Consider the following 123,994-nt stretch of genomic DNA (forward strand, 5'->3'; position numbering starts at 1 on the left):
AATTAGCACTGAAGTGTGAAGTGAGAGGTGTGAAAACTCTTGAGCCCAACGATGGCAGGAGAGTTTCACAGCCAGCAGAACAGCCCACCTCAGCCACGACCACAACCTCACCACAATGGGACAAGCAACACAGGACCCACCAACCCAACAGACCACACCCTCCTTACAGGCCCCCTGTCAGCTCCCCTGATAGCCCTCTTGACAACCCCCACATATCAACTAAGGATACACAAAAGCCAGAGATTGTGCTCCTCATTGACTCAAATGACAAATACATTCAAGAGGATAAACTTTTTCCCAAACACAAAGTAGCTAAACTCTGGTGCCCAAACACTAGGCATGCCCTGGAGCTGTTGTCAGAGGACAGACTAGGGTCCCCCAGCCACATCATAATTCACACAGGCACAAATTACCTGAGGGCCCAGCATGAAAGGGTGGCCACAGCACTCAATGGAGTGATTGAACAAGTGGTTATCTCCACCCTGCTACCACGAAAATACTTTCACCCTGCCACCATACAGCGGGTTAATGCAAGTATTTCGCGAGACTGTGCCTCAAAACCTAATGTCTACCTGGCCCACCACTCCACCCTGGACAGCCTTTACGACCAGGTCCGCCTCTACAAGGCAGCAATCCCAACTTTTGCCAGGACCGTGAAGGACGTCACCCTCAACCGTAGCCCTAGCCCTAGCACCTCAGACAGAAGCAACAGAGCAACGGAAAAACCTCCCAGACCAGCGAGACACCCTCCCAGACCTGTAAGACCCCCTCCTGAAGGACCTGCACCGAGGCCACAGCATCGCCAGCCACACCCAAGACCACCCCAAGCAAACCCTGGCCACACCCTATATACAGTTGAAGTCGGATGTTTACATACACCTTAGCCAAATACATTTAAACTCAGTTTTTCACAATTCCTGACATTTAATCCTAGTAAAAATTCCCTGTCTTAGGTCAGTTAGGATCACCACTTGATTTTAAGAATGTGAAATGTCAGAATAATAGTAGAGAGAATGATTTATTTCAGCTTTTATTTATTTGATCACATTCCCAGTGGGTCAGAAGTTTACAAACACTCAATAGGTATTTGGTAGCATTGCCTTTAAATTGTTTAACTTGGGTCAAACGTGTTGGGTAGCCTTCCATAAGCTTCCCACAATACGTTGGGTGAATTTTGGCCCATTCCTCCTGACAGTGCTGGTGTAACTGAGTCAGGTTTGTAGGCCTCCTTACTCCCACACACTTTTTCAGTTCTGCCCACAAATTTTCTATGGGATTGAGGTCAGGGCTTTGTAATGGCCACTCCAATACCTTGACTTTGTTGTCCTTAAGCCATTTTGCCACAACTTTGAAAGTATGCTTGGGGTCATTGTCCATTTGGAAGACCCATTTGCGACCAAGCTTTAACTTCCTGACTGATGTCTTGAGATGTTGCTTCAATATAGCCACATCATTTTCCTTATTCATGATAACATCTATTTTGTGAAGTGCACCAGTCCCTCCTGCAGCAAAGCACCCCCAAAACATGATGCTGCCACCCCCGTGCTTCACGGTTGGGATGGTGTTCTTCGGCTTGCAAGCCTCCCCCTTTTTCCTCCAAACATAACGATGTTCATTATGGCCAAACAGTTCTATTTTTGTTTCATCAGACCAGACGACATTTCTCCAAAAAGTACGATCTTTGTCCCCATGTGCAGTTGCAAACCGTAGTATGTCTTTTTTATGGCGGTTCTGGAGCAGTGGCTTCTTCCTTGCTGAGCGGCCTTTCAGGTTATGTCGATATAGGACTCGTTTTACTGTGGATATAGATACTTTTGTACCTGTTTCCTCCAGCATCTTCACAAGGTCCTTTGCTGTTGTTCTGGGATTGATTTGCACTTTTCACACCAAAGTACATTCATCTCTAGGAGACAGAACGCGTCTCCTTCCTGAGCGGTATGATGGCTGTGTGGTCCCATGGTGTTTATACTTGCGTACTATTGTTTGTACAGATGAACGTGGTACCTTCAGGCATTTGGAAATTGCTCCCAAGGATGAACCAGGCTTGTGGAGGTCTACAATTTTTTGTCTGAGGTCTTGGCTGATTTCTTTTGATTTTCCCATGATGTCAAGCAAAGAGGCACTGAGTTTGAAGGTAGGCCTTGAAATACATCCACAGGTACACCTCCAATTGACTCAAATGATGTCAATTAGACTATCAGAAGCTTCTAAAGCCTTGACATCATTTTCTGGAATTTACCAAACTGTTTAAAGGCACTTTAGTATCAGGTTGTGCGCTACTGGTAAGAAGTCAGGTGCAGGAGAGCGGAGAGTTGTGATCAGGCGCACACTTAAATTGGCAGAAGTAACAACAGACAGACGCAACTGCGTCAAAAACCTCCAGCCAAATGGCAAAAGTGCAAAGCGCGACAACAGTCACAATAATGCATAAGTTAAACAATTAAACACACTTGGGTTCAACACGGTACCCGGGGAAAAAACAGCCTGGCGCGTAACACGAAACATGTAACAAAACAATTCTCCACTATTTATGCTGCAGTAGTTTATGTGTAGGGGGGGCTAGGGTCAGTCTGTTATATCTGGAGTATTTCTCCTGTCTTATCCGGTGTCCTGTGTGTGAATGCTCTCTTTTTTTCTCTTTCTTTCTCTCTTTTTCTCTCTTTCTTTCTTTCTCTCTCTCTCGGAGGACCTGAGCCCTGGACCTTGCCTCAGGACTACCTGGCCTGATGACTCCTTGCTGTCCCCAGTCCACCTGGCCGTGCTGCTGCTCCAGTTTTAACTGTTCTGCCTGCGGCTATGGAACCCTGACCTGTTCACCGGACATGCTACCTGTCCCAGACCTGCTGTTTTCAACTCTAGAGAGCAGGAGCAGTAGAGATACTCTGAATGATCGGCTATGAAAAGCCAACTGACATTTACTCCTGAGGTGCTGACCTGTTGCACCCTCGACAACCACTGTGATTAATATGATTTGACCCTGCTGGTCATCTATGAACATTTGAACATCTTGGCCATGTTCTGTTATAATCTCCACCCCGCACAGCCAGAAGAGGACTGGCCACCCCTCATAGCCTGGTTCCTCTCTATGGTTCTTCCTAGGTTCTGGCCTTTCTAGGGAGTTTTTCCTAGCCACCGTGCTTCTACACCTGCATTGCTTGCTGTTTGGGGTTTAAGGCTGGGTTTCTGTACAGCACTTTGTGACATCAGCTGATGTAAGAAGTGCTTTATAAATACATTTGATTGATTGATATAAACTTCCGACTTCAACTGTAGGCCTCCACATTTCAGACCTAAGCCCCTTCTGCCCACCCCATGCTCCCCGCCCCTGCGGCAAGAACCTCAACATAACAGCAGGACATATGCCCAGGCCGTGAGCAGAGCAACAGGCCCAACCCCCACTATTACACCCACCCAAGCTCCATCCTGCGACCTAAGAGGTATGTATCAGATGCTCAACATGTTCTGCTCCAACCTACTGTGATGGTCCGGGCCTAAACCACACAAAAACAACACTAGACACTATGGAACACAAAGCTTTTACTATCTCATCCTGGAATATACAAGGTCTGAGGTCATCTGCCTTTGGCCTAAAGAGCAGCAACCTAGACTTCATCAAAGAAATTGAAAATACAGACATTGTCATCATACAAGAAACGTGGAATAAAGGAGACAGACCCACTGGTTGCCCTCTAGGCTACAGAGAGCTGGAAGTCCCATCCACCAAACTACCTGATGTGAAACAGGGAAGAGACTCATGGGGTATGCTAATTTGGTATAGTGCAGACCTAATCCACTCTATTAAATTAATAAAAACAGGAACATTTTACATCTGGCTAGAAATTAATAAGGAAATTATCTCTACAGAGAAAAATGCCCTCATGTGTGCTACCTATATCCCCCCAATAGAATCCCCATACTTTAACGATGACAGCTTCTCCATCCTAGAGGGGGAGATCAACAATTTCCAGGCCCAGGGATATGTACTAGTCTGTGGCGACCTAAATGCCAGAACTGGACAAGAACCTGACACCCTCAGCACACAGGGGGACAAACACCTACCTGGAGGTGACAGCATTTGCTCCCCAATATGCCCCCCTAGACACAACTACGACAACATAACCAACAAAAATGGGTCACAACTCCTGCAGCTCTGTTGGACTCTGGGTATGTACATAGTCAATGGTTGGCTTCGAGGGGACTCCTATGGTAGGTACACATATAGCTCATCTCTTGGCAGTAGTAATGTAAACTACTTTATCACTGACCTCAACCCAGAGTCTCTTAGAGCGTTCACAGTCAGTCCACTGACACCCCTATCAGATCACCACAACATCACACTCTACTTGAACAGAGCTATGCTCAGTCATGAGTCATCAAAGCCAAAAAAACTGAATAATATTAAGAAATGCTATAGATGGAAGGAAAGTAGTGTGGAAATCTACCAAAAAACAATTGGGCAACAACAAATCCAATCCTTTGGACAAAATGTTTCAGTATAATAGTGAAGGTGTAAACTTGGCAGTAGAAAACCTAAACAGTATATTTGACCTCTCAGCTTCCCTATCAAATCTAAAAGTTTCAAGCAGACAACCTAAGAAAATGAATAACAATGACTAATGGTTTGATGAAGAATGCAAAAACCTAAGAAAGAATTTGAGAAACCTATCCAACCCAAAACATAAAGACCCAGAAAACCTGAGCCTATGCCTTCACTATGGTGAATCACTAAAACAATACAGAAAAAGAAGGAACAGCACGTCAGAAATCAGCTCAATGTAATTGAAGAATCCATCGAATCTAACCACTTCTCGGAAAATTGGAGAACTCTAAACAAACAACAACACGAAGAGATATCTATCCAAAACGGAGATGTATCGATAAACCACTTCTCCAATCTTTTTGGCTCTATAATAAAGAACAAACAGCAAAAACATGTACATGAGCAAATACAAATATTAGAATCAACTATTAAAGACTACCAGAACCCTCTAGATTCTCCAATTACATTGAATGAACTACAGGACAATATACAACCCAAAAAGGCCTATGGGTTGATGGTATCCTAAATGAAATTATAAAATATACAGACCACAAATTCCAATTGGCTATACTTAAACTCTTTAACATCCTCAGCTCTGGCATCTTCCCCAATATTTGGAACCAAGGACTGATCCCAATCCACAAAAGTGGAGACAAATTTGACCCCAATAACTACAGTGGGATATGTGTCAACAGCAACATTGGAAAAATCCTCTGCATTATCATTAACAGCAGACTCTGTACATTTCCTCAGCGAAAACAATGTACTGAGCAAATGTCAAATTGGCTTTTTACCAAATTACCGTACGACAGACCACCTACTCACCCTGCACACCCTGATTGACAAACAAACAAACCAAAACAAAGGCAAAGTCTTCTCATGCTTTGTTGTTTTCAAAAAAGCTTTTAACTCAATTTGGTATGAGGGCCTGCTATACAAATTGATGGAAAGTGGTGTTGGGGGAAAAACATACAACATTATAAAATCCATGTACACAAACAACAAAAAAGTGTGTGGTTAAAATTGGCAAAGAACACACATTTCTTTCCACGGGTCCGGGGGATGAGACAGGGATGCAGCTTAAGCCCCACCCTCTTCAACATTTTTATCAACAAATTGGCGAGGGCACAAGAGCAGTCTGCAGCACCCGGTCTCCCCCTACTAGAATCTGAAGTCAAAGGTCTACTGTTTGCTGATGATCTGGTGCTTCTGTCCCCAACCATGGAGGGCCTACAGCAGCACCTAGATCTTCTGCACAGATTCTGTCAGAGCTGGGCCCTGACAGTAAATCTCAGTAAGACAAAAATAATGGTGTTCCAAAAAAGGTCCAGTTGCCAGGACTACGAATATAAATTCCATCTAGACACAGTTGCCCTAGAGCACACAAAAGACTATGCATACCTCTGCCTAAACATCAGTGCCACAGGTAACTTACACAAAAGCTGTGAACGATCTGAGAGACAACCCAAGAAGGGCCTTGTATGCCATCAAAAGGAACACATAATTTGACATACCAATTAGGATCTGGCAAAAAATACTTGAATCAGTTATAGAACCCATTGCCCTTTATGGTTGTGATGTCTGGGGTCCATTCACCAACCAAGAAATTCACAAAATGGGACAAACACCAAATTGAGACTGCATGCAGAATTCTGCAAAACTATCCTCTGTGTACTGTACAACGTAAAACACCAAATAATGCATACAGGGCAGAATTAGGCCGATAGCCCGGTAATTTTCAAAATCCCAAAAAATACGTTAAATTCTACAAACACCTAAAAGGACGGGATTCCCAAACCTTCCATAACAAAGCCATTACCTACAGAGAAATTAACCTGGAGAAGAGCCCCCTAAGCAAGCTGGTCCTGGGGCTCTGTTCACAAACACAAACAGAACCCACAGAGCCCCAGGACAGCAACACAATTAGACCCGACCAAATCATGAGAAAACAAAAAAGATAATTACTTGACACATTGGAAAACATTGACCAGACCACTGTGATTGACCTAAAATTAAGGAAATATTTGACTATGTACAGACTCAGTGAGCATAGCCTTGCTATTGAGAAAGGCAGCTGAAGACAGACCTGGCTCTCAAGAAAAGACAGGCTATGTGCACACTGCCAACAAAATGAGGTGGAAACTGAGCTGCACTTCCTAGCCTCCTGCCAAATGTATGAAAGAATTCGAAAACAAATCCATTTTTGATAAACATATCTATTGGGTAAAATACCACAGTGTGAATTCCAGCAGCAAGATTTGTAACCTGTTGCCACAAGAAAAGGGAAACCAGTGAAGAACAAACACCATTGTAAATACAACCTACATTTATGTTTATTTATTTTCCCTTTTGTACTTTAACTATTTGCACATCATTACAACACTGTATATATATACAGTGGGGAGAACAAGTATTTGATACACTGCCGATTTTGCAGGTTTTCCTACTTACAAAGCATGTAGAGGTCTGTCATTTTTATCATAGGTACACTTCAACTGTGAGAGACGGAATCTAAAACAAAAATCCAGAAAATCACATTGTATGATTTTTAAGTAATTAATTTGCATTTTATTGCATGACATAAGTATTTGATCACCTACCAACCAGTAAGAATTCCGGCTCTCACAGACCTGTTAGTTTTTCTTTAAGAAGCCCTCCTGTTCTCCACTCATTACCTGTATTAACTGCACCTGTTTGAACTCGTTACCTGTATAAAAGACACCTGTCCACACACTCAATCAAACAGACTCCAACCTCTCCACAATGGCCAAGACCAGAGAGCTGTGTAAGGACATCAGGGATAAATTGTAGACCTGTACAAGGCTGGGATGGGCTACAGGACATTAGCCAAGCAGCTTGGTGAGAAGGCAACAACTGTTGGCACAATTATTAGAAAATGGAAGAAGTTCAAGATGACGGTCAATCACCCTCGGTCTGGGGCTCCATGCAAGATCTCACCTCGTGGGGCATCAATGATCATGAGGAATGTGAGGGATCAGCCCAGAACTACACGGCAGGACCTGGTCAATGACCTGAAGAGAGCTGGGACCACAGTCTCAAAGAAAACCATTAGTAACACACTACGCCGTCATGGATTAAAATCCTGCAGCGCACGCAAGGTCCCCCTGCTCAAGCCAGCGCATGTCCAGGCCCGTCTGAAGTTTGCCAATGACCATCTGGATGATCCAGAGGAGGAATGGGAGAAGGTCATGTGGTCTGATGAGACAAAAATAGAGCTTTTTGCTCTAAACTCCACTCGCCGTGTTTGGAGGAATAGAAGGATGAGTACAACCCCAAGAACACCATCCCAACCGTGAAGCATGGAGGTGGAAACATCATTCTTTGGGGATGCTTTTCTGCAAAGGGGACAGGACGACTGCACCGTATTGAGGGGAGGATGGATGGGGCCATGTATCGCGAGATCTTGACCAACAACCTCCTTCCCTCAGTAAGAGCATTGAAGATGGGTCGTGGCTGGGTCTTCCAGCATGACAACGACCCGAAACACACAGCCAGGGCAACTAAGGAGTGGCTCCGTAAGAAGCATCTCAAGGTCCTGGAGTGGCCTAGCCAGTCTCCAGACCTGAACCCAATAGAAAATCTTTGGAGGGAGCCGAAAGTCCGTATTGCCCAGCGACAGCCCCGAAACCTGAAGGATCTGGAGAAGGTCTGTATGGAGGAGTGGGCCAAAATCCCTGCTGCAGTGTGTGCAAACCTGGTCAAGAACTACAGGAAACGTATGATCTCTGTAATTGCAAACTAAGGTTTCTGTACCAAATATTCAGTTCTGCTTTTCTGATGTATCAAATACTTATGTCATGCAATAAAATGCAAATTAATTACTTAAAAATCATACAATGTGATTTTCTGGATTTTTGTTTTAGATTCCGTCTCTCACAGTTGAAGTGTACCTATGATAAAAATTACAGACCTCTACATGCTTTGTAAGTAGGAAAACCTGCAAAATTGTCAGTGTATCAAATACTTGTTCTCCCCACTGTATATATATATAATATGACATTTGAAATGTCTTTATTCTTTGGAACTTCTGTTAGTGTAATGTTTACAGTTCATTTTTATTGTTTATTTCACTTTTGTTTATTATCTATTTAACTTGCCTTGGCAATGTAAGCATGTTTCCCATGCCAATAAAGCCCTTAGAGAGAGAGAGAGGGCAGAGCGAGAGGGCGGAGAGAGAGAGAGAGAGAGAGAAGACAGAAGACAGAGAGAGGAGGGAGAGAATCTAGACAGATCATTGTTATTTCCAGAGGCAGCTTTTACCCAGATTATGTTGATGCTACAGAATCAAGTGGATGGTGATTTAGGAAGGTCTTTCCATGATCTGATTAAACACTAAAGATGTGTGGAGTACATTGTGAAAAGATTTTAGAGATTAACTGGGTTGAGTAAGGAAATTACGTGTCACTTTTAATAGGTTTATTTACCTGCACTTCCCTATGCTTATCAGTGAAATATTTTATTAGATACAAATGATTTTAGAGAATGAATAGGGAAGACTAGCGTTAGAGGTTCCTCAATCTGAAAAACAAAATCAGCAACATATTTACAAAATGTGATCGTTTTGCTGTGTTGTGATTTGTAGAATCATAAATGTGACTTCATTTTAAAGAGAATCCGAGTGATCGTCTGTGTTCAGAACAAATCTAATCACAGGAGACATTCACCCTCACTGTCATGTGTTCTAGAGTCATGGGAACAGAATACAGGCCCTTTGGAACAGGCTGTGAATGCTAAATTCCACAATGATGAAAGCTGGAGTGTAAAACCCTCTTCCTCCCCTTGGTCTCTTAGATGATGACAAATGCTTGTGTGTGTGTGTGTGTGTGTGTGTGTGTGTGTGTGTGTGTGTGTGTGTGTGTGTGTGTGTGTGTGTGTGTGTGTGTGTGTGTGTGTGTGTGTGTGTGTGTGTGCCTGCGTGTGTGTGTGTGTATGTGATGATCATGCACATGGGGGTTGTGTGTGACTCATATAGGCCTATGTGTGTAAGATTTATGCCTCGGTGTGTTTAGTCACTGCGTGACTTTGCTTATTCATAAAATTGAGTCAAAGGTCTCCAATTACATGGTATTCAATCAATTCAATCTCAGGACAAGCAGCATCCCTCAAAAGTTCTCTCATGATGCAGTTGCCTGCCTCACCCACAGACAAACCCAAAGTCAACTCAAAAGACTGCCTGGGCGGTGATGTCATTTGCTCCTATGGCTAGAGCAGGAGGTGTTTGGGGGTGTGGTGTGTTCCGTGTTGAGATGTGACCAGAGCACCTTTATAATTTAAGTGTCTGAGCTTGCAGGGTAACATATGGCCCATAGATTACTTTAGTACCACAGGGAAATGTAGCACCTGTAAACGCAAAAACCTCTTCAGTGTAAAATGTAATCACTTTACCATACATAACATGACATAAGGTAATTTAACCAAATTGAAAGGTTTAACCAAAGACTCAGTAAAGGGTATTTCAAAAGAGGACCGCAATATTCATATGCTGATAATGTTGTTGATTATGACGTACAGCCACTATGCTGTCATAAATGCGTTAAACTCTGCGGTCTGCGCGTAAACTAAACTATGATTTTATAACTCATACTGTATCTTGCAGGCAGCATGTGTTATGCCGCGTTCATGTGCTAGTCTTATCTAGGAAACTCGTACATTTCCGACTTGCTAACTGAATGAATGCGGCATGTGCTTAACTACAACCAGTTAACAAGTCTAAAATTTCAGAGTTTCCTAGTTTTGACTAGTTAATAAACGCGGCATTACATTGAGCGGTGACTTCTCCACAAAAGGGCTTCACAGTGACGTCACACCAAACCAGCAAATTACTTCCTTGGAGATGACGGTCGCGCCCCGTCGTTAGGGACACTGCTGTGCGTAACACAGTCGAGCAATTAATCCAGGACATAGAAGAGGTTTAGTTGGTAATAGGCGTTATCAGCAATAGTTACAATGCCTCAAAATGCAGTAGTTATCGTGCGCTACGGTCCTTATAAATCGTGTGGCATCGTGGACCACAGAACGTTTCGTCTGATTGGCCTCCAAGGTAGATAGAATCCTTGGCTACATTCAAATAAGTGTGCCTATTGCAGCGTCATAAAGTGGCTTGTGTGCATTTTTAAAGTGCGTTTTAGTTTTATATAAGTGAGCAGTTAGTAGCCTACCTTTTTAGTTTTCCCGATAATGTCACTTATCCATGTCTTCTAACTTTCCTAGCTGCATTGAAAGAGAATGGACATCAAAGTGTCTTGGAGAAAATGTCTGATTGGAACAAGTTGGAACTTGTGGTCAATGGAGAATGTGTCTATACATGCAGCATAAAACAGCTGGAGTTTGGTAAATTCAATGTAGATACTGTAGATTACTCTGTCAAATTGTACAGAATCTTACCTGTGGTCAATTATGACATGTATCGTTTTCACAGAGTGAGGTAAGCATACTGTAACTGAATGCACATGGATTTAACCCTTGTCCACTCTCTGATTGTGACCTCATCTGTAAAAAAAAAACTAATTCTAGAGCAGGGGTATTCAACCTAGAGTCTGCCACCCCTCTAGGGGTCCGCGAAAATATATCAAAACAGCAACAAAAAAGTGGATACATTTTTTAAATGAATATTGCTAGCAATAACACAATAAACACATTTTGAATTACATACCTACAGTAGGAAATAGGACGATATCTTATTTCTAATGATGTCAACTTTATTTCTCAACTGCCAATTTGTGTAAGTCTAACCAATAGTTAGACTTACAATATTAATCGGACTAAAATGGATCACATAATAGCTATATTGAGCATACTTTTCTAATCGCACTTTAGTGAGAATGTGGTAGAGGATTTTCAATTACTAGTCTTGTTATGCTCCAGTTGTACCACGCTCCTCGTGCCTTGATAGAATAAATGTCTTTATTCTCTTCTAAAAAGGCAAACTCATCATGCTTATCACATTTCCATGGCTTGATGCAAGGTTATTGACCCCCAGAATCATAAAGATATATATTTTTAACCACTAACCTGTTGATAAAAGCTTATGTGAGAATGTGAGAAACAATTGATTAAGGTATCATTCTAATGATGTCATATATCATTTTCAAACATTCAGTCACTTGTTTGCTAACATTATAAAAGCAATATGAGCTGGAGGAGACAATGACCTGTGCTTAAAACGTATTTTATTTTATTCCAGGTCATCAGTTTACATTGTGTTACTTTCGTCCCACCCGTCTCTCGTGTAACTTCTCCTAGGCGTACACCCAAGACTAGCTAGCATGATACTTGAAACCTATGCTGTTATTTAGTCACTAGATGGGTTAAGAAAATTACATACACTACATGACCAAAAGTGTGTGGACACCTGCTCGTCGAACATCTCATTCCAAAATCATGGGCATTAATATGGAGTTGGTCCCCCCTTTGATGCTATAACAGCCTCCACTCTTCTGGGAAGGCTTTCCACTAGATGTTGAAACATTTCTGTGTGGACTTGCTTACATTCAGTCATAAGAGTGTTAGTGAGGTTGGGCACTTGTCACGTGTGCTCCCTCTCCGGCCTCTAGGTCACCAGGCTGCTCGTTATGGCGCACACCTGTCACAATTGTTACGCGTCATCAGACTCACCTGGACTCCATCACCTCCCTTGATTACCTTCCCTATATATGTCTCTCCCTTAGGTCCTTCCCCAGGCGTTATTGTTTCTGTTCCTGTGTCAGTTCTGTACATTGTTTGTGTTTCTTATTTTTGTGTTGTGTTCATTTATTAAAACACTCACTCCCTGAATTTCCCTCCTGACTCTCAGCGCACATCATTACAACACTGCTGTTGGGCGATTAAGCCTGGCTCGCAATCAGCATTCCAATTCATCCCAAAGGTCTTCGATGGGGTTGAGGTCAGGGCTCTTTGCAGGCCAGTCAAGTTCTTCCACACCGATCTCGACAAACTATTTCTGTATGGACCTCGCTTTGTGCATGGGGGCATTTTCATGCTGACACAGGAAAGGGCCTTCCCCAAACTGTTGCCACAAAGTTGGAAGCACAGAATCGCTTAGAATGTCATTGTATGCTGTATCGTTAGGATTTCTGTTCACTGGAACTAAGGGGCCTAACCCAAACCATGACAAACAGCCCCAGACAATTATTCCTCCACCAAACTTTACAGTTGGCACTATGCATTGGGGCAGGTAGCATTCTCCTGGCATCCGCCAAACCCAGATTCTTTCCCGTCAGACTTCCAGATGGTGAAGCGTGATTCATCACTCCAAAGAAAGCGTTTCCACTGCTCAAGAGTCCAATGGCGGCAAGCTTTACACCACTCCAGCCGATGCTTGGCATTGCGCATGGTGATCTTAGGCCTGTGTGCGGCTGCATACTAAAAAACATGACTAGCAAAATTATCTAATGGTGACAGCTCGTTGCTCATTTACAAAAGGCACAAAGAAAAACAAGAAACTGAATAAGACATGAGAAACCATGAGAGAAACCCATTTCATGAAGCTCCTGACGAGCAGTTCTTGTGCTGACGTTGCTTCCAGAGGTAGTTAGAACTCAGTGAGTGTTGCAACCGAGGACAGGCAATTTTTACATGCTATGCGCTTCAGCACTCAGCTGTCCTGTTCTGTAAGCTTGTGTGGCCTACCACTTCGCAGCTGAGTCATTGTTGTTCCTAGACATTTCCACTTCACAATAACAACACTTACAGTTGACCGGGGCAGGTCTAGCAGGGCAGACATTTGACAAACTGACTTGTTGGAAATGTGGCACGTTGAAAGTCAGCTTTTCAGTAAGGCCATTCTACTGCCATTGTTTGTCTATGGAGATTGCATGGCCGTGTGCTCAATTTTATACACCTGTCAGCAACGAGTGTGGCTGAAATAGCCGAAGCCACCAATTTGAAGGGGAGTCCTCATACTTCAAAATAATGAAAAACTATCTACCAAATCTATTAATTTTAAAATGTCGATTACTTGTCCTTTACATTATCATTCACCTAACGTGACAAAAAAAAATTGCTAACGTATGATGGTGATCCCTGGGTCGCCAATTTGCCTGGGAGGGGGTCTCTGGGCAAGAAAAGGTTGAAAACCCCTCTTCTAGAGCCGTCTATATGAAGTCATCTTCATAGCGTGTTCTGATAAATCAGATTGTCCAAGTCACTGATTATGATGTCACAATGGCATTGAGTACATTGTGTTTATAGAGTAACAGTCCTTTATTCTGCCTTCCACAGGGGGAGATGGGAAACTGGACCCCCTGTGCAAGGAGGCCGTCACTGCTGTGCAGAATGCATACTGAGATACACCCACACTCTACCAGGAGATTGGTCAAGGGGATGAATCTAGGCAAATCTAATAGTAAACCTGAAGAGAAACACAGCAACAGAGACACTTTTTGTATTTTTTTGATGACAAGCATTGCAGTACCATACAATAGTATTCTCCAGCATTAAGTCAAGTGTTGTTGTATTTATTGCTACATAATCTCGGCGACCCAGAATCAAATGTGCCGTGTATGCTGGTCATCTCAACAGTCTGTCGTGAGAGACCGCAACATGCTAATTGCAACATGTAGTCATTATAGTTTCTTAAGATTTTTATTTTGTGGTGATTGACTGTGCTATAGTTACTATATCATTGTCAATATTGCCTCAGACAATTTTGTGTCTGGTCCCTGTCTGAAAACATACATTACAAAATCCATATAATTCCCTTAACCTTTGGCATACAACCATTCTTAGATCTGCTTCCTGCGGTCTCTCTCCTCATCTGAATATGATTACTTCTGCAATCCATTCTCAATTAGCCTTATGGGAGGGATTGTGCACTAATAGAATCATACCCCATCGGACAAACCACAGACCAAATTAGCGGACCAAATTTGCATTGCAAGCAAAATCCAAACAGTCATGCAAACACTGCCACACAGTCACAGTCTGGTTGTGGCCCAAATGGCACCTTATTCTCTATGTCGTGCACTACTTTTGACCAGCCCTGGTCAAAAGTAGTGCACTCTTAAGGGAACAGGGTGTCATTTAGGACGCCCCCTCTGAGGTTAGGCTCAATGTCAGCTTCAAAGTTAACCAAAAACATATGGAGGTGCTTATAGGGGTTCATGGCACTTATCACATTTCATTTCAATGCAATCAAGGCGCCCCCCCCCCCCCCCCCCCACACACACACACACACACATATATAAATACAGTATGCCTCCTCTAGGCCTATGTGATTGTCCTCTAAACGTTATTAATGCTTTATTACTAAAAGCAGCCAGCTTGGAGGACTTTCTTTTTGGGAGAATATCAGACAACTAAAAGAAAACCATGTCCCCCATCTTCTGAAAGAGCCGAGATGATTACCTACGTTTCTTCCTGTGAGGCGTATACATCCCAAATGTCACTCTATTCCATATATAGTGCACTACTTTTGACCAGAACCAGTAGAAGTAGTGCACTATATAGGGAATAGGGTCCCATTCGGGACGCAGTGTCTAACTGAAACACATTTAAGGGGGAGTAAACAAAAGGAAACAAACTGAAATATACTCTCTGTTTCTCTCCTCACACCTCCACCCTCCTAAACTATTGCCTGTTTTTAACAGCGCATGCAGTTTGCTAGATTTTCCACCTGGCTAGGTGGATAGCACAGTTAATGTACCTGATAGCGAAGCTATGGAATTCAGAGAGAACATCTGGGTGTCAAATAAAAGCGATTGTCAAAGCAAATAGACTCAGGCAGTAGTGAAATCCTTTAGGAGGGTTATTGTGATGTCAATGCTATTGAATAACTGGTAGAGAATACAGCTAGATGGCTCCACTTGCCTGATTTAAAGGTGTGGCTGATTAGTCAATTTAAGTGCAGCCTTAAGTTACATAAGGCTGCTGCTGAAGGACTGGAACAGACTGGACTAGAGAGATAGTGAGCGGGAAGCTGGAATGGGAAGGTGGGCTTGTTACTGTAAGTAGCCTATACGTTTTGGAATATGTTATTATTCCATTCAGTTTGAGGTTGTATTTAGTCTTTTGGGATAGCGTTAACAGTTCTGTACTGACCTTATATCTCCTTAGCCTTGGTAGGCCTACACAGCCCTACACAGCCCTTCCCAGACCCTCACAGTGAGGGCTACCATTCTCTCCTTGGACAATAGTGGTGTACAAGCCTATAGATTAATATTGCTCCATCAACATGTATAAATAGGATCCCTGAGGCCAATAGTACTTATTCTTTCCCTAGTTTCCGTAGTCTCTGGAGTCTATGCAAGACTAGCATGACCCCTATAGGGCTGTTGGAGTTGAGTGTGACTTTAACTTTGACCAGGAAAAGTGCTTTATTTAAAAAGCCACAGTACCCTCTAGTGGCAACATAAAGACAATTTAAAATCTTCCAGAAATTTCCAGCATAACATCAAAATAAGGAATGCATCTGAACTTGAATTCTATGACCACATTTTTTTATGAAATTGAGATCAAGTTTATATATATATATTTTTTACAGCAAAGGGACACAGAAACCCCTATTAGAGTGGTGGCCTACACTAAAGACATAACACCCTTAAACATGAACATGAATATACAGTGTCTTGCCACACAAAACAAGCTACAAATATAAGAATCGGTCCAGTTTTTCCTGGATGTTGTCAAAGGCGTCTTTGCCCAGGTAGTCAGCCTGGCCCTCCTCCCACATCCTACGCTGCTCCAGCTCATCCTCCTCTGTCTTGGCAGCAGTCTACAAGGAAATAACCGAGATGTTCAAAAAATACATTGGAAATAACCAAGATGATAAAAGAGATTCAAAATAACCAAGATTATATAATAGATTAGGAACCAAGATGATAAATTATATTAGTAATAACCAAGATGATAAAAACAATTGATTAGGCAGCAATTCCATTCACCATCAGTCAGAAGAGTAAAGAAAAATGAAAGATGGAGACATGAGGAACATTAAAATAAATCACTAAGGAATGGTTACCAGGAGGCCTTGAAGCAATACGAAGTGTGATATTTTGTTAAGGTCAAATATGTTAATACTGTTGTGCACCAGCAGAGGGTGTTACTACAGTAGGAATTTGTATTTTGCCAACAGTTTCTGTAATGTTGATCATTTAAACATGGAATGATATATCGATCATTTCTTAAATCAGTTCGTAATAGTAGGCTTTAAATATACACTGAGTGTACAAAACTTTCGGAACACCTTCCTAATATAGAGTTGCAAGAACAGCCTCAATTCGTCGGGGCATGGACTCTACAAGGTGTTGAAGTGTTCCACGGGGATGCTGAGTCCAATGCTTCCCACAGTTGTGTCAAGTTGGCTGGATGTCCTGTGGGTAGTGGACCATTCTTGATACACATGGGAAACTGTTGAGTGTGAAAAACCCAGCAGCGTTGCAGTTCTTGACACACTCAAACCGGTGCGCCTGACACCTACTACTATACCCAGTTCAAAGGCACTTAAATCTTTTGTCTTGCCCATTCACCCTCTGAGTGGCACACATACACAATCCATGTCTCAACTGTCTTTAACCTGTCTCCTCCCCTTCATCTCTGATTGAAGTGGATTTAACAAGTGACATCAATAAGGGTTCATAGCTATCACGTGGTTTGACCTTGTCAATCTATGTCAAGAACAGGTGTTCCTAATGTTTTGTACACTCAATGTATATTAGTGTAGACAGGTGGCGTACAGGTTCAGTGTCAGGATCCTCCATGGGGTTGAAGGCTGTTTCAGTGACCTCTGACCCTTCCTCACTGGGTCCAGGTGGGTCCTGGTTGGCTGTTCTGTCTCCAGCTCCTCCCTCCTTCCCCGTGGATACATCCTGACGTTGGGTACGCTGTAGGACAGGGACCAATCACACATGGAGTTAGTTATAGGTCGTTCCACAACAACATACAGCTAGAGACACCCAACTAAAATTGTAAGTATTTGACAAGCATCCACTTTCATATTTGTTATATATAAATTATATAAATTTACTATTAGTGTGGGAAATTAGTACCCACTGATTTGTTTACACCAGGTTGCAAGTATTGACAGCAATGGCTCCAATCATATAGGTCCGTGAGTCAGATTTCAATAGGTGTTGAAAAATCATTTCCGTCACTTTCTCACACTGTTCCTTCCTATGACGCATTGACACTGGCAGGGTGTGCACAGCCTCTAGAATCACAACCTTAGAAGGGCCACTGCGATAACCTTAAATTCTCTAAGTTCTTACTCGTTGAGCAAAATTCCTGAAGCTGATCAGAATTCGTAACCGGGTTAAAGAGCTATCAGAATTAACAACTAGTACTTACTACTTCCAAAATCCCTCAGACACTTAAGTCATACCTAATTAATAATCATAATGCAGAGGCAAAAGCTCGATATCATCTTTTGTTAAAGACTAACCATTTCTCCTGGCTGCGTGGGTGAATCAAGCCTCTTCTTCCTCTCCTCTGTGAGCAGATTGACTTTTCGGAGTAATGATTCTGTGAGGTACTCTATCAACGATACTGTTGCTTCTCTCCCCTTTGGCTCATCTTCTTCTCTTGCCTTTGGCTCATCTTCTTCTCTTGCCTTTGGCTCATCTTCTTCTCTTGCCTTTGGCTCATCTTCTTCTCTTGCCTTTGACTCATCTTCTTCTCTCGCCTTTGGCTCATCTTCTTCTCTCCCCTTTGGCTTCTCTTCTTCTCTTGCCTTTGGCTCATCTTCTTCTCTCCCCTTTGGCTTCTCTTCTTCTCTCGCCTTTGGCTTCTCTTCTTCTCTCGCCTTTGGCTTCTCTTCTTCTCTCGCCTTTGGCTTCTCTTCTTCTCTCGCCTTTGGCTTCTCTTCTTCTCTCGCCTTTGGCTTCTCTTCTTCTCTCGCCTTTGGCTTCTCTTCTTCTCTCCCCTTTGGCTTCTCTTCTTCTCTTCCCTGGCTCTGTGAAAGAAGTGTGATGGTGTGTACTGTTGAGAACCACCTAAGGTACATTGGTATAGGTGTGTAGAGAGGAGACGAGTAGGGGGCAAGAGTACTGGACTCTGATCTCTCTCTGTGGTACTTTTGAGTAAGAACAACAGACATAGGAGAAAACACACATGTTCTCTATAGGATGTACCTTGTAGTCCAACTACGCAGTCTGTCAAATGCAAACATTTACCTAAATGTTAAATTGTTGTATACGCTCTGCTGTGACGCAGTATACAGTACATACAACTGCAATGCAATGACATTTTCACTTTGTTTTGCAATGTGGTTATGTTAAAAAAGTGCATATACAGTATGAGAAAAATACATGAGTCAATTCTACAACGTCTTACATGTTGCTTTGGCCCAGCATGTTGGATTGGCACAACAGGTTCTTGATGGGACATTGTCTTTAATAGGTGATGTAAGTAGGAGTACTCCATCCACCACTGGTAAACAAACTCTTCCAGGTGGCTGTTGGTGTGCTGATTGGTCTGTGAGTTAGAACGTAGATTCCATGGCTTGACCGAACCCAGGAAGTGGACAATCTTAGCATTGTGACCATATCTGTGTGGGACCAGGATAATAGTACAATATGGTCAACATCAGGCAAAAAAAAAACAGTAGGAGGCTTGTGGTCAAAATATGCTTTTCAATCACGGAAATGTAATATTTACTGAAATGATCCATTTGATGTTAAATATTACTCACTCTTGATAAGCAGGCAAATAGGTGTAGACTGCGATGGTACTGAGGTTGTACACAAAAGGCAGGTGTTTACTGATATCTCTAACAGCCCAGTCACTGAAAAATGTGTTCAAGAGGCCCTGGTCCCCACCTGAAAACAGAGAGGGCATACAGTAGAGTTACTGTCAGCTCAGATCATAAGGAAGAGCCAATGAAGAAGTAAAGTAATTTATGTAATATTGTTGAGATAAGTAAAATTGCTATGCAAATTGACAATTCTAATATGGCATTGCTAGTATTCTCAACCGCGTGGTAAAGCTCTGTAATTTCCTAAATGAACATCAAGGTGTGTTTTCCAAATGGTTTTCAAGAAGAGACAGTTAAAGGGCTAGGGTCAGGGTTGAGGCTAGGGTTAGGGATGAACTGGGATGTGGACTTGAAGCTAGGGTCAGGGTTGAGGTTAGGGTCAGGGTTGAGGTTAGGGTTAGGGTTAGGGTTCTGACTGACCGTCGAAGCTGCCGTGTTGTCGTGCATGCTCCAAGAGCCTGCCGTGGGTGATCAGAGAGGGCCTGAACACAAACACCCCTGAGTTAAAACAGTCCGGCCAGCCAGGGTCAGGGGCCGCAGACAGCTCCTCACGCTCAAACAGCTCGTCCACGTTACACAGCACCTACAGGCCAGGGAGTCAACAGGAAACAGAGGAAGTTAGTTTCTAATGCCATTTGTACAGAGTACATATATTGGACATTTTCTGCGGCATGAACACGGATTTTATTAAAGTCAAGATCCAGATCAAGTGTCATGAGGCCGTGTGTAGGTACTGCACATACTTGTGGATGTTTTCTATAATGAGAGCTCAGATTTATTGTATGACACTGGATGTGCTCATTCTGTTTCAATTTCAGTTGAACTTCCTACGTAGCCCTCTGACCAGTCGGGGCTCTATTTGCTTGGTCTTGACACTCAAACCAAACACGCCCATCTCTGCAGCACGTACAAAGCGCTCTGTACTTGTCTTTACAGAGCAAAAATATGACGGTTTGTCCCATGGCGATTGTCACATTCGTGTTAGGTACTGATTTACCTTTCAATAACTATGTTTGGGTCCATGTTAGTTGCAGATACATATTGCACAATTCAAACATTAAAATTGATTTGCTGGTAAAGACCAAGCTTTGACATTGTAACATTTGGTTCCTTGGTTTTAAAACAAATGGATTATTAAGTGTGTGTTTATATTAGAGACAAGGTGTGTCTCGGGAGATTTCAGTACACTCACGAGTGTGTCTGCGTCCAGGAACACACATTTGCTGTATTGGGTGAGGGTCCAACAGTGGAGCTTGGTGAAAGTGACCCCCAGTTCTGGTCGTCCCAGCCAGGATAGATGTGCTTGGTCTCCACTGTCCAGCACGTCCACTACCAGGACCTGGTCAAACACATGGCCCAGGGCAGCCCTATGGGGAGAGAACACAGGATTTACTACAACTACAGTCAGATTTTACATGACTTCAATACACAGAAAATACACTAGGTCCGCAGCGAACCCAGGACAGCAAAAGACTCCATCCAGTGAATCTAATACCCCCTTAACTGATGAGAGACAAAATACTTAATTTGTCTGATTTTTCAGGGACCTCTGTCACAGAGTATAACTTTCATTCACATTCTAATATCACTCTCCATGACTCGGTGATATTATATTTCTGTTTGAGATGCAGGGACTTCTCTCACCGTGCCTGGCTAGAGACATTAGTGGAGACCATCACAACAGTCTGGCGTGTGGTCCTGTGTCGTCGTAAACACTGTCCTACCACCAGCGCCCCCATGCAGTAGCTGTCTGTGGTGGCCAGGGTGACAAAGGCCTGGTTCGCTGGTGGCACAGGAAGGAAGAGTGGGTGGTGTTATTTATAGAAATAGATGACTAACGCCCAGCACAGGATTTTAGCAGTTTTACAGGGCCATCAGCATTATGTTAATTTCTCAAGTTTTTACCGAGAGTCAAGCACTCCCTCTTTTCCTCTTGCGTTAAGTTAGAGAGTGATGTCAGTCATCTTGACACTGACAGGTTATATTAAAATGGTTATGATATAACGATGAGAACTTACCTGGCATGGTGTGTGACAGCGACTCCTCTAAATGAATAACAACTTGAGGCAGAGGTAAAAGTGATAGATGGTAATAGAAGTGTCAAAGTGATCGATCAGGTCCCGCACCACTGGCAGAGAGGACTTGGCAGAAAATGCACTGGTTTCCCCTAAAATGAAACTCCAATATGTTGATACTGTAGTCCGACAGTCCAGCGAGTCCAGCAGTAGTAACTGTCCCACAAACAATAGATACAGAATGATCAATATAAAGTCATCTTTTTTTCTTTTTTTTTTTTTCTTTTACAGCTATTTCGATTGGCTTTATGAAACTTATAGTAGTATTAGTTGTAAATGTACTATGAGAGGTTATATCTAAAGCCAGGGGGTGTAACCTCAAGCTGGTAGGTACACAAATAAATCTGCCGCTTTTAGACCAAGAGCAAAATCAGAGTCTCTGTTTGAGTTCTCGGTCATGTGTCACAGGTCATTCAACTAAAATGAAAACTTGCACAGTTTAAGCAGGACCTTCAACAACTGTACTCTAGAGTCTGCAGTAGTCCAACCCCTGGAACTTAAGTGCATAGTACTAGGTGCAGATGCAGATGCATTCAATTCACTGTAGAACCGTTAGTCAATCTTCATGGTATACAAATTAATTATACTATGGACAACAACGCTGATGTTTAAACTTGATGGAGAACATACATTAAATAAAAATACCAATCAATTGTAAAACGTTAACTTTATTGATAACAATAAGGTACATTACCGAGAGCAGTCCATTGTCTTTCAGAGAAGGAATCAAACTCCTTCAAAACACACAAAACAACTAACTACGATCAACTAAGCCAACAAATGATTTCCTGTATTGGTAAAGAACAAGCAGTAACACTTCTTCAGTTGCAGTTACTTAAAAGGTTTCAATTACATGTGCTGAAAGTTAAAGGAGAACAAAAAGGGCATGTATCACACAGCAAAACAACAGCAGCGCCTTTAAACACATTCTTCATTAGTATTTACAGCACAAGTGACATGGTAGAATATGCTGATTTACTAGTTTGGTATCAACCCCAGGTATCAATTTCTATTCTTATCTGTATTGCATCAGAAATCAAGCAATCATACATACAAATCTTAAACAAGTATAACTTAAAACATACAATAACCACTTCTCAGTATAAATGTTGTTTTGCAAATAAACATGCACAATGCATTTAAAAAAAAAACATTTATGTCGATTTACCATGTGCATTTATGGTAGCTTTCCCTCACATAAACACTAACGAGTGGCTTGCACCCCAAACAATTAACTTACAGAAGACAAACCGTGATGCAGCTAAATGTTCAGCCTGAAACCATTCCTCATTCCAAATAGTACCCTACACATTCTATTTATATCCACCAAAATAATCCCTTTCTCGAAGGCACTTTTTTCATTTTACCTTCATCTATACAAAAAGTTCTAAATCTTTCTATTAAATTTGAATCCAATTAATAATTACATGAGTGTGCCATGTTGTAAAAGTATCCTTTGTGTGCATGGTTTGTTTTAATTTGTGTAACTACAGACTCGCCTGGGTTATATTTTAAAACGAGCGCTGACATTTGATGAAACGAGAGATCCTATTGCCAATCCGAATTTAATATACGTACGTGGAGACGGTTATAGTAAAACAAATACAACAAAAACTATGTGCAATGTAAGCACTTGTTTAGGTGTAAACACAGTCAAATGTACAATGCAGTTATAGATACTAGCTAGGCCTACTAAAGTATGAAATGAAAATGAAATGGCAAGTGATGAAAAATCACATCAGCATGTTGAAAGACAATTGTTTGGTACTGAACAATTAAACAATGAAAATGATCGATACATCTTCACGGCAAAATAAAACAACAAGTATTCAAGTTGTAAATCTATCTGTGTCTTTACACAGCTAGATTAGGTAACAACAACAAACAACATATAACTAACATTCTCCAAAAGTTAAATTCCAAATGAAAGACATTTCTAAAAAATCTATATTTTTTTATTGTATTTTTTTGCCCACTGACGTTGACACCTGCTGATGGAAGAAGGTGTTTCTTTGCTAAAGGTGAGGTTCCTCTATGATGACCTGATCGAAGTTAGGATGACCTGAGCAAGTTGCTCATCACTGGAATCAGAGGAAGCACAGAAATAAATATTGACAATAGAAAAAAACAATGCATTGGAATTTAAAATAACTTAAAACCCTACTCAGCAGACCTTTTTCCGAGGGTTCCCTTGCCCTAATCTGCAGGAAAGAAAAGGAGGACAGAGAGAAGTAAAGAAACAGAGGAGAAGCAGGACCCACCCAGAGAAAAGGCAGGAAAACAGAACAGGAATACTAGAATGAGATAGTAGGTAGGCAGTATATAGTAAGGTAGTAGATAGTGTTGGTAGAATATTGGAGTAGTAGGTAGTATATTGGAGTAGTAGGTAGTATATTGGAGTAGTAGGTAGTATATTGGAGTAGTAGGTAGTATATTGGAGTAGTAGGTAGTATTTTGGAGTAGTAGGTAGTATATTGGAGTAGTAGGTAGTATATTGGAGTAGTAGGTATTATATTGGAGTAGTAGAGAGAGAGAGAGAGAGACTAATGAGATTGTGTAATAACTAGTGCTTACCTTGGGGATCAGACTGAGCTCCATGTGCGTTCTTTCCACTTTCTGGGTCTTCACCTGAATAGAGAAATACATAAGTATTTGCATTTAAGAACATGTTATGTGCCACAGACAACTTTATAGTGGGACCTCTAGACCCTTGTATCGTGCCCTGAGACATGGCTGTAGACTTCTATTAGATGCCATACAGACGTCCACAGCCAGGGCAACCTTGTATCCACTACTACACATACTGTACTGTACGTATCCCAGTCCCATTCACTCACCTCCCTGAACCTTGAAACACAGTTTCTTCTTCTGGTAGGCAAAGTAGCTAGAGGCAGCACCAAGGAGGGCCACTCCTATTCCACTCACTATGCCAGCGATCTGACCAGATCCAGCTTCTTCACCTACTCAACAAAAAGATCCATTGTTAATGTTTAGTTGATAAGGTTACGCTAAATATTTTTTTCTCTGAGTGATACTTTGAAAAATATATTAAAGAAAGTGTGTGTGAATGAGGCTATTATTCATGTTGCATAACGTGCCTTTTTTCCCCAAAAACATATGGCTCTAGTCTAGTTGCACACCAATGGAAAACATTTTGGAACTATATCACAATTCCACAAGGTGGTGGTCGAGAGCCCTTTTTATGACGGCGTCTGGTTGTAATGTGCTGGCAAAGTATTTCTGGGTGGAAAATAGTGCAACAACAGAATACTATGGGGGCTGAAACACAAATATTCAGGAGTTTCTCTTTAAAAACATCTTAAAACTATCTCGACAAAAGACATGAAACCATGAAACCTCAGAGAAAGCCACAACCAAGTGATACAGTGAAGGAATAACACGAACCCAACTCCCAAGGATACAGAAAGTAACAAAGAAATAAATACACAATGGGATTACAGTGAACAAACACTTGAATTTTGATGAAAAAAACTTACAAGTAAAAACTGGATTTTCCCATAGAGAACCACTGTGAGTAACAGTGTATCATGCATTGACACAGGGCGGTGCCCAGGGTAAAAACTGGATGAAAAACCAACAAACGGTGACTTACTGCTGTAGAATGCAACCTACCGCCTGTGGCTACAATCGTACAGTTCAGTCCAATAACCTTCGCTCACAGTCACACATGCAAGCTACATTCTTCAAGAGCCGGTTGCATGGATTCCATCAACAGAAACTACGCTACGTGTTATAGATCCTCTGCAGAACACCAGCAATCAGAACACCGTTCAGCAGGCTTTATTAACATCTGAAGGAATACAACAACGGACAAAGAGACGACAATAGCAATGTGTTGATAGCTAACCTCTCTGTTGTAGCACACACGTCGTAAGAAAAAGAAGTAGCCGCACGCTTCTAACATGGTAAGACACGTTGTAATGGAAACACAATTTTGTATTTGAATGCAAGTGGCCAAAGAAACGTACCCCGATGAAAGACAACTTCCAACCTTACAGGAACATTCACCACGATACATAAATCATTTGTAAACGCACAAGATTTTGTATTTTTTTATAACCTCTACTGGCTATAGCACATATATCCTTCAGTGTTTCAGAATAAGTAATTAACGTAGTCAATATTGGGATATGAGAGAACTGCATGTCAGGATGTTCTAGAACACATTAGCACAAAACAAGAGTTTCAACCGAGTGCTGGGAAGTTTGGCTATGCTAGGAATGTGTGCTGACTAGGCCTCTGTGAGGGGCTGTTAGGACTAGGCTGCAAAAGCCTTAGTAAGTAACGGGCTTAGGGTACAGTAACGATGGGCATGCTATGACAAGATGCGACACAGGAAAAAAATTCATACAAAGACCTTCCATGAGTGTCACGACATCTGTTTTACATCTGGACTATGACCAATAATTGTCAAAAATTGTAAAACGTAGAGGAAATATCACACAAGAAGGAACACACATATGAAACAACTACACGCAACGCATAAGAAGGCCTCAAACACCATACTAATAGTGGGAAATGTGGTTTCCACCGGCAAGTGGCCAAATATGCAGCCCAAAAACGGGGGGGGGACAACAACAATAACCTTGATAATATCAGTAACCACTATCTTTAGGCTTATAGCTGTAACATTTTACAAAACAGAATCCCATAAGCTCAACACACAGGAATGATTCAGAAACTGACTTCAGAAAGTAAAGAGAAGGGTGGGGTGTCAGAGGGGATGAGAACACACCCACTCCTTAAGGGATAAAACCTCTGAACTTTGTACTAACCCTAGCTTTAACCCAGTGAAAACTGGAGCCTACACTCAGAACAAAAAGGATCTCTCCAGAACCTAAAAGAGTTATTCGGCTGTCCTATCGGAGAATCCTGTTTGGTTCCAGGTAGAACCAAAGAGACCTTTTGGAACCATTTTTTCTAAGAGCGTACAAATCATTGCTTTGTATGATCAGCCCTGAGAGGTGTTTTAAAGCACCTCAAACCTTTTAACGCCATGTAAACAACTAACCAGAACATTCCCTCAGATCTGAGCACCAATCAGAACATAGGTTCTGATTCCTGAAAGTCACTGGGGGCTCCTTCATTGGCCCACATCCAAAAGCTCCATGGCCTTCTCTAACAGAGGCACCACTGCCTGCTTTAAGTTGGATATCCAACATGGACGCCCTCTGGCATGTTAGCATCTAGCATCTCAGGAATTGGCCCCACAGTAGGTCTAGATCTGCAACGACACAGAATCGTACCTGGGTTTCAGGCTATGGCCAATAGTGTGCACCAATTCAAACCAATCAGAGTTAATTCCCCTTTTGTATTCCAAACCAATAGTTTCCAATGTTCCCATAAAGCTTACTGTACTTATTTACCCAGAAGTTAAACTATATTTCTTGCTACAAAAAAAATGGCCATCCTTAAGCCTCCACTTGCACTATTTGATCAGAGAATCCTCAAAGCATGTTTCAACACATTTAGTTTGATAGACCTCCTCCTCTCAGCGCAGCCCTTTCATTTGTTTATTATTCATTTTCAGAATCTGTGCTGTGTTTGGATTGAAACAGGAAGTATAAAACAACATAATCCGACCGTGAGGAGCACACACTAAAACCAGGGCAATCAGCCAACTTCCTCTAGGACAGGAAACGGATATGAATATAGAAGCACAGAGCTTAGTCCCTCAAAAGGTGTGGAAAGAATTCACCGTCACTGAGATTCTTCATACTGCAGGCCTTTGACATCATGGTAAAGATGAGTGGTGAGAGTTAAATACAGACTAAAGATTCCACCTAAATCTGGTGTGAAACAGCCGTTCAACTTGACAAAACGGCACCCCATATATTTCCTCCTCTGAGACGCTTGATAATTAACATTATTTATTGTAGAAATAAAGGGATGGATTGTTTTACCTTGAGGTTGATCTGCACCACCTCCTCCTGAAGAGGGAAAAATAAGGGAGAAAGTAAGCAATAAGTCCATAAGTTTGTGCACTTTGATTTTGAAGTATTACTGTTTTGAATCAGTTTTACTAGCAGCACGCAAGAACCTCAGACAAACTTCAGGCGAACAGGAAGTGCTATAAATGGCGTACCATTGGGATCTGAGGGAGCTGGGTCAGCTGCACGTGCTATATATAAAAATAAAAAAAACAGAACAAAGTGAGACACTTCTACTCCCTCTGTAGTATATACTTCTAGACATACTGTACATAGAAGTAGCTAGATAGGCCTGTGTGTTCTATTTACATGTACGTGCAAATGTTCATGAAGACTTCACAGATTTATCGTATAAAGACTTCATCGAGTCGGTCAAATATTTCCAGATTCCTTTTAAACATGTCGTCTTTAACTGTGAGGGTTGAAACCTTCCCCTTACACTGAGTTTAATGACAGGTTATTTCAGTTTGTTTCCAGCTCCTCTGGACTCTCCACAGTATCATGCAGGATAGCATCAGACTAACAGGCATATGGCACTAATTACATTGGTAACCATGAGGGGTTTTCCTCTTCCCTATTTTTGCTTTTCTTCTCTCTTTTGTAAAGAACAAGTAATTACTTCCATTCTAAGTGGCTGAGGAAAAAGAAAAAGGAAATGTGTATACAGTTTTAAGACTGAACGGTTCTGTTTTAGTCCACAGTGAATTTAGCACTGCAATTAACTTCAATATGGCAACAATGCACAATTTCGGCCGGGTCCCCAGCCTCCCCGACATACTCTATTGTGTGTATTTTGACTTATGCTCGTCGAGGTAGAAATTACTCTCCCTCAACAGTAAGATTGCAGGCCTACTGTTGGAAGTCAAACTCATTAACTAATTCGTATGAACAGCACCCTTTGTCTCGCCTGTGACACTGCTTCTAAACTTATTCAATAATAAAAGCCTTAAATGTCCTACCTCCTCCTCCACCTCCCTTGCCGGGATCAGGCTTGTAGTTATCGTTATCGCTCAAATCAAACAGGTCATTGTCTCCGAAGGACCCGCCACCTTCCAGATGAAAACAGTATAGCAACAGGTGAGTCGGTAACAATTACCACTGCTTTCCAGAGAGTCCTGGGAGTCCATAATAACAATACACAGTAGCACACACATAGTATATGATCATGAAACAGAGGAAATAAATGAATATATCCAATGCTTAGTACCGGTGCCTCCATCTTTAGGTGGAACAACAGCTGGTTTACCCGGTACGGGATCTATGGATGATAGACATTAGAGAACAAGGGAGAGGAGTGGGAAGAGGACCATTATTTATATTACATTATAACACGTTATAATAACATTATAATATGTTTTCACACTGGGAAGCATGCCACTAGTCCCTCATAACATTTCTTCCGACATTAGATGGGAAAAAATCAGCACCTACAATCACTTAAGCTCTTAAGTGAAAGTGACAGTCTGGTTTAGCAGGTTTTGAAAGCTCAAGAGGCCACGCTTCTTATTAAGAGAGGTGAGAGTGTGAGAGTCACTGGACGCAAAGCAAAGGGAACCTCCTTCACATACCCAGCCATCACCATGTCTCAAGACATCTCAAGACGTCTCAAGACAAAAGGTGCTTGCTGGGTATGTAAAGGCTGCTGAGGTAAACGCTTAATCATAGATAGCAGTGGGTATGATTCATCACAAGCCCGTAATTTTTTTTTTTAAACCTTTATTTAACTAGGCAAGTCAGTTAAGAACAAATCATTTTTTTCAATGACGACCTAGGAACAGTCGGTTAACTGCCTTGTTCAGGGGCAGAACGACAGATTTTTACCTTGTCAGCTCAGGGATTCAATCTTGCAACATTTCGGTTACTAGTCCAACGCTCTAACAACTAGGCTACCTGCCACCTCTACACTCTAACCACTAGGCTACCTGCCGCCCCGGTTGATTGCTTGATTTGAATGATTTATTAATTGTTTGTTTGATTGATTGATCGATTGGGTTAAGTAAACAGGGAGGTAGGGACAAAGAGAGAATCCCCAATATAGACCTGCACAAAATAGAAAGACTTCTTCCCAAGACTGAGCACCTAACAATAACTCTGACTTTACCTGGACCCAAGGCATCAGACAGGTCAAAACCCATCCCATCTATGAAGAGAAAATATAACAGAAAACATATGGATTCTATGATTGTATCATTTACAATGGATGACATCTCCCATCTTGAGGTCAATATTCGGTTTGCTTTAGGTATCAGAACCAGGGCCTAAAATTGACTGTTCGGTCTGCAGCCACTGTGGGAGGTACCCGCCACTCAGATTTTTTACCAGCCAAAACATTTAACATAAAAAAAAAAACGGATGATCATGCTTTGTAATGTTTCTAAAACAAGAAATGTATTAGTAAGAAGTAATGTGGTATATTTCTCAATTTCACAACATTAACCAAAATATCAGATATCAGACATATTTTTCACGTTACCTTGGTAACGGGAACACTGGAGTTGTGTCATGTTTTGTGTGTGTGAGATTTGCGATCTGACTAGGGCTATCATTTGAAGCAGCAGCCTCAAACTAACGTTTAAAAACAACTGAGCTTCTGAACTAAACAATGTAAATAGCCAAGAAACACAAGGACACCGTCTCACTTTGTAGACTTTTGAGTAAATTAGACCAACTATTATGCCTGTGCGCAGCACCTCCAAAAATGAATCTATCAGCACTTCACACAGAGCGCACAGCTCTCCTGCCAGGCAGTGTTGCTGCGTGAGGTGGGATATAGGATTCATATTTCATTGTGCAATTAGGAGCTATGAAACAAAACAGCAGAAATACTTTGAAAACAGCTACTGCAGCACTTTTCTGCAATAAATTTCAACTCGCACTTCTGACTATTTTATTCACAAATGTAACGCTCGCACTGTAGAGACCTGCAAATTGAACACCGTGGCTGGTGAAATAGACATTCTTACCCGCCAATACCTAAATCTACCCGCATCTGGCGGGTGGCGGATGTTCATTTTATGCACTGATCAGAATGTCTTCCTGTGTTCTTTAATCTGATAGCTAGAATCCTGATCAAATAGGATGGAAACTGTAATTACAAGTGATTAGTGTTACTTCAGCTGGTTGAGTTAATTTACTTACCCTCAGCTGTTTTTTGGGGATCTACAGGTTTGGGATCTGGAAAGGGCATCAAGTATATCAACTATAAGAGCATTGTATTCCACGTTGGGCAAATGATTGGACAACATATTTAGACGTAAATAAACACATTGACGTATCCAGAAGATCTAAATCATCTGAGAACAGAAATAAAATCTTAGTTGAAATACATGTGAGCTCTCCATTCGTTTGACATTTGTCGGCCATAGATGCCTTACCAGTTCCACCTTCTTTAGGAGGGATCCCAGCTGGTTTCTCAGGCTCTAAGGGGAGGAAAGGTGAATCAAGGAAGATGGATTAAAAAAGCCTCAACTTTAAACCATAATTCCCAGGATTTTCACCTTTGAGTCTTACCATTTTAAAGTCAGGAAAGGAAAACTTTTATTAGAAATATAGCATAATAGAATAAGGTGATCCAGGTTGCGATTTGCTGAAAGGGATGGGTGTTTAATTTAGCCAGGTATTACTGGTTGAATATAACTGAATACCACAACAGTATAACAATACAATTGGATGCAGTTATAAATCTATCACCCAAATCACAAACTGGATGAACCCTTAAAGCAAATCAGTGAAAAAGAAATCCGAGACAAGGAATGATCCAATCTTATTATCCCAGCACCAACGAGCTGATGAGAGACTTAAACACAGCTACCTGTTGAATGAGAAGGGCACCCAAATGTAAGTCTGATATATAGAAAAGTTCCCAGAGGAAAACCAACACCAGCTTAGACAAAGAGGGAGTCATCTACACCTATTATTGTGTCCTTTTACCTTCTGGACCGAGAGCATCGAATAGATCAAATCCACCTCCTGGAGATGAAGAAATGTAATGACATGTATTTATGCTTATAGCATGATAATAACACTGTCAACACAGAAGAATGTGGTCAGGTAGAGGGGTATTTGAAGAAGTGTGACAGAATGCGGACGGAGAGATCACAGAGGAAGACAACACAAAGGAAATCCTTGCATAGAGTTGATAAGAGTCCCCTCGGGGGCTGGGCCACCCTGCAGTCACATGCTGGGCTCATATTCTGTTTCTTTGAAGTGGTTATTGATGTGGTTCATGTTGAGTCATATGAGTTGTGACTAATGAGTTGCCTATGTTCCCTTGCTAGTGGCTTCATGTTGACTTCCAGAGTTGGCTTCATCCCACAGTCAGTGTAATATTATGTGACAGGCTTCCCTACCTGGACTGGGATCCGTTGCAGGTTGCTTTGGCAGTTTTGGAATAGTAGTTGTAGGGTCATCTAAACAAAGAGGGGTTTTTTGCCTTTCAGAAAATCATTCATCACATTTTAATCTATAAGGCTGGAGATGTCACATTTATATAAAATAAAAAAAATCGGTATTATAATAACAGGATCATCATGTGTTATGAGTATTACGAATTCAAACGGTCATTTCTAATCATATATAAAATATTTTCAGAAGGCCTACATTATATTTGGACATGAACTCCTGTTCAGTAATAACTAATTAAACAATTTGCATTATGCAATATGCATTCAACTGGATCAGAGCCAGACAGCGCTGTGAGCAGTGCTACAGATAGGCAGAGGAGGAAGATGTACCACCTGAATACTGTGAGGAACAGCCATTACACCTGTTTCATCATTAGGAACTACATCTACAGTAGGCTTACCTATCAACAACAACAAAAAAGATTGAGAAACTTACCAAGATCAAGGCCATCATAAAGATTGAAGTCTGTGGGACAAAGATGAAATACTATTGGTCAGCCATAATGTCCAAGACAACGCCAACACACCCACAACACTGGCTGTCTACGCATCTTAGTTAGCACCACTTTCTACTCAACTAACCAAACTAGCTTTTTTAACTGTGTGATAAAAAAGTTCCGTGGAACCACCAGTTGCTACAGTATGTGCGTGACTTTGATATTGTGACAGTGTTTGTGCAACTTAACAGCAGGTAGTACATCCTGTATTGGTTGCCTGGTGTGGTCTTGTTATGAGGGAACTGGCCTTGCCTGGCATGCAGTCTGTTGCTACTACTGTCAGTTGCGGTTTGAAGGTTTGAATGACTCATAGGCAGCTGAAACCGGAGAGCTGTATCCTAGAGCACTCTACTTTCTCTACTCTGCCTTGGCTGTAGTTAAACCTTTGTGAATTAACCAGGCTAAGACTGAACTAGCACACTAACTAATTAACCAATTACCTAATTAGCCAACCCACTTAAAATAGAGGCCTCTGTTAAAGGAATTTAATTCCTATATGTTCATCAATCAATTCAATTAAAACACTCTGCCCATTCATAAGAATTTGTAAGATACTTATTTGCATAAAATGGACAGAAACCAGTCTCAAAATCAATCAATCAATAGCGTTTATTCTCGAGAGTACTGACCATAGTACAATTTACATCAGGTTATATAAAAATAATGACGTCATAGGTTTTAAAATGTCCTTCCTCCTCTCGGATACAATGGTAATACAGTTCAAAAGCCTTCTCACATTGTCTGCCACCTGTTAAACAATCTACGACCAGCCCAAGGTCTCTCCCCTCCCTGGGTAGAGACAAAATGTCCTGTAAGGAACACAGCATTCCAGCCTGTCTGATGATAACTCCATTCGTTTCTCCATTCGTTTCTAACAGACATTCCTTGTTCTAATTCTTGATTAAAATTACACACATTATATTCAGCATTATGATTATAATAAGATTCATACATCCATACAGTAACATAATAGTATTCTGTTTAGTTATAATTCTAAGTCAAATGTATACATCATTTAGTCATTATTCATAAAAATCCCATAACAGTTTGAATACATTTGCTTACTGCGTCTGAACCTTCGACTGTATAAGAATATGGTCTGAAGTGAAACTGAGCAGAAAAGTCAGATACAGTGGGGCAAAAAAGTATTTAGTCAGCCACCAATTGTGCAAGTTCTCCCACTTAAAAAGATGGGAGAGGCCTGTAATTTTCATCATAGGTACACTTCAACTATGACAGACAAAATGAAAAAAAAAAATCCAGAAAATCACATTGTAGGATTTTTAATGAATTTATTTGCAAATTATGGTGGAAAATAAGTATTTGGTCACCTACAAACAAGCAAGATTTCTGGCTCTCACAGACCTGTAACTTCTTCTTTAAGAGGCTCCTATGTCCTCCACTCATTACCTGTATTAATGGCACCTGTTTGAACTTGTTATCAGTATAAAAGACACCTGTCCACAACCTCAAACAGTCACACTCCAAACTCCACTATGGCCAAGACCAAAGAGCTGTCAAAGGACACCAGAAACAAAATTGTAGACCTGCACCAGGCTGGGAAGACTGAATCTGCAATAGGTAAGCAGCTTGGTTTGAAGAAATCAACTGTGGGAGCAATTATTAGGAAATGGAAGACATACAAGACCACTGATAATCTCCCTCGATCTGGGGCTCCACGCAAGATCTCACCCCGTGGGGTCAAAATGATCACAAGAACGGTGAGCAAAAATCCCAGAACCACACGGGAGGACCTAGTGAATGACCTGCAGAGAGCTGGGACCAAAGTAACAAAGCCTACCATCAGTAACACACTACGCCGCCAGGGACTCAAATCCTGCAGTGCCAGACGTGTCCCCCTGCTTAAGCCAGTACATGTCCAGGCCCGTCTGAAGTTTGCTAGAGAGCATTTGAATGATCCAGAAGAAGATTGGGAGAATGTCATATGGTCAGATGAAACCAAAATATAACTTTTTGGTAAAAACTCAACTCGTTGTGTTTGGAGGACAAAGAATGCTGAGTTGCATCCAAAGAACACCATACCTACTGTGAAGCATGGGGGTGGAAACATCATGCTTTGGGGCTGTTTTTCTGCAAAGGGACCAGGACGACTTATCCGTGTAAAGGAAAGAATGAATGGGGCCATGTATCATGAGATTTTGAGTGAAAACCTCCTTCCATCAGCAAGGGCATTGAAGATGAAACGTGGTTGGGTCTTTCAGCATGACAATGATCCCAAACACACCGCCCGGGCAACGAAGGAGTGGCTTCGTAAGAAGCATTTCAAGGTCCTGGAGTGGCCTAGCCCGTCTCCAGATCTCAACCCCATAGAAAATCTTTGGAGGGAGTTGAAAGTCCGTGTTGCCCAGCAACAGCCCCAAAACATCACTGCTCTAGAGGAGATCTGCATGGAGGAATGGGCCAAAATACCAGCAACAGTGTGTGAAAACCTTGTGAAGACTTACAGAAAACGTTTGACCTCTGTCATTGCCAACAAAGGGTATATAACAAAGTATTGAGATAAACTTTTGTTATTGACCAAATACTTATTTTCCACCATAATTTGCAAATAAATTCATTAAAAATCCTACAATGTGATTTTCTGGATTTTTTTTTCTCATTTTGTCTGTCATAGTTGAAGTGTACCTAATGATGAAAATTACAGGCCTCTATCATCTTTTTAAGTGGGAGAACTTGCACAATTGGTGGCTGACTAAATACTTTTTTGCCCCACTGTAGCTGCTTCTGACACTGTAAAACCAAGTGTTTAGGATCTGAACACATAACAAAACGAACACTTTTCTGAGACACTTTTTAACACGAGTCAAGGCATTTAGAATTTCGATGAAAACACATCACAGTGTTTAGATTGTAAACACCGGGACATGTTGATTCATTGTAACACTTGTTAACCACATGAACACGTTTATTCAGCACAAGGCGGTTAGGTTTTAAACTCTAAACACTGGGGGTGTTGTTTTAACACTGCAGGGAGTAAAGCCGTATTTGCATATTTCCAAGCATACATCTCGAGTGAACGTGAGAAATGCCAACCCATGACAGTGTTTGTTAGTGACAGAGACATGGTTGTTGCAATAAATTCATTTTCTGAAACGTGCACCTAGTGACTGCCTAAGTTAATGTATTTCAATTAAAGTTCAACCCTTTATGATCACATACTATACATTGAGTGTATAAAACATGAGGAACACATGTTCTTTCCATGACATAGACCGACCAGGTGAAAGCTATGATCCCTTAGTGATGTCGCTTGTTAAATCCACTTCAGTCAGTGTAGATGAAGGGGAGGAGAACGGTTAAAGAAGGGTTTTTAAGCCTTGAAACAATTGAGACATGGATTGTGTACCATTCAGAGGTTGAATGGGCAAGATAAAATATTAAAGTGCCTTTGAACGGGGTATGGTAGTAGGTGAACTGCAACGCTGTTGGGTTTTTGACGCTTAACAGTTTCCTGTGTGTACCAAGAATGGTCCAGGACATCCAGCCAACTTGACACAACTGTGGGAAGCATTGGAGTCAACATGGGCCAGCATCCCTGTAGAATGCTTTCGAGACCTTGTAGAGTCCATGCCCCAACACATTAAGGCTGTTCTGAGGGCAAAAGGGGGTGCAACACAATAGTAGGAAGGTGCTCCTAATGTTTTGTACACTCAGTGTACGTTTCACAAGGCCGTTAGTCATAGCTTAGTTAACTTCTACATTGTAGTCTGAAAATCTTGGCTTATGTGCCACATAAGACCTGCAAGTCACAGTACGCTGGTTTGTTCTGTGATTAGTAATTCCTATCAGAATCCAGCCAGCCAAGAATTTGAAAATTGTATCACCCACAACCTGCACTCTGAATGACTGCTCTGGTGAAGGACTTAACAAACAAGACAACCTAAACCAGTGGTTCCCAACCAGGGGTACTACCCAAAGGGACTTGAGAAGACTCATGGGACCATACTGGTAAAATACTCCTGAGTGCGTAAATCAGGAGTTCTCCAGCAGAGCAAATTCTGTCAGTGATTCAGTAACTGCAAAAGGTTGGTAACCACTGACCTAAACCATCTAAACTAAAACAACCATCTCAGTAACGGGTACAATAAATCCAACCCCAAACAGATTGGATTAGTTCTTTTTTAAATTAAGTTATTTATCTTTGAATAGTATAACATCAATTAATCAATCAATGTGTATAGATTTTAAAACAACCTATTCTAAAAATCAACCTGCAACAAAGCATGCTGGGAAATATGATAATGTGGCCCCTCCCATGTCTTTTTCACTCTGAGAGAGTTAACAGAAATGAACTCAACACAGTCAAGTAACAACAACACCATGCAATTGAAAAGATTTCTTGAATCAAATGTCTTGTCCAGTAAGGTGACAGACATTACTAACACTGATCTGAATAAGGCATGGAAAGTCACATCAACTTCTAATGACGAAATGCATGGGAAAGTATACAGCATTGTTCAAAATCTGAATACTTAAGAAATATACAGTTGAAGTCGGAAGTTTACATACAGTTAGGTTGGAGTCATTAAAACTGGTTTTTCAACCACTCCACACATTTCTTGTTAACAAACTATAGTTTTGGGAAGTCGGTTAGGACATCTACTTTGTGCATGACACAAGTAATTTTTACAACAATTGTTTACAGACAGATTATTTGACTTATAATTCACTGCATCACAATTCCAGTGGGTCAGAAGTTTACATACACTATGTTGACTGTGCCTTTAAACAGCTTGGAAAATTCCAGAAAATTATGTCATGGTTTCAGAAGCTTCTGATAGGCTAATTGACATCATTTGAGTCAATTGGAGGTGAACCTGTGGATGTATTTCAAGGCCTACCTTCAAACTCAGTTCCTCTTTGCTTGACATCATGGGAAAATCTAAAGAAATCAGCCAAGACCTCAGAAAAAAAATTGTAGACTGGTTCATCCTTGGGAACAATTTCCAAATGCATGAGGGTACCACGTTCATCTGTACAAACAATAGTACGCAAGTATAAACACCATGGGACCACGCAGCCGTCATACCGCTCAGGAAGGAGACGCGTTCTGTCTCCTAGAGATGAACGTACTTTGGTGCGAAAAGTGCAAATCAATCCCGGAACAACAGCAAAGGACCTTGTAAAGATGCTGGAGGAAACCGGTACAAAAGTATCTATATCCACAGTAAAACGAGTCCGACATCGACATAACCTGAAAGGCTGCTCAACAAGGAAGAAGCCACTGCTCCAAAACCGACATAAAAAAGCCCGTACGGTTTGCAACTGCACATGGGTACAAAGATCGTACTTTTTGGAGAAATATCCTCTGGTCTGATGAAAGAAAAATAGAACTGTTTGGCCATAATGACCCTCGTTATGTTTTGAGAAAAAAGGGGGAGGCTTGCAAGCCGAAGAACACCATCCCAACCGTGAAGCACGGGGGTGGCAGCATCATGCTGTGGGGGTGCATTGCTGCAGGAGGGACTGGTGAACTTCACAAAATAGATGGCATCATGAGGTAGGAAAATGATGTGGATATATTGAAGCAACGTCTCAAGACATCAGTCAGGAAGTTAAAGCTTGGTCGCAAATGGGTCTTCCAAATGGACAATGACCCCAAGCATACTTTCAAAGTTGTGGCAAAATGGCTTAAGGACAACAAAGTCAAGGTATTGGAGTGACCATCACAAAGCCCTGACCTCAATCCTCTAGAAAATGGGCAGAACTGAAAAAGCGTATGTGAGCAAGGAGGCCTACAAACCTGACAGCTCTGTCAGGAGGAATGGGCCAAAATTCACCCAACTTATTGTGGGAAGCTTGTGGAAGGCTACCAGAAACGTTTGACCCAAGTTAAACAACTTAAAGGCAATGCTACCAAATACGAATTGAGTGTATGTAAACTTCTGACCCACTGGGAATGTGATGAAAGAAATAAAAGCTGAAATAAGTCATTCTCTCAACTATTATTCTGACATTTCACATTCTTAAAATAAAGTGGTGATCCTAACTGACCTAAGACAAGGAATTTTTACTAGGATTAAATGTCTGGAATTGTGAAAAACTGAGTTTAAATGTATTTGGCTCAGGTGTATGTAAACTTCCGACTTCAACTGTATGCGTTCTCCTGGTTGGAAACTGACTGGAAAAAGCTGACTATCGTGTTTAATCTTGCATTCTAAATGCCTTTGTTTAAAATGAGAACCCATATTGGCTAATCTAAATGCCTAATGTTTAAGTTTTTAACACTGACATTTAGGTTAAAACGTGTCACATGTTTCATGGTTTTACAGTGTACTTTCAGAAGAAAGACCAACAAACTATTAACTGTATCAACTAACTAAATATAACCCACTCAACCTAATTATTTTCACTGTGTACTGGATACTTGAGGCAATGATGGGGTAGTATAAAACAGTCTTTCATCAGTTCAGTCTGGCTTTTAAATCTAGGCATAATATGTGTCATCATGAAGACAGTGTGCCCATTTGGGTAGGGGTTTGGGGCTGCATGCCTGTGGTCAACTCTAGCCAATCCTGGAGCAGCCTCACATATGTAGCCAAGAGACACAGCCATTCACAGGATGGGATATATATTTAGAATGTTATGTTCATGGGTGCTGAGTATAACTCACAGAGGAGCTATAAGGCTGAAAAGTATTTCAAAAGTCCAATATCTTATAGGCCTACAGATGTAGGATCTTAATTTGAGCCAGTTTTCTACAGCAGGAAAATAATCCTGCAGCAACAGGAAATGTGAATTATTATGTGGATTACAATTAATTGGCATTTTTTTAGGGGATGATATATTTTTCGTAAAGGAAAATCAAGTCTGAAATTTCAAGTGGAAATTACAAGCTTCAGAAGCCTTTTAAAACCTCAAATACGCTACAATTTTAACATTTCCTGCATTGCAGATTAATTAAGATCCTAAACCTATATTATTATTTTCAACCAACGGTTGAGGCAATGGTATCTGATAATATCTATCAACTAGTATCTATCAACTAGTATCTATCAACTAGAAAATGTATTGCCAACTAAATTTGTTGGAGCTACTTTTTATCTGTATTCTTTTTCAACTGACACACAAGTACAGAGAGCCTACAAAGAAAATAAGGATGGCAGAGAGGGGGCCTTGGCTTGAAAGTGTCTTGAAAGACGAAACACTTCAGTGAGAGAGTTGTTAGTATGCAGTACAGGGAACTGTGTTCTGCAAACCCCCCTTACCTTTCAGCAATTAAAACCTGCGAGAAAACAAAACACTCTCTCTGTACCTTTCACACTTGCTTTTCAAAGTTGTGGTCAGTCGTGCCAGTTAGCATTGCATGCACATGTGCTTCCCTATGAGCCAAAGACACTACCCTGATTATAAAGGGCAGACTAGACACACCCTTGCGTCATATACTACCACACTAATATGAGTCAGAACTCTTCTGTGAGCAGTGATTATAAAACTGTACACAAGTGTTGTATTAGCCTACAAGTGTTTAACAGTGTTATACTGCCTTGCTGTTAAGGTAACTGCATGTCATTCTCAGCTGTGCGACTAAAAACTGCACAGAGGACTGAGCTGGGAAACAAATGCATGCAACAGGCACGTGCCCTAACACAAATAGACATAACTCATAATATGGGGGAGGGGGACGCAGACATGGAGTTTCCCTGTCTATTTTCTTGCCTAAATCTATAAACGTATTACTACAACTTGTAGGCCAATCTTGTGTGTACCTTGTCCAAAGGATAGGCCTAAGCAAGACGTATAACTTTAAATAGGCCTACATTACCATCAATAAAAAAATTACAAAAAAGTAAATAGCAACAATAATAGTAACGATCATCATTATCATCATATTATTATCATTATCATAATAGCTATTCATAATAGGCCTAATAATGGCTTAGTTATGTATCTTGGGTTGGGGGGAAAAAACCTTACCTTGTGTTTTCGTCCCTATAACAAGAGTTACAAGCAAGGCAATCCATAAGCAAGATTTCATGTCTGCTGAATAGGAAAGAAAACAACAGTTTCCCTGAATTATCCGATGCTGGATCGATATGGTTATTTTAACAAATTCTTTGCTCGGAGTTCTTTGTCAAACTAAATCGGAAACTTTAGGGTGTGTCAATGTGCGGTGCTGTCCCCTCGTTGTCTACCAGCACTCGAGTGTTCTCCAGTTACAGATTGGCAGTCAGAGTGGGTGTGCTGTGGTAACTTCGTAAAATAAAGGCGTAACCCTGGCGGCGCATCAGGTCACAATCTGAGAGAAGTGAGGGGCATAAACCTACATTTACATTACTCTTGTTGCCTTATCGCCCATCAATTGATTGAAAATTAATGTAATTATCACTATATGAACTGTCTCTATTCAAGGGAAATCGTTATTTTATCAGCATACACAAAATATATTTTGCATCAATTTCATGTTTATGGTGTAATATAATAGAAAACTGCAAACACGTACTTTTAATCATTTCCCAAATACTACTCAGCAGCTCCAAATGTGTGGTCCTCCCATAACACGTTGGCTATTTGAATTGGGCGATTGTGCCATCTAGCGACTTGTCATGGTTTTCACTTTCATTTGTAACGTGCCTATCCATTTTGTGCCGTGCGCGTAAAAGCGATGAAAATGTGGCAACTGGCCATGGCGAAAATGGTCATGAGAAATAATGCAGTTGGAAGCTATACTACAACATCTCGTCTTGTGAAAGAGTGTGTAGCAGGCTATGGCCTAATCGATGTAATGCATAGTCTATAATAGGGAAATAACCAACATCGAATAACAGAGCACGATATTGAAATAATGTTTGCCTTATTATTTAAAAAAAGATTAACTGTGATTTGAAGTCGTCTCTGTTTATCAACATTTGAGGATTATGGAATCATGGCCAGTGCAGTCTATCTATAATGATTTATAATCATATTTGTGTTGCTTCAGTGAATGTTGAGGTCTCTAAGGACAAATGTACAGGCCAGCGGATGCCAGCCAGTCTGACTCTTCAAGTTGGCACGCATCAATGCAGATGCCAAGGAGGACTAGTTCGGGTGCTTTAGAGTGCAGAGAACGTGTCCATCATTTCATTCATAAGAGCCGGAGCAACAGAGCCCGCTTATTCCTCCTCTTTTGCTTCGCTGCTGACATGCAGTCTTTCTTGTCTCCATTTAACAAGGCGATCTTAGTGGCTTTGTTTATTTTTGCCATTTTACTCATTCTTTATGTAATACTATGGTATATATGCCGAGACGTGGATTGCGACCACGGTATCTGACGCTTGTCGTGAGAAAAGCAGACGATACCCTGACTTTGGCTTATACCGAGACGCGCCAGGGTGACCCTTTGGTAAGTCCACCGGCGCGTCTTGACCGCTCTGACCATGAGCTCAAGGTGCATCATTTAACCAACGTTATCATGGAATTCGTTTGTAGATGTTGCTCATGTTGAGTAAAATATGTGCAGTTCCTTTTATGTGTATCGTGTAGGCTGAATAGCCTATTCAATTATATCTCCAACGTGTTGCGCCACATTCGTGTTAGCATGAGGTAGGCTATTGCAAATCAGGATAAATGTTTCCCTTAATTTCTATTGGCATTCATTCTAGGCAATTGTCATAATAATATGTTATAATTCAGTAAAACGTATATTAGTGGGAAAGCTGCTATAGTGTGACAAAGAAGGCGGGAAGGAGGTTCAGGCTACACGTTTTTGAAACATCCGTGTCACCCTTATACCCCTCGCAAATGTACGGTTACTGGTCATCCAACAAAAACACCGTTGACAATTCAGAGACATGATGAGGCATCAATAACAATTAAAATTCTATTGAATCATTCTGGTTCTGATTCTGGGACTGATTTCATTCTATGAATGTTTCAATTCTGCGGAATTTCCTGTAAATTCTTACCTTTAAAACAGCTCTGATTTGATATTTTAGTTCATTTGACCTTATACGGTGTCCTGTGTATTCAACATTAAATGTAATAACATTGCTATAACAAAATCCCAACCATCTCTATAAATATCTGAATTGAACTCAAAGAGAAAGCTTTTTGATGCAGATACTCAGCATATAGCCTATTCATATTGTTGGATAATAATTTATGCCTACTTCCCCAGTAGTCTATTCTACAATAAATAACAATGATTATTTAACAATCCCACTCAGTCTGAACCGTTTAAGAATAAGGTTCTTAAATGGTTCTTCCTCAGCTTTTAAGGTTCCTTGGATAACTCTTGCCTGGATAAAGAAACATTGACTAAAGTGTGGGGTTCTTGATGTGGATCTACTGTTCTTCAGAATTCTAAAAGCTTCTTGAAATAAATGGAAGCCTGCATACATTTAAATTAGAGTTAAATGAACACTCAGTTGTGTAAAAGAACCCGTGTTGGTGTTAATAACCCGAGTTTAACCAAAACCATGCATTACAGGACCAAAAGTATATGGACACCTTCTCGTCGAACATCTCATTCCAAAATCATGGGCATTAATATGGAGTTGCCCCCCCCCCCCCCTTTGCTGCTATAACAGCCTCCACTCTTCTGGGAAGTCTTTCCACTAGATGTTGGAACATTGCTGCGGACGCTTGCTTCCAATCAGTCACAAGAGCATTAGGCGATTAGGCCTGGCTTGCACTTGGCATTCCAATTCATCCCAAAGGTGTTCAACTGGGTGGAGGTCAGGGCTCTGTGCAGGCTAATCAAGTTCTTCCACATCGATCTCGACAAACCATTTCTGTATAGACCTCTTCTTTATGCACGGAGGCATTGTTATGCTGAAACAGGAAAGGGCCTTCCCCAAACTGTTGCCACCAAGTTGGAAGCACAGAATCGCCGAGATTGTCATTGTATGTTGTAGCATAAAGATTTCACTGGAACTAAGGGGCCTAGACCATTATTCCACCTCCACCAAACTTTACAGTTGGCCCTATGCATTGGGGCAGGTAGCGTTCTACTGGCATCCACCAAACCCAGATTTGTCCGTCGGACTGCCAGATGGTGAAACATAATTCATCACTCCAGAGAACGCTTTTCCACTGCCACAGAGTCCAATGGTGGCAAGCTTTACACCACTTACATTGCGCATGGTGATCTTAGGCTTGTGCGCGGCTGCTCGGCCATGGAAACCCATTTCATAAAGCTTGCGACAAACAGTTATTGTGCTGACGTTGCTTCCAGTGTTGCAACCGAGGACAGATGATTTTTGCACGCTACATGCTTCAGCATTCGGCGGTCCTGTTCTGTGAGTTTATGTGGCCTACCACTTCGTGGCAGAGCCGTCGTTGCTCCTAGATGTTTCAAGTCACAATAACAGCACTTACAGTTGACTGGGGTAGCTCTAGTGGTGCAGAAATTGGACAAACAGACTTGTTGGAAAGGGGGCATCCTATGATGGTGCCAAATTGAAAGTCACTGAGCTCTTCAGTAACGATGTTCTACTGCCAATGTTTGTCTATGGAGATCGCATGGCTTTGTGCTCGATTTGATACACGTGTCAGCAACGGGTGTTGCTGAAATAGCCGAATTCACTAATTTGAAGGGGTGTCCACATACTTTTGTATACATAGTGTATTTCCCAGCATGCTCTATTGCTGGTTGAGTTTTAGAATTCTTTGTTTCAATATCTATGTTCTTGCATGTACATTGATTAACTAGTTATTCTTATGCTACTCAAATATAAATAACATACACTAAACTATTCTAATATGTTACTTGGACTTATTACACCTGTTACTGAAATGGTTCTTCCTGTTTGATCTGTTCTATGTGCACTATTTCTATGCTTCCCATACTTCTGTTTCGTTTTTGCGTATTGTACATTTGGTTTTGTACATCAGCTTCAAACAGCTGAAAATACAATATTTTTAGTTGTGGAAAATATATTTCACAACGATTTAGATGGTACAATGATTCTCTACAATATACTAGCTTGTTTTGTCACATAAATTGAAATTAGGCAACCTATTCGAATTTTAGCAATCAGGAAATGGCCATTTCTGCATAGCGCATCTTTAAAGTATTTAATTTTAATGACAAGATATTCACTTAGGACTTAACTTTATGAAGGCCACAGGACTTAATATGAAAGAATGCAATCCCTATGTCTCTGTCACTTGCCCAAAAAAATCACTTGAAAGGCACCCTGGGAAATATGCAGGTCAGGCTTAAAACCATACAGTAGGGCTATTCAATTCCGGTCCTGGAGGGCCAAGCCATTTCTATTTTCTTTTCAAAGAACCATCTCATTTATGGTTCTTCAGAGACCCTAAAATGGTTTCCTTATGGCATCGCTCTCAAGAACCTTATTTGGTTCCAAGTTGCACCTTTATTTTTAAGAGTGCAGTCTGAACTGGTTGCATCCAAAATGGCACCCTATTGCAAAAGTGCACTACTTTTGACCAGAGTTTTTATGTAGGGAATAGGATGCAATTTGGGAAAAGGGGATACCTAGTCAGCTGTACAACTGAATGCATTCAAATGAAATGTGTCTTCTGCATTTAACCCAATTCCTCTGAATCAGAGAGGTGCAGGCCATAATCAACATCCATGGCGCCCGGGGAACAGTGCCTAGGGTGGCTGGAGCCATTTGACCATTTTTAGGGCCTTCCTCTGACACCGCCTGGTATAGAGGTCCTGGATGGCAGGAAGCTTGGCCCCGGTGATGTACTGGGCCGTACGCACTACCCTCTGTAGTGCCTTGTGGTCAGAGGCCGAGCAGATGCCATACCAGGCAGCGATGCAACCTGTCAGGATGCTCTTGATGGTGCAGCTGTAAAACCTTTTGAGGATCTGATGACCCATGCCAAATCTTTTCAGTCTCCTGAGGGAGAATAGGTTTTGTCGTGCCCTCTTCACGAATGTCTTGGTGTGCTTGGACCATGTTAGTTTGTTGGTGATGTGGACGCCAAGGAACTTGAAGCTCTCAACCTGCTCCACTACAGCCCTGTCAATGAGAATGGGGGCGTGCTCAGTCCTCCTTTTCCTGTAGTCCACAATCATCTCCATAGTCTTGATCACGTTGAGGGAGAGGTTGTTGTCCTTGCACCACACGGTCACCTCCCTATAGGCTGTCTCATCGTTGTTGGTGATCAGCCCTAACACTGTTGTGTCATCAGCAACCTTAAGGATGGTGTTGGAGTCATGGATGGCCGTGCAGTCATGAGTGAACAGGGAGTACAGGAGGGGACTGAGCACACACCCCTGAGGGGCCCCCGTGTTGAGGATCAGCGTGGCGGATGTATTCTTACCTACCCTTACCACCTGGGGGCGGCCCGTCAGGAAGTCCAGAATCCAATTGCAGAGAGAGGTGTTTAGTCCCAGGGTCCTTAGCTTAGTGATGAACTTTGAGGGCACTTTGGTGTTGAAAGCTGAGCTGTAGTCAATGAATAGCATTCTCACATAGGTGTTCCTTTTGTCCAGGTGGGAAAGGGCAGTGTGGAGTGCAATAGAGATAGCATCATCTGTGGATCTGTTGGTACAGTATGCAAATTGGTGTGGGTCTAGAGTTTTTGGGATAATGGTGTTGATGTGAGCCATGACCAGCCTTTCAAAGCATTTCCTGGCTACAGACGTGAGTGCTACGGGTCGGTAGTCATTTAGGCAGGTTACCTTAGTGTTCTTGGGCACAGGGACTATGGTGGTCTGCTTGAAACATGTTGGTATTACAGACTCAGACAGGGAGAGGTTAAAAATGTCAGTGAAGACACTTGCCAGTTGGTCAGCGCATGCTCGGAGTACACGTCCTGGTAATCCGTCTGGCCCAACGGGCTTGTGAGTGTTGACCTGCTAAAAGTTTTTACTCACATTGGCTGCGGAGAGCGTGATCACACAGTCATCCGGAACAGCTGATGCTCTCATGCATGTTTCAGTGTTACTTGCCTCAAAGCAAGCATATAAGTTATTTAGCTCGTCTGGTAGGCTTGTGTCACTAGACAGCTCTCAGCTGTGCTTCCCTTTGTAGTCTGTAATAGTTTGCAAGCCCTGCCACAGCCAATGAGCATTGGAGCCGGTGTAGTACGATTCGATCTTCGTCCTGTATTGATGCTTTGCCTGTTTTTTTTATAATTTAAAAAATAATAATTTTACCCCCTTTTCTCCCCAATTTTCGTGGTATCCAATCGCTAGTAATTACTATCTTGTCTCATCGCTACAACTCCCGTACGGGCTCGGGAGAGACGAAGGTTGAAAGCCATGCGTCCTCCGAAGCACAACCCAACCAAGCCGCACTGCTTCTTTAACACAGCGCGCCTCCAACCCGGAAGCCAGCCGCACCAATGTGTCGGAGGAAACACCGTGCACCCGGCCCCCTTGGTTAGCGCGCACTGCGCCCGGCCCGCCACAGGAGTTGCTGGAGCGCGATGAGACAAGGATATCCCTACCGGCCAAACCCTCCCTAATCCGGACGACGCTAGGCCAATTGTGCGTCGCCCCACGGACCTCCCGGTCGCGGCCGGCTGCGACAGAGCCTGGGCGCGAACCCAGAGACTCTGGTGGCACAGCTAGCGCTGCGATGCAGTGCCCTAGACCACTGCGAACACCCGGGAGGCCAATGCTTTGCCTGTTTGATGGTTCGTCAGAGGGCATAGTGGGATTTCTTATAAGCTTCTGGGTTAGAGTTCCGCTCCTTGAAAGCGGCAGCTCTACCCTTTAGCTCAGTGCGAATGTTACCTGTAATCCATGGCTTCTGGTTGGGGTATGTACGTACAGTCACTGTGGGGATGACGTCCTCGATGCACTTATTGATAAAGCCAGTGACTGATGTGGTGTACTCCTCAATGTCATCGGAAGAATCCCGGATCATATTCCAGTCTGTGCTAGCAAAACAGTACTGTAGTTTAGCATCTGCTTCATCTGACCACTTTTTTTATAGACAGAAACCCCTCTGTTTTTATTTACAACTGCATCTAGCGGCTACCAGAGGTTACTGACGTAACCCCGGTTCTATGAACCATGTGCAATGTTTAAAACACTTATTTCAGAGTTTCTCTCGCGACCCCATTTTCAAATAAGGCAACCCCACATGAGGTCGCGGCCCTTAGTTTGGGAAAGCTGGGATAAACTGATAGGCTCCTGTGTGATCTCGGCACCAATGTAAGCAAACCGACAGGGTCTATCAGTCCGGGTCGTTTGCTTCACCCAAGACTTTGTTGCACTGAGCAAAAGCCTAAATCTTGGAGTTGCCACAACCCCTTGGGCCTTAGGCAATATTATGGACATTCGTCCTTCCTTAGATGATAGTGAGTAAATTGAGCTTTTTTTTTCTCAGCATCACACCGCCAAGGGAAATATAGTATTCTTTCTAACAAAGATATCTACATATATTTCAGAATGTTTGTATCACTGGAAATAATCAGAATTCATGTAAACACAACAGTTTTGAAAACGTAGCTTGTACAAAAAAAGTGGTCTCTTGGCACAACTTAACTTTAAAAAAATATATTTTATTTTTATTTTATTTCACCTTTATTTAACCAGGTAGGCAAGTTGAGAACAAGTTCTCATTTACAATTGTGACCTGGCCAAGATAAAGCAAAGCAGTTCGACACATACAACAACACAGAGTTACACATGGAGTAAAAACAAACATACAGTCAATAATACAGTAAAATAATAAGTCTATATACAATGTGAGCAAATTAGGTGAGATAAGGGAGGTAAAGGCAAAAAAAGGCCATTGTGGCGAAGTAAATACAATATAGCAAGTAAAACACTGGAATGGTAGATTTGCAGTGGAAGAATGTGCAAAGTAGAAATATAAATAATGGGGTGCAAAGGAGCAAAATAAATAAATAAATACAGTAGGGGAAGAGGTAGTTGTTTGGGCTAAATTATAGATGGGCTATGTACAGGTGCAGTAATCTGTGAGCTGCTCTGACAGCTGGTGCTTAAAGCTAGTGAGGGAGATAAGTGTTTCCAGTTTCAGAGATTTTTGTAGTTCGTTCCATTCATTGGCAGCAGAGAACTGGAATGAGAGGCGGCCAAAGGAGGAATTGGTTTTGGGGGTGACCAGAGAAATATACCTGCTGGAGCGCGTGCTACAGGTGGGTGCTGCTATGGTGACTAGCGAGCTGAGATAAGGGGGGACTTTACCTAAATTGAAGGGACAGGATAAATTAATCCGCCTACAAATTTCTTTACTGAATTAAATATTACCACTACCTTTTTAAAACCATGTCTATCTTTATTTCCCAAACACAATTCAACACAATCACTTTTTTAACTTTTAAGCATTTAAATAATTTTTTAACACAGGCTTAACACCTAACAAACACTTTGTACTTTTTAAAACACTTTTAACCTAGGCCAGGCCCTGTTATTACCTCACATCCCAGCAATAATGCCTTGCATTACGCTTGGGAAGAAAATACTTCAATTTGCTCAACTTGCCATTGGCTCAACCATTGGCTCAATTTGAACATATTAGCCCACACAGCTACAATGATGCACTTTCATGCTAGGTTTAGGACCTCATATCGAAGCTTATAGAGTCTCAACTGATGTATAGAACAATCTTTTAAAATTGTCTAATTTGGTTTAGATACAGTACAAGCATCATGAAACCTCTAACACAATACATTCATTTGACTTGGAGAAAATATATTTTTTAATGAGGTTTCTTCCTTCGCAAACTCTATGAAATGATGACCTCTTCCTTAATATTTGGTCAAATTATAAACGTTGTGTATGGTTTCCCAGAAACAAGGGTGGCTCAACTTACCCCTTTGGCTCAACTTACCCCACTCTCCCCTATAACAGAAGTGAACCTCAACTATTTTCGACTAGTCAAAGCCTTACAATCAAAGCCAATGCTTCATTTGAAATTATTTATAAAAATGTATCTGGCTAAAATGTTATAACTGGATTTGTGAAGTAAGAAGTCTAAATAAAAAAAAACTGATAATATTATATTTGACGCACTGTACAGACCGTGAGGTGAGATGAGATTCATGAGGATAAGGTTAGGCCTTTTTTTCTCTCCTCACATCACTACGCCTCCAGCCAGTTGCGTGCCCTACTCGTGATACAGATTTGAGGGGGAAAAACTAATGTCATGGGGCGGAGCGCCCTTCGGCGCACTCACAGAGCAGGAGGAACTTAGCGAAGCATAAGTGTGCAGAGTACCACGGAACCCAAGGACTGAAACACACGGAGAGACCTGGCACAGAGATGTGGTTACTGTCTTTCATTTTACCAATTTTGAGGTTGTATTTAGTGGGAGTTAAAGTTCTTTTGTATCAACTGTTCAACAAGTCTTTTACGTTACCAGGTTAGACTTCTGTTCATCCCCGTATTCATTAAAGATATTGAATGCAGCAGGAGTGGTGATCACTAGCCTATAACGTTACGTGGCTAGAGCTGCCTGTTAACGTTAACTACATAGCTAGCTAATGAAGGCTTTCAACAACAATAGCCAAATTGACTGAGAAATTGACTAGCTAACTAATTAATGTCAAATGCAACCACTGTTAAACAAATTGTCGAGGAATTAATATAACGGTCTGTCTTAAATCATGCTGCAAGTGTTATGTGGTAGTCCACTGCTACTGTACCTATAGCCTTTGTGTTGTTGGTGGGATATATGATCTGCTTTCCATAACCAGTATTTTCAAGCACAAAATATGAATTAATATCAGCATTCCATTTCACAAATGCACACAACCCCATACCCAGATCTAGGCTACTTTAACTCTAAATTTGAGTATAGTGTTTGTATGCTCACTGATTCTACAAAAAGGGCAGCCTAGGTCTGTAATGGGAATGTTTTTTTTTTTATATATTCCTATGCACATTTTCAGAATTCATAGTATGCCATAATAACATGCCTTGTAAGGGGTAATCAATTACCTTTATCCCATATTTCCCTTTATTCACCTCACGTCTGAATGTCGAAATCCTCATGTGAACTTGTAGTTTAGCCTATGCACTGACACAATAGCAGTGTTGTATTCTGTCTCGTGATAGAAAATACCAATTAGCCTCCACCCCTCAAACATACCGAAGCATGCAAAGAATTCAGTGATGTCATTTAGAGCCTAAGCTGTACTGAAGTTAGTTTTAGCCTTGGCAAAATATGCTTGTGCAATTGGGCCCTAAGCTTTATGGTGAGAGACAGGGTCAGGCAATTTTTTGTATCCCAATCAAGATAAGACCAGCTAGTAATTAGAGAGATGATTGGACAAACAAAATTGTCAATACTCAAAGCAGATTGCATTGTGTCCCCTAGATTTATACACAACGTCCTTCACTGCATGGGAGAGGCAAGCTCAATTCTGTACTGGCTCTTAGAATATTTTATTCAGAGAATAGGTTGAATTACAAATAAGAAAAAATGTAGTTATAGCCTATTAATTACTGCGTTAAAAGCCCCTGTCTGACATTTTCTTTTCCTATTGTTAACCGGTTGTTGACCTTTTATCTCACGCTACCTTTATCTCACTGCCTTTGTTAGGTACTCAGTAATTAGTGAAGGCACCTAAAAAAATCATTGTCAAAGGAACAAAATGGAGGCCAAAGGTGTTTCCTCATCTAATCTCCACCTTGTCGCACATCCGAGGGCAAAAAGTAAAGTATGGAGGTATTTCGGCTTTGACACCGATGCAGACGGGTGTATACTACACTGGAGGAGGATCTACTGTCGTATATGTATGACTCAAATAGCATATTCCGGCAACACCTCCAATCTCTCGTACCACCTGGAGAAGAGCCACCCAGCTGAGTTTGTGAGGAGCAACACGGAGCAGATGCGTGAGGCAGTCGCAACGGCCTACTCCAAGATAAAAACTAAACCTATGCAGCAGCAATGTCAGGGAGCCATCCTGAAGTAGAGCCCAGCGTTTGAAAATATCAACCGACGGCATAATGATCTGACATCTGCGATCATCAGCTTTGTCTGTGAAGGGATGTACCCTGTGTCTGTGGTGGAAGAACCCACCTTTCAGGCCCTTTTAAGGACTGCAGATCCAAGGTACTTGCCCCCTAGCAGAATCGACGTGGCAATGAAGGCCCTACCACAGAGGTACAATCAGATCCGAGATGCAGTGCTGGGTGAGGTGGCAGGGGTGGTGAACTGCGGTGTCTCAGCTGACCTTTGGCAAAGCCAAACCCAGAACAGTACCTACATCTCCCTGTCCATGCACAAAACGGACTAGGTTGCAGTTCCAAGTGGCTGAAAACATTTGAAGTTCCAGAGGACAATACAGCTGAGAATATTACCAGAGCATTACCAAGCCTTTGTCGAATGGGGGATAACTCACAAAGTCAACGGTGCCACCACTAACGGTTCAGTGGACATTGTGAAAGCTTGCTCTCTTCTGGATCTATCCGTGCAGATGCCTTGCCTTTGCCACACTATAAATCGAGGGATGGATGAGGCCTTTCAGCTGTTAACAGCTTTTTGGGACGTTGCCGCAAACTTTTTGATTATTTCCAACAGTCCGTGGTGGCTATGTATCTGCTGCGAGAGAAGCAGCAAGGCCTAGCCCAGTGTGTCCTCATCAGAGACAGGGTCTGATCCTGGGTGTCCACGCTGACTATGCTCCAGCGCCTGAAAGAGCAGCAGGCCATTATCAGTGTGGTACTCATGGAGGACAGTGACAACCATCAGCTGAGTTTCAAGGACAGTGAATGGAACATGGTTGAGGGCTTGATTGGAGTTCTGCAACCTTTCAAACGGGTAGCTGACATGATAACAGACTGTAGGTATCCGACCATTAGTATGGTGAGGCCTGTCCTTCACATGCTGCTGAACACAACCCTCAAGGCCAAAGAAGGGGACGCAAAAGAGGTAGGCATGGCCAAAGAGGTCATCTCCAAGGTGTGTCCAGCACCTACCCTCCCAGACGTCTGAGATTGCAATGTTTCTCAACGTCGCCACTTTCCTGGATCCCCGTTACAAGAGGCTTCCTTTCCTGTTCCCCCATGACCGCTCCCAAGTGGAGAGTGAAGTCATTGAGGAGGCCAAAGCCATTCTTGAGGAACAGAGGAATGAGAATGTGGTCACAGATGAATTGGCTCCTCTTTCTGATGAGCCACCCAACAAAAAACAGACTCTTGACAAACCGTTTCCTTCATGTAGCAATGCAGGCAACCCTTTGGCTGTGATATTTTTGCCAGTCAGGCAATGACGAGAACCAAGAGGAAGAGCTGAGCAACTTCAAATCCCAGAAGATCCTGCGTCTCAACGAAGACCCTCTCCATTGGTGGTCGGACCGTATGGGCTTATTCCCTACTCTCCCCAAGGTGCTCCAGAAGTACTGGTGTGTCCTCGCCACTAGTGTCCCCTCCCACAGACTGTTCAGCTCCTCAGGGACTTTCGTCTGTGGTAAGAGGAACTACCTCACCCCGGCACATGTAGACCAACAGGTGTTTCTCTATGAAAACTCACGGCGCTGCCATGAGGCTGAACCTATTGAGGAGGACTCAGGGGAATGGGGCTTGGGACTGGAGCAGAACTCTGGGTCAGGCCATGGAATAACTGGGCAGGCCGCTGCCCACTACCAAACAGTTCCAATACCCTAATCCTAAAGGAAATACTTAACTAAATGTCCTCAGCATATATTCTTATGTTGTCTACTAGTAAAAAGGGTTTATGTGAGTGTAACATCTGGTGAATTTTCTATTTCTGATCATGCTGCAATTTTATTTGATTAACTATTTGATGTAGGGCTAAATGTCTTTTAATGTCCCAATGTTCAAGTCATTTCTGAGTCATTGTTTGCTTTGCTCTTTGAAGTCCTTAGACTGTTTAAGATGTCATTACAATACCTTTGAGATAAGCTTTGATGTGCCAAGCTTTGTTATCTGTACTGAACTCTCAGAAGAACATAAAGTATATCCTATATAATTTGAATCTCTGCTTGCTCGTGTTCATTTTGTGTTCAATGTGTCCAATACAATTTCCTCAGATGAGTCCCGATGGTACTACTAAGGTATCAAATTGCATTTATAGGCTTCTCCTCAGTGTTACAGTTGTTTCGGAAAGGAAATCAGCAATGAACTGCCCATTTAACCACCCACCAGCCGCCACTGAAAATGTGATGCAAATCTGATGGGGAGAAATGTAATAGAGTTCAAATCTCAACCATCCTGATTACCCTCAGTGCATAGATACGCACTGCGGCTCTAATTTTAGTCATGCTAAACTGTCTGGCCACTGCAGGCTGTGCTTTGTGTGCTTGTTGAGCAAGGTCGTTTTATCTTCAGGGGCAGGAACTGCTGTTGTCAAGCAAAATGGATCTATTTGGCATCGATTCTGAAGGGCTCTACCTCCCTGCGTGTTTCAGGACTAGAGGTCGTTACGGACATATTTACCTGTGACTCACTCAACTTCAGTCCGACTCCACACTGTACACTTCAACAACTGCAGATTATAACCCAATGTAATCTCTGACCCAACACAAATTGCCCCAGAATGGAAGTACTGTGTGTTTTATAATGGGCAAAACAAAATGGAAGTCAGTTAGCGGAATTATGTTTTGTATTGCTCGTAATTGAGTTGTTCTCAGTGATATGTTGGACTGGATGGAATAAATACGCCTGTTTGTATCAACCCATAGATTTTCCATTGTATTGCAAGGTAATGGCAACGTATGGACCAAAGTTTTTTCTCTTTTCCTCACACAGTTTTGCCCACACAAAATGGAAGGGTTGCCATAGTGACGGGGGGTGCCCGAGGAATGGGTTATGAGACTGCAAGACACCTGGCAAGCCTTGGCATGCATGTGGTTATAGGTATTGTAAACACACCCTTTTGGTCATGACTCAGTAATCTCCCAAATCATTCTAAAATGCTCAATCCAACATAGTTGAAGCCTGTGTGCTAACATCCTTAGGTTCATGTTTTGTTGAATTGTAGCTTAAGGAATGCTGTTGCACTGATTTTCACTACAGTACGTAGGGAATCTTTGATACGTTGCTAACACATCCCTGCCTAAGGCAGTTATTTCCTAACCTAATCAAATTTGACTCTTCAATCAAATTTAATAGGGTATTGCAAGGAAATCATTATTAACGTAAGTGTCACTGCTTCAATTAATCAATGAAACCCAAATCAGAAGTGTAGGTTTAGTCTTTCACTTGGCTCTCCCTGGTCTCTATGATGAGGGGAGGATACCTGCGGCTCCAGAGTACCCCCATTCATTCATCCCTCCCTCCATCCATCCTCTTCCCCCCCCCCCCCCCTCATCATTCCTCTCTCCTCCAGCTGGGAACTCTGAAGAGGAAGGTCTGCAAGCTGTGAAGAAGATCCACGAAGAGGGCAGCGAGGTGAAAGGTAATTTCCTCATAACAATTTCCCTTATAACCTCTCTCCCGCTCTGTCTCTCTCCCTCTGTCTCTCTATCGTTTCCACACAGCCATTGCAGAATAAATAGGCTACCTCTCAAATAGGTCTGCTATACACAGGCAGTAAAGCTATTCAGACATAGGCCTATGTACATGAGTGCCCTGGCTTTTAGCTGTGTTTCCCGGGGTAAAAATGTGGGTTCGTGCTGGTAAGAGTAAACCACTTCTCCTGCTTTGTAACCGAGGGATGATGTCTGTCCACCTGCAACTTGTCAGAGGCGGCTTGGACGCCAGAGTCCATTCCAAAGGCAATTATCAAAAGGCTGCAGGTTTTCTCTAACAATTCCCTTAAATGTACTTTTTCCATTTATTTTGATAAAAGCAAAGCCGTGTCACACGAGTGGGAGCAGGGGAAAGGCGAGGGAGATGTGTTTGTTTGTGCTCGTGTTTGATGAGTACGAGGAGGAAAGCGAACTGCTGCCAACCAGTCTCAGTTTCATTGTCATGCAGATGTGATTTAAAGAGGCTGTTTGGAAAGGAGAAGGGCTTCTCTCTTCCCTTCCTCGCTGGTGCTGAGATGACAATGATCGTAGCACAGCTCCAGTCAGCCAGGGTAACATCATTGTCATGTACGCCCTGCGCCACAGAGTAATGATGACAGACGTGGGAAATGAGAAATGGGTTTGTTTGTATTAAAAACAAGAAATGTCTCCCTAGTGCCTGGAATCCCCCTCTTCTCCCCCTCTCCGCCCAGCCCTGGCATGTACTGTCAGGCAAGCAGTGTTTAGTAAGCCTCTAACAAGTTATGTGGGAGGCAAAACGGTAAGAGTTCCTACATGACCAGGGATATCTGGTTGTCTTATATAGTGTGTAGTAGTCGGCCTGAGAGCCAATAACAATGTCTGCCACATAGATGCATTTCTGAGCTCATTTTTTGTATGTGTATTTCATGCCCTCCTATATCTGAGCACGTTTGGTATTAGCTCTATGTGTCAGAGTTTGTCCTCGTCACCCAACATATAATCACTCCATATCACTGTGTTTGTTTGCTGTCTAAGATTGGATGGTTGAGGGAATGTTTGTGTGGCATGTCACCAGGAATTCTCCTCTGACCTTAGTAGGGCCAGAATGTCTAACCTTGCTTCATCAGCAGCATACGGAGACAATAGAACAGATGTGTGTGTTGTCAGAATGTGTTTGCTAAATCACCAACCAGGCAAGACAATACTTAGAGACAGTAGCTTCAGGTCCTATTAAGCCTAATTTATTCTGCTCCCTCAATAGTTTAACCCTGTTCCTTGTTCAAGACTGTCCGCTTTAGAGACGTCTCTACATAAGAGGGGAAACAAACCAGGGACCGGTTTCCCATAGAGATGGAATGTATTTAACCTTTATTTAAACTAGGCGAGTCAGTTAAGAACAAATTCTTATTTACAATTTTTATTTTATTTATTTATTTCACCTTTATTTAACCAGGTAGGCAAATTGAGAACACGTTCTCATTTACAATTGCGACCTGGCCAAGATAAAGCAAAGCAGTTCGACACATACAACAACACATAGTTACACATGGAGTAAAACAAACATACAGTCAATAATACAGTGAAAAATAAGTCTATATACAATGTGAGCAAGTGAGGTGAGATAAGGGAGGTGAAGGCAAATAAAATATATATATAAATAAAAATATTAAAAAAGGCCATGGTGGCGAAGTAAATACAATATAGCAAGTAAAAAAAAACACTGGAATGGTTGGTTTGCAGTGGAAGAAGGTGCAAAGTAGAGATAGAAATAAAGGGGTGCAAAGGAGCAAAATAAATAAATACAGTAGGTAAAGAGGTAGTTGTTTGGGCTAAATTATAGATGGGCTATGTACAGGTGCAGTAATCTATGAGCTGCTCTGACAGCTGGTGCTTAAAGCTAGTGAGGGAGATAAGTGTTTCCAGTTTCAGAGATTTTTGTAGTTCGTTCCAGTCATTGGCAGCAGAGAACTGGAAGGAGAGGCGGCCAAAGGAAGAATTGGTTTTGGGGGTGACCAGAGAGATATACCTGCTGGAGCGCGTGCTACAGGTAGGTGCTGCTATGGTGACCAGCGAGCTGAGATAAGGGGGGACTTTACCTAGCAGGGTTTTATGACAATGACGGCCTACCCCGGCCAAACCTGGACGACGCTGGGCCAATTGTGCGCCACCCTATGGGACTCTCAATCACAGCCGGTTGTGATACAGCCTGGGTGTCTGTAGGGACGCTTTTAGCTCTGAGATGCAGTGCCTTAGACCGCTGCGCCACTCGATGTAACATGCGTTTCCCAAAACCCCACGCAGAGAGAACGGTCAATAATGATAGGATCCAAAGAAAGGCATCGCTGCTCTTCGATCAGCTTTCTCCCTTTCAAATCTTACCTTAACTTTAGAATTATTCTACAATACTGACAATTGATCACAGCCTATGAGATATAACCTATAGCAGGGTTCCCCAACTGGCATTCGCACAGAGGGTGCTTTCATTTGTGCACCCCAAGTTTTCTGAGCAAACAAATAAATAAATGACTAAAAACACCAGGAAATCAGCTCCAGGGGATTTTAATTAAGAAAATCTGTTCCCAAGTATTCCCACTCATAATAGAGAGACACATGATGGTATACAAATGTAAGCAAGGTTTGAAATGATTATGTTTAGTCAAATATATCTGTTTGGGCTTCTTGCGGTCAATTTGTAGCCTTCAAATGATTTGTAATTATGTTCTGACCCACGACCATCCACTCAAGAAAAAATCTAGTTGAACCCTGACCTAATGCAACAAATATTTAGCCGGCTTATTCTAATGCTTACCCTGTGTAATCTATGCAGAGTTACTCCACCTCAAGAATTGCATTTGGCGAAAGGCTCGGCACACGCATACTCAGGCTGACTGACTCTCGTTCAGGCAAATGAGAAATAAGTGAACTCAGGCTATCCGGAAGGCCAAAGTTAGTTACTTTAAGAAGCAGTTCTCTCTCTGTAGGTCTAACCCCAAGAAGTTCTGGAAAACGGTTAAAGGCCTGGAGAATAAACACTCCTCCTCACAGCTGCCCGTGTCCCTTAAAGTTGATGATGGGGTTACTGACAAGAAGCACATAGCTGAGCTCTTTAAATCCCCACTTCATTAAGTCAGGATTCCTTTTTGACTCAACCATGCATCCTTGACCGTCCAACATTTCCTCAACTCCCACCCCTTCTAATGCGACTAGCCCCGATGCTCCTCCCTCTTTTTCCCCTGCCCCACTACAAAGTTTCCCCCCGCAGACGGTCACCTGAGTCTGAGGTGCTAAAAGAGCTCCTTAAACTTAAACCAAAAAAAAACATCTGGGTCAGATGGTTTAGACCCTTTCTTCTTTAAGGTTGCTGACCCTATCATCGCCAAGCCTATCTCTGACCTTTAACCCGTCTCTCCTCTCTGCGGAGGTTCCCATTGCCTGGAAGACAGCCACGGTTCGTCCTTTATTTAAAGGGGGAGATCAAGCTGATCCTAACTGTTATAGGGCTATTTCTATTTTGCCCTGTTTATCAAAAGTGTTGGAAAAACTTGTCAATAATCATCTCACTGGCTTTCTTGATGTCTATAGTATTCTCTCTGGTATGCAATCTGGTTTCACTGCAGCCTTAAAGGTCCTCAATGATGTCACCATAGCAATGTTGTGCTGCTATTTTCATTGACTTGGCCAAAGCTTTTGATATGGTTGACTATTCCATTCTTGTGTGCTAAGGAGTATTGATGTCTCTGAGGGGTCTTTGGCATGGTTTGCTAACTACCTCTCTCAAAGAGTGCAGTGTATAAAGTCAGAACATCTGCTGTCTCAGCCACTGCCTGTCACCAAGGGTGTACCCCAAGGCTCGATCCTAGGCCCCATGCTCTTCTCAATTTACATCAACAACATAGCTCAGGCAATAGGAAGTTCTCTCATCCATTTATATGCAGATGATAGTCTTATACTCAGCTGGCCCCTCCCCGGATTTTGTGTTAAATGTTCAACAACAAAGCTTTCTTAGTGTTCAACAAGCTTTCTCTGCCCTTAACCTTGTTCTGAAAACATCCAAAACAACGGTCATGTGGTTTGGTAAGAAGAATGCCGCTCTCCCCACAGGTGTGATTACTACCTCTGAGGGTTTAGAGCTTGAGGTAGTCACCTCATACAAGTACTTGGGAGTATGGCTAGACGGTACACTGTCCTTCTCTCAGCTGCAGACTAAGGTTAAATCTAGATTTGGTTTCCTCTATCGTAATCGCTCCTCTTTCACCCCAGCTGCCAAACCCTGATTCAGATGACCTACCTACCCATGCTAGATTACGGAGACATAATTTATAGATCGGCAGGTAAGGATGCTCTCGAGCGGTAAGATGTTCTTTACCATTCGGCCATCAGATTTACCACCAATGCTCCTTATAGGACACATCACTGCATTCTATACTCCTCTGTAAACTGGTAATCTCTGTACCCGTCGCAAGACCCACTGGTTGATGCTTATTTATAAAACCCCCTTAGGCCCCACTCCCCCCTATCTGAGTTATCTACTGCAGCCCTCATTCTCCACATACAACACCCGTTCTGCCCGTCACATTCTGTTAAAGGTCCCCAAAGCACACACATCATTGGGTCGCTCGTTTTTTCAGTTTGCTGCAGCTAGCGACTGGAACGAGTTGCAACAAACACTTCAACTGGACAGTTTTATCACAATCTTTTCATTCAAAGACTCAATCATGGACACTCTTACTGACAGTTGTGACTGCTTTGCGGGATGTATGGTTGTCTCTACCTTCTTGCCCTTTGTGCTGTTGTCTGTGCCCAATAATGTTTGTACACTGTTTTGTGCTGCTACCATGTTGTGCTGCTGCTAAATTGTGTTGCTACCATGTTGTTGTCTTGCTACCATGCTGTGTTGTCATGTGTTGCTGCCATGCTATGTTGTTGTGTTAGGTCTCTCTTTATGTAGTGTTGTGTTGTCTCGCTTGTCGTGATGTGTGTTTGTTTTTATCTAATTTATTTTTACTTTTAAACTCAGATTAACAAGTTGATTTTGTGTTAGCTGAGATCTTCTGTGTATGAAGTGGCACGGACGGGCAAAAAAACGACGCACTTATCTGTTCTACGAATGGTCTGAGGCAGTCATTAAATAACAAGCGTAGTGACGACGGTTATGTAAAACAGTGCCGAGATTTAAAGATGATCCGACAAAGTTCTAACGATGAATTTAACCTCAAAATGGTTTTGGGAAGCCGGGGCCCAGAACTATGGACGGCCGCGTGCCATTGACCAGAATATCAACAGTCAATTCCCCGATGATTCTACAAAACGGCAAAAACAGCCAGATCTGGTTGAAACCCCAGCGGGTGAATGCTATAACACACCGCGACGTGGCCAAGAGATTGGACGGACACTGCTGCTTTTAGCTGTTTGTCGTCGCCGCGTCTGAGCCTTTGTCCGTTCAACACATTTTTGCTGTGATACTGTGGGACCCCAACCGCTGTACAGTCAACCTGTTATTTACGGTCATCTAGAAACGTACTGCATCTGCTGCTATTCTATGATCATTGCCGTGTCTCGGCAATAAAAGTTGGCGACATTTCTTTTTTAAGTGTCAGAAAGCCCAGCGTTTTAGTTTGCGACACCAGTGGCTGCGTCCATCTCCTTTAACGACTTCCTGATTTCCGTACCACCTTTCTGCAACGGAGAGTGAGAGACGAATCTCATGCCAATAGACATCCTGCTGATTTGCCATCCAATCTGCCTTCTCCTTTTTCTGAGCCGCATCAATCTATCCTATAAGCTGCTAGAAATTGTGGATGATCAATCTCTTATCCGAGTTGCAGCTGGATGGTCAAACTAGCAGCCAGCCTGTTGCCTTTCCTCTGTCCTGTTTTTGGACAGCAGCTAGTCAGTTTGTCTATGTACAGCAGCGGTCAGAACTGGTCAGGGAGAGAATGTAATTCACTATTTCAACACATCTTTGGACGAGACATCTTTGTTGATTTTCCAGATGGCACGACGCCTTCTAGTCTGTGCCCTCCAGCTGGCTATTTGGCACTGTGACTAGTCTGGAGGATACCCTTCATTCCTTCATGACAGATCTGGCACCGTGACAAAGCTCTGGCACTAGAGATGGACTGGAACAATATTTACTACAGCATGGATATTTTTTCCAATAATTGTAACCTATGCAGATATTGGTCAATATTGGACCCTGATTTAGAATAGACATAGCTTATTGGGGATCACACATTCTCAGTGGAGTTATTTTATTTTTTATGGATATGTTCATTTTCGGAGGATAAATTCACAGTAAAATCCTAAGAGCTTGATATTTGCGAGAGTTTAAGTGTTGGAGAAGAAGAAAGGAAGGAGGAGAAAGGGAATAATTATGCGTTCGTTTGGACATTTGTACGGTATTAGATGAGTTCCACTGCAATGATTTCTAAAGCATATAACCACCATATAGTTAGCTAACGAGGGACAAAGAACCGCCTCTCTCCAATTTCGACTCTTTGTAAATCACGGTCTCTTGGGATGACCTGATACAAGCCATTAGCCGGGCGAATGTTTTGTTATCTCCCACTTAAGATACGAGATCGTTAGCTAGCAAGGCCTTTGTTGACTGACTGTGACTCACTGATTATTACAGAGAGATGTCCTCTGTCCTCTCCTCTCTACAGCTACATGGCTGTCAATTGACCTCTTTGACCCCTCGCTTTACACAAATTTGTTCAGTACAGTTATGGGTCGTTAATATACACACACACACACACACACACATCTCCTATGGGTCTTTCCTAGTACCCTTATGAAGCCATTTACAGAAAGGCTTTAACAATAAAAGGTTGATTTTTGAAGCAAACTTCCATTTTCCTACCAAGAGTTGCTGAATATCTTTTAATCTGTAGTACTCATTTCCAACAGAACATCTACTTTTATTGTGGATTTCTCTAGCTTTCTCTACTCTTATTTTCTGGAGCCATTTATACGTCAGCTCAACAAGGCTTGAAACACTGTTCACTCTTTACACTCAGTGGGGAAGAGTCCCGTGATTAGTGTAATGCAGAGTAATGTACCTAATTATGGGACAATAATTTGTTTAATTATGTGCTTGAGCACTTGGTTCGGAGATATGACATTCTGATTCGTGTGTGTGCGTGTGCGTGTGCGTGTGTGTGTGTGTGTGTGTGTGTGTGTGTGTGTGTGTGTGTGTGTGTGTGTGTGTGTGTGTGTGTGTGTGTGTGTGTGTGTGTGTGTGTGTGTGTGGGGCTAATGTCATTACTCAATACTATTGTGTAAAACCCTGAATTCCCAGCCATGGAGCGAGCTTCAGTCATGACATTCTTGTTCCTGTCTCATTATAGCGTTGACTTTTAAAATGCTTTGACTTCATTTAATCAGGATTTCATGTGGCCCTTTTTATGTGGGAGCCGTTATCAAGATACAAACTGTATTTATTTGCCTTGCACTGTTATGCAGATGAGTAAAGTTCAGTGAAACTTTGTCCACTCTGTCTCTTCCTGTGGTGATGGAAATAAACGTGCTATCATTTGGGCCATAAGAATGATTCCTGCGTACACAATCAACTCACCACCTTTTCTTGTAACGTTTCGGCGGTTATAGTTTCCATACCAGGGAATGTTAGATATACATCTACATGTGCTTTGTGCTCTTTTATCACACTGCTGATGAGATAATGTTTAATTCATGCCAGGTCACTGAGTGTATTGCCATAATGTAATCTACCTCGTGTTTAGTTTTTGTCTCACGGTTTATAGTGTACTACTGAATGAGACCATGGCTTATCATACAGCTGTTTATCCTTCAGGGGGGAAAGGAAGTATAAGATTAGGATTTGCATAATTAGGATTCCTGAGATGTTAAATGCAAGGAGGGGACTTTATGAGGAGAGAGGACTTTATGCATATAACATTTACTTAGAAGTCTACTCATTGAAAGCCTTTCCAATAATCTGTCTTGCCGTTTATGGACTGGTATGATCACTTTACTGTCTGTCAATGGTTGATGTAAAACTAAATTAAAGGAGGATGTCTTGTCCTGACCTGTGTTAGTACTACTGTAGCTAAGCAGACGTCTATGTTAGTGTTAGGGTTGGGGCGGAAGGTAGCCTATAGTGGTTAGAGCGTTGGACTAGTAACCAAAAGGTTCCAAGATCGAATCCCCGAGCTGACAAGGTCAAAATCTGTCATTCTGCCCCTGAACAAGGCAGTTAACCCACCGTTCCTAGGCCGTCATTGAAAATTTGCCTAGTTAAATAAAGGTTCAAAAAAAGGGTTAGGGTTGTGTCTCGCTCACTATCTTTAAGCATCAGCTATCTGAGCATCTCACCGATCGCTGCAGCTGTACACAGCCCATCTGTAAATAGCCCATCCAACTACCTACCTCATCCCCATATTGTTTTTATTTACTTTTTTTGCTCTTTTGCACACCAGTATTTCTACTTGCACATCACCATCTGCACATCTATCACTCCAGTGTTAATTTGCTAAACTGTAATTACTTCGCTACTATGGCCTATTTATTGCCTTACCTCCTAACTCCATTTGCACACACTGTATATAGATTTTTTCTATTGTTATTGACTGTACTTTTGTTTATCCCATTTGTAACTCTGTGTTGTTGTTTTTTGTCGCACTGCTTTGCTTTATCTGGCCAAGTCGCAATTATAAATGAAAACTTGTTCTCAACTGGCCTACCTGGTTAAATAAAGGTGAAAAAAAAAAAAAAAAGTTTTATAGCATAGGAAAATTGTAATGTTTGTTTGTGATTTGTTGATGCCTGTATACAGTTGAAGTCGGAAGTGTACATACACCTTAGCCAAATATATTTAAACAGTTAGGATTACCACTTTATTTAAGAATGTGAAATGTCAGAATAATAGTAGAGAGAATGATTTATTTCAGCTTTTATTCCTTTCATCACATTCCCAGTGGATCAGAAGTTTACATACACTCAATTAGTATTTGGTAGCATTGCCTTTAAATTGTTTAACTTGGGTCAAATGTTTTGGGTAGCTTTCCACAAGCTCCCCACAATAAGTTGTGTGAATTTTGGCCCATTCCTGCTGACAGAGCTGGTGTAACTGAGTCAGGTTTGTAGGCCTCCTCACACACGCTTTTTCAGTTCTGCCCACAAATTTTCTATGGGACTGAGTTCAGTGCTTTGTGATAGCCACTCTAATACCTTGACTTTGTCCTTAAGCCATTTTGCCACAACTTTGAAAGTATGCTTGGGGTCATTGTCCATTTGAAAGACCCATTTACAACCAAGCTTTAACTTTCTGACTGACGTTGTTCAATATTCAATGTTGCTTCAATATATCCACATAATTTTCCTCCCTCATGATGCCATCTATTTTGTGAAGTGCACCAGTCCCTCCTGCAGCAAAGCACCCTCACAACATGATGCTGCCACCCCCATGCTTCACGGCTGGGATGGTGTTCTTCGGCTTGCAAGCCTCCCCCTTTTTCCTCCAAACATAACGATGGTCATTATGGCCAAACAGTTCTATTTTTGTTTCATCAGACCAGAGGACATTTCTCCAAAAAGTACGATCTTGTTCCCCATGTGCAGTTGCAAACCGTAGTCTGGCTTTTTTATGGCGGGTTTGGAGCTGTTGCTTCTTCCTTGCTGAGCGGCCTTTCAGGTTATGTCAATTTAGGACTTGTTTTACTGTGGATATAGATAACTTTGTACCTGTTTCCTCCAGCATCTTCACAAGGTCCTTTGCTGTTGTTCTGGGATTGATTTGCACTTTTCGCACCAAAGCACGTTCATCTCTAGGAGACAGAACACGTCTCCTTCCTGAGCGGTGTGACGGCTGCGTGGTCCCATGGTGTTTATACTTGCGTTCTATTGTTTGTACAGATGAACATGGTACCTTCAGGCGTTTGGAAATTGCTTTCAAGGATGAACCAGACTTGTGGAGGTCTACAATTATTTTTCTGAGGTCTTGACTGATTTCTTTTGATTTTCCCATGATGTCAAGCAAAAAGGCACTGAGTTTGACAGTAGGCCTTGAAATACATCCACAGGTTCACCTCCAATTGACTCAAATGATGTCAATTAGCCTATCAGAATCTTCTGAAGCCATGACATAATTTTCTGGAAATTTCCAAGCTGTTTAAAGGCACAGTCAACTTGATGTATGTAAACTTCTGACCCACTGGAATTGTGATACAGTGAATTATACGTGAAATAATCTGTCTGTAAACAATTGTTGTAAAAATGACTTGTGTCATGCACAAAGTAGATGTCCTAACCCGACTTGCCAAAACTATAGTCTGTTAACAAGAAATGTGTGGAGTGATTGAAAAACGAGTTTTAATGACTCCAACCTAAGTGTAGGTAAACTTTCGACTTCAACTGTATTTAGGCATAGAAGAATGTTAATGTTGTTTGTATGTTTTTTGTGTTCTGTTCACAGTGGAGTTTCTGTTCCTGGACCTGTGTTCCCTGAAGTCGGTAAGGCAGTTTGTCCACAGGTTTAAAGCCAGGGCTCTACCACTTCACGTCCTTGTCAACAATGGTACTTATACACCAAACAACCTCGTTATTCAATATACCACAACATTCACCTTTAAAGGGAATCATAGCATCGTTATTTCATCTGAAAAATCAAGCAAACACTGGTTGTCGTCCATCTTTGAAAATACAGTGTCTCCTGGTCCTAGGAGGCCTCTGAAATGGCACCCTATTCCCTTTAGTGCACTTCTTTTATCCATAGCACTATGAGGTAGTGCTCTGCCATAGGAATGTGGTGCCATTTCAGGCGAAGCCCTATTGTGTAGTCCTCCGTGGCAGTTTGTTTGAACAAAATAGCTTTTATTGAGAGAAGGTCTTTGGAGACTCCGGTACTGACTGGCTTGGGGGGGCTCCATGCTGTGGTAACAGTCAGCCACTATCTGCTCACAAACAGGCTGAATGAATAATTCACCAGTCTGCAAGATTCTCTCGGCAGCTAACATCACTTATCACACCCGGCTGATTGATAATGGATGGTAGATGCCGAAGGAAGGACGTAGTGCAGACGTTAGTGCCACCCCATTGAGAGAGTAATGATAGGGAAAGGTCATCGCTACACAGACCCCGGATGTGTCCCAAACGGCACCCTATTCTCTATATAGTGTGCTACTTTTGACCAGGACCCGTAGGGCTCTGGTCAAAAGATCTGCACTAAATACGGAATAGGGTGCCGTTTGGCACGTAGGCCCCGAGTAGCATTCTGATTTCCCTGAATCCCCCCCGTCAGTAGAGTTGTCGTCACGCCGTGAGTTCTCTCTGTCTATGCCCTATGCTTTAGTAAGCTAAGCAAGGCCTAATGACACCTTGTATCTCTTTCACTTTAGACATGTAATTGCATGTCGAATAGTGTTATTGATAAACTAATCGTTGTAATCTCCATTACCATGTAGTCAATGGTGTTTAAGTTAGAGTAATGAGCTGTTTCAGTCTGCATTAGGGGAAGGTGTGTGCTTGAGAGACCATAGACTGATCTGCAGACAAGTCTTGTTGACCATCGTCTGCGAGTGTTATAGCACACCTAGAGGCCAGGCGTCTATAGAGGGAGTGCTTTTAATGATAACGTAATAAGAATATATGCCACATAGCAGACAGTTCTATCCAGAGGAATTTAGGCCTACACAAATAAAAAATGTATGCACTCACTGTACTGTCAGTCTTACAGTGAGTACGTACTTTTTTAGCATGTGTACCGTGTGTGATCTCTACGAGAATCGAACCCACGACCTTAGCAGTACCATGTGTTTCTCCTTTCACAATCACTCAACAGAAGTGTCAGTCACAGTGTATCAGCATAGACAGCTGTTATATCTTGTCGACATATTGCTCGAATATTTGAAGGGTGTTCTTTCTAGCCGCTATGCTTCTGCCTCTGCATTGCTTGCTCTTTGGGGTTTTAGGCTGGGTATCTGTAAAGCACTTTGATTGAAATGTCATATTGCTTGTCCTTCATAGCCGGTATCATGCTGGTTCCCGAGGGAAAGACGGAGGACGGTTTCGAGCTGCACTTTGGTCTGAACTATCTAGGACACTTCCTGTTGACAAACCTCCTCCTGGACAAACTGAAGAGGTCTGGGAGACACGGCGCCTGCTCCCGCGTCGTCACCATGTCCTCCGCCACACACTACGTTGGAATACTCAATATGGAAGACCTACAGGGCAGGTAGGGACCAGGACCTGCGTCTGTATTCATGATCCCAGCACTCCTACCCTGAGACGCTTCGTGAATACAGACCCAGGTTATTTGGTATATGGCTTCCAACATTGTTCTCAGGTGTCCAATTGATTGCTGAAATTGAATCAATCTCTCGAAATCAAAATCCCGACGTGGTATTGTCATCTCTTTGGTATTAGTCATGGTTGATGGACAATCAAGTAGCACATTTAAAACCATTACCACTGTGGTAGTAGTATTTATCTGTTGGCTATGGGTGAATGTCATTCTCAATTCAAGATACAAGCTATATCCAATGAATCTCATTGACCGACAAAGCCTCTTGATTCCCATAACCTTTTTTCCCATAATTTTTTTTGATACTCGTAAAATATTTTACCTCAACAAAAAAAAAATGAACATTTTCTAAAATGTTCTTACCAGGACAACATTATTCGTTTTGATGACAGATAGTGTTGTGTGATCAACCATTATTATACAGTCTGTTTTGAGAGGCTCCTTGCCTCAAGGGCAGAACAGCGGTATCTCTCTCTTTCTCGCCTGCGAATTTAGATGTGATAGATGGCTTCGTCACATCTGGGAGAAATGAGTGGACGATGCTGCTGGCTACAAACGGCTAGCTGCAACGGTGCTCTACCCAGAAACAATCTCACGCTGTAAGAAAAAGAAACAGGGGGGGAAACACATTATAGATTGGGTATTTCACAGTCTGATGCTCTTATGACCTTCACAGTGCGTTTGTACAGACAAGTTGCGTTTGCTTTGGACAGTGTTTCTGGTGTTAACAATAAGTCTATCTATTCAGTACAGTACAGAAACTGTATAATAGACATTGGGTTTAGTCATGCAGATAGCTTAGTAGGGGGCATTGGATTGGGAACAACAAGGTTGTAGACAACATACGGAATAAGTATGTTATGTATGTTAATTAGTTTAGGTTTTTTGGGACAAACTAAACTGCCAAATGATCGTATTATAAAGCATGGCTTACCCCGAGATAAACAGTCTCTCTCGTCCTCTCCCTCTTTCTCCGTTTCTCTCTCCCTCTCTCCCCATCCCTCTCTCTCCCTCCAGGTCCTGCTACAGTGCGCATGGTGCCTACTCTCAGAGTAAACTGGCTCTGGTTCTCTTCACATACCATCTGCAGGAGAAGTTAACAGCAGGAGGGTTCCCAGTAACATCCAACGCAGTAGACCCGGGCATGGTGGACACTGACCTGTACAACAACCTCTGCATTCCAGCCCAGGCAGCCAAGAAACCTGTTGCCAAAATGCTGTTTAGGGTAAAGTAGAATATTAATCTAGGTGACCATTCGAATATTTAAAGGCCACCTTAGGGTTAGGAACCTGAGACAAAATGCATCAAATATACTGTAGATATGGGCCACATTCCTTCTCAAAACTAACAACAGTGTCATAGTATTTCACCTAACAGTCTTATACTTCACTATAGGATAACATAAACTATGCTGACAGTTCTGTAAGACTGTTAAGGGTACGGTGAACGACCTTTACAATTACTTAGGAATTTGGCATACTTGAGGAGAAAATGCACCAAAGATAGATATGGTAATAGGTGAAGCTTCTACGCTTGACCAAAGCTTAACAGCGGTGATTGATGAGAATACTAATAAGGTGCAACACATGTGGAATGATCCAGCCTTTTACTGCCCAGGCTTCATAATGAGTTTTTCTGTTTATCATATTGCCGTGGAATCCATGTGTTTTAAAAAGGATTATAATTGCATTCTTGGGGTTCTGAGATGGTAAAAGCATGTGAATTATAGTCGCATCAAAGGGTGTGTTAAATGGGGTGGTCAATTTATTCAGAACCACAGGGTGAGTGAGAGGCACAGGAGGTTGGTGGCACCGTAATTGCGGAGGACGGGCTCGTGGTAATGACTGTAGCGGAATAGGTGGAATGGTATCAAATGCATCAAACATGGTTTCCAGGTTTTTTTAATGCCATGTGTTTGATGCCATTCCATTCGCTCTGTTCCAGACATTATTATGAGCCGTCCCCCCCTCAGCAGCCTCCACTGGTGAGAGGGTGTTTGTATTCATGAAAACTACATCACAATTTGTGAGAAAGCTGTGCAAATAATCCCCATTATAATTAGCCGGTTAGCATTTTTTGTCATGAATCTTGTTCTGAAGGCAGCTCTGCAGAGTGGTCACTAGCTGGCACAAAATCATCAAATCATTTAAAACCTAATGTCTAACCCTAACCTTAAATTAAGAACAAAAATGTACTTTTTGTTTTCATGAATTTTTACAATAAAGCCAATTTTGGCTTTGCACCTTGGCCATCTTACGGAAATCGCTCAGTTCTGCCTTTAAGACAAGACTTATCCCAATAAACGTCAACCTCTTATAAAATTTAGCGGCAAACAACAATTTAGCTGCAAGCAAAATGCATGTGGCAGTAATGGTAATTTTGTTTATTTCTTAGTTATTTAAATCACCCTTGAATCTGCTTCTAAAACGTCACATTGCATGGTCACAGATTCATTCTGTATTAGGGCATTCTAACAGGGACAGTGTAGACAATTTGCTTGTTTGCCTGAATAGATTTAGATGACTTTCCTTTTTAGAAATGTGCTGGGAAATTAAGCCTTACCTAGTTCGGCTTTAAGAGTTTAAAAAAATATATATACAGTATTTCAAGGATGACAATATAAAGATAACCTGAAAAACATCTGGATTTAATTTCATCAATACTCATATTCCACAAAGATAGTGAGTTGATATTGTCAGATATTGATTTTTATCGCCGTCATAATTTCCTTTCGGAGGCTTTTAATCTTGGAATTGGGGTCTAGCGCCGAATCTTATTTCATTATCTGTCTGATCGTTCGGGTTTTGTGTGTTTGGAAAGATGTCTCATATCCACTGAGGTTTGGATTGCCAAGTATTGCAGCATTTGTTTTGTCAACTAACTGCAGTATGGAGGGCAGCTATGTGATGCCCACTGGCCACAGATGGTTGCTCAATCCTATGTCCATATTACAAGTGATGATCACCCTAAGAAATATGGACCTGCATGAAATATTGTTTTGTTCAATGTTTGTCACTTTTCCTTTCTCTACAAGTATTTGTTTTATAAGTGAGACATGTATGTGTGCTGTCTAAGACGTGTATACACATTTCTGGACTGGTGGTCTTGTCTTGTGGCCCATCTGTCGACGGATTTCATTAGGGGCTATTTCACATCTGCTGTTTGGAAATCAAGCCGGCCTGTCTGCCAGTGTCTTCATTCACATTTTCCATTCGAGGAACATCCTCAGTGTTAATCACTGTTTTTGGCCATACAACAATTTGGATTACTAAAACCTCACCTCTAGTCCAAATATATTGTGGGGAGCAAATTCTTCTTGACTCTTCGAAGTCCCCATCAGCAAAGACATTCACACTATGTGTTGTTGATTGTGTTTGTGTGTTTAAACGAGGGACGTGAATTCAGATTCCCACGGGCAGCGAGTGTAGTGTTTCAATGCTCTGTGTTGGCGTTTGTTTCTCCTCCAGTGCAGTGGGCCCATTTAGGAGCCGCCATATGCGCCTTATATAAGCTCCAGGCTTTCCAGAGCAGTAGGCATGGCCTGCAATAGATCAGTCTGGCTTCCTCCTCTCTAACCTCCTCCACTTAACCTGCCTGCTGCTGCCCGGCCTGCTGCACATCACTCACCACAGGCTGCTGCTGCCAGACAGACGTGTTAGTTCACCTGAGAGCTCACAGACGCCTTAGATTGCTGTAACAACTCTTTGTCATACATCTAAATAGCCTAATTCTAATCTCGTCCGCCCAGCCGCCTCTCTAGCAATTGAGCCTGGGGACAAGGTGTAACTAACTGAAGCTGCTTAGCAATTCAGTTGTGAAATATATTTTACATTTTGAAAAATGGAACAGAGGACTGCATCCTGTTTATGAAAGCGTTGATGTTGCCGGTTTGAATGATTGATAGAACTGGGCTTCAGTTTACAATTTTGAAAATGGAACAGAAGACCACTATGTTTCTGAAGAACAAGCCTGTCCCTGCCGGTCCATTCTTTTCTAAAGTGTTATTTCTGTGTCATCTCCAGATCCCAGCCGAGGGAGCGTCGACATCTATCCTGGCTGCCACTGCGTCGCAGCTGGAGGGGGTCGGAGGCTGCTACTTCTATAACGGGGAGAGAACTGAATCCGCTGACATGACTTACGATCACAACGTGAGGGCTGAGCTGTGGAAACAGAGCTGTGCGCTGGTTGGTCTTCGGGAGATCTAGAGGAGGAACCAGGAACCATGATCTTAGAAGTATGCCAAGATCGTTGGCATGACACCTCCCTCCAGCGTCAACAACAACCAAGCTGCGTCCCAATTCTCAAGCCTTCCCTTCGGCCCTAAGTGTGCACTTGTTCCCTTCCCTTCATGGATTTAAAAGCACTGGTATAGGAAATATGGTACCAACTCCCTCTAGCCTAGGCTGACACCAATCCAATGCTTTTAAATTCATGGGGAGGAGAGCACAAGTACATATTTTAGTAGTATCGGGATACAGCCCAAGTCAGCCCCAGCCAGCACTATGTACAGCGACAGCCTGTGGACTTAGGCTTCTTGATTACTTAGCAACATCTAGCTACAGCACAAACCTTGGTTGTTGCCTCTACAGTAACTGTCCTCTCTTGACCTCTGTCCTCATAGTACTGCGTTACACATCAGCAATGGAATCGACTCTTCAGCATTTCATATCTTCTAACATATCTCCTCCTCCGCAAAGACAGTTCTGAAGACACCCATTCTACCATGCGACAAGCTCTATTAAACACATGCTGAACTGCACATTGAGTGATGGAATTGATGTTTTTTATATTGCAATACAAGTTCTGCTGCCAAATGTATTAAGCTTTGGTACTGTAGCTCCCTCTTCTGGAATCGCAGATAACAAAACATGAACGAACACAAAGAACAACATCGGAGCTAGTAGTGCCTCGGAGCTACTAATATCTCTTCGAAACAGCCCCATCTTTTTTTCGGTCTAAAATTGGACCCTCTGTCCATTCTTTTTCTCATACTTGGACTCCCATCAGGGGCGGACTGGCCATCTGGCATTTCGGGTAAATGCCAGATGGGCTGGTCCATTTTTATCCTAGTGGGCCTTTGTAACTCTTTTTTATTTTTTATTTTTTTACAAAATTATCATTATCTGGCTAATATGGGGGCCTCAAGGAAAAGGAAAAAAATTGTCTGTTGTGTTACAATAATGCCAGAGGCCATTTCTGGTCCTAGTCCACCCCTGACTCCCATCAAGGACTGGACCAAATATCTGTAGATGTACCGCCTCATAGCTGTGATCAAAAATATCATATCAAATATGCTTTGGTGAAGGGCTAACAATGACGACCATGAGACTCAAACTTGGTTAGCCTTATTCCCGCTTAATTTGCACTTGCCTCATTTAATGGGTGTGTCCAATCCTTGTTGTTGTCATCATCCAGGAAAATAACTGACAATGAGCTTCCTCATAGTACAGTAGATGCCTTTGCCTTGTTTGACTCCCTGTGCCCAGAGGGAATGTTCTGCCCTGCTATCTCCACTTCACTGTGACTGATGTGAAATGTTGTCGTGATTTTTGATGTCTCTGTGCCATACTGTGATAACAAAATGATGCTTATCTTTAAATGTTCTGAAACAGTAATAACATGTTAATGGTTGGTGGATCATATTTTCAGACACGCCATTTTCAGTCTTACTAGACGATTCTGAATCTTTAAATTACTGTAAGTGGTTCTCATGATAAGAGGTTTCTAGTGTGGAGAGTTCTAACTTGGGTGCTGCCTGTAATTTGTGCTCGTGTTCGATGGCTGCTTGAATTACAAACACTTGCTATGACGTCTTTTTAATTAAGATGGTTAATAGGGACTGCACATCTTCATTATCTAGCTTCTTCTTCTAGGTGTCTACAATCCATTTTAAGTATGCGTGTCGAAATTCTCATACAGGATATCGTCAATGTTTTGTCTTAGGTGTTTTGTGTTCAAGTACTGTATGTGTATGCATGCCTAAGCAGTGCAAGTTTCAGTTCTGTACATGACCAAGACAACAGTTATTCAATAACAACAGTGCCAATACTTACATGCTCTTTAGAATACTAATGAGGAAGGTTGAAGAGAAGAGGACTCCCCTCCAAGTTTCCATCTGCTTTTGTTATAATACAAAATGTGTTATGAGTCTAATGCTGGATAAAGGCAGACATAAGAGACACCAAATGAAAATCAAATCAAATTGTATTTGTCACATGCGCCGAATACAACAGGACCTTACAGTGAAATGCTTACTTACAAGCCCTTAACCAACAATGCGGTTTTAAGAAAATGCCAACAAAAAAAAGTAAGAGAAGAATAACAAATAATAAACACCATAAACGTTAGATATAATACATCCAAGATGTAAACATTTCGGTAGGACATTTTCCTCTGAAGTCATTCGGTTGTTCATTGTATTACCACAACCACTGTGAACGATGCCTTGCTTTTCCAAGTTTTCTTTAGTTGTACTGTACTAATTAATTAAGTAGTTATTCATTTGAGTTTCAAGTCATTGAGTGATTCTTAGATGTGACTGTGTTGTCCTCACTCATATCATAGAGAAGGATGTCCACATTGGACACAAATCTAAATAAAAAATCTATTGTAAATGAATTGCTATCCCAGATTTGTTTTACCTTGTATCTTAAATCTACTGTGTGCAATAATGCATAATGGTTGACGAAATGGTATTATCATTTTCAACATATTGACAATAGTGTGTGTGTGTGGGGGGGGGGGTCAAATCAAATGTATTTACACTGCTCAAAAAAATAAAGGGAACACTTAAACAACACAATGTAACTCCAAGTCAATCACACTTCTGTGAAATCAAACTGTCCACTTAGGAAGCAACACTGATTGACAACAAATTTCACATGCTGTTGTGCAAATGGAATAGACAAAAGGTGGAAATTATAGGCAATTAGCAAGACACCCCCAATAAAGGAGTGATTCTGCAGGTGGTGACCACAGACCACTTCTCAGTTCCTATGCTTCCTGGCTGATGTTTTGGTCACTTTTGAATGCTGGCGGTGCTCTCACTCAAGTGGTAGCATGAGATGGAGTCTACAACCCACACAAGTGGCTCAGGTAGTGCAGCTCATCCAGGATGGCACATCAATGCGAGCTGTGGCAAGAAGGTTTGCTGTGTCTGTCAGCATAGTGTCCAGATTATGGAGGCGCTACCAGGAGACAGGCCAGTACATCAGGAGACGTGGAGGAGGCCGTAGGAGGGCAACAACCCAGCAGCAGGACCGCTACCTCCACCTTTGAGCAGCAGGAGCACTGCCAGAGCCCAGCAAAATGACCTCCAGCAGGCCACAAATGTCTGTCTGTCTGTCTGTCTGTCTGTCTGTCTGTCTGTCTGTCTGTCTGTCTGTCTGTCTGTCTGTCTGTCTGTCTGTCTGTCTGTCTGTCTGTCTGTGTGTGTGTGTGTGTGTGTGTGTGTGTGTGTGTGTGTGTGTGTGTGTGTGTGTGTGTGTGTGTGTGTGTGTGTGTGTGTGTGTGTGTGTGTGTGTGTGTGTGTGTGTGTGTGTGTGTGTGTGTGTGTGTGTGTGTGTGTGTGTGTGTGTGTGTGTGTGTGTGTGTGTGTGTGTGTGTGTGTGTGTGTGTGTGTGTGTGTGTGTGTGTGTGTGTGTGTGTGTGTGTGTGTGTGACAGGCCATGACATTTATTATGTTACTGTGTGGAAGTAATACCCCTACAGCTTGCAAGCAGGGCATCAGTCTTTTCGAAGCATCTGACAAACCAATCTGTCATTCTTCAGACTAGCACGTCATACCTAATGTGTGTCAAAGAGGACGGCTTAGAACACTGTGCTCTTCAGGCACCATGAGTAGAGTAGGCCACACACACACGTTGGGGAATCCAATGTTTTATTCACGAGTTACACAAAGATTTTTACCATATCTCTGTTTCCATATTATTCCTGAGATTGGGTAAGGCTCTTCTATAAATCCATGCTGAGAGAGGAGAGTCATATCAGTGTGAATCTATAAACTATACTGGGCCGGCCTCCGCAGCACAGCCATGTCTCAATGGCCAGAGGATAAAGAGTCAATTATTTGGTCGTCATGTTTTTCTTTTTCTCCCTCTCTTTATTTTTAAGAAGAAAGAATTGCATCAGGTCTGAGCAAAAAGGAAGTCATTGTGATCCCATGCATGTGTTACCCTTAGCTCTGCATCAGGTTGCGTCTTTTCCTAGCGCTTTTATTTTGCATCGATACAATTTATTACAGTCTCAAACAGGTAGCTAAAGATTTAGAGCCACAAGATCACTAACCCCGTGGTCAGGTGTGTTTCTATGTTTATGTGTGATATATAGTGAGTCTGAATAGTATTTCCTTGACTGTAGTGATTTGGGGGAAGTCAGCCATCTCTAATTATATATGTAAAAGACATCCTCTTGTTCTGTCACAGGGTGGTGCAGGGGAGCTGTAGACTAGCACTTATCGCCTTGTTCCCTGCGGGTCGTTCCAGCAGACCTGTTAGTCAGCGTAGATAAGACCGGGTCCTGGGGCACCTCAGCTAGGTAATAGCTCCATGTGGTCCCGCGGGGCTCAGTTAGAGTGTGGCGTTAGCAACGCAAAGGTTGTGGGTTCAAGTCCCGCAGGGATTATACACATACAGTATGTGGCATATATCTGAATAACAATAAAATCCGTATGAAACTAATTCACAGAGGCCAATCGTTTGGCCCTAAAGAGTGTCTGCTAGTTAAACTACTTAGCAGTCACAGAGTTAACTTGCCTCTGTGAACTGTACTGTAGAGGAGTAGAAGTGCTTAAAAAGTCAAAAAGGGGGTAAGTGACAGGGCTTAGGCACTGGGGGCTAGTTAGCGTTAGCAATGTAGCCGGAGCCACAGGGAAGCACATCTGGCTCTGTCAGCTTCACTCATACAGCACGGTTGAAATAGCTGCCAACTCCAGAGTTTTATGTGGGGGAAAGATGGATGTTTATTAAGAATGCCGTTATTTTCTTATTTCACTTTTGGTGTAGGGCTAGAGTTACGGTTGAGGGTTAGGGTTAAACCGAGATGTGGACATGGAGCTAGGGTTAGGGTTGAACCAGGATGTGGACATTAAGCTAGGGTTAGGGTTGAACCAAGATGTGAACATGAAGCTAGGGTTAGGGTTGAACCAGGATGTGGACATGAAGCTAGGGTTAGGGTTGAACCAGGATGTGGACATTAAGCTAGGGTTAGGGTTGAACCAAGATGTGAACATGAATCTAGGGTTAGGGTTGAACCAGGATGTGGACATGAAGCTAGGGTTAGGGTTGAACCAAGATGTGAACATGAATCTAGGGTTAGGGTTGAACCAGGATGTGGACATGAAGCTAGGGTTAGGGTTGAACCGAGATGTGGACATGAAGCTAGGGTTAGGGTTGAACCGAGATGTGGACATGAAGCTAGGGTTAGGGTTGAACCAGGATGTGGACATTAAGCTAGGGTTAGGGTTGAACTGGGATGTGGACATGAAGCTAGGGTTAGGGTTAGGGTTAAACTGAGATGTGGACATGAAGCTAGGGTTAGGGTTGAACCAGGATGTGGACATGAAGCTAGGGTTAGGGTTGAACCAGGATGTGGACATTAAGCTAGGGTTAGGGTTGAACCAGGATGTGGACATTAAGCTAGGGTTAGGGTTGAACCAGGATGTGGACATTAAGCTAGGGTTAGGGTTAAACCGAGATGTGGACATGAAGCTAGGGTTAGGGTTGAACCAGGATGTGGACATTAAGCTAGGGTTAGGGATGAACTGGGATGTGGACATGAAGCTAGGCTTAGTGTTAGGGTTAGGGTTGAACCGAGATGTGAACATGAAGCTAGGGTTAGGGTTGAACCAGGATGTGGACATTAAGCTAGGGTTAGGGATGAACCGAGATGTGAACATGAAGCTAGGGTTAGGGTTGAACCGAGATGTGAACATGAAGCTAGGGTTAGGGTTGAACCGAGATGTGAACATGAAGCTAGGGTTAGGGTTGAACCGAGATGTGAACATGAAGCTAGGGTTAGGGTTGAACCGAGATGTGAACATGAAGCTAGGGTTAGGGTTGAACCGAGATGTGAACATGAAGCTAGGGTTAGGGTTGAACCAGGATGTTGACATGAAGCTAGGGTTAGAGTTAGGTTAGGTTAGGAGAGGGATTCCATTTCCCTGTGCTTCTACTGTGAGGTTTCTTGCTCAAGGAAAGTCCAGATGGATTGTTCATCCTGTGGCTAGATTAGGGTAAGGGATAAGTTTAGGGTTGGGTTAAGGTTTAAGTTGAATTTACCTGCAAAGAGTGTAGTGACTCTATCATGAGTTGCTCAACCTGTTAACCTTCTATTGCAGTGGGCTAAATCAGGGTCACACAGAGTGATGTGATTCTTGGTAGTCTTTAACCAATCTACTTTGAAGCAGAAGTATACACCTCACACACATGGTTATGGGCTTAATAAAAGAAGACCGCTGTACCATGTCAGATTTGAAAGGTATTTAATTTTGAGTTTGCATCCCAATATTACACTTTATGTACATCACAGAAGACTGAAATATAACAAAACCATTTGACATAGAAACACTGTATTTTGAGAATTTTTTACATTTTTTATGTTTATTAATGATCAAATTATGAAAAATATAAACATTTCACATTCCACATTCCACCCCTAGGTCATTTGACTGCAGGAAAGGGACACTGATGTATTTTGTGGCTGTTGGTTTAATGATTATTAATATGGCTGTTGTGTGTGAGTGGATGTTGCCATGTTGGCCATTTGCTCCAATTAACGTTTTTAATTACAAAACAGCAAGAGCAAGGCTGGATTTTAGCCCTAGTGAGAGCATAGGGCTGATTAAACCCGGTGCTATTCATTCAGGCATTTTATTGATTCATTCCTCATATTTGTGCAAGAGTGAGATTAAAATCAAGCAGAAAATGAAACAGAGTCGGGACAAAGATCCCTGTGGGTTTTGAAGCTACCTTACCGTTCTGATTATTCAAACGAGCTCGTGCTAAAAGCTTCAATGATTATATTTTCTGTCATGGAAAAACACCAAATCAAATAACCATCATTTAAAAAGAGAATGCACAATCTGCTAGCTGCATCGCTGGCAAGTACTCTAACTTGTTTTACGGACGGATTCAATCAATATCGCTCGATTGAAATTTAAAGGCAATGTTCCCGCGTTTGCGGAGACTGCATTCACGGTAAATGCTGCACAGTAAACGTTGTATCGGAAATGACATTTTACATTTTAAAGTGGATCTTCCGCAATACTTCCGTGATACAGATTTCTGGCCCGTAGTGTGAGTCACGGGTACAATCAATTGAGGACTGAACCTTTAATGTATCTATATTACGATTAATCCCCTTTTAAAAAGGGCAACTGAGTACATCCTTGTCGCGGGAAGAGAATACAGGCCCTTTTGAACAGGCTGTGAATGCTAAATTCCACAATGATGAAGCTGAAGTGTACCAAAACCCTCTTCCTCCCTGTGGTCTATTAGATGTTGACAAATGATGTTAGGTAGATAGGTAGATAGGTAGGTAGGTAGGTAGGTGTGTAACCTATGTAGGCCTAATGACATTTTCAAGGCCATACAATTAAGCCCTGACCTCAACATGTTTATCATCCACAGTGTTGACAATGACATCCAACAAGGCTTTTCAAGGTCAATCAGAAAGTATTGCAACAATGAATAATCTCATCATCTAATCTCATGTCATTCCACCAATAGGGTGGTCTGTATGGTGGGCTCCTCCCCCGTGTCCTCTCTCTTTCCTTCTCTCGCCGTCTCCTCTCTGTAAAAAGGAGGGAGAGGAGCTCTCAGATCAAATGCTAATAGACAGTGATGAAGATTGACCTGTTTCCAATAGGCAACAGTCTGTCACTGGGGGGGCAATTCAGATATAGGAAATGTACGCCTTTCCTACACCCTTCTCGGTATTCGGTATTCAGACTTACCGTATTCAGCCAAGTAACACGCTCTGCAGGTGTGGCTACCTTGTGCTCTAAATAATTTTAATTCAACTGCTGAAAACCCTCCGACTTGCTGGCCAACAGATTTCCTCATGGAGTTTTCATTGAATAGTGGTTTCAGTGCATTTATCTGAAGCCCTCCCTTTAAATATGGTGTAGCTTTTAGCTAGAATTTTGATGACAGACTCACTAGAATATATCAAGAGAATGGGTTAAGAAAATTAGGGATCAATGAAAGAAATCTATCTAAATATATGCATATTCGTCTCTGTTTTAGCACCAATTGGTAGATAAAAAAGATACTCTTATCTTGTATATTATTTAGGTTTAGGAAAGTAATTAAGAATCATTAAAAACAAGTTTTTGTGGATTGATTCATTCAGAAAATTGGCACATTCAATTCTTCAACCCATGGTAATGTTGGAAGATTAGTGTACATAGAATTATAATAGCAAGAATACTGTCACGTTCGTCGTATGAATCGGACCAAGGCGCAGCGTGGTATGCGTACATTCTTTATTATAATAAGAATGAACACTGAACAAACTAACCAAAATAACAAAACGACACGTGAAGCTATACAAAAGAAGTGCTGACAGGCAACTACACATAGTCAAGAACCCACAAACCAAAAGGGAAAATGACTACCTAAATATGATCCCCAATCAGAGACAACGATAAACAGCTGCCTCTGATTGGGAACCATATCAGGCCACATAGACATACAAATTACCTAGACCTACAAAACCCCTAGACATACAAAAACCCTAGACAATACAAAAACTAGCATACCCACCCTCGTCACACCCTGACCTAACCAAAATATAAAGAAAACAGAGATATCTAAGGTCAGAGCGTGACAGTACCCCCCCCCCCCAAAGGTGCGGACTCCCGGCCGCAAACCTGAACCTATAGGAGAGGGTCCGGGTGGGCATCTACCCTCGGTGGCGGCTCCGGTTCTGGACGCAGCCCCCCCTCCTTACGCTGATCCCTCCGCCTTTGTAGAACCGGACCGTGGATCATCGCCGGAGGCTCTTGACTGCGGATCATCGCCGGAGGCCCCGGACTGGGAACCGTCGTTGGCGACCCCGGACTGGGGACCGTCGTTGGAGACCCCGGACTGGGGACCGTCGCTGGAAACCCCGGACTGGGGACCGTCGCTGGAGACCCCGGGCTGGGGATCGTCGCTGAAGACCCCGGGCTGGGGATCGTCGCTGGAGACCCCGGACTGGGGACCGTCGATGGAGGTTCCGGACTGTGGCCCGTCGTTGGAGGTTCCGGACTGTGGCCCGTCGTTGGAGGTTCCGGACTGTGGCCCGTCGTTGGAGGTTCCGGACTGTGGCCCGTCGTTGGAGGTTCCGGACTGGGGCCCGTCGTTGGAGGTCCCGGATTGTGGCCTGTCGTTGGAGGTTCCGGACTGGGAACTGTCGCCGGAAGCTCTGGACTGGGAACTGTCGCCGGAAGCTCTGGACTGGGAACTGTCGCCGGAAGCTCTGGACTGGGTACTGTCGCCGGAAGCTCTGGACTGGGAACTGTCGCCGGAAGCTCTGGACTGGGAACTGTCACCGGAAGCTCTGGACTGGGTACTGTCGCCGGAAGCTCTGGACTGGGTATTGTCGCCGGAAGCTCTGGACTGGGTACTGTCGCCGGAAGCTCTGGACTGGGAACTGTCGCCGGAAGCTCTGGACTGTGAAAGCGCACTGGAAGCCTGATGCGTGGTGCCGGAACTGGTGGTACCGGGCTGAGGACACACACCTCAAGGCGAGTGCGGGGAAGAGGCACAGGCCGTACTGGACTGTGGAAGCGCACTGGAGGCCTGATGCGTGGTGCCGGAACTGGTGGTACCGAGCTGATGACACGCATCTCAGGGCGAGTACGGAGAGGAGGCACAGGACGCACTGGACTGTGGAGGCGCACTGGAGGTCTGATGCGTGGTGCCGGCACTGGTGGTACCGGGTTGGGGACACGCACCTCAGGGCGAGTGCAGAGAGGAGGCACAGGACGTACTGGACTGTGGAGGCGCACTGGGGATCTGGAGCGTACATCTGGCACAATGCGTCCTGGCTGGATGCTCACTTGAGCCCGGCAAGTGCGGGGCGCTAGCACAGGACACACTGGGCTGTGCAGACGCACCGGAGACACAGTACGCAGAGCCGGCGCAGGATATCCTGGTCCAAGGAGGTGTACTGGAGACCAGGAGCGCTGAGCCGGGACCATCTGTCCTAGCTGGATGCCCATTCTAGCCCGGCAAATGCACGCACCGGGCTATGAATGCGAACTGGAGACACCGTGCGCATCACTGCGTAACACGGTGTCTGACCAGTCACACGCTCCCCACGGTAAGCATGAGGAGTTGGCTCAGATCTCCAACCTGACTCAGCCAATCTCCTCGTGTGCCCCCCAAATTTTGGGGGGGGAGCTGCCTCTCGGGCTTCCGTGCTAGCCATGTCCCCTCGTATCGTCGCCGTTCCTCCTGCGCTATCTCCACCTGCTTCCATGGTAGGCAATCCTCTCCTGCCAATATTTCCTCCCACGTCCAGGATCCTTTACCGTCCAAAATCTCGTCCCATGTCCATAATGTCTGCTCCTCCTGAACACGCTGCTTGGTCCTTTTATGGTGGGTTCTTCTGTCACGTACGTCGTATGAATCGGACCAAGGCGCAGCGTGGTATGCGTACATTCTTTATTATAATAAGAATGAACACTGAACAAACTAACCAAAATAACAAAACGACACGTGAAGCTATACAAAACGAGTGCTGACAGACAACTACACATAAACAAGAACCCACGAACACCAAAGGGAAAATGGCTAAATAAATATGATCCCCAATCAGAGACAACGATAAACAGCTGCCTCTGATTGGGAACCATATCAGGCCACCATAGACATACAAATTACCTAGACCTACAAACCCCTAGACATACAAAAACCCTAGACAATACAAAAACTAGCATACCCACCCTCGTCACACCCTGACCTAACCAAAATATAAAGAAAACAGAGATATCTAAGGTCAGAGCATGACAAATACACCCTCGTCTATTGCCTGCACTAACCATGGAACTGTGTGATGACACAGCCAAGTATTGCGCCATGCATCGGGTTCAAACTCTCACGGATTGCTCTGCGCTCCGCTTCATTTTCATAAGTCTACATGTTTTTTTTTGTTTTATACTATTAACTTTTACCAATGATCCACATCAACAATCACACTGGCAGTGACAGCGTTTACAGAGGAAGCAAATGAATGTAGGCTATACCAACTGAAGGGAACTAACAGTAAATTGGCAGTTGAATATGTTTGGTTATTAGGCCTACTGACGGTTGATACTGATAATGGCTAATATCACAATGGCGCCGGAGGGGATGGCTGACGTTTTACAGGCTCCTAACCAACTGTGCTATTTTGTTAGTTTTTTTGCATTGTAACTTATTTTATACATAATGTTACTGCTACCGTCTCTTATGACCGAAAAGAGCTTCTGGATGTCAGAACAGCGATTATTCACCTCGAACTGGACAAAGATTTTTTGTTGTTGATATGCTTCAGTTTGCTGCCATATGACTGGTCTCCAGCGATTATAAGGTCAAATAGATCTAAAACAAGTGTCATTTATATTTACAATTCCCTTCTACAAACAGATTACTAATTTACCTAGCTCTTATCAAAAAAGAATGCACTTATTTTTTTCCAATAGAAATAACATAATTCTACATGCACTGTAATTTACAACTTGATAAGAGCTTTTTTCTCTTGAAACTGGTAGGTTCACTAGACCTCATTCATGGTTTCCTCGTGCGTAAAGGTGGTGGAATTATTAGGGAATCTGCCACACCTTCATTTATTTATTCAATTACCACCCAAAACGAATAGCAGGTGAATAGCACGCATGCTATTCTCACGCTTAAGTTCAAGGTCAGAATTAACAAGTGCATTACATTTACATTTACATTTAAGTCATTTAGCAGACGCTCTTATCCAGAGCGACTTACAAATTGGTGCATTCACCTTATGATATCCAGTGGAACAACCACTTTACAATAGTGCATCTAACTCTTTTAAGGGGGAGGGGGGGGTTAGAAGGATTACTTTATCCTATCCTAGGTATTCCTTAAAGAGGTGGGGTTTCAGGTGTCTCCGGAAGGTGGTGATTGACTCCGCTGACCTGGCGTCGTGAGGGAGTTTGTTCCACCATTGGGGTGCCAGAGCAGCGAACAGTTTTGACTGGGCTGAGCGGGAACTGTACTTCCTCAGAGGTAGGGAGGCGAGCAGGCCAGAGGTGGATGAACGCAGTGCCCTTGTTTGGGTGTAGGGCCTGATCAGAGCCTGAAGGTACGGAGGTGCCGTTCCCCTCACAGCTCCGTAGGCAAGCACCATGGTCTTGTAGCGGATGCGAGCTTCAACTGGAAGCCAGTGGAGAGAGCGGAGGAGCGGGGTGACGTGAGAGAACTTGGGAAGGTTGAACACCAGACGGGCTGCGGCGTTCTGGATGAGTTGTAGGGGTTTAATAGCACAGGCAGGGAGCCCAGCCAACAGCGAGTTGCAGTAATCCAGACGGGAGATGACAAGTGCCTGGATTAGGACCTGCGCCGCTTCCTGTGTGAGGCAGGGTCGTACTCTGCGAATGTTGTAGAGCATGAACCTACAGGAACGGGTCACCGCCTTGATGTGAGTTGAGAACGACAGGGTGTTGTCCAGGATCACGCCAAGGTTCTTAGCACTCTGGGAGGAGGACACAATGGAGTGGTCAACCGTGATGGCGAGATCATGGAACGGGCAGTCCTTCCCCGGGAGGAAGAGCAGCTCCGTCTTGCCGAGGTTCAGCTTGAGGTGGTGATCCGTCATCCACACTGATATGTCTGCCAGACATGCAGAGATGCGATTCGCCACCTGGTTATCAGAGGGGGGAAAGGAGAAGATTAATTGTGTGTCGTCTGCATAGCAATGATAGGAGAGACCATGTGAGGATATGACAGAGCCAAGTGACTTGGTGTATAGCGAGAATAGGAGAGGGCCTAGAACAGAGCCCTGGGGGACACCAGTGGTGAGAGCACGTGGTGCGGAGACAGATTCTCGCCACGCCACCTGGTAGGAGCGACCTGTCAGGTAGGACGCAATCCAAGCGTGGGCCGCGCCGGAGATGCCCAGCTCGGAGAGGGTGGAGAGGAGGATCTGATGGTTCACAGTATCAAAGGCAGCCGATAGGTCTAGAAGGATGAGAGCAGAGGAGAGAGAGTTAGCTTTAGCAGTGCGGAGCGCCTCCGTGACACAGAGAAGAGCAGTCTCAGTTGAATGACTAGTCTTGAAACCTGACTGATTTGGATCAAGAAGGTCATTCTGAGAGAGATAGCAGGAGAGCTGGCCAAGGACGGCACGTTCAAGAGTTTTGGAGAGAAAAGAAAGAAGGGATACTGGTCTGTAGTTGTTGACATCGGAGGGATCGAGTGTAGGTTTTTTCAGAAGGGGTGCAACTCTCGCTCTCTTGAAGACGGAAGGGACGTAGCCAGCGGTCAAGGATGAGTTGATGAGCGAGGTGAGGTAAGGGAGAAGGTCTCCGGAAATGGTCTGGAGAAGAGAGGAGGGGATAGGGTCAAGCGGGCAGGTTGTTGGGCGGCCGGCCGTCACAAGACGCGAGATTTCATCTGGAGAGAGAGGGGAGAAAGAGGTCAAAGCACAGGGTATGGCAGTGTGAGCAGAACCAGCGGTGTCGTTTGACTTAGCAAACGAGGATCGGATGTCGTCGACCTTCTTTTCAAAATGGTTGACGAAGTCATCCGCAGAGAGGGAGGAGGGGGGAGGAGGATTCAGGAGGGAGGAGAAGGTGGCAAAGAGCTTCCTAGGGTTAGAGGCAGATGCTTGGAATTTAGAGTGGTAGAAAGTGGCTTTAGCAGCAGAGACAGAAGAGGAGAATGTAGAGAGGAGGGAGTGAAAGGATGCCAGGTCCGCAGGGAGGCGAGTTTTCCTCCATTTCCGCTCGGCTGCCCGGAGCCCTGATCTGTGAGCTCGCAGTGAGTCGTCGAGCCACGGAGCAGGAGGGGAGGACCGAGCCGGCCTGGAGGATAGGGGACATAGAGAGTCAAAGGATGCAGAAAGGGAGGATAGGAGGGTTGAGGAGGCAGAATCAGGAGATAGGTTGGAGAAGGTTTGAGCAGAGGGAAGAGATGATAGGATGGAAGAGGAGAGAGTAGCGGGGGAGAGAGAGCGAAGGTTGGGACGGCGCGATACCATCCGAGTAGGGGCAGTGTGGGAAGTGTTGGATGAGAGCGAGAGGGAAAAGGATACAAGGTAGTGGTCGGAGACTTGGAGGGGAGTTGCAATGAGATTAGTGGAAGAACAGCATCTAGTAAAGATGAGGTCAAGCGTATTGCCTGCCTTGTGAGTAGGGGGGGAAGGTGAGAGGGTGAGGTCAAAAGAGGAGAGGAGTGGAAAGAAGGAGGCAGAGAGGAATGAGTCAAAGGTAGACGCATAAAAAGAGAAAAGAACATTCCATTTACCTGCACTTAACTCGGGTTGGAATCGGGCCCCAATGTGTTTAAAGAAGAGCATGATAGAAGAGGCCTCTGCATCAATTATAGTGTAAGAAGTTATGCCTTTGCATGAACATTTATGCTTTTTATATATATGTGTTTATGTTCAAACAGAAAACTGTACAAGCACACTCACACCAACAGCATTCTTGCCTCACTAATTACATCAACAATACATTGTTTCCTATTACAATTACTTACACAAACTCTGCCATAATTTAAACAATCCTGACACAGCCATTCACATGCATCCTCTTTCCAATTTATGCAATGTTCTCTTGAACCACTGGAGATTTACTTAACCATGTCAGCTCAGGATTCAATTTAGCATACTTGAGTAGAGGGCCTATTTAATGTTAATTAGATGTGTAATGCAACAAGGAATAGCAGTATAATGAATCTGCTCATGTAGATAATGGGTCTAGCCTATCCTGTGGCTGAAAGACTGTTATTGGAAATCCCCTCAACCACACACACACCACTCTCCCTTGTGATGCCTTTTCAGAGGAAATGGATTGTGTCTCAGGCAGATATTTCAATACGGCATGGCCAGACTGTAAAATAGGATTTGTCGTTATCCAGGGAATAGATGTACACATCATCTGTGACAGCCACAGCACCCTCTGTTAGGGAACATGCAGTACAGGCACATTGGGGGCTTTATATCTGTAAGTCAGCTTCAGAACCAGCCTCAGAACCTTCTCAAGTCTAGAGGAAAGGAGCATCAGTCCTTCTCATGGCTCTGGTTTCTGCCAAAATCAGTGTCAGAGAACATTTCACAGATAATCCAATATGTTCACAACTAAGGTTAAGGGAAGGTCATGGTAAGGTAAACAGTAGATCAAATCGAATGTTATTTGTCACATGCGCCGAATACAACAGGTGTAGTGAAATGCTAACTTTACAAGCCCTTAACCAACAATGCAGCTTTAAGAAAAATACCTACAAAAATAAGAAATAAAAGTAACAAATAATTAAGAGCAGCAGTATAATAACAATACCGAGGCTATATACAGTACAGGGGGTACTGGGTTACAGAGTCAATGTGCGGGGGCACCAGCTAGTCAAGGATGTATTGAAGTCTGTGCCAGCCAACAGATGATGCCTCTGATGATACAGAATAATTAATGAACATGGACACAGAATTGGTCACATTGTGGATTTCATATGGTATTGTGCATTTCTGGTTTGAGCAGAATGGACATACACAGAGCCTAGGTTAGACATTTATGACCCCCATTGATACTATGATGAATGGGCAGGGGCGGACTTTGTGATTTGGGGGGGCCAATCTGAGCTCCCCCCACCTAAAAATACGTAAAATGTACCATAAGCACAACCAGTCATGATGTTTTCATCTGATTGTCAAACAAATCACATCAAAAAGTAGGTTAGGTTCGCACATTCATCCCAAATAATTCCAGCATCCAAATTGTGCACCCGCCAAATTTCTGTCAATTTGCAAGCGGCTGAAACTATCTCACCGGAGAAAGCATCCGAGCAAAACAGCTCCCCTCTGTCTTTGGCATTATGGGCTATTGTGTGTAGACTGATGAGGTGAAAAAATTATGTCATACATTTTAGAATAAGGCTGTAACTTAACAAAATGTGGGAAAAGTCAAGAGGCCTGAATACTCTCCGAATGCACTGTATATATATATATATTTTTTAGTTTGTTTGTTTTTTGCTCAGAAGACTTGGGGCGTCAAATAAAATCACCCGCGGGCCAAATTCAGCCCATGGGCCACCAGCAGGGTTCTGCCCTAGAGTCTAATGGCCTTGAGGCTGGGTTTCTACTAAGCTAGCCTCGTCAAGAACCAGGCTTACCTAATACAGGAAAGCCTGGAGACGTTCATGGCAGAAAAATAGCTAAATAAGGGTGTAGACCCGGTGTAAATCAGTGACGCCTTGCTACACGCCAAACCAATCAAATGCCTTGCTTGTCCGCCGCTCCAATAGTGCTCACTAGATTAGTGCCGTAGGTGCAACAGTGCGTGGCGATTCATTTTACAGTCTATGGTGAGGACGGCCGGTGTCATGACGTTGCCCTCTTTGGGTACAGCGAGCACTACCCCCCCTCCCTCTGCACCAGCCCTTTTCTATGCACAATCCCCCTATCTCTCTGTCTCCTACAACCAGGCTGCTGTGGTCAGAGAGGTCGTAAATTCCTGGAGGAGATTATCTCCTCATGGCCACAGTATAGAGAAAGAGTGAGTTTTCATAGAGAGAACAAAGGAATTTCTTCCACCTCACAGAACTTGAGGTCCGAACAACATTTATGTTCTGGAGAAGGTATAAAAGATCGGTGAAGAATCCAGCTACGAATTGGTCCGTTTGGTCCAATTTTGTGAAACTCATGGGAGACAATACGGCCACATTACCATAACGCTGTTTATATAATAGCCTCAGTTATGAGGCTTACATCTAATTGTTGTATAAGATGAATGAGTGAGGATGATACTGTTTGTGAAATTGTGTAATGTGATTTTGGACTGTTTAATGAAGGAAACTCCAATTCCCTAAAAAGTTTCACTAAGTCATTGGCACGCCCCCAGGGGCACAGACAGGACCTGGCTTCATGAGACAGCCCTTTTCAATGTTCTGAATAAAACCCCCACCCGGGTTTTCTATCACCGGACCAGCTTACCTCGATAACGAGAGGGCCAAGGTTTGAGAGGAGACCGAGCTTACCTCAATTACGAAATGGCTAAAGGTTGCAGACCAGCTTACCACGAGAGGGCCAAGGTTTGAGTAGAGACCATAAACCTAAGGTTTGAGTAGATGGCTGAATCTTTTAACCATACCACGTGGTTAAACTCTTAGACTATCGATACCGACAGAATAAGAACAAGTCTTTGATATTAATTACTAGTCTGCAGCTAGCAATTCGGTATCATTGAACGCGAAGACCGACAACCGCCGAAACAGCTACTCTATAACGACATGAATGAATGTCACTCTGAACTATCCATTCTAACCACGACAGAGAGAGAGAGGGCGGACAGACTCTCCAACAGAAACTAACTTTTCAACAGAGATCCCGACGACACACTGAGCGTAAATATATATATTGATTGCAATTGTACCCGAATGAGTGAGCGTTCATGTGCAAAGGATTAGCATTTCAATTGTTATAATTATCAACTTTGTAGTGTCTCATCTCAGTTGACCCCCACTTCCCTTTTTGTCTAACAAGCCGCCATATCGGTTTAGCCCACTAGGGCACATCCCCTATCATTTCTTTGTAACCATATCTTGTTTGTTTGTTATGCATTTCTGTGAGTACTTAGTAAATAAATGATTTTAAGACAATTGATGTATGGATGACTCATAGTGAAGACTGGGTTCATGTAGATAACCAACAATTTGGGCGCCGTTCTTCCGGCGCCGAAAAGAGATGGCCGCCTCGCTTCGCGTTCCTTGGAAAATATGCAGTATTCTGTTTTTTTATGTGTTATTTCTTACATCGGTACCCCAGGTAATCTTAGGTTTCATTACATACAGTCGGGAGGAACTACTGAATATACGATTAACGTCAACTCATCATCGTTCCTACCAGGAATATGACTTTCCCGAAACGGATCCAGTGTTTTGCCTTCCACCCAATACAATGGATCTGATCCCAGCCGGCGACCCTGTGCGACGCCGGAAAAGGGGCAAACGAGGCGGTCTCGTGGTCAGGCTTCGGAGACGGGCACATCGCGCTCCACTCCCTAGCATACTACTCGCCAATGTCCAGTCTCTTGACAATAAGGTTGATGAAATCCGAGCACGGGTAGCATTCCAGAGAGACATCAGGGATTGCAACGTGCTCTGCTTCACGGAAACATGGCTAACTCAAGGGACGCTAACGGAGTCGGTGCAGCCAGCTGGTTTCTTCATGCATCGCGCCGACAGAAACAAACATCTTTCCGGTAAGAAGAGGGGCGGGGGGGTATGCCTTATGATTAACGAGAAGTGGTGTGATCATCATAACAACACACAGGAACTCAAGTCATTCTGTTCACCTGATCTAGAACTCCTCACAATCAAATGTCGACCGCATTATCTACCAAGGGAATTCTCTTCAATCATAATCACAGCCGTATATATTCCCCCCCAAGCAGACACATCGATGGCCCTGAACGAACTTTATCTGACTCTTTGTAAACTGGAAACCACACACCCTGAGGCTGCATTCATCGTAGCTGGGGATTTTAACAAGGCTAATCTAAAAACAAAACTCCCTAAATTCTATCAGCATATCGATTGTGCTACCAGGGCTGGAAAAACCCTAGATCATTGTTATACTAATTTCCGCGACGCATATAAGGCCCTCCCCCGCCCCCCTTTCGGAAAAGCTGACCACGACTCCATTTTGTTGATTCCAGCCTACAAACAGAAACTCAAACAACAAGCTCCCGCGCTCAGGTCTGTTCAACGCTGGTCCGACCAATCTGAATCCACGCTTCAAGACTGCTTCGATCACGCGGATTGGAATATGTTCCGCATCGCGTCCAACAACAATATTGACGAATATGCTGATTCGGTGAGCGAGTTCATTAGGAAGTGCATTGACGATGTCGTACCCACAGCAACGATTAAAACATTCCCAAACCAGAAACCGTGGATTGACGGCAGCATTCGCGTGAAACTGAAAGCGCGAACCACTGCTTTTAACCAGGGCAAGGTGACCGGAAGCATGACCGAATACAAACAGTGTAGCTATTCTCTCCGCAAGGCAATCAAACAGGCTAAGTCCCAGTACAGAGACAAAATCGAGTTGCAATTCAACAGCTCAGACACAAGAGGTATGTGGCAGGGTCTACAGTCAATCACGGATTACAAAAAGAAAACCAGCCCCGTTGCGGACCAGGATGTCTTGCTCCCAGACAGGCTAAACAACTTTTTTGCCCGCTTTGAGGACAATACAGTGCCACTGACACGGCCCCCTACCAAAACCTGCGGGCTCTCCTTCACTGCAGCCGAGGTGAGTAAAACATTTAAACGTGTTAACCCTCGCAAGGCTGCAGGCCCAGACGGCATTCCCAGCCGCGTCCTCAGAGCATGCGCAGACCAGCTGGCTGGTGTGTTTACGGACATATTCAATCAATCCTTATCCCAGTCTGCTGTTCCCACATGCTTCAAGAGGGCCACCATTGTTCCTGTTCCCAAGAAAGCTAAGGTAACTGAGCTAAACGACTACCGCCCCGTAGCACTCACTTCCGTCATCATGAAGTGCTTTGAGAGACTAGTCAAGGACCATATCACCTCCACCCTACCGGACACCCTAGACCCACTCCAATTTGCTTACCGACCCAATAGGTCCACAGACGACGCAATCGCAACCACACTGCACACTGCCCTAACCCATCTGGACAAGAGGAATACCCATGTGAGAATGCTGTTCATCGATTACAGCTCAGCATTTAACACCATAGTACCCTCCAAACTCGTCATCAAGCTCGAGACCCTGGGTCTCGACCCCGCCCTGTGCAACTGGGTCCTGGACTTCCTGACGGGCCGCCCCCAGGTGGTGAGGGTAGGTAACAACATCTCCACCCCGCTGATCCTCAACACTGGGGCCCCACAAGGGTGCGTTCTGAGCCCTCTCCTGTACTCCCTGTTCACCCACGACTGCGTGGCCATGCACGCCTCCAACTCAATCATCAAGTTTGCGGATGACACTACAGTGGTAGGCTTGATTACCAACAACAACGAGACGGCCTACAGGGAGGAGGTGAGGGCCCTCGGAGTGTGGTGTCAGGAAAATAACCTCACACTCAACGTCAACAAAACAAAGGAGATGATTGTGGACTTCAGGAAACAGCAGAGGGAGCACCCCCCTATCCACATCGACGGGTCAGTAGTGGAGAAGGTGGAAAGTTTTAAGTTCCTCGGTGTACACATCACGGACAAACTGAATTGGTCCACCCACACAGACAGCGTTGTGAAGAAGGCGCAGCAGCGCCTCTTCAACCTCAGGAGGCTGAAGAAATTCGGCTTGTCACCAAAAGCACTCACAAACTTCTACAGATGCACAATCGAGAGCATCCTGTCAGGCTGTATCACCGCCTGGTACGGCAACTGCTCCGCCCACAACCGTAAGGCTCTCCAGAGGGTAGTGAGGTCTGCAGAACGCATCACCGGGGGCAAACTACCTGCCCTCCAGGACACCTACACCACCCGATGTCACAGGAAGGCCATAAAGATCATCAAGGACAACAACCACCCAAGCCACTGCCTGTTCACCCCGCTATCATCCAGAAGGCGAGGTCAGTACAGGTGCATCAAAGCAGGGACCGAGAGACTGAAAAACAGCTTCTATCTCAAGGCCATCAGACTGTTAAACAGCCACCACTAACATTTAGCGGCCGCTGCCAACATACTGACTCAACTCCAGCCACTTTAAAAATGGGAATTGATGGAAATTATGTAAAAATGTACCACTAGCCACTTTAAACAATGCCACTTAATATAATGTTTACATACCCTACATTACCCATCTCATATGTATATACTGTACTCTATATCATCTACTGCATCTTGCCATCTTCATGTAATACATGTACCACTAGCCACTTTAAACTATGCCACTTTATGTTTACATACCCTACAGTACTCATCTCATATGTATATACCGTACTCTATACCATCTACTGCATCTGCCATGCCGTTCTGTACCACCACTCATTCATATATCTTTATGTACATATTCTTTATCCCTTTACACTTGTGTGTGTGTGTAAGGTAGTAGTTGTGGAATTGTTAGGTTAGATTACTTGTTGGTTATTACTGCATTGTCGGAACTAGAAGCACAAGCATTTCGCTACACTCGCATTAACATCTGCTAACCATGTGTATGTGACTAATAAAATTTGATTTGATTTGATTTGATTTACGACGTTTGGAATGAGACTAACGTGAGGTAAAAAATTATTAATTAATTTTGAAGACTAATTGAGTTATTGGAAAAATTAGGAAAATTATAACTTTGTAATCTGAATATTTTCCTTGGTGCCCCGACTTCCTAGTTAATTACAGTTACATGATTAATCAGTTTAATCGCGTAATAATATTTACAGAGAGTTATTTGATAAATAAGTCTTCAGTTTTAATGATGCGACACCAGGAAATCGCTGATTAAAATCCCATCAAAATATGTTAATGTAGTATGTCGAATGTGGGTATAGAGCACACGTCTGACGAAACACAATCAGTTTTTCCTTCAGATTTTCTTCCATTTTCTGCAATGTTGCACACTAGCATATGGACCAACTCTCTGCAAAATGTGTCCTTTCCAGTCTTACAACAATGACGAACATATCACGAAGCACCAACGGGCGTGTGGGGGGAGGGTTCTTTAAATGTAACATCCAATCATAATCTTGCTGTTGGGAGCCTGTGTACCATTCAAACCTCCAAGGGAGTCGTGAGAGCGACGTGATTTTGGAGGTATGGCAATGTGAGACTCCTACTAAAGTAACATATGGAATTGCTTTAAGATGGTCATACCAAGGATAAATTAGCTATTTGATTTTGAATTTTAGGACCCCTGTAGGTATAAAAAAATATATATATATAAAATGAGTATTGGATGAGACATTGAATTTGGCCTTACTTCTATTAGCCCATAGAAACGCATTTAGTAACAGATTCATACATGGAAAAACAGATAGTCAAACATGTAATCAAAAGGAAGTAGGTTTTGAAGTATCTGTCCTATATCTGAGAGATATAAGAACGCTCAGAAAAAAATGTACAATCATTTTTATCCTGGAATTACCTGTATACCTTTGACGTGGAAATGCCCTTTCACATCCATTCATTTTTCCAGGTTGACACTTGTGGGTGTTGGAGAGAAAAACGGAGAACGCCATCGTTTTCGTGAGGAGACCGATTTTCGAGATATCTCCTGGTTTGACAACAGTGGAGGCTGCTGAGGGGTGAATGGATCATAATAATGGCTGGAACGGAGCAAATGGGAAACCATGTGCTTGATGTCTTTGATACCATTCCACTGATTCTGCTCTAGTCATTACCACGAGCCCGTTCTCCCCAATTAAAGTGCCACCAACCTCCTGTGTCTGACAATCACCGCTGTAGCTCTACCACCTTCCGCCGCAGATGCAGAAGGCCGACATAGGCGGATTGAGACGCAGCCCATGCAAAAATATCTCTATCATAAACAGAACATATTTTTATGGGGATTATTTTATTATGTCTCGAGTGGAGCATGGGGGAGCCTCAAGCGGAGAAATTATTTTATTTTATGTCCAGCTCATGAGGCCCCTTGATGATATGTAGCCTGAGGCAATTGCCTCGTCTGCCAAATGGTAAGCCTGCCAGTGTGAATGGGACACATTGGTAGAAGGCATCAAATGAAATTGTATTTTTACTTTAGATCAGAGAGACTTGGATCAGATTAAATAGAATAAGGACATACGATATAGCTCAGTTAGTCTCCATTGTCTAGTCAGGGTCATAGTGAACATCACAGATGGCAGCACCCTATTCCCTATAGTGACCAGAGCCCTCAAAAGTAATGCAGTATATACGGAATAGGGTGCCATTTGGGATGCACAGTCATCTAGTCAGAGCGGTTGATTCATGTAGCCCACATCCCATTTCAGTCCCAGCAGTGTCAGATTAAGTGTCCTCATTAACACAGCTAGCGACTGTCCGTGACAATGTGAAGGCTAAGCCACACAGGATTTATTATACCTCTGGCTGAATTTATGATACACTCCCATCTCATCTATGATATTAACCAGCGAGAAAGAGTGGAGAGAGACAGACAGACAGAAAGAGGAAGAGAGAGTGAGTGAGAGAGAGGGGGAAGAGAGAGAGGAAAGAAGGGGTGGGGAGAAAGAGACCGAGAGTGAGAGGGGATAGAGCAAGAGATGCAGAGAGAGCGAGAGAGAGAGAATGGCTTTGCCATTCAGTGCCATCTTGTGGACTTGCTAGAGCAGTTCAGTGTCTTACTCAGAAAGCACCAACTCAAGGTCAGATTTATATCTCACTGTAAATGTCAACTATACCAGTTTCATTTGTAAAATAGGTCATAAAAACCTCTGAGCATAGTAACCTTGGATTGTGCAAAACAAAGGCCATGAGGTCTTATGAACCACTTTATGTGGTAAAGAGTGTTTCAGGGGTATGGAAAACTAGATGGAAGTCTGTATTTGGAGGTAACCAAAACACATGGTTTGAGTCATGTAGGTGGAGTAGACTATTAAGGTAACGCCCAAACAATATATTTAACGCATTGGACTGGTAATTCAAAGGAGATGTGCAGGCTGAGGCTTGAACAGACATAAAATGACGTTCAACATATCAAGGATCTACTGGATCCTGTCAGACCGTATCAGTCTGACAGGATCCAGTGGAAGATGTTAGACATGGCTTAAAACCTGAATCATAAACAGATACGTGGCGAGAGACTGTCACACTGACCTTGTTGGTTGGCCTGTGTGAGATAATGATTCTTGAGCTAGGTGAACATCCTTTGAGAGACAGACATAGATAGTGAGAGAGAAAGAGAGAGAGAGGAATACAGATAGCAAGGGAGCAGTGCCTCTGGTGACTCATTCTGATTCCACGTCAGCCGTTTCAATTTCAAACTCCCACTGTGCGCAATTCCACAAAGCCCTGTGTTCTCTGATGTCCTCCAACTCTACCGTCTGGGCTCTATCCCCTGGGATACTTCCCAAATGCCACATGACTCCCTACATAGTGCACTACTTTTGACCAGGGCCCATAGTGCTCTGGTTAGAAGTAGTGCACTATGTAAGGAATAGGGTCCCATTTGGGATGCAGGCCTAAGTTCTACTTCCTGTCTTTTAAGGGATGAGCAGTACCTATTGGTTAGGAGCTTTAGGTTGTCGGGCTGCCCGACACTGTAAGCCCCAAAGTACAAGGCTGAGAGCCCTGGCGGGTGGTGCCAGGAAAATAACCTCTCCTTCAAAGTCAACAAAGGAGCTGATGGTGAACTACAGGAGACAGCAGAGAGAGCACGTCCCCATCCACATCGACGGGGCCTCAGTGGAGAGCGTCAAAAGCTTCAACTACCGCGACGTGCACATCACTGACGACCTGAAATGGTTTTATATATAGAGTGCATTCAGACCCCTTGACTTTTTCAACATTTTGTTCATTACAGCCTTATTCTGAAATGGATTCAATCGTTTTTTCCCCTCATCAATCTACACACAATACCCCATAATGACAAAGCAAAAACTGGTTTTTAGAAATGTTTGCAAATGTATTACAAATTAAAAACTGAAATAGCACATTTATAGAAGTATTCAGACCCTTTACTCAGTACTTTGTTGAAGCACCTTTGGCAGTGATTGCAACCTCAAGTCTTCTGGGTATGACGCTACAAGCTTGGCACACCTGTATTTGGGGAGTTTCTCCCATTCTTCTCTACAAATCCTCTCAAGCCCTGTCAGGTTGGATGGGGAGTGTCGCTGCACAGCTATTTTCAGATCTCTCCAGAAAAGAATGGAGTTCAAGTCAGGGTTCTGGCTGGGCCACTCAAGGTCATTCAGCGACTTTTCCCGAAGCCACTCCTGCGTTGTCTTTGCTGTGTACTTAGGGTCGTTGTCCTGTTCGAAGGTGAACCTTCGCCCCCAGTGTAAGGTCCTGAGCTCTCTCGAGCAGGTTTTCAACAAGGATCTCTCTGTACTTTGCTCCGTTCATCTTTCCCTCGATTCTGACTAGTCTCCCAGTCCATGCCGCTGAAAAGCATCCCCACAGCATGATGCTACCACCACCATGCTTCACCGTAGGGATGGAATTGGCCAGGTGATGAGCGGTGCCTGGTTTCCTCCAGATATGACGCTTGGCATTCAAGCCAAAATGTTTAATCTTGGTTTCATCAGACCAGAGAATCTTGTTTCTCATGGTCTGAGAGTCCTTTAGGTGCCTTTTGGCAAACTCCAAGCGGGCTGTCATGTGCCTTTCACTGAGGAGTGGCTTCCGTCTGGCCACAGAATGCTGCAGAGATGGTTGACCTTCTGGAAGGTTCTCCCATCTCGACAGAGGAACTCTGGAGTTCTGAGTGACCATCGGGTTCTTGGCCAGCTCTAGGAAGAGTCTTGGTGGTTCCAGACTTCTTCCATTTAAGAATGATGGAGGCCAATGAGTTCTTGGGGACCTTCAATGCTGCAAAAATATTTTGATACCCTTCCCCAGATCTGTGCCTCGACACAATCCTGTCTGGGAGCTCTACGGACAATACCTTGGTTTATGCTCTGTCAACTGTGGGACCATATATAGACAGATGTGTGCCTTTCCAAATGATGTTCAATCAATTGAATTTACCACAGGTGGACTCCAATCAAGATGTAGAAACACCGCAAAGATAATCAATGGAAACAGGATACACCTATGCTTAATTTCGAGTCTCATAGCAACAGGTCTGAATACTTATGTTAGTAAAAAAAAAAATCCATTTTAGAATACATTTGTAACGTAACAAAATGTGGAAAAAGTCAAGGGCCCTGAAAACTTTCCGAATGCACTGTACAGTATATATATATTATATAGTTATTTAATTTCAATCAATCTGTCCCAGACTGTAATGTATTGCCCTGGTCAAGGACAAACACATCTCTCTGTAGAGTGGAGCTAAGGTGGTCCATATGTACTCTTTCATTTCACTGAATAATCGATGCTATTCCACTCCATTACTCAATGGAGGAATAAAATAAAATACCTGCTGAGATTTGACTGAGATTAGTCATACAGCAATTACCATTGAAAACGTGCCATACTCATTTCCCATAATGAACCCACAGTGTAATTTTACATCCTATTTTGGGGCACAGAAATTCACAGGCAATAAAAACAAATGTTTGTTTGAGAGCCTTTAAGAGAACATAAAAGCCATCTGGCACACAGTATAAGTAAATAAATAAATGTGTGCACTACTGGTTAAGCAGAAATGTTCCTTACTGTGGAAACAGTGTATTAGTTACTACTGACAGACAGACTGCTGCATTAAACAGAACAAGACAGATCTCAATAGTGACAGTATGACAGTTTATTTATCAGGTTGTGTAAAGGCAGAGAGTCATATTTCTGTTAAGCAACACAAAGATGTAGGTATACGTTTCCAAATGATAAAAATGCAAACTCCACAATCTAGCTTTGAAAACATTATTGAAGACAGAGAGTATTGAACATAGATCTTAAATGATTGTCGACAGTGAGGTGTCCGATTTTTTTATGTTAACATTCTTTTGTTTGATAATCGAAAAGAGGACTACAAAATAATATCATTTAATGTCCAGACAGACAAGAGAAATATGGTTCCAGCCCTTTGAATATCATAATTAGCAGCAGGTGGTTGATAAAAGAAAAATAATAATTGCATAATAAAAAGAGCTAATGTTGCAAGAATACAAAACTGCACAATAAAATCAAGTAGCAAAATCAGATGTAAACTATGTAGCATTACTGTAGGCTATTCAGCAATACAAAACATTGACTGAGAAACCATTAAATTCCCCAAAAACAGTTAATGCCATAAGTAGTAGGCCTTAAATCTAATCTAGACAAACAATTAAACTAGTACACGTGAGACAATGATTTGCAATTATTATTATTTTTTTAAAAGTTATATTAACAAATAACAAAAGTGCAGAGGAAAAATAAGTGTTAGAATTCAGTGCAACATTGCTATAGCAGGCTATATCAGTTCACTAATACAGAACTATTAAAGGCCCAGTGCACCACTTTTGTGAAAACAATTGTATTTTCCAAAACATTATTTATGATTTTTTTTAATTTTTATTATGATTTTTCAGGGGGTGCTGCAGCACCCTTACTACCCACGGCTATGAGGGCACCTACTGGTAGATGGGTAAAAAATAAAAAAGCAGACATTGAATATTCCTTTGAGCATGGTGAAGTTATTAATTACACTTTGGATGGTGTATCAATACACCCAGTCGCTACAAAGATAAAGGCGTCCTTCTTAACTCAGTTGCCGGAGAGGAAGGAAACCGCTCAGGGATTTCACCATCAGGCCAATGGTGACTTTAAAACAGTTACAGAGTTTGATGGCTGTGATAGGAGAAAACTGAGGATGGATCAACAACATTGTAGTTACTCCACAATACTAACCTAATTGACAGAGTGAAAAGGAAGCCTGTACAGAATAAAAATATTCCAAAACATGCATCCTGTTTGTAACAAGGCACTAAAGTAATACTGCAAAAAAAATTGCAAAGCAATTACCTTTTGTCCTGAATACAAAGTGTTATTGGATTTGCCACTTTGTAGAAGCCAAAGGTGCCTCTACAAAGTATTGACTCAGGGGTGTGAATACTTTTGTCATTGAGATATTTATGTATGTAATTTTCAATACACTTGCAAACATTTCTAAAAACATGTTTTCACATTGTCATTATGGGGTATTGTGTGTAGATTGGTGAGAAAAACATATATATTTAATCAATTTTGAATTCAGGCTGTAACGCAACAAAATGTGGAATAAGTCAAGGAGTATGAATACTTTCTGAAGGCACTATATGTACACTACAGTCTCTCTTGCTCGCTCTCAGCTGAGCTAGGCTCTCCTGGGTCAGCAAGCCTGAGCTTGTTGATATAAAACAGAACAGAGGGTAACCTACAACTCGATACCAGACAACTGCAACCTTAGAAAACTCAAAATAAGGAGCTATGATCAGGTCAAAAATGTACCCGTTTAAACGTGAATAGTTATGAGACCTGATCTTTCATCATAGCACTATACACAGTAGGCCTACCATGCACTCAACAACGGCGTACCTTGTGACACAGAAAGCTCCTCTACTGATCCTGATTACAGACTTAAAGGACCAGAGGCCTTTTCATTGGCCTCCAATCGTCCACTTGAACACAAAGAGGAAGTAAATTCCCATCTCAAAGTCTTTCAGGTGGACTGAATGGCATCCACCGCAGGAAAGCTGGATCAATAACAGTTTACAATCAAAGTGCTTAAAGCAACGTAAATATACAAGGGAGAATAAATGAATAACAGTCTGACAGTAATAAGATTGTTCCCAAGCATTGTGAAATCAATGACATTGTTTCTACCATGTGGTCAAATAACTTGAAGTTTAAACACTTCCCACTAGGCAAAAACAGGTCGAGTCAACCTGGTTTCCATGTCATTTCAACCAAAAAAAGTCAATATGAAGACGTCAAATCAACGTGGAAAACTGATTGGCTTTGGAAAAAAAGTACTCCATGTAAGATAATTGTATCTTTTTAAATCACCCAACTTTGAACCTAAATCCAATGACATGGTGTCATTTTTGGTTGATTTCACATTGAATTCAAATTAGTTAGTCAATAAAATGTCAATCAAAACTAAAATGACATCTTTGCCCAGTGGGTTACAGGCAGCTTTACATGTACGTTAAGGGTTCAAGCAGACGAACAATAAGACCTACTTGGCTACTTCAGAATGAGAAGAGGATTAACACACAAATATTTAGCCTAACCAGGGGTGGCAATCTGGCCAGTTACTCAATAGATCATGTAATACCATATTCTGTTAGTTCAGTATACAGTATTCATATAATGCCTGGGGGAAAACCCTTAAGTATTTGTAACACCAGACTATGCCACAAAAAAACATCAAACACTTGTAACATCAAACTATACCCCATTGTGTCAGTCATCCTGCACTGTAGTAGTTTATTTGCTCTTTGTCGAGTGTACATAGGGGCTATTCTTCAGCCAAACAGATTTGACATGGGTCTGGATTTAAATGAGCTTTTCCTGGACCAGTTAAGCTCCTCTGTCTCACAATGTGCTGTGAACGATGTGCCGTGAACTATCTGTGAAGATCTGAAGCGGATCTTCTGAAGTTTGGGCCTCATCTTGCTAAAGGACGATTTCCTCAGCAAGGGTTGCTGTCTGGCCTGCCCTGCTCCATCAGCTGTGTCCTCCTCACTGTGACCGTGGAGTTTGAGGGGCATCAGATTAGACTGGAGAACTTTAGACAGCCTCCAACGCCCCCCATCCCCATAGTCTGTGCTCTCTGAGTCCGAGTCGCCGCCACCACCCGCCCCGATGATGTCACGGATATCAACGGCCACACTGGTTGTAAGATACTGACACGCCTTTTTCCCATTGTAATCTCTGGCCTCTACGTCTGCGTCATAGGCTCCTACCAGTAACTTCACCACCTCAACTTGGTTGTGCATTGCTGCTAGGTGTAGTGGCGTGTAGCCAGCACTTGACCGGGCGTTGATGTTGATGGGCACTGTGTGTTGTTTGGCAAAGTTTACGATAAGCGCCAGCAGTTCTTGTTTGCCCTGCTTGGCGGCCCAGTGCAGGCAGGTGAACCCAGTCACAAAATCCTTCTTCATGACAAGGTTCGGTTCACAGGAAAGGAGACGGTGGAGACTCTCCCATTGGCCGTCGGATGCGCACATCATCCATTCGTGTTCCAACGGGTCCAGAGTGACTGAAGCACCGTCTTCGTCTGTAGTAGAGGAAACCACAGAGGCGGAGTCTGAGTTCCGCAACACCATGCTGCGTCGCACCTGGAGGGAGCTGTTCATCATGAGCTCAATAAAGTTATTACGGCTACCTTTAGTTGTGTTGCTGTCACTCCCAGATATGTTCTGTTGAAAATCATAATACTGGTCTTCGTCTGCCCCGTCCTCTGATGAAGGGTGACGGGACAGCAGGCTGTCCTGTGCATTAGTTGGAAATGGACGTCTGGGTAAGTGGAACATAGAGCCATCCGCGGATGTAGGCAAAGGTGACGCCTCAATCACTGCAATTTGCGGTATGTCGTGCGGTTGCAATGTCTGCTCTCCATTGCCACCAAGGCCTAACGCATTTCCCATATTGTCTGATAAACTATTATTCTGAACTACAGACGTTGTTGAAGCAGCTCTTTCTACAATTTTACCTTCCAAAATAATTCCAGAAATGTCATGCGGTCTCGCTCTCGTGGCATTGTCAATTCCGTAACCTGAGCCAGGTGAAATGTCTTGTGCCTCTTCGTTTGCAGTGGTTTCCCAAGAGCGCACATCCGCAGCAGATGATACTGACAGATGCAGTTGTGGTGCACAATCTTCTATCAAGTTCTTATATGATTTTGATATAGCAGAACCGCTGTCCTTTTGTTCCAATAAGGTGCCTGTCCCGTTACCATTGCATTCGCTGTCTTTTTCCACGGTACACTTCAATGAAACTCGATACTTCTTTTTTAAACATACAAATTTCACTCCATTCTCCAACTTTACAAATGCGACATTGTCCACGTATCCCTTGAATTTCTCCCGAACAATTGCTTTCTGGTCAGGGTCTTCTGGGAAAACAGCTTTGAAATAGTCAATGAATATCTGGTTTTTCACTCTCCCTCCTCGCTCGGTTAGAAATTGAACAACCACTTCTTGGGTGCACTCGGTCGCCATTACTGATTAAAAAATAAATAAATTAAAAGGCTACGGCAAACCACTTACAGATCTAAAAAATAATCTTCCTTTTTATGTTTATAAATTAGCTAGAGTTGAATCAGCCCGTACAATTACGGTTTTCACCTGCTCTGGTTGGTGTTGTCCCATCACATCATCCTCAGACCTTGTTGTGCTTCTTTGATACAGAATAGAAATTAATAGAACTGTCATCCCAACCAGAGTTGAGTAAGGAAGGACCCACTTTTGCTAGCAGACCTGTCTATCCGTTTTATTTCTATGGTCATAGCGATCCACTACAGAGACATTAGAGAAAGGAGGAGATGGGAATTCCGTTGGGTAATGAATGAACGTATAACCAAAGATTTTTATAACTAACCCAAGACAGACCAGAGCCTGTCGTTTCCAATGGGAGGAAATTAATCATAGTGGGCAGAACAGGCAAGGAGATGGGCAGAGCCATGCACGAGCTAGTGAGATCTTATTGGCGCGTTATAGCATTTATTTGCATATTTTCGTTAGGGAACGCATACTATGAGGTGCGCGTGTGCAATAAGGCAATTCACACTCCTAAACAACGTTTATTTTTTACTTTGGCAAAGGGTAAAGTCTGCAAAACGCAGTCTACTCTGTTTGTTATAGATTATAGTTTTGGAAACATAAAACTGTATGGGGATCAAATGTTTCATCGATTAGAAAATTAGCAGAATGTAGGCCAAAATCCATCTCACTCCATCTTCTCACCATGCCGGCCACTGGGCTTCCTCGCATCACCATATTTGGTAGTGAGTGGAAACGCCAACCGGAGACTTCACATTTATACATCCGGTTTAATATCTGGCTCAATGTCTATCTGTGGTATAATGCAGAGTTCAAAACACCCGGGAACTCGGAAAAATACTAGGTCAAATAATGAATCTGTATTTTAAGGTCGGAAAGTCAGAGCTCTAGGAAGAGTAGGAATTCCGAGTTGGATGGCTGTTCAAATCAATTTTCCCAGTCGGAGCTCGTTCTTTCCCAGTTATCTTGAACGTGGCATAACGCCCCAAACAGCAGAATGTCAAACGATCGCGTTCACTTGTAATGCTGCTTCACGTGGTTGCAAAACTAATCTTCTCACAATCCCTTCTGAAAATCAGGGTATGAGTCGAGAAACCTGCCTATTTCCCTTGAAAGTCCGTAATTTCACGATTTCAGAGAACAAGTTAATTATCTCACATCTCGGAAAATACTTATAATTTTGTACTTATTGTTCACTAAATGCATGCTAATGTTGTGTTTTTGAGTTAACGCCCAGTCGACTCCCATTCACTCCTTCGTCCCAGAAATGCACCGCATGGGCCGGCGTGGCTCTTAGACGACGCATGGGCAACGTACACAATGAGCGATAATACGATTCCAATGGCGTTCCCCATCTCCTCAAAAGTATCTCTGTCCACGCCTCCTAGCAACCACCATTGGGAAACTGTGGCCCTTGAAACGCCATTTTGAAATCTATATTAGTGGTCGGTCAGTCAAAGTCGCGCAAAGAACCAAAATGTCTACTTAGTTTCACACCATGTATGTCCAACGAATTTCCGGAAAAGTGGTTTATACCATTCGTTCTATGGGGGTCGCTATATAGTAACTAACAATCCTGCAGTTCAAAATAACTACTCTGTACTCAGAATTTGATAAATACATACCACAAAATCAGAAGATGTAGTACTTAATATATATATATAGTTTATTTTGTTAAACACAAACATAACTGTCACTCGTGTCTCCCCAGCCATGAAAACAAGTGTGCAAGCCTACATTCCTTTCATGGCTACGTAGGTAGTCGATTTTTCAACGTTTTTAGTTGAGCCTATTTTCTTTACAGCCTGTTAGTATTTGTAGCTATTAGCTGCTTTGTTCCGAGATGACTACGTCGGATGTTGCTCAGGGGGTAATTGTTGTGTTTAATTCAATCGCTAAATAATGTATATCTACAGTTGTAAAACTTACGGCACGTTTAGCTTGCTAGTTAGCATGGTTACGTTCCAGGTCGTCTTTATTGCTGTCGCGCTGCGTAATCCTGGAAGGTAAACACTTATCTGGGCGTTGTGAGATCTGACCGTCTGCACAGCAGGATTGCAATAAGACGACCTGGAACTGATTAAGTAACTTTTTCACTATCCAGCTAGCTATGTGTCTAACAGCGTAGCTCCAACCAGAGTTTCTAAAAAGCAGGGTTTTACTGCTGGAACTTGTTTGCGCCCTTTGAGCAAGAATTAATATATGAAATGCACATAGAACAAAATTAGCCGCGATCTGTCTAGCTAGTTTGCCAACGCATGGGTTAGTTTGCCGATGTGGCAGCCAGTGAAAGTTAACTTTGTGTGCTAGCTACAACATCTAGCCAAATGTATGCTGCTGAAACTGATCTGCCATCTCCAGGTCTATCCACAATCAGTGTCAGTAAAGTAAGGGACAGGTCAGGTAGGGTGTCATTCATAGACATAGATACATATTTGCGTGTACTGTAGACAAATGAACATGTAGCCTTGTATGGGTAAGTAGTGTACACACAATGAAAACATAGGAATATAAGATTATTTACCTAGGTTAACCAGTCCAAGCTGTTGTCAGATATTGTCATATACTGAGATGGCCTAATGTTAGGCTATGTCTCCCTATAACAGGACAAAAATGCCCGGCCCCTGTCCTTGTCTGGCCATGTTGGCTTCGACAGCCTACCTCACCAGCTGGTCAACAAATCAACATGTCAAGGTTTCTGCTTCAATATCCTCTGTATTGGTGAGTAACGTTGTGATGTTAAATTAAAAGTTCAGCCACCAGACCAGTATCCCCTTTTTAGATGGGAAAAAAATGGCCCATTTCCTTAATTCATTTCAATTCATTTATTCTGGACTTGTGCCCAGAATCCTCAATGTCATTCTTTGGAACTGTCTAAAATGTATTTTTCATTTTCCTCAAGTTTGACCCAAATTTTACCAAGCAATGTTATCACTAAGATTAGCAAATAGTATTTCCCCTCACTATCCAGGCGAAACGGGTATTGGCAAATCCACCCTAATGGACACACTGTTCAACACTAACTTTGAGAACTTTGAGTCGTCTCACTTCGAGCCCAAGGTGAAGCTGCGAGCGCAGACCTATGACCTGCAGGAGAGCAACGTGCAACTCAAGCTGACCATCGTCAACACAGTGGGCTTTGGGGACCAGATGAACAAGCAGGAGAGGTGAGAGAAGTGCAGTCGTGATGGGTCGTATTCATTAGGCACCAAACCTAACAGAACTTGTCCGATAACTTAAACCCTTTGTTTTAGTGTTTCGTAAACGTTTTGCTACCGTAGCCTATGCTTTACCGAATATGACCCTGATGCTGAATGACAAAACAAAGCACATTATTTTGTCTTTTTATCCACCACAAAATCACTTGTTTTACTACATATGCTACGCAACTTCTGTTGGAATATCTGCTCTCTGAATGTTTCCTTCGGCAGCTACCAGCATGTTGTGGACTACATTGACACCCAGTTCGAGTCGTATCTACAGGAAGAGTTGAAGATCAAGCGGTCCCTCCACAACTACCACGACTCCCGTATCCATGCCTGTCTCTACTTCATCGCCCCTTCAGGACACTCTCTCAAGTCCCTGGACCTGGTCACCATGAAGAAACTGGACAGCAAGGTGAGGTCCTAAAACTAAAAGAAGCTGTCACTATTGCATTTTCTTTCGATTTTTTGTTCTGGCACAGTTCTACAGCATTAGTCTATAAATATGAACTTTTTTTCATAATTGTTGTTGTGTTTAAATGTAGAATTAATTAAGGGGGTGTTTTTCATTTTATTTAGTGTTATAGAGTATTTGGGCAGTTCAGGAAGTGTCATGGCGGTTGGTAAAAACTGGGAGTTACATGATGAGTAATTACTACTGTGTTACTGTGACAGGACTGAACAAGTCTGACAAAGCGGAATGTTGACTTAGTTCAGCCACTGGGCAATCACAGAAGTCTGTCCTGACTGTGCTTTAGTTGTATGTTTTTTAAAAAACCTTTTATTTAACTAAACGAGTCAGATAAGAACAAATTCTTATTTACAATGACGGCCTACCTCGGCCAAACACTAACGACGCCGGGCCAATTGTGCGCCGCCCTATGGGACTCCCAATCACGGCCGGTTGTGATACAGCCTGGAATCGAACCAGGGTCTGTGGTGACGCCTCTAGCACTGAGATGCAGTGCCTTAGACCGCTGCGCCACTCGGGAGCCCCATAGTTGTATGTTTTACAGTACTGTTCTTTCACAAAAGGGAATTTGTTTCTACTTGTAAAATGAACGATATGTCCTGTTTGATTCTTGAGGGAATAATGTCAATTCGGAAAGAAAATGTATTATTTATTAGACAAACTGTGTATTTTTTTTGTAGGTCAACATCATTCCTGTCATCGCCAAAGCAGACACCATCTCCAAGAGCGAGCTCCACAAGTTTAAGATCAAGATCATGAGTGAGTTGGTCAGTAACGGTGTCCAGATCTACCAGTTCCCTACTGATGACGAGACCGTCTCCAAGATCAACACTGCCATGAATGTGAGTTGTAGAACATTCCCTTTGCGTCTTTCAGGCTCTCTGCCCAATTCCATTCCTTACAGTGGTGAATTTGACTGTGCTAGACAGTGCACCTCAGTGAGTATGGATACATGCACACGGTAACACGATTATTGTGGATAGTTTGATGAAAACATTTACATGCTTTGGAAGAAGAACGATTCCCCTAATAATCCCGTTTACACGGACACATCAGAAATCAGGCTACCTGATGGGACTTTGATCAATACAGAAAATATGCAATAAAAATAAATGTTCGACGACAGCGACATGTTCTTTTTTAGAAAAAGTTCGGACTTCTAAAGTTTGTATGAGAACAACTTCAAATATTCCTACTTACATTTTTCCCGATCTCACTTCACTCACGCTAAAGAGGGAGGCTCGCTCGGCTGGTGCTAGCACATGCGCAGATAACATATTCATACCTCACCTATTCCTCTCTGATTTAGAAGATACTGTTGCACAAACAACATGCTGATTTATGTCCTTCATGGAGTTATCAGAATTGTACGGGAAGGTCTGCTCAATCCAAGAGTGCAACCAATTGATTACAGCATTACCCCAAAAATGGAGGAGGTAGGGAACTGGTCTGTCTGCCCAATATAAGGATCAAAACTGGCGGAGGAATAAAAATAGCATAAATAGGAAAGTATACCAGTTTAATTTGAGTACCAGGATGTTGACAACTGTGCCATACAGATTGCGAATTAGTTGGGAAGAGATTTTTGATGTACCGATTCCATGGTACAGGGTGTATGAGTTGATATATAAAACGCAAGATTCAAGACTTCGGTGCTTTTCAGCCAAAATTATTATATAGAATTCTCGCCACCAACAAAATGTTGAATATTTGGGGCATAAAATCATCGAAGCTCTGCAGATTTTGTTGTGAGGATACAGAATCAATAGACCATTTGTTTTGGTATTGCCCTCAGGTAGCCTGTTTCTGGTCTCAGGTTCAGGAATGGCTGAAAATGCATAGATCTAAAATTGACCCTAGAAATAGTACTGTTAGGAGATCTGGAGAGACTGGGTCAGTCAATTACTAATACTCTTAGTAAAAGTATTTGTCTTCAACTCGCAATCTGGATTCTATTCGATTAGATAGATTGAAATTGTACGTTAAACATCACAGCATAGTTGAAAGATATGTGTTGCGTAGAAACCCGAAGAGGGTGGCCAGCAGAGATAGATGGGATGGGCTGAGGGAAACTGAGGGTTGGGATGTGGAATTGGAGGTAAGTGGGACTGGAGTTGTTGCGCGGGAGATACGTTTTTTTTTTTAAGTCTAAATAAAACATAATAAAAAGTATGTTTGAATGACACTGAGGGGCAGTGTTTTTACAACTAATGCCGGTTTGCCTGAGGCTGATGCCATGCAGGTGTTTGTACACATGCATATACACACACTCATTCAAATAAACGCATACAAGAACACACGCATACATGTAATAGTGCCAGACATGCACACAAACATATACTGTTGGCATTGCTGTTATGATTTTAGTTGTTGTTTTTGTGTTTTAAAATGTTTGCTGTTTTCTGTCTTTTTTGTCTTTAGTTCATTCTCTTGGTTGTTGGTGCATTGGGGGGTTCTTGGGGGTGGAGAATGGAATTGATTGTATTTTACATTTTTCTTCTTGGGGGACTGTAGGAGGGGTCTTGAATGGTTGAGGGACAGCTATTGGGGAACTGTGGAGGGATCTAGGAGGGTTCGGGTTCACGTTTTTTGGCCTGGTGGGAGATCTGTCAACGTGCCATTGAGCAGGGCATTGACCCTGGATGCTTCTGTGTGTCGCTCTGAATGGGAGTCTGTTGGATGACCGGTATGATGTAATTGAGCGGCTTCACTGCATGTTTCAGATATTAAATAAATACAAAACATGCTGATTTAGGCCTACAACAGCACTGGTATCAGGGTGTATTAGCTAGCTATGTTTGCTCTGACTCAGTACATTTATTAGCTAGCCAGCGGCTAACAATAAAAATAAAAGTAAGTAAAGGTAAACTCTCTGTTTGCAGAGAGTAATATACACAAACTAATAGTGTCATTATAGAACGCTTGTGGATGTGACAAATACACATATATTTGATTTATATTAAGAAGCAAAGTGGAAAAATGCATCGTTATCGACATATTGGTGAGGGAGGGAGAGAGACGAGAACCATTTCACATTTAACAAACCAAACATTGAAATAACGTTATAGAAGAAGAGAAACAGTTCATGTATCAATACCGGTATACCGTCCAACCCTAGCGTATGCTTTCTTTGATTTTTGACCATACTCCGATTTTAAGATCAGCAGAGTAAGGTGTTTACATGACTAATGCCATACTTAACCTACTGCCAAAATCACTTTAATATGGACTTAGTGTGCATGTAAATGTACTCTGTGTCTTCTATGATCTATCTGCTAATGTCAGGGTATCCTGCCTTTTGCTGTTGTGGGGAGCTCAGAGGAGGTGAAGATTGGAAATAAAATGGTCAAAGCTCGGCAGTATCCCTGGGGTGTGGTGCAAGGTAGGTAAACCTGTTTTACCGTGTAGGCTTCAGGCTTACAGCTTTCTTTGAAGTGAAGTGTCTATGGCTCTGCAGTACAAATGCCAGGAGGTAAAGGTCTGTCTGTCTTGTTTCAGTGGAGAATGAGAACCACTGTGACTTTGTGAAGCTGCGGGAGATGCTGATCTGTGTGAACATGGAGGACCTGAGGGAGCAGACCCACACGCGCCACTACGAGCTCTACCGCCGCTGCAAACTGGAGGAGATGGGATTCACAGACACGAACCCAGAGAGCAAGCCAGTCAGGTACGGCGAGAGCAGTGTGTGCGCGCATGGTTCTCATAATTCTGGGCCTGTGATAACCAGATGAGATGCATAGATGAAAAGGTCTGTGGAAAAACATTTAGCTGTACACTTAGTGTTAAACCGTGTGGGTCTACAGCCTGCAGGAGACCTATGAAGCCAAGCGTCACGAGTTTCTGGGAGATTTGCAGCGGAGAGAGGAGGAGATGAGGCAGATGTTTGTCCAGAGAGTCAAGGAGAAGGAGACTGAGCTGAAGGAAGCTGAGAGAGAGGTACTGGACACACACACACACACACGTGTCCTACTGTGACAGTATGCTATACAGGTCAGCAAGAGACTTATAGGTGTAGACGTGGCTTTCAAAGACTCATGATTTGTAACTAATCATTAGCAGGGGAAATCATCACAGAAAACCCATCTTCAATGATCTTTCATATTCCATGAATGTATTTTTGGTTGAAGAGATCCACGTGAGAAGCGTCTTTGGGTTTTTAGAAAAGCACTAGAAATTCGAGCTATTAAAAACACCTGACTTTTTTATGTTTTCCCCTCAGTTGCAAGGTAAGTTTGAGCAGCTGAAGAGACTGCACTCTGAGGAGAAGAGCAAGCTGGATGAGAAGAGAAGGTCCCTGGAGGACGAGATCAACACCTTCAGCAAGAAGAAAACAGCTGCCGAGCTGCTCCAAGGCCAGCCCTTCAACACTAACGCCAACCTCAAGAAGGACAAAGACCGTAAAAAGTAAGATGCTATTGTAAAATAAGTTTCAGGACGGCCGCTTAATTCCCTTCCAAGATGTTTATTGCTGAAATGTTTTGGACAGCTCAAAGCTCTATTACACATTAATATATCCTAATTCAATCATAACTTATTTCCACTCTCAATTTCATGATGCATGTGCAGAGACTAACAAAAATGAATGTACACCAGAATTGTATATTGTCTGTGTGTGGACTGCAGGCATTATACAGTCATTTTAGTTCATCAGTGTGATTGTATTTCTGATTGACAGGAGCCTAGAGATGGAAGCTAAGGATGTTAAGTTAACTTGTGACGAGGCTACTAACCAAAACCACAACAGTTGCTTCAGAAACCTGTGAAGTCAGTGAGATGATAGGGAGGGAAGCAGGGTATAAAGAAAAACATCAGTTTGTGTTTTTAGATAAGAGGAAACTATTGATTTGACAGTTGATAGGAAAGCTTAGTTAATGAGTATAGATGTGTGTTATGATGTAGTGACACAGATCTCTAAATTATTTCCTCTTTTTCATTGGGTCTTTAGCTCTGGGTTCATGTGAAGAAATAAATGGACAAAGACCCCCTCCCATCAGACAGAAGACGAATAAATACAAAATGGAATACATTCACCGATAGTCGTCATTGTTTGCCTTAGTCAACTCACAAATGTTGTTTGTCAAATACCAGCCAGAGTATTGATAATTCTCTTTTTAATACTGGTAACCCTTTGTATTACTTTACTTTTCACTTCTACCGCTAGAGGGCGCCAAATGATCAAGGTCTGGTTAGGGTTATCATTGAAAATACTGTACTTCACACCAAACAGAAATAAAATTTGTTTGATGGTCAACAGTACATTGACATTCAAGATGTATTTAATTGTCCAATCTCGGAATTAGTTGTGTTACCGGGTTGTCTTGAGTATTCACTTTACTGGGATATCAGATAATGTGGAGACTTGAACTTGTTCCAACTTTAATTCTGCAGATAGAATATATATTTGCATGTCTTTTTAAAATATGCTGTTCACCACTAGTATGTATTATATAGCTTGATATTTATTCTATGCATTATTATTGTAGACTCATGTGTTTCTGGATGGATTCCATGTATAGTAATACCTAGCACTGGTCCAGGTCGTTCCTCACCTCATGTTACATTAGTGGAGGAATGCGCACCAAAGACCAGAGCTACGTTATATCCACGCATGCGTTACATTCCAATCACTGAGGTATTACTTTTTAAACACTTATTGTATGCCTTATGTGCCTTACTGCCACAGATACCTTCCTTGTATTTTATTCAAATGCTAAAGAATGAAGCAGCTGCTGACATGGGAATTAATTTCTGAAGAGTGAAACCATGTTTTTTTTTGCTCAATGACCTTTCTGAATAGAACACTACGTCAAATGGTTTCGACATAAGGCACCTCGGGCTATATTGCCAATATACCACGGCTAAGCGTACATATGAACATTCCTTAGCCGTGGTATATTGGCCATATACCACACCTCTTTGGGCCTTATTGCCTAAAAATAGTATGTCGTGTGTGTGTGGAATGATTGATGTGATAATTGCCAGACGTATTTTCCCTCTCAGAAAATAACTTAGCTGTGTAATTTAGGCATTTTTCTGCAATATTTTTGTACACAGCTTTTTTCTTAACTCAAATATGAACTGAGGTTTGTTCTTAGGTGTGGAGAAGGGTTTATATCACCAAAAAATAAAACGTTATGTTTGTCATACATACCGGTAACATGTCGTTATTTCACTGTACTAATAAATTGCCGAGATATTGTTGTTGGAAGAGGTATTAATTAATCTTGTTTATTTACATATCAAAAGTAAAACTCCATAATCACTCCAGCAAATACACAAAACAAAGGCATTGTTACATAATTACAAAGCACCAGTGTTACTCTGCTCTTGACTTTAGTGACCTCAGAACCGGCATGATGTCATCCAGACAGTCAACATCTGAAAGATCAACCAAAATAGACTTACTTAACCACATGATCAGTAAGCGATTTCAAACAAATGCATTATTGGATGGCAATGTCTCCTTACCCAGAGTCTGGAGCAGCTCCTGAACCAAAAAGTAGAATGCAGGGAAGAACTCCTCATGTTCCTTTACCTTCAAAATAATACTGACAAGAGCACATATTCAACCCCAGGCAGTAGGCTAATTTTATAACATTAAGACAACGTTACACAGAATAAAACAAATTCTGGGGATTGCTGCTGGTACCTGTCAATATCACTGGTTCCCAGGAGGATGTGGAGCTCTTGGCCAACCGTGGCCTCTGGGGAGTTGACTAGACTGGCTACCTGGTTTACCACTTCACTAGGGGGCGCTCTGTCATCTGAAATTACATTTTGAAGTGGGAAAGGAATAACATCCCTCAACCAAGTACACTGAACAAAAATATAAACACAACATGTCAAGTGTTGGTATCATGAGCTGAAATAAGAACCCAGAAATGTTCCATACGCACAAAAAGCTTCTCTCACATTTGTTTACATCCCTGTTAGTGAGCATTTATCCTTTGCCAAGATAATCCATCCAGGTGTGGCATATCAAGAAGCTGATCAAACAGCATGATCATTACACAGGTGCACCTTGTGCTGGGGACAATAAAAGGCCACTGTACAATGTGCAGTTAAGGTATCTGTGACCAACAGATGCATATCTATATTCCCAGTCATGTGAAATTCATAGATTAGGGCCTAATGAATTTATTTCGATTGAACGATTTCCTTGTATGAACTGTAACTCAGGCATTCAGTTGTACAACTGACTAGGTATCCCCCTTTCCCTAATTGTGCTGTAGAATAGCTCAAATGAGTTGTAGACAGACAGTCCTACCCAGGGCCAGGATGTCCCTGAGGTTCCTCATAGCGTTGGTCATCTCCCCAAGCCTGGTGTAGACCTCGTTCATACGTGGATACACCCCGCTGAGGGAGGTTATATCAAACAGCTTCTGGAAGTGGGACACCATGGACTGGAGAGTGTTCTTAGTGGGGCTCCTCAGCACCTGGTTAGAGTTAGTTTCACATAAAGAGTTCAGCTTTCACCAATACACATAACGTAACTTTTTATTTTATTAAGAAAAATAATTGGAGAATTCTGAGAATATCGCTGTATCACAAACATTGTACATGAGAAATGATCCGAGGTATAATGTTTTGCCTTATCTAAAGTTGAGATGTAATTTCCATGGTTACTGCTGTAAACCAGGACTACCAACCTTATCCTCCCCAGAGTTGGTCTCCTCTAGCAGAGTGTCCACCAATAGCATAAGGTCCTCCACTCGAACACTTTCCATAAGACTATTAGCGCCTGCTGGCTGCCATGGTAACAGTCTCAGCATCAACTTACTCAGGGCACAGTGCAGGTCCTAAGCACACAGAGAGAGAAAGACAAGTAAAGACATGGGTCTCTGGACTAGAGACAATGGTAAACAGACGTGGTTAAAGTAGCCTATTCTAGCCATACATATCACAGAAAACTTGAGATGTTGAAGATATGAAGAGCTCCTAAACTCTCTGGCTTTCAGTGACAGGGCAAGTTGACACTGGACCATTGGACCTGGCTGCATACATGTTAGATGCGCTTTATAGACAGTCAGTCAGCTCTCACCTTCAGTGACGCCAGTTGTTCAGCCCACATCTCCAGAGTGGAGAGGAGTTCGTCAAACTCGACCATCTCCGAGGCCCTGTTGGACAGCGGATGGCTGGTTGATGGCCTCGCTCTATGGAGCCTCAGTGGAGCCCCGGAAGTAGTCAAAACCGCTCTGATGTCATTCAGAACCTGAAAGTCAGGCAAGGCAAATAGTCCAGCAAAGTCTGAATCAAAAACAAAGTAAAGTGAGTTGATACTCGCTCCCGCTTTAGACAAGGGGAGATAAACGGAGTACCTTCTCGTGTCTGGCAGCCAAGGCCCTTGCCTTCGCCACCTCCTGGTTACTCAGAGCAGCACTCTCCTCTTCTTTAAACTCCCGAGCAGACCTGTGGTGGAGTTAAAGGAGATGATATGACTGCCAATAGGACAGGCAGCGCACTAGGTTAAGGTAAGGAAGGGGTTAACTGTGAGGTTAAGCTGTGGTGCTCATTGTATCCAAGAAGAATGACAGTTGCGTAATGTTTTCCCACCTCATGTTATTCTGTTGAATAAGTTTGTCCATGCGTCTCAGTTGTTCTTTGTAGGACTTCAGCTCTTTCACTGTGGGCCTAGAGTCCAAGTCTTGCTTCAACTGCTGAATTTCATTCCTAAGCTCCACCCTCTGCGCTTTGCTGTCCTTTAACTGTTCCTGATAGGACTATTGGGGAGAAGTAAGATTCGGAACTAAAATCATGATCATGGACTGTGGGGAAGAGGGACAGTCGTTACACTGTTCAAGACAAGTCATCCAGAACCATGAAGAGTTCTGGTGTTCATCGTGTTAGAAAAGTACAGGAAGTCACCTTCAGGAGAGCTTTGTGATTGGGGGAGACCCCGGTGGTGCTTCTCATGCTGCTCTGCGATTGGTCAGATGTTTGTGATCCCCCAGACTCTCCTTTGAGGGACCTGAGGGAAGAAGTAAAGGTTGGTTAGTGACATCCGTCTACTTTTCTTTAGTCTTACAGTGAGAAAGGGCGTTGTCATAAAAATGAAGCAAGACATTGAAAATAAGATTGTCTATACAATATTTACTTGATATCATCGCGGAGCTGTTCCATTTGGGCCTCATAGATGTCAATTACATCCAACACCCTGATAGAAAAGAAAGGCATTTGAAATCCTATAACCTCCTAGCCATAAATCTGTAATAATTTTGTTAAGCAAGGGTAAAATGCTGTATTATGAATCCTAATCTATGGTCTTAACGACAGCAGCGGTTTATCTTACTGTTGGTCCACTGGTGAGTTGGGCCGAGCTGATCTCTTGTGGATCTGCTGAAACACCTGGTTCTGCCTAGCAACCCGCTTCTCTTCCTCTGTCACGGTGAAGTAGAGCTTCCGCTGCAGCTGGGAAGCCACATCTTTCTCCTCAGACAGCTTCTGCTCCAGGCCCTGGCAGCGTTTCTACCAGCGGCAGAGCAGGCAAACAAAACAACAAGAAAAGACAAACAAGAAAGTTACAGTATAATCAGGGGATACCATGTGCTGTTGGGGGAAAAAAACATTAGTGCCCAACTCTTGTGGCCAGTTCCCCAGACACAGATTAAGCCTCGACCTGGACTAAAAAGCATGGTGAATAGAGAATCTTAATTGAAAGCGCTTTTTAGTCCAGGACTAGACTTAATCTGTCTGCCGGTAAACCAGCCCTTGCTATTTCCAGGGCACCACCTACCTGTGCATCTCTCTTGTCGTGCTGAAGTTGGTGCACTTTGCTGTGCTGCTGCGCGGCCTTGCCAATGTAACTGTCTTCCAGGTCCTGCAGCTTGCTCTTCACCCCGTCCAGAACTCCCTCCAACTCGGACACCCTCTGGGACTGACGGGCAGCGCGGCTAACGTGCTGCTGAGCCTCCTCTCTGGAACAAACATCGGTAACACTTTAGTTAAAAGCTGGCAGGTCTAATGGATTATGATACAATACAGATAATTGTAAAGCAACACAAAGACATAAATGTCACACTGAAGCATTGCTACTATTCCTTTGGGACACACAATTAACCCTTACTAAATGCTAGATAATAGTCCATTTGAATATACAATAAGATCATTAAATTCTATGTAATCCTACATTTACATTAGTCATTTAGCAGACGCTCTTATCCAGAGCGACTTACAGGACCAATTAGGGTGAAGTGCCTTGCTCAAGGGCACAGACAGATTTTTCACCTAGTTAGCTCCAGATTTGAACCAGCGACTTTTCGGTTACTGGCCCAACGCGCTTAACCGCTAACTACCTGCCGCGCTCCTGTTTAATTGGATAATATAAATTGAAGAGGGCCATATTGAACTAATTGGGGTAAGTACATATCAAACAGAAGATCTTTCGCAGGAAATTATGGTTAAGAGGATATACATAATTATTCAAGTGATCACCTGGGCAATATGAAATATAAAATCCAAATTTCAATCATATATTGATTCGTCAGATATATCAACAACCTGTCCTAAAAAAACAGTCAAAAACCATCAATTATCTTTCCAGGAGAGAAGCTAAAGTGAGGTAGCCTGGAATCCAGGCTAAATAGAGGGTCTCTGACATACAGGCTTAACATGGTGATAGATTGATGTTCAGGCTAGGTGATCTCCCTCTGTCACGCCCCAATGGTTAACACTTGCTGGCTGAGCAGCTGGTGGAAGCCGGCCCCATGTCTACCTCTTACCCCTCTCTGTCTCACTGTATTAGGCTTACTACTCATGTCCACCAAGACTAGTGTGTGACAACAGCTGGCTGAAAAATTATCATGGATCTACATTATTAGGTAGATGGATGAACCACAGACCTGCCAAAAACATTTCTGACATGGAGATTGTTCTAATAATCATATAAGGTGATGGAGGAATGTTTAAAGAGGTGAGAAACAGGATCAAAGAATTGGGGGTTCAAAAATATTAGGCTTCAAGAAGTAAGATTTCCTACATACTGGAAAAGCAATGTTCTGCATGTCCATGAGTGTCTCAAATGATCAAAAATATAATTATTTAATATGAATTCTATAACTACGGTTGAAGTCGGAAGTTTACATACACTTAGGATGGTGTCATTAAAACTAGTTTTTCAACCACTCCACAAATTTCTTGTTAACAACCTATAGTTTTGGCAAGTTGGTTAGGACATCTACTTTGTGCATGACACAAGTAATTTTTCCAACAATTGTTTACAGACAGATAATTTCACTTATAATTCACTGTATCACAATTCCAGTGGGTCAGAAGTTTGGGAAAATCAAAAGAAATCAGCCAAGACCTCAGAAAAAAAATTGTAGACCTCCACAAGCCTGGTTCATCCTTGGGAGCAATTTCCAAACGTCTGAAGGTACCACGTTCATCTGTACAAACAATAGTACGCACGTATAAACACCATGGGACCACGCAGACATCATACCGCTCAGGAAGGAGACGTGTTCTGTCTCCTAGAGATGAACGTACTTTGGTGTGAAAAGTGCAAATCAATCCCAGAACAGCAGCAAAGGACCTTGTGAAGATGCTGGAGGAAACAGGTACGAAAGTATCTATATCCACAGTAAAACGAGTCCTATATCGACATAACCTGAAAGGCTGCTCAGCAAGGAAGAAGTCACTGCTCCAAAACCGCCATAAAAAAGCCAGACTACAGGTTGCAACTGCACATGGGGACAAAGATCGTACTTTTTGGAGAAATGTCCTCTGCTCTGATGAAACAAAAATAGAACTGTTTGGCCATAATGAACATCGTTATGTTTGGAGGAAAAAGGGGGATGCTTGCAAGCCGAAGAACACCATCCCAACCGTGAAGCACAGGGGTGGCAGCATCATGTTGCGGGGGTGCTTTGCTACAGGAGGGACTGGCGCACTTCACAAAATAGATGGCATCATGAGGTAGGAAAATTATGTGGATATATTGAAGCAACATCTCAAGACATCAGTCAGGAAGTTAAAGCTTGGTCGCAAATCGGTCTTCCAAATGGACAATGACCCCAAGCATATTTCCAAAGTTGTGGCAAAATGGCTTAAGGACAACACAAAGCCCTGACCTCAATCCTATAGAAAATTTGTGGGCAGAACTGAAAAAGCGTGTGCGAGCAAGGAGGCCTACAAACCTGACTCAGTTACACCAGCTCTGTCAGGAGGAATGGGCAAAAATTCACCCAACTTATTGTGGAAAGCTTGTGGAAGGCTACCCGAAACGTTTGATCCAAGTTACTAATTCAAAGGCAATGCTACCAAATACTAATTGAGTGTATGTAAACTTCTGACCCATTGCGAATGTGAGGAAAGAAATAAAAGCTGGAATAAATTATTCTCTCTACTATTATTCTAACATTTCACATTCTTAAAATAAAGTGGTGATCCTAACTGACCTAAGACAGGGAATTTTTACTAGGATTAAATGTCAGGAATTGTGAAAAAACTGAGTTTAAATGTATTTGGCTAAGGTGTATGTAAACTTCCGACTTCAACTGTATATAACTATTTACTTAAGTTGGTTGTTGGACTGGATGAGCTCCTGAATCAAGGTCTGTCTCCTCTCCGAGTCTGTAAGCATCGTCCGCAGCATAGTCCTGATGTCACAGGCCGACTTCTTCTCCAGAAGAACCAAGTCTATGAGCAAGATGACACACATTAAGGTAGAATAACTTATTGTCCATTTTTCTTCTAGTTCTTTTAACTTATAGGCCTATATTGTTTGGGTACCATGACCAGTGCCTCACTAAATAACATTGAGAAAACTAGCCAGAAACATTCAGACCCTGGCTGGCAGCCTACTGGAAATAGAAGAGCCAATAAGCAGAACATGAGCAATGCGTGCACCGAATGGTTTCCCTTTGGGAAAAGGCTCATCACACAGAGGGGTGAGTTTGAGTATTAACTTAGACGAGACAATGCACACCCAGAGCCAATAATTATTAAATCATTTGCACACACAGAAACACAAGACAGACAGTAGCATGTTGAGCGGTCTAAAGCATTAACACTCCTCCTTATATACTTGTTCAACATGATCCAAGAAGTGAGTTAAGACATTTAGCTAAGATATGACAGTTCAGAATGTTACAACAAGAAGATAATACAAAAACATACTAAACCATTACCTGCAAGGTTCTTATTCTCGACGGGATCAGCAAAGTGAACCGGCTTGAACCCATGGTGCTGGAGGAGTCTGTTCACAGCATCCCACTCTGTCTGCTCCTGCTGCTAGGTCCAAACACACAGCAAAACCACCACATCACACGGTCCATTACAAAACAACACACAAAGGATGTAGGATTTTTTTTATGCATACAACGCATAATATGAGCTCTGCTCTACCTGAAACTGGCTGTAGGTCCACAGAAACACATATGTCTTGTCTCTTGAATGAAACACAGCTTTTGTGTTCTTCCTATCCATCTCCTCTCTGGCTAACGCTGACTCTCCTCAGTATGTTATACACTTTAGGCTATACACACCACCATGTTCCTGATGAGATAAATACATTCTAAGCGTTCCTCTTGTTCCATCTTCTATTTGACAGGAGGCTGTCGGTGTGTGACAGTGTGTACCCTCCCCCAGTCAACACCTAACGTTATATGGGGTTATCAAATTACTTGGTCCCCCTTTGAGACCACCATGACAACACACAAACATAGTTGTAATACCTGTTCCATCTCTTCTCCACCTGCAGGGGTGAAAATAGGTTAGTTTACTAGCTAGCTGAGATAGCGGGGACGTTGAACACATAACTTAGGCTAGCTATCTACTGTTAGCTAGCAATCTACGTTGCTAGCTAGTTAGCCAAGTATTGCATGTTTCACAAAACAAAATATATAATTCATAAAACATTCTGAATACTCCTTTCCTACAATAACGTTTGGACTTAACATATTCACCATGTATGTGATGATTGGTTTCTCCAGAAATGTCAGTTTACAAATTTCAAACAAACAGCGCGGAAGTAAAATAGGAACGATTGTGGTCCGTTTCAACCAATAAGACAAAGCAAAATGTAGGGGATAGTTCATGTAGGATTTTGATTGGTGAATCTAGATTTTTCTCAGACATGGGCGAGTTTGGTTTCTGCGTTCCACTAACGTAACAAAGCAACCTTAAAAATATGTTCCATATCGTTTAATTGCAGTCACGCTGCGCAGGTAATTACTGATGTCGAATATAACATAATAAACTCAGCAAAAAAATAAACGTCCTCTCACTGTCAACTGCGTTTATTTTCAGCAAACTTAACATGTGTAAATATTTATATGAACATAACAAGATTCAACAACTGAGAAATAAACTGAACAAGTTCCACAGACCTGTGACTAACAGAAATGGAATAATGTGTCCCTGAACAAAGGGGGGATCAAAATCAAAAGTAACATCAGTATCTGGTGTGGCCACCAGCTGCATTAAGTACTGCAGTGCATCTCCTCATGGACTGCACCAGATTTGCCAGTTCTTGCTGTGAGATGTTACCCCACTCTTCCACCAAGGCACCTGCAAGTTCCCGGACATTTCTGGGGGGAATGGCCCTAGCCCTCACCCTCCGATCCAACAGGTCCCAGACATGCTCAATGGGATTGAGATTTGGGCTCTTCGCTGGCAATGGCAGAACACTGACATTCCTGTCTTGCACAAAATCACGCACAGAATGAGCAGTATGGCTGGTGGCATTGTCATGCTGGAGGGTCATGTCAGGATGAGCCTGTAAGATGGGTACCACATGAGGGAGGAGGATGTCTTCCCTGTAACGCACAGCATTGAGATTGCCTGCAATGACAACAAGCTCAGTCCGATGATACTGTGACACACCGCCCCAGACCATGACGGACCCTCCCCCTCCAAATTGATCCCGCTCCAGAGTACAGGCCTCGGTGTAACGCTCATTCCTTCAACAATAAACGCAAATCTGACCATCACCCCTGGTGAGACAAAACCGCGACTCGTCAGTGAAGAGCACTTTTTGTCAATCCTGTCTGGTCCAGAGACGGTGGGTTTGTGCTCATAGGCGACGTTGTTGCCTGTGATGTCTGGTGAGGACCTGCCTTACAACAGGCCTACAGGCCCTCAGTCCAGCCTCTCTCAGCCTATTGCGGACAGTCTGAGCACTGATGGAGGGATTGTGCCTTCCTGGTGTAACTTTGGCAGTTGTTGTTGCCATCCTGTACCTGTCTCGCAGGTGTGATGTTCAGATGTACCGATCCTGTGCAAGTGTTATTACACGTGGTCTGCCACTGCGAGGACAATCAGCTGTCTGCCCTGTCTCCCTGTCTTAGGCATCTCACAGTGCGGACATTGCAATTTATTGCCCTGTCCACATCTACAGTCATCATGCCTCCTTGCAGCATGCCTAAGGCACGTTCACGCAGATGAGCAGGGACCCTGGGCATCTTTCTTTTGGTGTTATTCAGAGTCAGTAGAAAGGCCTCTTTAGTATCCCAAGTTTTCATAACTGTGACCTTAATTGTCTACCGTCTATAAGCCGTTAGTGTCTTGACGACTGTTCCACAAGTGCATGTTCATTAATTGTTTATGGTTCATTGAACAAGCATGGGAAACAGTATTTAAACCCTTTACAATGAAGATCTATTTGGATTTTTACGAATTATCTTTGAAAGACTGGGTCCTGAAAGAGGGACGTTTCTTTTTTTGCTGAGTTTACTTTGGGAATTATGTTTCATAATATGTCAAGCTTGCTTCAGTTGAATATAGCTATCTGCTATAAATCTCAAAATAACCTAATCTCAAAATGACACCAGTGTATCATGAACGTCTGCACAGGAGGTTGGTGGCACCTTAATTGTGCAGGAAGTGTTTGTGGTAATGGCTGGAGCGGTATTATTGGAATGGTATCAAATGGAAATCAGTAAATTGAAATAAATTCATTAGGCCCTAATCTATGGATTTCACATGAGTGGTAATACAGATATGCATCTGTTGATCACAGATACCTTTAAAAAAGGTAGGGGTGTGGATAAGAAAACCAGTCAGTATCTGGTGTGACCACTATTTTCCTCGGCAGCATGACACATCTCCTTCGCATAAAGTTGATCAGGCTGTTGACTGTGGCCTATGGAATGTTGTCCCACTCCTCTTCAATGGCTGTGCGAATTGGTGGATAGTTGCGGGAACTGGAACACACTGTCGTACACGTCGATCCAGAGCATCCCAAACATGCTCAATCGATGACATATCTGGTGAGTATGCAGGCCGTGAAAGAACTGTGACATTTTCAGCTTTCAGGAATTGTGTACAGATCCTTGAGAAATGAGGCAGTGTATTATCATGCTGAAACATCAGGTGATGGCGACGGGTGAACGGCAAGACAATGGGCCTCAGGATCTTGTCATGCTATCTCTGCCTTCAAATTGCCATCAATAAAATGCAATTGTGTTCGTTGTCCGTAGTTTATGCCTGCTCATACCATAACCCCACCACAGCCATGGGGCACTCTGTTCACAACATTGACATCAGCAAACCACTCACTCACACAACGCCATACACGTGGTCTGTGGTTGTGAGGTCGGTTGGACGTACTGCCAAATTCTCTAAAACGACGTTGGAGGCTTATGGTAGAGAATTTAACATTCAATTACAGTGCATTAGGAAAGTATTCAGACTCCTTCCCCTTTTCCACATTTTGTTACGTTACAGCCTTATTCTAAAATGGATTAAATACATTTCTTCCCTCATGAATCTACACACCATAATGACAAAGCAAAAACGGGTTTTTAGAAATGTTAGCAAATTTATACTTTTTAAAAACTGAAATACCTTATTTACATAAGTATTCAGACCCTTTGCTATGAGACTCGAAATTGAGCTCAGGTGCATCCTGTTTCCATTGATCATCCTTGAGATGTTTCTACAACTTGATTGGAGTCCACCTGTGGTCAATTTAATTGATTGGACATGATTTGGAAAGGCACACAACTGCCTATATATGGTCCCACAGTTGACAGTGCATGTCAGATCAAAAACCAAGCAATGAGGTCGAAGGAATTGTCCGTAGAGCTCCGAGATAGGATTGTGTCAAGGCAAAGTTCTGGGGAAGGGTACCAAAAAATGTCTGCAGCATTGAAGGTTCCCAAGAACACAGTGGCCTCAATCATTCTTGAATGGAAGAAGTTTGGAACCATCAAGACTCTTCCTAGAGCTGGCAGCCCGGCCAAACTGAGCAATCGGGAGAGAAGGGCCTTGGTCAGGGAGGTGACCAAGAACCTGATGGTCACTCTGACAGAGCTCCAGAGTTCCTCTGTGGAGATAGAGGAACCTTCCAGATGGACAATGATCTCTGCAACACTCCACCAATCAAGCCTTTTTGGTAGCATGGCCAGATGGAAGCCACTCCTCAGTAAAAGCCACATGACAGCAGGCACCTAAAGACTCTCAGACCATGAGAAACAAGAAACAAGAAACGGATCAAAGTATAGAGAGATCCTTGATGAAAACCTGCTCCCGAGTACCTCAGATTGTGGCGAAGGTTCACCTTCCAACAGGACAACGACCCAAAGCACACAGCCAAGACAATGCAGGAGTGGCTTCGGGACAAGTCTCTGAATGTCCTTGAGTGGCCCAGCCAGAGCCTGGACTTGAACCCGATCTAACATCTCTGGAGAGACATGAAAATAGCTGTGCACCGATGCTCCCCATCCAACCTGACAGTGTTTGAGAGGATCTTCAGAGAAAAATGGGAGAAACTCCCCAAATGCAGGTGTGCCAAGCTTGTAGCGTCATACCCAAAAAGACTTGAGGCTGTAATCGCTGCCAAAGGTGCTCCAACAAAGTACTGAGTAAAGGGTCTGAATACTTTGCTGAAATTTGCTACATTTAAAAAAAAAAAAAAAAACGTTTTAGATTTTGTCATTATGGCTTACTGTGTGTAGATTGATGAGGGGGGAAAACTATTTAATCCATTTTAGAATAAGGCTGTAACCTAACAAAATGTGGAACAAGTCAAATACTTTGCGAATGTACTGTATCTGGCAACAGCTCTAGTGGACATTCCTGCAGTCAGCATGCCAATTGCACACTTCCTCAAAACTTGAGACATTTGTGGCATGGTGATGTGTGACAAAACCGCACATTTTAAAGTGGCCTTTTATTGTCCCCGGCACAAGGTGCACTTGTGTAATGATCATGCTGTTTAATCAGCTTCTTGATATGTCACACCTGTCAGTTGAATGGATTATCTTGGCAAAGGAGAAATGCTCACTAACAGGGATGCAAACGAATTTGTGCACACGATTTGAGAGAAATAAGCTTTTGTGCGTATGGAACATTTCTGGGATCTTTTATTTCAGCTCATGAAATATGGTACCAACACTTACATGTTGCATTTATATTTTTGTTCAAACACATGGTTTGATGCCATTCCATTCGCTCCTTTCCAGCCATTATTATGAGTCGTCCTCCCCTCAGCAGCCTCCACTGACTTCTAGGTATGAATTTTACCCTTCATTTCATAGACTAAAACACAGTATGGACATTTGAAAATCACTCTGCCCTAAGATAATATTGTCAGTAAGAAAGAGACTAAAAGGATATCTGTCAACCTCTTACACACGAGCTGGTGCAAGCTGGTGGCATTTGATGTCTTTCTCCT

General features: G+C 42.8%; 7 protein-coding genes and 1 pseudogene across 20 annotated transcripts; 4 read left to right on the forward strand and 4 right to left on the reverse strand.

Annotated features, from left to right (window-relative positions):
• Positions 1-10,163: 10,163 nt before the first annotated feature.
• On the forward strand, positions 10,164-14,724 carry LOC139566178 (UPF0728 protein C10orf53 homolog). Its single transcript, XM_071387174.1, has 3 exons — positions 10,164-10,601; positions 10,772-10,891; positions 13,781-14,724. Exons 1-3 carry the CDS (start codon positions 10,508-10,510, stop codon positions 13,843-13,845), a joined length of 279 nt encoding a protein of 92 aa, XP_071243275.1. The 5' UTR covers positions 10,164-10,507; the 3' UTR covers positions 13,846-14,724.
• A 1,130-nt stretch (positions 14,725-15,854) lies between these two features.
• gyg2 (glycogenin 2) lies at positions 15,855-21,846 on the reverse strand. Of its 2 annotated transcripts, XM_071387161.1 has the most exons (9): positions 21,266-21,846; positions 20,892-21,030; positions 20,440-20,614; positions 19,668-19,830; positions 19,185-19,311; positions 18,827-19,040; positions 17,937-18,446; positions 17,233-17,379; positions 15,855-16,271 (listed from the first exon to the last, which is right to left on the reverse strand). In XM_071387161.1, the coding sequence occupies exons 1-9, from the start codon at positions 21,270-21,272 to the stop codon at positions 16,143-16,145; spliced, it is 1,611 nt and encodes a 536-aa protein (XP_071243262.1). In that variant the 5' UTR covers positions 21,273-21,846; the 3' UTR covers positions 15,855-16,142. The 2 variants fall into 2 exon arrangements, with proteins under 2 accessions (XP_071243262.1, XP_071243263.1); XM_071387162.1 differs by lacking the exon at positions 17,937-18,446.
• Positions 21,847-21,972: 126 nt separating this feature from the next.
• Positions 21,973-40,396, reverse strand: cd99 (CD99 molecule). Of its 6 annotated transcripts, XM_071387168.1 has the most exons (15): positions 40,112-40,366; positions 32,113-32,142; positions 31,623-31,682; positions 31,204-31,242; positions 30,648-30,692; positions 30,412-30,447; positions 29,375-29,413; positions 28,481-28,531; positions 28,233-28,322; positions 27,429-27,464; positions 27,247-27,273; positions 24,160-24,282; positions 23,897-23,950; positions 23,496-23,523; positions 21,973-23,403 (listed from the first exon to the last, which is right to left on the reverse strand). In XM_071387168.1, exons 1-14 carry the CDS (start codon positions 40,170-40,172, stop codon positions 23,519-23,521), a joined length of 696 nt encoding a protein of 231 aa, XP_071243269.1. In that variant the 5' UTR covers positions 40,173-40,366; the 3' UTR covers positions 21,973-23,403; positions 23,496-23,518. The 6 variants fall into 6 exon arrangements, with proteins under 6 accessions (XP_071243269.1, XP_071243268.1, XP_071243273.1 ...); XM_071387167.1 differs by lacking the exon at positions 23,496-23,523 and having other exon boundaries at positions 40,112-40,365; XM_071387172.1 differs by lacking the exons at positions 29,375-29,413; positions 31,204-31,242 and having other exon boundaries at positions 40,112-40,396.
• LOC139566176 (polyprenol dehydrogenase-like) lies at positions 24,999-73,352 on the forward strand. 3 transcript variants are annotated; one of them, XM_071387166.1, is made up of 7 exons: positions 24,999-25,248; positions 53,793-53,900; positions 54,373-54,441; positions 64,908-65,009; positions 66,458-66,665; positions 67,752-67,959; positions 70,757-73,352. In XM_071387166.1, exons 2-7 carry the CDS (start codon positions 53,846-53,848, stop codon positions 70,937-70,939), a joined length of 825 nt encoding a protein of 274 aa, XP_071243267.1. In that variant the 5' UTR covers positions 24,999-25,248; positions 53,793-53,845; the 3' UTR covers positions 70,940-73,352. The 3 variants fall into 3 exon arrangements, with proteins under 3 accessions (XP_071243267.1, XP_071243266.1, XP_071243265.1); XM_071387165.1 differs by lacking the exon at positions 24,999-25,248 and adding an exon at positions 41,212-41,516; XM_071387164.1 differs by lacking the exon at positions 24,999-25,248 and adding an exon at positions 49,221-49,437.
• On the forward strand, positions 49,444-53,019 carry LOC139566174 (E3 SUMO-protein ligase ZBED1-like; annotated as a pseudogene).
• A 26,277-nt stretch (positions 73,353-99,629) lies between the features above and the next one.
• Positions 99,630-101,976, reverse strand: LOC139566497 (ankyrin repeat domain-containing protein SOWAHC-like). Its single transcript, XM_071387773.1, has one exon. It carries the CDS (start codon positions 101,641-101,643, stop codon positions 99,946-99,948), a length of 1,698 nt encoding a protein of 565 aa, XP_071243874.1. The 5' UTR covers positions 101,644-101,976; the 3' UTR covers positions 99,630-99,945.
• LOC139566498 (septin-10-like) lies at positions 100,824-111,526 on the forward strand. 2 transcript variants are annotated; one of them, XM_071387776.1, is made up of 10 exons: positions 100,824-100,943; positions 104,310-104,424; positions 104,675-104,870; positions 105,135-105,321; positions 106,059-106,220; positions 108,664-108,760; positions 108,877-109,045; positions 109,182-109,314; positions 109,598-109,782; positions 110,324-111,526. In XM_071387776.1, the coding sequence occupies exons 1-10, from the start codon at positions 100,932-100,934 to the stop codon at positions 110,337-110,339; spliced, it is 1,272 nt and encodes a 423-aa protein (XP_071243877.1). In that variant the 5' UTR covers positions 100,824-100,931; the 3' UTR covers positions 110,340-111,526. The 2 variants fall into 2 exon arrangements, with proteins under 2 accessions (XP_071243877.1, XP_071243876.1); XM_071387775.1 differs by lacking the exon at positions 100,824-100,943 and adding an exon at positions 103,422-103,573.
• Positions 111,527-111,574: 48 nt separating this feature from the next.
• LOC139566496 (centrosomal protein of 70 kDa-like) lies at positions 111,575-119,383 on the reverse strand. 5 transcript variants are annotated; one of them, XM_071387772.1, is made up of 16 exons: positions 119,283-119,379; positions 119,052-119,071; positions 118,506-118,605; positions 117,891-118,014; positions 115,112-115,292; positions 114,668-114,843; positions 114,473-114,532; positions 114,244-114,346; positions 113,932-114,098; positions 113,697-113,787; positions 113,420-113,590; positions 113,028-113,177; positions 112,646-112,814; positions 112,028-112,142; positions 111,847-111,926; positions 111,575-111,756 (listed from the first exon to the last, which is right to left on the reverse strand). In XM_071387772.1, exons 2-16 carry the CDS (start codon positions 119,058-119,060, stop codon positions 111,695-111,697), a joined length of 1,758 nt encoding a protein of 585 aa, XP_071243873.1. In that variant the 5' UTR covers positions 119,061-119,071; positions 119,283-119,379; the 3' UTR covers positions 111,575-111,694. The 5 variants fall into 5 exon arrangements, with proteins under 5 accessions (XP_071243873.1, XP_071243872.1, XP_071243870.1 ...); XM_071387771.1 differs by having other exon boundaries at positions 118,506-118,608; XM_071387769.1 differs by lacking the exon at positions 119,052-119,071 and having other exon boundaries at positions 119,283-119,383.
• Positions 119,384-123,994: the final 4,611 nt, after the last annotated feature.

The sequence above is a fragment of the Salvelinus alpinus genome, chromosome 38 (genome assembly GCF_045679555.1).
Source record: "Salvelinus alpinus chromosome 38, SLU_Salpinus.1, whole genome shotgun sequence".
NCBI classification, from domain to species: Eukaryota; Metazoa; Chordata; class Actinopteri; order Salmoniformes; family Salmonidae; genus Salvelinus; species Salvelinus alpinus.

Bases quoted from the DNA above. Each gene is read 5' to 3' on its own strand.
- LOC139566178 (XM_071387174.1), top strand. From the start codon at position 10,508: ATGCCTCAAAATGCAGTAGTTATCGTGCGCTACGGTCCTTATAAATCG. The intron at 10,602-10,771 runs GTAGATAGAATC...TAACTTTCCTAG, and splicing joins TCGTCTGATTGGCCTCCAAG to CTGCATTGAAAGAGAATGGA. The intron at 10,892-13,780 runs GTAAATTCAATG...TGCCTTCCACAG, and splicing joins CATAAAACAGCTGGAGTTTG to GGGGAGATGGGAAACTGGAC.
- gyg2 (XM_071387161.1), bottom strand. The intron at 19,831-20,439 runs GTGAGTGTACTG...CCTGGCCTGTAG, and splicing joins TCCTGGACGCAGACACACTC to GTGCTGTGTAACGTGGACGA. The intron at 19,312-19,667 runs GTCAGTCAGAAC...CTCTGTTTTCAG, and splicing joins ACAACACGGCAGCTTCGACG to GTGGGGACCAGGGCCTCTTG.
- cd99 (XM_071387167.1), bottom strand. From the start codon at position 40,172: ATGAAATCTTGCTTATGGATTGCCTTGCTTGTAACTCTTGTTATAGGG. The intron at 28,323-28,480 runs GTACTAAGCATT...TTCATCTGGAAG, and splicing joins ACCTAAAGATGGAGGCACCG to GTGGCGGGTCCTTCGGAGAC. The intron at 23,951-24,159 runs GTGAGTGAATGG...TTCTCTATTCAG, and splicing joins GTGTTTCAAGGTTCAGGGAG to GTGAAGACCCAGAAAGTGGA.
- LOC139566176 (XM_071387164.1), top strand. From the start codon at position 49,338: ATGTGGTTACTGTCTTTCATTTTACCAATTTTGAGGTTGTATTTAGTG. The intron at 54,442-64,907 runs GTAATTTCCTCA...TTCTGTTCACAG, and splicing joins AGAGGGCAGCGAGGTGAAAG to TGGAGTTTCTGTTCCTGGAC. The intron at 65,010-66,457 runs GTACTTATACAC...TGTCCTTCATAG, and splicing joins TCACGTCCTTGTCAACAATG to CCGGTATCATGCTGGTTCCC.
- LOC139566497 (XM_071387773.1), bottom strand. From the start codon at position 101,643: ATGGCGACCGAGTGCACCCAAGAAGTGGTTGTTCAATTTCTAACCGAG.
- LOC139566498 (XM_071387775.1), top strand. From the start codon at position 103,547: ATGACTACGTCGGATGTTGCTCAGGGG. The intron at 104,425-104,674 runs GTGAGTAACGTT...CTCACTATCCAG, and splicing joins CTTCAATATCCTCTGTATTG to GCGAAACGGGTATTGGCAAA. The intron at 108,761-108,876 runs GTAGGTAAACCT...GTCTTGTTTCAG, and splicing joins TCCCTGGGGTGTGGTGCAAG to TGGAGAATGAGAACCACTGT.
- LOC139566496 (XM_071387770.1), bottom strand. From the start codon at position 118,803: ATGGATAGGAAGAACACAAAAGCTGTGTTTCATTCAAGAGACAAGACA. The intron at 112,815-113,027 runs GTTGGTAGTCCT...AACTCTAACCAG, and splicing joins CCAACTCTGGGGAGGATAAG to GTGCTGAGGAGCCCCACTAA. The intron at 111,927-112,027 runs GTACCAGCAGCA...TGCTCTTGTCAG, and splicing joins GGAACCAGTGATATTGACAG to TATTATTTTGAAGGTAAAGG.